The sequence below is a fragment of the Nesoenas mayeri genome (genome assembly GCF_963082525.1).
Source record: "Nesoenas mayeri genome assembly, chromosome: 3".
NCBI lineage: Eukaryota > Metazoa > Chordata > Aves > Columbiformes > Columbidae > Nesoenas > Nesoenas mayeri.
In genome coordinates, this window is record NC_137544.1 from 47,355,949 (window position 1) to 47,477,844 (window position 121,896).

General features: G+C 40.5%; 3 protein-coding genes across 5 annotated transcripts; 2 read left to right on the plus strand and 1 right to left on the minus strand.

The window, feature by feature from the left end:
- Nucleotides 1–4,057: 4,057 nt before the first annotated feature.
- On the plus strand, nucleotides 4,058–20,774 carry NR2E1 (nuclear receptor subfamily 2 group E member 1; the record flags this gene model as incomplete). The annotated part of the gene is made up of 9 exons (XM_080340909.1): nucleotides 4,058–4,549; nucleotides 9,735–9,880; nucleotides 10,631–10,718; nucleotides 11,008–11,243; nucleotides 12,497–12,643; nucleotides 17,010–17,106; nucleotides 17,492–17,641; nucleotides 17,912–18,017; nucleotides 20,612–20,774. Exons 1-9 carry the CDS (start codon nucleotides 4,525–4,527, stop codon nucleotides 20,772–20,774), a joined length of 1,158 nt encoding a protein of 385 aa, XP_080197035.1. The 5' UTR covers nucleotides 4,058–4,524.
- A 4,070-nt stretch (nucleotides 20,775–24,844) lies between these two features.
- On the minus strand, nucleotides 24,845–42,335 carry SNX3 (sorting nexin 3). The gene is made up of 4 exons (XM_080341154.1): nucleotides 42,021–42,335; nucleotides 29,429–29,524; nucleotides 29,032–29,156; nucleotides 24,845–25,561 (listed from the first exon to the last, which is right to left on the minus strand). The coding sequence occupies exons 1-4, from the start codon at nucleotides 42,180–42,182 to the stop codon at nucleotides 25,456–25,458; spliced, it is 489 nt and encodes a 162-aa protein (XP_080197280.1). The 5' UTR covers nucleotides 42,183–42,335; the 3' UTR covers nucleotides 24,845–25,455.
- Nucleotides 42,336–48,869: 6,534 nt separating this feature from the next.
- AFG1L (AFG1 like ATPase) lies at nucleotides 48,870–114,157 on the plus strand. Of its 3 annotated transcripts, XM_080342170.1 has the most exons (13): nucleotides 48,870–48,981; nucleotides 55,351–55,574; nucleotides 64,795–64,846; nucleotides 65,474–65,575; nucleotides 66,958–67,088; nucleotides 72,462–72,561; nucleotides 75,477–75,535; nucleotides 90,865–90,947; nucleotides 94,381–94,451; nucleotides 94,708–94,808; nucleotides 110,846–110,986; nucleotides 112,619–112,732; nucleotides 113,465–114,157. In XM_080342170.1, exons 1-13 carry the CDS (start codon nucleotides 48,876–48,878, stop codon nucleotides 113,591–113,593), a joined length of 1,413 nt encoding a protein of 470 aa, XP_080198296.1. In that variant the 5' UTR covers nucleotides 48,870–48,875; the 3' UTR covers nucleotides 113,594–114,157. The 3 variants fall into 3 exon arrangements, with proteins under 3 accessions (XP_080198296.1, XP_080198297.1, XP_080198298.1); XM_080342171.1 differs by lacking the exon at nucleotides 65,474–65,575; XM_080342172.1 differs by lacking the exons at nucleotides 90,865–90,947; nucleotides 94,381–94,451; nucleotides 94,708–94,808.
- Nucleotides 114,158–121,896: the final 7,739 nt, after the last annotated feature.

Below are 121,896 nucleotides of genomic sequence, written 5' to 3' on the forward strand. Positions count from 1 at the left end.
GAGCTATTCAAGCCCAGAAGTCACCAGAGGTAACTGGTACGTTCACCGGCATCCATGAGGTGGCACCAAGATGGCCGCCAGGGCAGTTGCAAGGCAGCGCCCTCCACCTCCAGGGTCAGCTATGTTGGGTGCAATGGGCCAGGAGGATCATGGTGAAGGCCAATGCTGCCATTGCTGACTGTACGATGTGGGGCCCTCCAGGGAAGACGTTTGTGAAGCAGGGGCTTCGCAAGAAAGACTCAGTACCTCAAAAGAGCTCGTTAGGTGCATTTCCACCACCCTCATGGGGTGCAGCCCGAGCTGGGCGTCAAGCACAGCCATGTCACAGGCCAGGAGCATGGTGGGGCAGCGGGGCAGCAGTGCTGTCCTTTTCAGTGCCTTTTGTGGTGCCATTGCCCATCCATCTGCCTGTAGGTAGATGCAGAAAGGGAGTTGCGGGGATGCTGCAAAAACACAGACTGTGACCTACAAAGAAGGGAGGGTACCTCAGACTTCAGGGGGAATTTAGCAACCCAGAAGAAATAACCCAGTGGGTATTTATGCTATAAGAGTGCTGCTGTGCTCACCTCTCTGCACAGGGCTGCCTGGGGTGCTGAGGGACGCCCCCAGCTCTTCCCTGGCACTTGCACCAAAAGAGGAGAGTGGAGATAGCTCCTTGAGTGCCCCAAAGCAACAGCAGCTCCTCTTCCCAGGAGAAAATAGCTCTATTCTTTCCTTCCTTTTCTCCTTTCCAAGAAAACAGATATGTCAGATTTGCCTGATCTCACCCACCTGCTTCCCATTGAGAGAAATGGATGAAAACAGCACATCTGTATACCCTTCTGCTACCTCCATAGATCTCTGGCAGCCTTAATTTTTCCCTGAACTGACCCCCTTATTTTTTTCTTTTTCCTTTTTTGTTTTTTGTTGTTGTTGTTTGGGGGTTTTGTGCGTTGTTTTTTTTTTTTTTATGGCTTTTGTTTGTTTGTTTGTTTGTTTGTTTTCTGAAGATCTTTTGGCTCCCCATCCAAAAAGCAGAGAAGATAAGCAAGGTAAAGGCAGAAAGAGTGGTGTGCTTGAAGACAGGCTGCACATTGGACTTTTCCTGCTTCTAAGACTCTAACAGAAGAAAAGATATCTGACAAGAGACCGTGGCACAATGCTAAGAAATGTCACCATGTAACTGTAGTGATAGTCCAGAGTCCCAAAGGAGATATAGTGAAAAGGGAACACACACCAGCTTCTGCAGCTGGATTGATAATTATTTGTACTTTCAAGGTATTATGAGGAGACAGTAAATTTCATTACTGTATTAGCATCTCCCGTATATGCAGGCCTGCCTAATAAGCAAAATGCTAAATATAATGGTAAACGCTAAATGGTAATAATGACAAATGTTAGAAACTAACTATAATTTCCTGCCTTGTTGGAGCTGGACTACTTTTCCACCAAATGACCATGGAAACAGCTTTGACAAAAGTGCAGTGAAAAGCTGGAGTGGGGAGAGAGATCTTCCTTGTACTCTTGGAGTATGAATCCTGCCTTCACTTTCAAGGCTGAGATATCTCTGTCCACAATGAACGCCACAGGAAAGGTTCTGAAGAGACAGAGGACAAACCTCAGCTGGTGCAGGACTGCAAAGCAACACCAGACACAGCCCAGGGGACAGGGAAGGACTGATGTTTTGCTCCCCACTCAGCAACCTGTAGCCCCAGCCCATGTGCAGAGACAGCTTTGGGTGTCTGCGTTATGTTAGTGGAGTTTTCAGTGGAGAGATGGGTAGTTTGAGCTCTTCTATTTCTCTCTCGACGGACACTGATGCTGTATGTGGGAGGGAAAGCCCTGCTCACATTCAGAACAGCCTGTCTCATGTGTGGCTGGAACCTGTGGAAGTAGTTTGACCAGCCTTTGCAGTGTTTCTCAGGTGGCTTTGAGTTTACAGGGCAAAGAATTGTGGCTGCTGTAGGGTCAGAGATCTGTCTCACCAGTGCAGGGAGTGCCCAGGGCCAAGTTTGGGCCATGCTGCCATTTAATCGCCTCTCTTTGTTTTGGCCACCAAGCCCTGCTAATACAGCATGGTCATCTCCTTCCCTGTTGCTTTGAATGTTGCTTAAGGAGTTGAACTTTTTCCCGCATCCCTAGAAGCAGATTTGAAGTGAAAATACATTTGTGTTCCCTGATCCACCAATTTCTTTGCTTTCTGGGATCTCCCTGAGCAACTCCCCAGCCCTCTGGACAGTGTCCCTCAGTGTTAGGCAGGACCAGGCTTGTCCTGATTCGAGGCTTCCTTCTGTGCCTTGGATGCACTGGTCCCATGGAGACCAAAGAGCAGAAAGTCACTGGGAACCCAGTGCTGTCCAGAGTCATGCAGCCCTGTAACACAGGTTTGGTATATGTACAAGAGGAATCACCCGTGACTTGGGACAGAAAGATGGAAGGACAGGGACAGCATGTTTGGGACAGGGCTGAGCACCACATTGCCCTAGGATCACAACCAGCAAGGTAGAAGTCAGTCGAGGTGCATTAACATCTAGCATCAGTGCCGGGAACGATAAAAGAGTGACCAAGGGACATCCAAGGGCTTCACAAGCTCCTCAGCATCTGATGGCTCTGCTTCCTGATGCCATTACCCACCTCAGCTTCCATCTGCAGGAGAAATTTTCTTTCCTCCCTTCCCAGACGCACACCTCTCTCCACCCTTGGGCTGCTCTATCCATTCCCATGTCACAAACGCATTTCCAACAGGACTGGGAGAGCTTGGCAGCCTCTCGGTGAAACCAGAGCTGCTGAGTTGGGAAGGGGTCCTAACTCTGGCCCTTCGCCTCCCCCCGGCACCCCGGCCCCGGCAGCGCTGCGGGGACACTCGGGGGGGCGGGCTGCTGAGACGCGGCGAGGTCGGCGGTGCCCGGGGGTTAGAGCACCCCTGCGAGGCAAGCGGGGCCCTCTTCAGTCCCCCGGGGGCAGGGGCGTGGGTGCCCGCCCGCCGGGCCCAGTATGGGGAGCAGGAGGAATGACCCCCGGCTGCGGACGGGCACGCTGCACGGTCGCCGTGCAACAAGTTCAGGCGCCGGGGAGAGGGAAACCGGGAGCCGCCGGCCAGGGGGCTGAGCTCGGCGGTGCCGGCGGTGCCCGGTACCGGGCAGGGCTGGGTCGGCTGAGCAGGTGGCAGGCGGAGGCGACTCCGGCGCCGGGCACTGGAAGACGTGGAGGTTTTCCAGGCTAAGACAGGGCAGAACATTACTCGCTCCTCGTGAGGGTGAAAACAACCCTGCCGCCCTGCTCCCCTACTCAGCCCGCCGTGCGCCTTCAGGAGCCAGCCCGCCCCGGTTTCCCCCGTGCCAGCCACCGGCTCCCGCGGCAAGAGAGAGGTCCGGCCGGCGGCAGGAAGGCTGGCAGCCCAAGGCGGCTCGGGTCGTCCCGCAGCCCCGGCCAGCTCCCCCGCTGCCCTCGCCGGCCGCCAGCACAGTCGCTGCCCGGGCCGGGGCAAGGGCAAGGGCAGGGGCGAACCGCCGGCGGGCCCCACCTCTCCACGAATAAGATGCAAAAGAAGCGGGATCTTGATCCGTTCTTTCTGATTTTCTTTTTTCTTTTTTTTTTTCTTTTTTTTTTCCTTTGGCGGGGGCGGGGGTATTGGCGAGGGTGCCTTTTTCTGATAGCGAGGGCACAAGGCGAGTGAGGAGGCGGAATCGTCTCGGCAGCCGCTGCATTTTGTGTGGAAGCTGCTCGGGGGTTCATTAATATCATTAGCATTTAACCCCCTCCCTGCCCCCTCCCCTTCCAGCGCAGGGTGACGTCACGCGGCGGCAGGATTTGGGGGTAAAGCAAGGGAAGCTCAGTGGGCAAGGGGCGTCCCTCTCCCCTCCCCGCCGCTGCCTGTCACAGCCTCTCTGCCGATATTATAGGGGCCGAAGCCTGGAGCTCAAAGCGCAAAGTCAGCCAGTGTAATGAACTTCTGGAAACCTTTCCCTTTTTATACCATTCAGTTTCTGAGGGGGAGAGACAGCCTCCTCTGACGCCTTTTCCCCCCTTCCATTATTCTTCCAGGCTCTGATCTCCCTGCTCGCTGCACCGAAGCGCTCGGCGCAGAGCCCCGCTCCCCATCCTACCTTCTCCTTCGTCTCATTGTTGTCCTGGCTGCTGTGGCTCTCGCTCGTCTTCCAGGAGCGCGGTGGCGAGCACACTCGCACCCCCCTGCACCCTCCCGGGGTCCCAAAAGCATCTGTTCGCAGGGGTGCAGCGAGCGGCCGCCGACTTTGTGCGATTTCGTTTCTTTTTTTTCTTTTTTTTTTTTAATTTTTGATCCTTTTTTTTTTTTCCCTCGCCTCGCCGCGTCCCCGCCGTGTGTACCTGTCCCTCGGGAGGACATCGCTGGGGAGCAGGGCAGCGGCGAGGATGTGCCGGCCCCCGCGGCGGAGCCATCAGTGAGCGCCCGAGGGAGGCACCTGCCCCGTGGAGCCGCCGCGCCGGCGGGGTGGGGGGGCCGCACCGCCTCGCCCCGGCGCCGACACTTCGCCCCGAGTTTAACGACTCCCGGGGGCTTCGAGCATGAGCAAGCCGGCGGGATCAACAAGTGGGTAATAACGCGGTGGAGACTTCGAGCAGCCTTTCTGAGACCGGCTGCAGCCTGGCCTGGGGGGCGGGAGGTGGAGGGGAGGGAGAGGAAGAGGAGAGGGGGTTGTGGTTTGGGTTTGCATCCCCCCCCTCCCCATTAAAAAAGAAGTGTGTGTTTCCATCCGGAGTGGCAATGAAAACGTAGGCTCGGAGTTGCCCCGGCGGAGTTTGGGCCCGGGACTCATAATAAGCCGCTTTCCAGCTGCCTGCACCGGCTTTCCGCACAGGGAACCGGGGAAGGAGCCCGGGGCAGCGATCTCCGGGAAAGGCAGCTCCTCCGGCCACGGGGAGGGGGCTTGTCCAGCCTGGGCGCGGGTAGTTGTCTGCAGGTCTCCAGTACTGAGGCAGAGGGGTGAACGTTTGGGTTTAAAGGGCATTAGGGAGGTGAGACGTGCTCCTTTTCTCACGGACTTCATCCAATCTACTGCGACAGAATAATTTATTTTCAAGAGTTTGAAACTCTGGTCACTCAGTTACACGGAATCGCGTAAGCAACTCTATTGAAGGAGGATTTAAATGCAATACTTTGCACACCATTTCCAGTTACAACAAATAATCCTGCAACGAGGAAAGCAGAAACAACTTAAAAGTCACATTTTCCTTAATCCAAAATCCATGCACCTCATAACTGGGGAATTTAAAGCATGACTAACCGCTCTTACAGAATCGCTCAATCCGTATAATCCCAATAGGACTTTCGGAGTTTCTAATATGGATGGAGTCAGTAACAAAGCGGGGGGAAAATACCCAATCCAATTTAATGTCTGACAAGTGATGGATCGGACAGTTATTTCCTCTGCGCTCAGGCGAGCTCCCAGGGTTGCGGAGCGGCGGAAAAAGGGAGGGAGAGCCGGGAGGGACCGGCTGCGGTACCTGCCACCGGCCGCCCCGGCTGCCCCGCGGCCTTCTCCTTGCCGCTGAGTTCCGTTATTTTGACCTGGGTCCGCCTTTTGTCCTCGGGGGCCAGGAAACCGGGGGTCAGCGGCGGCGGGGCCGGGGACCAGGGGGGACCACAGCGTGGAGGTCGCGCGTGGAGGAGGCGGGCGGCGAGGAGCCCGGCGGAGGCCCAGCGCTACGGCCGAGCTGCCGCTGCTTCGCCGTGGGTTTGGCTTGCTTTCTTCCCCCGTGGGACTGAGGGAGGCACTTTTTCTGCGCCAGACCCCCAGGGGAAAAAAATTAAAAAATAGTAGCAGGGCAGCGGTGGATGTGATAACCGGCGGAGGGGAAGTGGGCAGCGTCGGAAAAAGCGGCGGTGGGAGGGGCTGGTTGCCGCCGGCTGACCTCCCCAGACTGCCCGGTAAGTGTGAGAGGAGACGAAGTGGGATTGGGCCCATGGGCAGCCGCGCCGGGACGTTGTCGGAGCGCCAGGCAGATTTCTGAGTGTCGGTGAAGGGGCAGGAAGGGCCGGAGAGCCTAGTCTCCAAAGGACGGCAGAGCTTCTGCCGGAGACATTTTGCGAGGAGAAAATCCGCTAGGCTGGACCGCGGCCTCCGGACGAACGGCGCCGGGCGATCCCCGACCACCGCCGCTGCTTTGACTGTTGATTCCGTCCCCCGCCCAGGCCCCCGGGGACCGCCCGAAAAGGATTCCCAGGCCCAGCCCGGCCAGGCCCCGCGGGGATGGGGACATGCGAGAACTGTCCTCGGCCGGGGCCGAGCCCAGTCGGCCTCGGCTGCGCATGCAGAAGCCCGACCCGCTGAATCGGGGCCTGGGAGCCCGTTCTAGGGGTCCCGGGGACTCCTGAGCCAGGGGGATCCAGCCTGGCTTTTCTGCCCGCCGGTGGGCGTCTAGCGATGTCAACTGCGATGTCTGCCTGGGTGGTAACAAGACCCCATCCCGTCGTCCCCCGAGCCCAGACTAACTTCTTTCAACAGCCTCTGATGGTAATTACAGTAATCGGGGCTGCCATATATCCTTTAAGCAATTATGACACACAAAAAAAGCCCCCAAGGACCCCCTGTCGTGGGATGTTCAAAACGGTTTCCCAGCTGAACAGAAATCCCATTTTCTTAGCGCTAAACTTCTGAGACGAAGCGGTACCTCGGGGAACCGGAGCGCTTTTAAACAGAGTTAATCAGTTATCTCATGACCCCGTGTCAAGCTTACATTTTTCTCTTCCCACCCCCCGCCCTGCCTCTTCCCTGTCCGTGTATTTCATATTTCGCCCTGCACGAAAGTTTTCTCATAACAGCCTCCGCGGGCTGGAGATGGGGGTGGCGGAGGGGTGCAGAGCGCGGCCGGGATTGCGGGCGGGCGGCAGGACGGGGCGGCCCCCCAGCAGACCGGGGAGGGGGGCTCCTGCCGCTCCCTGCGTCGTGTCCCCTCTCCCTGTTCGTCTCCTCGTCGGGAGCCGCGGAGCTGATCGGACAGGCTGCGCCGCTTCGCCGTCTGGAAACGCGGTTATTTGGGTTTGGTGAGATGCTCCAGACGCTCGGGTTTTAAACATGGAATACGTGGCTGTGTAAATAATATATGGAACATATGTTTAGATGCATGGTGTGGATACGTATATATATATATAATGCACATGATGTTTTAAAAGCGGCTCCCGAACTTCAAATCCGGCCCGATAAAACTGTCATGTAAAATCAACCCAAGTTTCTTTCCTCTCCGCCTTCTAGCGCCGACGAAGCCGAGCCGGCGACCCCCTCGCCGCCGGCCAGCCGGGGAAGTGGGGACCCCCGCGGCTGCCCGGTGCCCCGGGCGGCGGCCCTCCGGCGGGCCCGGGTGCTGGGGTCGGCTGCTGAGGGAAGGGAGAGCGGGGGGGGTCCCGGCGGCGGGCCAGGGTGCGCGGGGGCAGCGCGGCCGTGCCGGGCTCTGCACCGGGATGCACCGCCGCTGCACGTACCGCTTCAGTGTCTCTCCCCCCACCCCCAGCCTGCCCCTCCTCCTCCTCCTTTGTGTGCGTGCGTGTGGACCCTCTCTCTCCCCGTGGATGCTAAGGGCTGGAGAGGGAAGTCGAGCGCTTTCCCCCGTTGGCATTGTGCGATATCCGAATTCCCATGCTACACTTTTTGACGGGTCACTGGTGCCCCAATAGGCAGGTGGCAAGGAGGGCTTGTAATTACACACTCCCAGAAACCGTGACTTGGCCTCAGCCCTCCTCACGGGCGCCTACCTGCAGCTCCAAAGCCGCGGCTTGCTCGCAGGCAGTGGGGCGGGGGGGCTTTCTTTAGCTGCGCTCCTTATTAATTGCGTAAAAGTTTTCTATTCTTTAACCTCTCTCCCTCCCACCCTCCCTCCGCCACCCCTCCCTCTCTCAGTCCCTAACCTAATCCCCGTCCCTCTCGCCGTGTTGTGTATAGCAGCTGTCGGGTTTCATTTAGGGGAGAAGCTGGCAGCTTGTGCTCATTGGAGGCAGTCAAACGAGTTTCAATGGGCAAAATCATTAAGTTAACACTTTATCTAATGTCCCTATTGTCTGCCAGCAGGCATTGTCTTAGAGCCTTAGCGTAGACATGTCTGAAAATATCTCTGGTTCCTAAATTCTCTAGGGAGCGAGAGGAGCCCCTGCGGCCTGTTCCCTCCCCCACCGCCCCCTCAACAGCGCTCCGCACCGCATCACACGCTGCCGCCTTCCCCCTTCCCTTCTTCTTACCCACCCACAGCCGGGGCTCTCCCTAAATTACTTCTTAACAAAGATAGCGGCTCCGAGCGCTTTCCGTCGGAGTTTGAAGACTAAGGTTTGGTGAGAGGCACTGAATCTCCAGCGTAAGTTGTGGTAGGAGGAAAGAAGGATGTTTGAGGTAGAGGAAAAGAAAAAGAAAGAAATGAGAATCGAAGATAATCGAAGGCAAAAAAAAAAATATAAGAGGAGAGAGAGAAGGAGAAGGAGAAGGAGAAGGAGAAGGAGGAGAAGGAGAAGGAGAAGGAGAAGGGAAGGGAAGGGAAGGGAAGGGAAGGGAAGGGAAGGGAAGGGAAGAGAAGAGAAGAGAAGAGAAGAGAAGAGAAGAGAAGAGAAGAGAAGAGAAGACAGAAAGGAAAGGAAAGGAAAGGAAAGGAAAGGAAAGGAAAGGAAAGGAAAGGAAAGGAAAGGAAAGGAAAGGAAAGGAAAGGAAAGGAAAGGAAAGGAAGAGAAGAGAAAAGAAAAGAAAAGAAAAGAAAATAAGAGAAGAGAAAAGAAAAGAAAATAAGAGAAGAGAAAAGAAAAAAGAAGAGAAGAGAAGAGAAAAAAAGAAAGAAAAGAAAAGAAAGAAAAGAAAAGAAAAGAAAAGAAAAGAAAAGACAAGAAAAGAAAAGAAAAGAAAAGAAAAGAAAAGAAAAGAAAAGAAAAGAAAAGAAAAGAAAAGAAAAGAAAAGAAAAGAAAAGAAAAGAAAAGAAAAGAAAAGAAAAGGAAAGAAAAGAAACATAAAGATGAAGAAAAAAAAAAAAGAAAAATAAAGATGAAGAAAAAAAAAAAAGGATGAGAAGAGTAAAACCCGAGAAAAAGGCAAAAGCCGAGAGGGGTTTTGGCGCGTTTCTTGAACTGGGCTGCGATAAACTCTGTTCAGGTTTTTACATCATCCTCAGAGCATTTGCAATTCTAGTCATAGTCGGTGCGCAGGCAGCCCCGCGCCCCATCCCGCCCGCAGTCCGCACCCGCCTCCGCGCACGAAGGCGAGGCGGAAAGTTTTGCTGCAGGTTTTGGGGTGAAGAAAATGGCATGGCTCGTCTGTGGCAGGAACCAGGCCCCTTTCCCTGGGGTTGCTGCGCGGGAGAGTAGGTTACTTGTCTTCCTGGTCATGTTATTTTGTTTTTGTTTATTCTGTGCCTCGGTCTCCTGACCGCTGTCCCGCCCAGGGAAAGTGCAGTCCTCTGTTTGCCGAGCGCCAGAAAGCGAGGGAAACGCCGCGCCTCCCTCCGCACTCCCCCCCCCCCCCCCCCCAAGTTGTTTCACCCCACCCGCATCCCCACTTCTAGCGGGCAAGTCTGCTGCTCCCGCTGCTGTAATCTTCCCTTCCAAAATGGGTCTTGGCGATTATAGAAGATCCAAATAAACGTAGTGGGGCATGAATAATGCTCATTGTAGAAAACTGACACTTGCTCAAGGAAAAGAAAGTTGGCTATAAAATCACTTCATTATTTGCTTGTACTGCGGCTCTGGGGCTAATCCCTCCGGAGGTCAGATTGCTGAGCGCTCCCTCTCTCCCTTCTCTGCTTTCAGGTCGCATTTTAGACATCCCTTGCAAAGTGTGTGGGGATCGCAGCTCCGGGAAACACTATGGGGTTTACGCCTGCGATGGGTGCTCGGGATTTTTCAAGCGGAGCATCAGGAGGAATAGGACCTATGTTTGCAAATCGGGAAATCAGGTACCAGCCGCAGCGCAGCCCCCTCAGCGTCTGCACCTCTTACCCTTCTTTTCCCCCCAGGGCCCAGTATTGCCCTCCCCGTCAACAGAAACACCCGTAGCAATAAGATCAAGCTGCCACGCAGCCACCAGCTTCCTTCTCTACCTGGCCGAGGCCGGGTGCTGGGTGTCCCAGCCCGCCTCCCTCCAGCACGTTCCCCCACCTCGGGCCCTGCGGCCGCAGCCCACAAGGGAGGATGGGGGATAATGCGCAAGGAGGGAGCGGGGGTGACGGCGTGGGGAGGCGTGCAGCCAGTTCATCGGCTGATTACACCAGGCAAGAGAGAGGGGCAGCACCCCGGTAAGCCACAAGCCATAGCCGGTCGACTGGCAACCAACACGATTTCCACCCCCGGCGGGTCGCACCTGCGCCCAGGCGGAGGCAGCTCTGCTTTTTACCCCTCCCCCTCCGGCTGTGCTCATTCCCAGTCCCGGACTGTCCCCGCGGGGATGCGGGGCTGGGGACGCGGCGGGGGGCACAGGGGACCGGGGTGGCCCGAGGGGGCGGTGCCAACGTCGCTGTCTCGGGTGCTGAATGCGGCCCGGCCCGCCCCGCCGCGGGGCCAAGACCCCCGGCCCGGCCCGGCTTCCCACACCCCGGCCCAGTTCTCCCCGGAGCACCCAGAGGCGGTCGCCTCCGTGCATCCCTCCGCCGCGGTCCGGTGGGGTGAGTGCGCTGCTCCCCCCGGCCCGACGGCTGCCTGTGTTGCAGGGAGGCTGCCCGGTGGACAAGACGCACCGGAATCAGTGCCGGGCCTGCCGGCTGAAGAAGTGCTTGGAGGTCAACATGAACAAAGACGGTACCTGCTCCACCTCTCCCGGGGCTGGGGTGATGGGGTGGCAGGAGGGAGCCGGGCCTTATTCTGAACTGGGGAACGGTGTGTCGCTGCAGGCTCTCCCACTCAGGGACCCTAATGACCCCCCATCCTGTGGCAGCCTTGCCCATTTGGTCCGAGATACCCCCTGGGTGGGGGATGTGAGGCCAGCCCTGAAAAATTGCAAGGAGGGAGGGAAGCCCAGCCAAGCAATATGGGGTACCCAGTGTGCGACCCCACGGTGACTCCCTTGCCTCTGCTTTGTGCCCTGCAGCAGTGCAACACGAGCGGGGCCCTCGGACCTCGACAATACGGAAGCAGGTGGCCCTCTACTTCCGCGGGCACAAGGAAGAGAGCGGTGGTGCCCCACACTTCCCTGCTGCTGCCCTGCCGGCGCCCGCCTTCTTCACCGCCGTGTCCCAGCTGGAGCCCCATGGCCTGGAGCTAGCTGCCGTTGCTGGCACCCCTGAGAGGCAGACTCTGGTGGGCCTGGCACAGCCCACCCCAAAGGTCAGCCACTGCCCTGGCGCACCTGCAGACCCTTGCTGCTCTAGGGTAGATGTGGCAAAGAGCGAGGCTTGAGGCCTTGCAGGTTGTGGTGGGGACTCTTCTGTTATGTACCTAAAAGCTCTGAAGATATGAGGTGCAAGGGGTAAGAGGGCCTCTGCAGAAGAGGTACACAGAAGGACCGACTGATAACCTGCTCCATACAAACCCTGTCTCTCCCACATCTTTAACCCCACATGGCTGCAGAAGTGCTCCTCCTGCCTGGAGGCCATCCACAAATCAATTTTAAACCTTGTTTCACGAGGATGAGCTGCAGTCACTGAGTTTTCTTCAGAAAAATGCCCATGTCCACAGCAGTGTAGTCCAGAAAGTACTATATGTACTGACCAAAGCCTGCAGCTTGTCCACAGATATAAACATGTTTAAGCTTGCTCTGTGCTTCTTGGCTGTGACATTTCCTCAGCAGCCCAATGGAAGCCCTGCTCTGACCTCAACTGCACAGGAGTTAGCCATTAGGTGGTGTTTTTCATCAACCCATTTGCAATGGCATTTTGCCTGTTTAGAGCACTTAGAAAATCAAAGAAGAAACAACTTAAATAGTTCTCCAGAGTTGGTAGCTTGGCAGAATCCATCATGAACATATTCACAACATATAGTTTTATGTTATAATTTTGGAAAATACTGATTCAGAAATTATTTAACAAGAAAACAGCACATGCTTGAAAATGTAACTCCATTCCAACATTACACATCCTTCATGTAGTTAGGCTTAGCTCTGCACATCTGCTTACAGCCTGCTGTGGTCAGGGAGTTAGACAAAGGGTAAGGTGAAATCAGTGCTTATTGATTTGCTGAGCAAGCCTGGAGTGCTAAATTAGCCTCTGAAGCATAGGTTACAAATCACAAAGTCTTAATCCAATTTGTACTCTTCTAACTCCGCTACCAGAGGCGTGTTATTGTGTAACAGGGCAAAGGATGACATTGCATTTTGGTAATTTTTTTCCCCTCATGTAAGAATCTCATTCTCCCTTCAGCCTCCCCCAGATAACTGTTGCTGTTCATCCACATGGATGAGCGGCAGAGAGCAGTTTAGAGTGGGTCCACTGACAGCAATGCCCTCTGCTTGCCGAATAAGAGAGTGCACACTCCGTATTGGGCAAGAGCACGATGCACTGAATGGCTGCTGTAGGGGAGAGGAAGACCAGGCTGCCCTGGTGACATTGTATGAAGTTGCTTTATTTTCTTTTTGACATTAGTACCCACATGAAGTCAACGGTACCCCTATGTATCTCTATGAAGTGGCCACCGAATCCGTCTGCGAGTCAGCAGCCAGACTTCTGTTCATGAGCATCAAGTGGGCCAAGAGTGTCCCAGCCTTCTCCACCTTGTCCTTACAAGATCAGGTAAGGCATCTGCAGTGGGAGTGGCATTGGCCTGGCCTGCCTGTTAAAGAAGGCTCAGAGCTCAGATTGGGTCCTGAACCTTAAGCTCTAGATCTTTAAATCTGTAATGGACTTCAGCAGTTCTGAAGTTCAGGGCAGAGTTTTGGTCTGTCCCAAAAATACAGATTTAGAAACTGCTTTCCTCCAACTGTTATTTCATGAAGGAAATTAAAATCAACCCAGAAAAAATCTAATGTAAAGCAAATATTATGGGAGGACAAGTCCTAGAGGAAAAGTCACCAGGCTGCAGACCAAGCTTAGCATGTCAAAACTGCTTCGCCACTGGTGGGACAACTTTCCTCTCCATAAAAAGGGGAACAGCAAACTACTTTGCTATTTTGGGACAGGAAGTGTTTAGTTAAGCACACAGCCGCAGGATAAGACCAAGGTGTTTTCCAAAGACCATTCCTCTTCCTCTTCTTCTTCCTCTTCTTCTTCCTCTCCCTCTCCCTCTCCCTCTCCCTGTTCCTCTCCCTCTCCCTCTCCCTCTCTTTCTCCTCTCCTCTTTTCATTTACACAGCAAACATTTTTTCTTATTCATGTTGGCTTCAGTGAACTTACATTACATCACAATTTGGCTGGCCCCCAACATTTTTCACCATTAATTAAAACCTTCCTTAATTTGTCTTGTTTTCCTCTATGACAATTTGCCTTTGCCTCAGGTAAATCATATGTGAACCATATGAGCTAAAGGAATTTCTTAATTACTTGATTCTTGATGAGGACTCAGTGTGCTTTGTATAATGCACTAATTTAAAAAAAAAGTAATCACATAATTATAAAATGAAAGGGGAGAAATCTACACAAAGCTCCAATCATAAAAGGTGTCTAATACTTTGATATGATTGAGCTAATTTCCCGAAATGGTAACTAGAAATGTTGTGCCTTAGATGTTGCATCACAGTCAGCAGAGGAACTAGTTCCTTTCCATGGATGCATGTTACAAGTGTTGCAGTTGATATGCAAATATGTATTTTGAATTGAAAGAGAAGGGCTTCTTAGGAAACCAACAGTGTTTTCTACCTAAAGGTTAATCATGACGCTGACAAGGTGATATAAAGTTAAGACACACTGAAATGTTCTAGCACCAGACCCATGTTTTTGAAATCCCTGTTGTGAAAATAGAAAAAGGGGGATGCTGCTCAGCTCTGGCTGCAGTGCTGCTGTGGAGTGACCATTAGGGGAGCAATGAGACAGGGCCCAGGAGGTTACACACACTGCTAGGAAAACAGTGGTCCCAGTGCAGCATGTTCTTCTCACATGCTGTCTTCTGCTGCTGCTACTCCTGCACATGAAGCAACCAAAGAAATGGGCCCAAATATCGGGGCTGACAGCAAGTGTGTCACTTCAGCAGGAGCCTCAACACGTGGGAAGAGGCTGAGTCCTTCTCTAGACCAGTGAGGTCCATAGGAGAGCCCTTAGGAGAAGGCTTCATTTGATGTAAACTGGGTATGTTTCCCACAAGGTCGTCTCTGTTATTGTGCAGAGGAGGGGGCAGCAGGATTTGGGAGCAAGGGCAGCCTCCATTGCTCATGACCAAGCATGCCTGAGACAGCACAGATACCAGAATGTTCCTGTTTAAATAACACACTGCCTCTTTCACTTTCACATCAGGGACTCGTGTTAGCAAATTACGTATTAAAATCCCAGCCTTTCCTTAACAGCACCTTGACTTGCTGTATCTCAATGCAAGCCAGCTTCCTCACAACTCAGAGCTGTTCAGCTCTACAACTTTGACCTGGGCCTCTTTCTGCATGATTCTCTTGTCATATTTAGGAGAGCTGGAGAAGAAATAACTCTGATTTTAATCACCTTATTTCATGAATAATCAGACAGTTGATTTTTATAATAGCACCATTGCATTATTTAATTTGACAATGGCCCAGCTGTAAATGTCTGCATTTCTCTTTTTGTATCCCTGACGTCTGCCAGAGGAGAGACTAAAACCTTCTCCTGGATTTTGCTTTTGTTGTGTTTTCCCAAAAAAAGGCAAATGCATTGTGATTCCTGGACTCTGTGACAGTTTCATCTCAAAGGCAAGGAAATAAGTTGAAAACAATTTGCTGACAAAATGCAAGTCTGAGGATTGATGTGTTACTGCCTTCGGTAAAACAGAGGCTGTATTCCTTCCCCAGCTCTGTAGAGCTAATCCCATCGTGGATTTGAAACCACACAACAAAAACTCCATGCTTTAAGTTCTGCTGGCCTGCACACCTGCCCAGCTTGTCTGTAAGACAGGTTGGCCCAGTGTAGGTCACCAACAAAAGGTTGTACTAACAGGATGAGGCTGATTAAGAAGCAAAAAACAGTCCTTCAGAAAGCCTAGTATTTCTTGTTTCTTTGAAGAAAGAGGGCTGTGTATGACTTCAGCATGAATTATTTTAATTGGTGGTTTTACAGACTTATGCATAGGCATGAAGAAAGCTTCGGCTATTGGAATAGTCTCTCATTTCTAAAGTCTTCTGACTTTAAAGACTTAGTGGGAAAGAATATATGAAATTGATCTCTTCAAGGAACCACCACCCATTACCATTGTATCTGCATGAATGAATGACAAAAAAAGTTTTACAAAAGCAAATGAAAGGCTGGCAAATCATTTCCTATGTCATGTAGAAACCTGCACATCCATCAGGCAGGATTATCCAGAGGAGGGGCTGAGCTTGCAGGCAGCAGCAGTTGGGAGAATAATGAGCAGGTTCAGCAGCTATTAGAACAGAGCTGAGATGGGCACTGCACCCCAGGCCCCCTTGCCCCTCCATATTTTGTGCAATGATCTGGGCAGCCTCCAGTACTGTAAAATCCAAGGTAACTATTTCAAACAGTATCTATACACAGAGATGGAAATATTTTCCCGTCACAATTTCCTTAGTCAAGTTATATAGAAGTTCTGCAAAGCACATAGCACAAAAAGGCACAAAATGAGCATAAGCCTGCAGTGACAAGCTGAGAGCAGAGACTCTGAGACTCTTCTTCCCATTCCAATTGGAATAGGTTGGTTTAAAATGCATAATACTGTTAACAGTCAGCACACAGCTAAAGGATCCACTCTTATTGTATGCTTTCTGTATCATCTATTATTTTCACATATCTGGTTCCAAGGAAATCACAGTTTATCTGTTGAGATGTATTTTTTTTTTTACTTCGTTCTTCCTTTTGCAAAGCCTTTATAGTCTTAAAATACCTTCCTTCCTATTTTCCTAAGAAGCTAAGTTGCTGATACTTTCAGGAACCACAGCAATGTTAATACTTGTTTTTTACTGTTTTTCTGCATGAGTTTTGAGCAACCTGTTTCCACTGCATAGAGCCACCAGATGATCCCTCCTGAGTCCATTACAATTCTCACCCTTCCAAATCTCTCTCACTCTGTTGAGAGACATGACGTCCCAGCAATGCGTACACACCACAGCATGTCATCTAGGCCATCAACTTCAGCTGAACTGCAGGCCCTCCAAACCCCTCTTAAGAGCTGGTCTGGGCCAACAATACAAAGGTGCCCTGAAGACTAAACATGTCTGTTCTGGCTTTCCTGGTCTGAATTACCAGGAGTCACGTCTCCTCATAGATGCACCACTGCCTCTCCACGGAAATCAAAGGCATTGCCTCCTAACAGAGAAAAACACATCCTCCATGCAACCAGGCAATGTACATAAACTGCAGAGAAGTAGTAATCCTGTCAGCATTGGTGCTTTGATACTCAGTTCTCTGAAAGGAAACGGCAAAAGCAAAAAGCAAGGAAACAAGCCACACTGAGAAACCGTATGCGTGTCCAGATGCTGTGCTTACAAGAGCTAAAGACTTAGTAAGGAAGTGGTTAAAGATATGTATGTGCTCTAAAGCAGTGCTCCCTACCGAGTGATGTAATTTCAGGACATTTTCCAGGCTTTTCTTCACAAATCCTGCCTTCTTGAGGGAAAAGAGGGTAATCCCTAGAGACAGGAGAGCACTCATCCAGCTTGTCCCAGGACAGGTGTATGTGCCGAGGGAGAGGAGGAGAGAGCCCATGCTGTGCTGAGAAACACAGGCGAGTCTTCATGTTGTGAGGAAGCTCTCTGGGATTGGACTTCTCACTCTCCTTTTCTCTTCCTCCTCCCTTTTGGTCCACAACATGGTGCACAGTGAGCCAGCCCTCAGTGTTTTTCTGCAATGCACAGGCTTATTTCTAGACACCTTCTCAAAAAGCTAAGAGAAGAGCTAACGAATGCTGTGGGGAAAATACCATGACAGGCATTTAAAGCAGTTTTTAAAATAACAGAAATTTACATATTTAAATTGTTTATAAATCTATAAATTATACACTATGTTATATTGTACATCTATTGTATGACAGCTGATGCTTTTGGAAGATGCTTGGAGAGAACTGTTTGTTCTAGGAATAGCACAATGGGCCATTCCAGTTGATGCTAACACTCTACTGGCTGTATCGGGTAAGAATTGCACAATTTAATGACTTTGTTACAAAAATTACCATAAAAATACATTACTGAAATAAGAACAACATGTAAAGAATAACAAATTCCTAGTGAACAATAGAGCATACCTGTCATTTATAAATCTATATTTAAATGCAAATAATGTTGTTTTGTTGTATTCATGACTGCTTGCATTGTCATTTAAATGCAAATTACTGTGTTTGTTATCATCCAAGAGAAGATTTTATATTAACTTTCATACAATATAGTCAGTTTACATGGAACCAGACAGACAAGTGTGACAATAGAGTGGATATTGATACAGAGGATTTTGTCAGAAATCAATATAAAATAAAGCAAATGCCTTTAATATTATTTATTTCATCTCTTTCTGTTTTAGGCATGAACGGTGACAATACAGATTCTCAGAAGCTGAATAAAATTATTTCAGAAATACAGGCTTTACAGGAGGTTGTGGCTAGATTTAGACAACTTCGGCTAGATGCTACTGAATTTGCCTGTCTCAAATGCATTGTCACTTTTAAAGCTGGTAAGCAGAAAGAATCTCTTGCTCATCTGGTCTGATAACTATGAGGTTGCTCCTTTAAAGCAAAAAACTGTGTTTTAAACCAGACATAGCTTGATATCATCCAACAGGTTTCCCAGTATTGAATTCCAGTAGTCAGTGTTGTATTTTGAAAGGCTGACAGTGGAGTGCAGGGGCACTAATGGGAATGTTTAATTTCCACTAATAGCAGTAGCTGAACTGTTTTGACCCACCCAAGAGTCAAGCTGAACTAGTAACTGATCTGCTTTCCAGTGCCTACACACAGTGGTTCCGAACTGAGGAGTTTCCGAAATGCTGCTGCCATAGCAGCCCTTCAAGATGAAGCCCAGCTCACTCTGAACAGCTACATTCATACCAGGTGAGCAGCGTCTCCTCTCAGTACTTCTTGCAGGTGTAGGGGTAAAATCCTGCTCTCACTCTAGTGGAGGTGACATTGCCACTGACTGAAATGGGGACCGGGCTGTTGCTACAAGTATACATTGGCTGTCAGCCTGCTGGGATTTGGCGGTTCCTGATGGAAGAAAATAATATAAAATGTTGGAAAAGACCCTTAAGATCATCAAGTCCACTGTCCACTTAAAGCTACCAAGTTCACCACTAAAACATGTCCCTACACGTCTTTTAAACACCTCCAGGGATGGTGACTCAACCGCTTCCCTGGGCAGCCTGTTCCAGTGCCTGACAACCCTTTTCCTGAATAATTTTTTTCCTGATATCCAGTTGAAGCCTCCTCTGACACAACTTGAGGCCATTTTGTCTTGTCCTATCACTTGTTACTTGGGAGAAGAGACCAACCCCATCCATGCTACAACCTCCTTTCAGGTAGTTGCAGACAGCAATAAGGTCTCCCCTCAGCCTCCTTTTCTCCAGGCTGAACAGCCCCAGTTCCCTCAGCTGTTCCTCATCAGACTTGTGCTCCAGACCCTTCACCAGCTTCATTGCCCTTCTTTGGACACGCTTCAGTACCTCAATCTAGTCAGACAAATGGAAATGTGGTAAAAGGAGAGACCTTCCTGAGAAGTGATACCTGCTGTGAAACACTTTGTGGTTCAGAAAGCTACATTTTCCTCCACACTTTATTCAGTTAAATACTGCTAGCAGTGATGCTCAAAACAACGTCACATTTCACAGCAGTATAAGAGCTTTTGACTCATGATCTCCAATACACTTCCTCATTTGATTTATCCCATTTTGCAGACACATAAGTTGGGACACAAGGAAGTTAAATGGCTCTTCCAAGACTCCGCCCTGAGTATGTTCTCAGGCTGAAATGAAAAACTTGTGAATCCCATTTTGGTGCCATGGCAGAGTGATGAGAATAATTGTTTGGGAATCATATATTTCCCTCTGTCTCTTTCAGGATAAGTTCCATGGGATACAAAAATCTTAAAACCTGTACTAAAAGCTGTAGCTGTCATCCCACAAAGCATACTGGGGTAATCCCAGGAACTCTTGAAATGTACTATGCAAAACACAGTCCCACACTCTAGAACAGCTGGCTATGAGCAGACCAGTAGACTCCTCCTATGGACCAGAGGAAAAGCCAGAAGAATGCACCTAACATCTGCTGCAATAGCTGCTCTGACTGGTTCAGGACTCCCAGGGAGAGCTGTGATAGGTCTTGTAAAGACCATGTCTCAGTCCTTCATCTGCACTTGAGGTCCATAAGACTAGCACAGTGAGAGATGGAGTGGTCAAAGAACTTTTGGGCCATTTTTTCCTTCTGAAACTTGGATCCGCTCTCATAATAGCTCTGTCTAGCAGAAGTCAACTTGGTGTCAGAGATCAGATGGCAGCAGTGTCTGGAGTACTTCTGTTTAGACTAAAGGGAATGGTCTGCCCTGGGCATGGGAGCAAAATTGCAAATAGCGTCCAGTTATGGCTAGTTCAGAGCAAAAAGACTAACCACCACATAGCAACCTCCTCTTGTTCTTACAGAAGGTCTTGCCATGAAAATTGCTCCCTGGAGACTGTGAGTGAGCCAGGGCCTGTTGGAGGATGAAACCAGGGAGCAACAGTTTTACATGGTCATGGTTTCCATTCCAGGCTTGGCAACTTTTCCATTGCATTTCTGCATTGCTGGAAATATTTAGCTACTGGGCTAAACAGTATCTGATGTAAAAGACAACGTTTCACGGGGAAAAAAGTGCAGTTCTCTGACAGGGCTGCCACATTTGACTCCAATGGGACAGGGATTCAGCTTGTGTTTCATCCTCAGGCTTGAATTTTCCTTCCTGCCACCTTTGATTTCAGAGGAGTCATTCTCAGCAGGACACATGGGAGGGCAGACTGGAGAAGCAGAGTGGTTCTCTGACAGACCCACTCCTTCTTTCAGGGACACCACTGTAAGCAGAGGCTTGAGAATAACTGGTGTAAAGTTAGTGTAAGCACAGTTAGAATACATATTCTATATCGTGTTGGCTTCAAAAGCTGGGAGGAAGGATAGAAACTATCCTATTACATAAATACGTTACCTGGGGATAAACCACAGCTGCTTTAACAACAACAAAGAAAATATTTCCAAATGTCAATTGGTATTCAATGTGTAAGGGGAACAAAAAGGGGCAAAATGATTACCATGACAATCCAGCCAGGTTTAAACTGCACTTAAAATGACAGGGTAGTTATTATAGGTAAAGCCCTTCCCTGAACTGCATCGAGAATGTAGCTGTTGTCTGAGGGACAAGTCAGAGTGGATCCTGTCTCTGTATTGCTACTACTCTGAGGGAATAAACAAAGGAGCTAATCAAAACTCAGAGACATTGGTCTATATTCTGATAACCCTCATTAAAAGAGTTTTCCTTGGAGTCAATCTCCTTGCTCACATGAGTAGAAAACACAGGTAGCACCCACCTGTTCAATTTGCTGAATATTGTTCTTTTCTGTAAAGTATTTTATTTGGAAAAATATCTAAAAAGTTCCACAACATGTTTCTCCCTCTCTTTCTCCCAGGTATCCCACACAACCCTGTCGTTTTGGAAAACTTTTATTGCTTTTACCAGCTTTACGTTCAATTAGTCCATCTACAATAGAAGAAGTGTTTTTCAAAAAGACCATCGGGAATGTACCCATTACAAGACTGCTTTCAGATATGTACAAATCCAGTGATATATAAATGACCTTAAAGAAACAATCAGGATGGACAGTTTGAGAAGAACTTTTATCTATGGAGAATAAGCCTCAACTAACAAAATCTACAGGAAGCATAAGCCTGGGAATGTTTAGCCTTTAAACCCATTGACAAAAATTACCCCAGTAGATATGATTCCGCTGCTCTGAACAAAGTGATTTAGATCACGGAGAGAATGCTTTGTTCTACAGAAAAAGTGAAAGTGGTTGGAATTTGGCTGCTATTCCTGTTACTACAGGATGGAGGCAATTCAGATGCCAGTCATAGTTAACAAAGACTCAGCTTTTCTCTCATTTAACTGGCAGATCTGAGACAAAATGTGAAAGAAGGTACTATGGTTTGTTCAGTATTTGGAACTGGGTGACCAAACTTGGCTTCTGTTGTAACACAGGATGCGATGGCCTTCAGAACTGTTTTTAAAGTAGCTTACGTTGGGAAAATGTTTTTAAATGATAGGCAACATTTCAGACCAGGTTACCAAAACATTGCTTCTGCTATAATACATCATGAAGTGGCCTTCAGAACTGATTAAAAAGTAGCTTATGACGGCAGCTCCATTCTTCCTGCAAAACAAACTGGTGACCTTTGATGCAGACATCACCACAATTTGTTTGGTTAACATCTCAAAGACAGAAGAGCTTTATACACTTCCCCCCAACCTTCCCTCCTCCTTCTTCCAGACACACAGACACATGTTCACACACACCCCTGAAAAGATACAAGTCAAGAGAGGAAGACTAAAACAGCAAAACCAAATACGGTGGAGATGACTGCTTCAGTGACCTGCTGGCTGTCCTGTTGGCACAGTGCTGTGAAACCAAAGGCAACGGTGGCCAAACTCTGTCAGTGAGATGTGCAGAGAACTGAAATGACTATTAAAAAAAAAAAAAATCAATGGAAGGAATTTTATTTCAAAGAAATAAAGGTTGTTGACTGATAAAATGCTAACAATTTCCAAAAGTCTCCAACGCCTTTTTAGAAAACTCCAGGTTCTAATTTTGAAGCCTTGTTCACCTACACCCTCTCACACACAAAAGTGTTATAAGCTGCTTATTTGATGTATAAAAAAAAAATGTAGAAAAAACAACATTTAAAGATAGCTGCTGTACTTTTCAAATTTGATTTGTTATTAGAAACTAGCACTGAGAAAAATCAGCACTTGGACTATCATAGAATGAGTAAAACTTTTCCTGTACAAAGTGGATTAACTGATTTGTGAAGTTAAAAAGTTGTACTCATTGTATTTACAAAGAATAAAAATATATTGAATTTAAATTACTTTCCACTGTTCTTTTAATGCCTATCCTGTTTCTGTATTAGTTTCTTCCACTGTACCCTACTTACTAGAAATATTCTACAGAAATATTCTCTACTAAAATGGATTAACTTGGATCCTGTGTAGTCTCCATCATCAGAGCTTTTAAAAAACAGGTTAGACAACCATTAAAGGAATAGCTTCAGTGATCCTGCCTTGGGGCAAAGTGACTTTGAGGTCCCGCATAGAACTGTCTTCTATAATTCAAATATACACCTGCTGCAAGGTTTCTTTCTCAAGGAGCTGACACAGAGCTTTTTCTAAGACACAATACTGAACAGATCAGAGGTCCAACCTAGTATAAATCTTCAGTTTCACATTACTACAGTTTTTAATATCAGTAAATTGTGCATCTAACAAAGGGTGATGAGTAGAAAAACACTGCTTCAATTAAAAAGATTGAGGTTTTATTAAGGTGTCCAATTGTGTCATCACAGTAAAGAAAGAGATAAGCAGCTCCCAATGCACAAGAACAAGTTGGCAATAGGAGAACGGAAATATATGGTTCATATGGCAATGAGTGACTGAAGAACCATGCACACTAGAATGAGTGGTGGAAATGCACAGTGAAGATCAACGGCTCACTGTTTTTTAGCATCAAGAACATAGATCACAAGTGAAACCCTAGCTCCATTAACTCCAAACACCAAAACCTCAAATGTTTCAAAGTTTTCACCCCATCTCTCTTCCATGTGTGCATTCTGCCCTTTCCAAGACAGCCAGACCAAAAGTACACAAGATCAGTAATCAGATGAGTTGGGTGACACAAAGCATGGACAAGACTTTGGACATCTATACAAACTAGCACGGAGCACTTGAGAATGCATTTACCACAGGGCATAACACATTCTTAGAAAGACACCAACAAATGCTTGATGAAGTGTTCTTACTGCACCTGCAATAACCTCCAACCATTTTCTGCTGTTGAACCCAGCACTGTGCAGAACCCACGACAGAACACTAATTTCAGTAAGATTCAAGATGCTATCTTGAAGCAGCACTAAACACAAACTGCATCCAGGCTGCAAGATACCTGCACTTTGCAGCATGTTGTGGTCCCAGTCCCCACACCACCCAGCCTAGAGGACACAACACAATACACTGGCTTCTTCCCAGTTGCAAAGCAGACAAGGCAATGGGTGCACACCTGTATCTCATCCTCTTACCTCCAGGACCTAGCCCAGTTGCAAAGCAAACTCAAGAGCAGAGAACACCACCCATATCCCTGTGGTTTTAGCACAGCTAATATCAGACCATGTCTTCCAGTGCTGCAGATGGCATAGACGCAGAACCAGTTATACTACACTAGAATGAGTCTCCAGTTAACCTTGAAGGACTGAAGCCCAGGTAAAATCCCAGAGTCCAGTGCAGATGTCCCATTGACCTCAGAGGTCAACACTCCAAAGCACTCACTTTGGAAAGCGGAATACTTTGACATCAAGCCCACAGCTTTTTCCTCTTCAGCTTTTTTTTTCCCCACTGCAGATGATAGATTGTATCATCATCTTCTAAGCATAAGACTGAGCATTTACTTTGACTTCTCACAGAAACTTCTCTCAGAAAAGAACATCTTACTATGTATCTAAACCTTTCATATACATTTAGCCTTTCTTTCGCTATTTGTAAGAGTAACTCAGCTTTTAAGTGTGATTCAACAAGCACACCAAATTTTAGAATTTATTTTAGGTTATTAAAAACTTATTGAAAAGATAGCTCTAGACTGCAAGTCAGCTGTGTCAGTTTTGGTTCCTGGTATCATTAATACAACTGCTGGGCAGATTCAATGCAGTCTGTGTTAAGTATGAGGGGGAAAGAGCAGTTATTTGAGCATCTAACTACCATTCACTAGTAATACATACAATCCAGTCACCCTTTCACTATTTTGTCAGTTCAATATTTTCCATCCAGACTTCCACAAATTAGGTTAATGGTCTTATTTAAAGCAAACTAACTCTGCCAGTAGGTTTGTAGGATGTTCTCAACAGTGATAAGAAATATAAGAAGGAAAAAGCAGTAAAGTCTAGGCTACGATGTCTTGTTACCAAACAGCACAAAACACTGAATCAGATTGCTACTAGAGTGTTCTTGAATCTGTTTTCAAGAACACCTGAATGGGTAGCTCCCATGACATATTTGGAAGCACTAAGGAAGCTTCTCCATCTATAGAAGCACCTATTAAGAAAGAAGAATTCAGTAATGTTGCTTGTGAACTGCAGTTCTGGCATCAACCACCTTAATTCCATCAGTGGTCACAGAAGAACAATGCTACAGGCTTCCCCTTTCTTCAGTGTTCAGGGAAGTGGCTGTGACCACATCTTACAGCAGGCTTGTACACCTTCATGTTCCCAGTTGTATTTGCAGAGCTACTCCAGTCTAGGACTAAAGTTACATTATAGGTTACATCAACATTCCTTTCTCAGTAGGATGCTATAATTTTCACTTGCTATTTGAAGCTAGGTTGGTGCTTCTCATGCCAAGTTGAAAGGTACTCTTTTCCCAAACTTACCGAAGCGACAGATCTGTTGGCTGCCTCCCATGAACAGGGTTCCAGCTTTGGCTCAGGAACAGCCTTTAATACCTCTATGTGTTCTTTAACACTCCAGCAGTGAGTGCCAGCATCAGAGGATATTTAGTGCTGGTTGTTAGTAACACCAGATTACATTGCAGAAAAGCATCACAGCAAGGCTGAAACACCAGCTCACTTTGTATAGTCAAGTCCCTGCTGCTGAGAAAGCATGAGGCACTCCACACTCAAGGTCAAGAGTGACAAAACATTTGAAGTGCATTTTCACTTTTATTTCAAAACTTTAGACAAGTTACTTTAGTATATAAATTTGGTTTTTTCCCTCTTACAGAATATAAAGATAATTCCCTCATTACTTCAGTATAAAGTGTTTTACACGCTTGAAGACAATTGCATAAGTGTTTCTCACAGAGGTTATCAGAAATAAAGCAGTCTTTCTACAGAAGTTCAGATAGATGACTACCTCAGAAACAGCATAGCAGTTTAGTCAAATACAAGTGAACACGTGACACTACAACTGTGCAAGTTCAAGTAAGGCCAAGTCAGTAAACATTGTTAAGTCATTGCAAATAAGAGTGGAAAGATTTGTGAGACATTGCAAGGGGTGGATGGTCTCATAGTATAATACTCTTAAATCAAGGGTTCAGAGGGATTTAGCTAGAAGACAAGTGAGTTCTTTAGTGCTATAAAGCATATGCAAAGACGAAGCAGTGTACTGATGTTAGTGGAGACTTCATGCCTGTTTATCCTCAGCATGCTAAGACAAACTACAACCTCTTAAAACCAAGCATAAGAACCACTAATGTTTGAGAAGATAGTTTCAGGACTCAAGTATGTCTTATTTTGGATGGTGTGTAGTTTTTGTCTATTACTTCATCTTGTAGGAACATGTGAAGACAGCGCTCGTTCTGTGCCAGTGGGTGGCCTGCAACCCTAGAGAGAAAAAGAAACAAGCATTAGTGCTAACAAATTGAGGCTACTTGTAGCTAGCCAGCAGAGCAAGGCTTCTTATCAGTAACCTATGGTTCTGCACTCAGGCATAGATCCTGCTTCCAGTTCACTGTTGGTGACTAGAATTTCCAGCAGCAAGATTTGTCATTCTCCCACAGATGAAGCAAGTCCATAAGAATCCTGAGCAACTGCTGATCATTTGGAACCATGTTATGTCATCATCTGTCACCTACAATTGAGGGGGACTATCAAAGAGCCCATCCTAGCATTAGGAAACCTAGAGTTAGGCAAGCTAAGTGGATTTTTACACGTTTTGATGCCTTTGACACAGAACACCCTTCTAAATGCAGTTTAACTCTTCAGTTCTTGGTCTAATTTAACAGCAGTGGTCCAGGCAGAGTTAAAGACTTACTCCACCAGAGGGTGTGAAGGTCTTCTCAAGCTTCTGATGCTGTTTAGATCAGTGACTTACCGTGGTCACTATTCCTAGCATGTACAAGCAGCACTGATGCACAGTCAGAGGGTATGGGCCATTCTGTCAACTGCAGATGTCTTTAGATATGAAACATAGGAGACACAGAACTTGTCTGCTCTAAAAGAGACCAGCACCTCTACAGCAGATTTAGTTTTGGTCCACATATAGACTGATCCACCATCCTTTTAAGAGCAAAGGAGTGAAATTGAATTAGAAAACACTCCCAGGCTTGGAAGAAAACCACAAGGTATTGCATTTAAACCCTTGAAACACCATGCAGCCTTCTATACAGGTAAAAATACAAGGGAATCAGAATCCATGGAAGTTTATCACTTATGGATATGAAAACCTAAAGCAGTATGGTTTGAACAGTTACATCTAGTCAATTAAGACAATCTCCTCCCTTCAAGAGAGAAAGCCTCTCATCTTCTCTAGGACAGCTTGTGTCACCTTTATGGTCTCCATCTCTGCCAGAACATAGCTACTCTAAATAGAAGTTATCTAGTTGAACATATGTTAAACACAGTCAACTCCAGTGGCTCAACATCAGTACTTCAAGCACTTCTGTGCATCTCCTCCAAACGTATGTTAGTGCTTATTTCACCACAGGACAGGTTCAGTTGTCATTACTCACTTATCACTGAGGGTGTCCTTTAATGAGGAAGCTGAGCTCTCCTACTCAGCATTGATAGATTATTTCAAGTGCAGTCATAAAACATAACAATCTTGCCAGGTTCTAGTAAATGGGCAGCAGTCTCAAGCATTAGTTCACAAGGAAGACAATCTGGAGTAACTAGTTCAAGTTTCTCAGTCCCATCAGACTGAAGTTGCTGGCAATGAACTTCAAGAGAAAGATATACAGGAGAAGATGATGAGGCAGCAACATATTTCTTCTCTCTTTCAGGAAGCCTTGCAAACTGGTGGCTCAATTGCAAGACCAGATCTAATCTCTCAGATTCAGCTCTTGGTTTCAAATGAATACCTCACTCTCCATTGGCTTTTACTCAGCTTTCTTCTCTAAGGTGACCCTTACACAGAGCAGCTGCTACTTCAAAAATTTTCATGTAACCGAAAGTCATGTTCAGGCAGGCAAGTGTGTTGCAACATAGCTACCCCTATGAATGTCATTGTAGGCAGTGGTGATGGTGGTGTCAGCAAGCGGGCTCAAGACAGCTGACTCAAGGAAGCTGCACTGCTGTGATTTAGTCCCCCCCCATGACAAAGCTTCTTAACATTTTGGATATCAAGAACTGGCAGTGGTGTATCAAGTTCTTTTTTTGATACAGTGATATCAGTTATCTGAGAGACTCTCCTCTAGTTCTAGGAGCAAAGACCAGCTTTGAGAATGAAGTAATGTCAATGTATTATGCAGATTAACTTCAGGACAAATTTAACCAGTACCCAGAGTACTTGGTAGAAGTCTCAAAGCTTCTACATGGTTCAAAACTTCAGTAATAGTTGTTTGATGAGTTGGTCATGCCATTAGAATAAATTGACAAAGTTGAATAGCCAGGAGTTCTGCCTGAAGAATCTTGTTCCAGTTGTACTCAAGTCTGCCATTACATCCATATCTACATTAATAGCCTGCTTTTATGTTTCAGAGGAGGAAAAATTGACCAAGAAGCTTTATACTTCCACAAGATCAATGTATTACCCTGCTGTAGGACTGAACAAGTGATACTAGTAAACTGGCCACTTCACTTCTCCCAGCTATCTTGAGTTTTTCTGCAGACTTCAGTTGACTATTTCACTATTTGCTGCTTCAGAACATAATCAGCCCTCTGTACTTGGCATACAAAATTTTCAGTAAGTGCACTTCTTCCACACTTTCGAGTCCCAAGCTACATGGATAGCTGTACTTCAGTCATGACTGCCTTGATTGTACAGCCTTAAAAATACCCAACACATTTCATCTTACAAGCACATTCACCTTCATGTCTAGAACTGCAAAACTAGATACCTTGGAAATTGTCTTTGAACAGAGGAAAGGCCATTCTGAAGCATTTTACCTGCTCAGAACCATTAGCAGTACCTATAAATTGAGCAAGCAACTATGTGAATGAAAACTTAAGTGTGACTGTATGAAATATCTTAAGTTACTTTAACAAGACAGAGTTATAGCGAACCAGTCACTTGCAACTCCAAGCCACATGCCTGACCTGACTAACAATAACTGAGGAGCAGATGAAATTCTGGCTTAACTCACAACCTTTGTTTCTGTTAAACAGCATTGCTATTGAACAAGATTAAAACACTAGTAGAACTGACAAGCTTGAACTTTTAAAGGAAAGAGTCCCAAATTCAGCTGGTCTGAACAGTGTTGGCTCTAGAGACCAGAAGAGGTGGTTAACTGACAGTATTCCTTCTTACTCACTGTTTGTATCCACATTGTTAAAGAAATGAAAGTAGCTCAGGTCATTCTACAGAGAGCAGTCAGCAGCGTTAAATGGTAGAATAGGAATAATGGACTTGGTTACCATAATTTCTGCCCACCTTTTGAAAGGCAGTGACAAAAACCAAAGTATCTATTTCAAACTATATATGTGCATACCTCAGGTAGTTTTTACATTTCAGAAAGATTCTCCTGATGATTAGAGAAAATGTGCATTATTACACAAACTGATAATGCTTCACATCTGCAATCAATCTAAACTGCTGTAAGCCCATTGTAAGCTCCATTTTTTACCCAATGGAGGATACCTTTTCAGAAATGAAAAAATAGAACTATTTTGGATGCTATAATTTTAGTAGTAATTTGCATAAATTAACAACATTAACATTCATTTCAGCTGTTCAGGTAAGCATTAAGATAGCCAAACTAAACACTGCATGAGCAATGTTAGTATGTCCTACTGAAAGATTATATGAAAGTTATCATTCTGAACATAGTGCAGCTACCAAAATTAGAGGATGAGCAGTTTTAATTCATTTTTCCAGAACCAAGTTCCAGGTTTGTCTCCAGATAACTAACACTTACTTGTTTATGAATTGTTCGAGAGCCTGCTTCCTTTCCTCTATAAAGGAATCATCGAATATGCCATCATCTCCTCGGAAGGGGAGCTGACGGAGAAGAGCTTTTCCTGGTAGAGGTGGCACCACAACCTGAAAGATTTAGAAAATCATCCTTAGGTGCAGCCTGTAAGCAAGATTATACATCTCCTCTGCCACCTCTTCCTCTTAGAGGACCCAACTCAATAATCACATCCCTAGTGAAGTGATAAAACACAACCAGAGAAGAACAGTATCTGCCATAGAGATAAGTTGAATTCAAGTAGTTTAACTTTGAATTAACTCAAAACCATTAAACAGCCTATATCATTGTACAGCTGAGGTTTGCTGAAAGACAGTGTTTTAGTTCTGGACATTTGACCCACCTTGCTTTCTCTTTCTAGTTCATTCCTTAGCCATTCAAAGTCACTGTATCTTCTTCTGACCGTAGATTCTTTCAATTTGAAGATAGGTAGATTTGTCTGAAAACAATAATATAATCTATGGATTAGACAAACTAGAAGTTTTGATATGCAGAAGCAAGAAACAAACTGTTAAGTTACAAATTAGTTCCACTTCAGCAACAACAACAGTATTGAGAAACACTGAAGACACAGAAATAAAGATAAAGCTCTGTGAGCTACATAAGCTGTGCCTCAAACTGCTTAACTGTGGGTCTCATTTACACAGCATCCTAATCACTAGTATTTTGCCACTGTATCACTTAGGAGAATAGGAGATTTGCTAGTCACTTGAGGAGGTGTTCCTAAGGTTGCAGAAGCATCTGCTATTCTCACTGTCTCGGGATCTGGACTTCCAATACCAATATTCATACAAGATCGGGGTGGGGAGAAGAAAGAGTCTGAATCAACGCAGGCTGCTCTTGTTGCATTCAAGGGAGTGTTTCAGGTACCAGCACAGGACATTGACCAAGCTTCCTGTACTGTTCTGCCACCTGATACAACATCTTTAAAAGCAAAACCAATAAGTCTTACAGTGAATCCATTCAGAACAGATGAAGCTGAAGATTTACTAGTACAAGCTGCCAAGTTTACACAGCTCCAAAGAAGCCCACAAGGCTGAGATGCAACACAATATCCAGTGCTGATAAGATCAGACTGTTTTGCTACGAAGTTAAATCAAGTGGAGCTTGATGAGGCAGAATTTTCCTAACCAAGGCTAAGAGTCAGCACCCAACTATAACACCCACCAAATGGGAGCCAAGCTATGATGCTGCACAAGAGCATACCTGAGCATTTTGATAGGTGTCCTTACGTTAACTTGTGTAAGAGCCTGTATTACATGTATTCATTCTTGGGATGCCAGGTTATCCCATTGTTCTAATCCAACTTGCATGTTACTTTAAGAGTAGGCACGAAGAAAGCACTCATAATGACATCACCACAATCTGAAGCTTAAATGTAATTGAGATGGCAAACTGGCTAGAGTGTAAAAAAAATTAAAAAACAGGTAGGAGTTACAGCCTACTAAGGAAAGACCAAGAGTCTGTAATTGCCATCCATAATCAGCACTAACAGAATAAAGCTTCTTGTTCTCAGGTGGAATATTCACTGCCTTATACACCTTGAAAGAAGACTTTAGGAGTACTCTAGGATGCTGATGTTCACATGGGACTAAAGTTATTCCCAGTTTTCCTGTTGGCAAAAGCATAGTAGTCATTCTCAGCTAGTGCCTTCTGGTTATTGTTGGTTTACTTTTAAGTTGTAAGCCACATCACTCAGCTTCTAGTCCCAGTTTGAGTGGATATCCCTGTACAGTGCCATTTATAGGCTACTATGCTTGAGCTATCATCGAGTGACACTTTTGGCTGCTCAAAACAGATTTAATTGCAAAGATACTGTCCTGCACTAGGTAGGCCTATGACTACAGGCCATTGTATTACTGCCAGCCATAAGGAGCTTTTGGCTGTCACAGTTCAAAAGTACTTGACAAGTTAGTTGGGTACTTCCACATTACACTATTTAGTCCAGAATCTACAGAGAAAGTACAGAACAGTGTTTTGTTATGAAATCTCTTATTGCTAAGTGTTTAAAAGTATTCAAGCTCTCCTTCCCAGGTAAAATGTTGTTGATTGTACTAGTGACTAATAATAAAATCACACTTAAGACTTATGTCAGAAGTCAGGCTTCATAAATAAACACTCATCTTGAGGATAAGAATACTCAAGAGTAAATAAAGCTAGGTCCCCCAGAGTGCATGAAGGAGATTCCCAGAAGTGAAGTACTGGATTATTTTTCTCCAGTTTCAGCTATTGGCTTTTTAGCCAAATTCAGCCTTCCACATTACAACATCAACTCTTTGTCAGTGTCTTGGATAGAAAGTCTTTTCCAATATTTAACATATAGGCTCTCACCTGCAGAAAGTATTCCATTCTCGTCTCAAGTTACTTACAAGAGGGATTAGAACTGAATAAAAGCAGCTAAAAACAATCAGTTGCCAGGTCTCCAGGAACTCTTTTCATGCTTCTGGGCATGAAGTCCACAAAGTTAATCTCCAAACAACATATTGGGCTTACAGGTACAATGTCGGGGTACAAGTGCCAGCTGAGCTTATTTTACCTTCTGCATCCCCTTTTGAACTTTTGACATGCTAGCCCAGCTAGCAAGTTGGAGAAAAGGACAGCTAGAGTACTTGTTTTCCCATTGAGTTGAAAAATCTCCAATTTTGATCATAAGCACTGGAAATCTTCCAACTTAAATGTATGCTAGAAGGCTGCCATTAAATTAAGTGTCTTTCAAGTCACATTTTGACAACTACATGCTAAAGCAAAGTGTGTGTTCCCTGTCCTTTGGTCTGGATATGAATTAGAGCTCCCTATCAGAGATCAACTTCTAAATCTCATGTTTCTCAAAATCCAGAAACTACAGCAATTCTCATTTCTCCCGAAACTAGTACTGATAGAGCACCATTATTCATGTGTGATGCTGTTAGAAGGGATCTATATTTCTTTAGAGAAAGAAATTTGAGAGTCCTGTTTTGTACTATTAAACCCTTTTACATCCTAGGTCCCTATTTTTAACTCGGGATATATTCACACCTGAAGTTACTGTATGTGCCTTTCTAATTCATAACCCTGCTTCTCATTAATAACCCTGTTTTAGCAGACCCCCTTCTTCCTTCAGTGAAAGGGTTTCTACATGTCTTACAGCCTCCACCTACCATGGACAGATGGTTTTCATTAAGCAAGCCAGACAGCTGCTGAAGCATGGACTATCACTGAGTAAGAATTCAGTAGAAAGAGACAACTCTAAGGTGTCAGCAGAAACTTTGGATTTCAATTGAAGTGTCACTTCAAGACCATACAGCATTTCAAATTTATTCTCAGTTTCACAGTATGTTGGGAATTCTTTGTTTAGTCACTGAGGTGCCAGTAACTATTCTGAATACCATTAGTGCTTTGTTTGCCTGCTGAAACAGAGATGAGACTAAGGCACAAAACCTAAAGTCAGGCTAGTTTTATTTTTACAAACATTTCTCCCCATGTGCATCCAGCACTAGTGTCAGTTTTCTAGCCTGCTGATCTGCCAAGTCTACTATCATGAAACTCATGACCCAGTTTGGCACAGGCCCTGGAGCACAGCTCATTCCTCTGATAAATTCTACATAATTACTGCAGTAATTGTTTCTTCTACAGTGTAATAATTAGGCTCATTTTTATCAAAAGCGTTTTCAACAACTTCCTAGTCTGAAATCCTGCCTCCTAGCAGTTTGACTGCAAGTGCTGAACCTGAAAAGGTTATGCATTACCTAACATATTAGACAACCAAATCACTTGTCAGAATTGTAGATAAAGCATTATTCCAGAAGGACCAATAAACAAGCTCTCCAGAAATCCCACATAGCCCAAAAATCTTAAGCACAGAAAGATCACAGAGTCATAGAACAGTTTGGGTTGGAAGGGACCTTCCAAGGTCACCCAGTCCAACCCCCTGCAATGAACACAGACATCTTCAACTAGATCAGGTTGCTCAGAGCTCCATCCAGCCTGGCCTGGAATGTCTCCAGGGACAGGGCATCTACCACCTCTCTGGGTAACCTGTGCCAGTGTTTCACCACCCTCATTGTAAAAAATTACATCCTCATGTCTAGCCTGATTCTCCCCTCCTTTAGTTTAAAGCCTTTACCCCTTGTCCTGTCATAACATGCCCTGCTAAAAAGTATGTTCCCAGCTTTCTTATAGGCCCCTTTTAAGAACTGAATGGCCACAATGTCTCCTTGGAGCCTTCTCCAGGCTGAACAACCCCAACTCTCTCAGCCTGTCCTCATAGCAGAGGTGTTCCAGCCCTCTGATAATTTTTGTGGCCTCCTCTGGCCCCCCTCCAACAAGTCCATGTCTTCTGTGTACTGCAGGCTCAAGAGCTGGACATAGGACTCCAGGTGGGATCTCAGAGCAGAATAGAGGGGCAGAATCACTTCCCTCAACCTGCTGGCCACACTTTTGATGCAGCCCAGGATATGACTGGCCTTCTGAGCTGCTAAGACAACACAGATTCTCTCTAGCATCATTTCTTTATCAGACTATAAGCATACACCCATTAGGCTTCCTCTGACTGTTAAACTAACAGTGTGCATTCTGCTGAGTGAGTTAATGGCCAAGCCAGCATGCTGGAATAAACACTATCAGAACTGGTCCCAACGTACATAACTAAACAGCAGATGAGAAACCCAGGCCCTTAAGTCACTCGTGCAATCTTCTACTCAGATGCCAGATGAGTTTCTACAGTAATTTGGCTAGTGTTCAAACTGGTAATGGAAAGCAGTGGTTGCCTGCTAATCGACTTCAGAGCAAAACCTGTATTCACAGAAGACATATTTCTTTAGCTATATTTGTGTTATTATTAATACAACATATTCAAGCTGCAAGTCCATCTCCAAGCTCAAGAGGTTCCCAGTTCACCTCAGAAGCAAATTACAGTCCTAAGACAGTAGCTTAGGTAACCAGATAGTCTTCTAGCTGTTACTACAGTCAATCCCCGAGCTATGTCCAGTTAAAAGTCTGAAAATTGTTTATGTATACAGGTGAGAAGACTTTCACAGGCAGAATGCAAGTAGTTTGAGTACTAGTCAATGCTCCCCATTCAGCTTCAGATACACAGCTCTCCAGTGCAGGCATTCCAGTACACAAGTTACCTTTGATGCAGGAGGAACACTAGAGTATTTCAAATACATTAGTTTAGAATTTTAAGTAATTTTAAGTGTTATCTAAACTAGATTAATTTACCCAGTGAGTGGAAAAAGCCTTGAAAATAGCCAGACTTGCTCCTATGAATTTGTTTCCAGGCACAAATTCGATGCAAACAGCATTTGGGTTCCTTCAAAGAGCATGCTGACACTCCATTAGATTGATTCTGAAGGTCAGTGCAGCCCAGTCCACCCTTGCAACTGCAGAAACTCCACAGCTGTAGTTGTCCAGGATAGTCTGAGGTAAATTTGATTCATTTCCTCATCTGCCAGTGTAACACTCATCAGCAGCATTTCGTTGCCCATGTCTCCCACTCCTAACAGACTGAGAATCAAGCTGTGCTGTTGCCATAGCACCTACTTTGATGTTGGCTTTTCAAGTAGGTTATGGTAGCCTTGATACAACTCTATTCCCATTAAAATACAGTGAAAGAAAGCACTCAGCTCACTTTTGATAGAAGTTTGTGGCCTTGACTCTCAGAAGCTAAATTCAAGCTTCTTACTATCTCTTCATACAAGCAGTAATCTTTGTCAAGAGACTACTTTTACACAACTGCATGGTATAACTGCCACATGTTCTGGTTTGCCATACCGTAATGTTACCATTCTTTCCTCATTGAGAATGACCGAAGAGGCACCACATTAGCATCATTAGCTGACATCTACCAGTTATGGTCAAATGGGGCTGACAAGACTGCAGTGAATTGCTGCAATTGATAGCTTTTATCAGGAACAAAAGTTTAATGTGCTTTGCAAGCTAGAGATAGCCCAGTATCCCTACACTTCACAAACATGCAAGCAGCAACATACAAGTAACTTGTATAGAAGTATACTAAGTATCAAGAAATTCTCTTCATATTTCCAGTTTTATTGGAACAGTAACATTCACATTATTAAGTGGTCACCTAACAGCTCCAGAAAGGCTGACAGTTCCTCTTCATTTCTTTGTAGCATATCTTAGTGCTCAGGGGTGCTGCAGTTTAGGCTCACAGAAACAGTCTCTGAAGCTTTATTTCCAGGCATAGAGGCACCTTTAAAACACTTAGGATATAGCTTCATTTTCTTCTGGATTTTAGAGTAAAGCTGCTATACACTAGCTAATAGTTATACTTTCAAGATCAGCTTTGTGGCCAACACAAACTATATTTTTTATATATATATAAATTAATATACTGTCATGTGCCCCAGAAGATACTCCCATGACAGAAATTTTGAGATGGATTCTTAAGAAATAGCCACAGAAGGAATATGTTCATGAACATGAACATATTTTCAGTTGGTAAATACTTGGTTTTATACCTTGAGCAGAAGGTTATGGTTTCTCCAACCTTCTCACATCAAAAAAGTTACAGCGGCAACAGCAACTTCAGGCCCTTCATAGGGCACTCAGATTATGTTCTTGCTAAACCAGCCTCCAGCGATGCAACTGGCACTGCATTACCAAGTGAAAAAAACTTTAAAAATACTTCCCCTACAGTTAGAAGCTCACAAAAATCTACACTGCATTATTTATTTCCCCAGATGAAAAACAGTAGAGACCTGACTGCTCTGAAGCTTAAGTTGACACTTTTTTGGCAGGCCATCTAAAAATAAAGATGTATCAAAATACTCTGGCATCACATGCCTACCTGGATCACGGCCATCTGCCCTACAAAGATTAGTCATTGTTCCATTTGATTTGGTCTGTTCAGCACTGTACTGGAGTGCACTCCAGGCCCACATTGTATGCACAGGAATAAAAAGACTCCAAGTCACCAGTTAAACTAATATACTAACAAGAAGCACTATTCAGAGACTTGGTTATTTTATTAACAAAGTAACAGACATCAACACTGAACTAGATCAGCACCTTTGGACTAGGCTTTTGAACCTAGTTTAATCAAAAACCTCTACAAAAGAATCAGCTGCTGAGCAAATACATGCAATAGACTTGTAAATCCACTCTCCTTGCTTTGGAAGTTTCTTTTCAGCCAAGCTATTCCACTTCTGTCTCCCAAGTCAGTGTCCTAGGAAGTTCTTAGCCTTCCAGCTATCCTTTTCTGAATTATTACTCAATGGAACAGTTAATATTTGTCAAGGTGTAGTACCTGTGCTGTAGAACATAAAAACAGTCACCAGAATCAGTGCATTTTTACTCTTTGAAGAGGAGTCTAAAAGTATCTAACTGGTAGCAGTGTCTAGAATAGGGTATTAAAAGAGTAATTAGAGTTAGAGCAGATTTGCAGCATGACGCAAGATTTGCAGTAGTAGAAAAAATAGAGAATTAGTGCTGATTATGCATACCTAAGCACATCCACACTGAGTCAGTGTTTAGTCATAACTCAACACTGTGAAACTGAACAATGCCCAAGTCAACTAGGTGTACCAGCAGATTTGATTCTTCTCATGGCGGGAGAAGAATCTGCAACTTCAAACCCTGCCAAACACATGAAGGACAGGAAATTGGGTACCTTTCAAGGACAGAACCTTTCAAAGACACATTCACCAGATCAAGAGTGCCACCTTGCAAAACCATGGCGTAAGACAAGTGCTTTCTGAGCAAGTCATACTTTCGGTTCATTTACCATCTTACTCTGACTTGATTTGATTCCAGAAGTCAGACTCAAATCAGTCAGTTACTCAAGTCAGACTACTACAAATATGCTGAAATGCAAATATTGTATCCAAGCTAGGTCTTAAAAAAAAAAGCTTAAGATGAGAACAAACTTCCAGAAGCAGCTCAAGTTTAGCAGTACTTCGCTATACTTCTCCAATCCTTTGAGACCAATACTATTTTTAATACTGCAGGCACTTCACAGCCTATGTGTTCACTTCCTTCCTCACACAGGGCCAATGTAGTCAAGTACCTCTGTAGGTCTACAGGAGTCTGCCTACAGAAGATACTGGAAAGGTGACTGCTGCCTTCAAGAGCATCCATGTCACTCAAGTGATGCATTTCACAACACCTGTAAGCACAGCAGCAAGGTGTTACCTTTCTACATCTCAAGACAAGTCACTGAGCTGTGGAAACTTGAGAAGCTAAGGTGTGCCTTAGTGCTGAGTTTAATCATATTGATTAGAGCCAACAGGCCATTCAACATTAAAGAACATAATTAAGACAAAGACCTTCTGTTTAACTTTGGTTTGACTAAAAAAAAACCAACTTAATTACTTGGACTAGTAGCTCATGTAATGGGTATTTTATTCTAGTTCTGCTCATTTGAATATTAATGACTTCTCTGCAAGTTCTTACTAACCACAAACAGATAATTTAACCTTTTAGTGTAGGTGACAAACCAAACTAAAATGAGCAGCACAGAAGTCACTTCTACAGAAACAATAACAGATTAAACAACATTAACAAAGCGACATTTTCCCAAATGTAGCAAGTTCCTGGATATCCGTATGCTTTGTTGACAGTATCCTAACCCATGCACTCATCTATGGCACTGCTTCTACAGTGGGTGTACAGCTTTGAAGTATGTCACCAGTCACTGGGATCAGAGTTAGCTTGTAAAACTTAAGTCTTGTCTCCTTAAAGGATTTAGCAACTGAAGGTGTTGCACAGAACCTGATTGAGCAAAAATGCTCCTGTTGACCCACTTACCAGGAAAACGGTTTGTCTCAACTACAACAGAAGTCAAATGAAACCCGGAACTGGATTGAGGACTGCAGACATGCTGTATGATGATAATATGACAACTGTCATTTTGTTTTACACTTGCTCCCTGGAATTCAAAGAAAGGAGTGGCTTACAGTTCATAAATAGCGACAGGTATTCACACACCTTGGTTGAAGAGTGTTGACATGCACAAGCCCACCCTGAAAAGGTGTAACAAGTAGAAGGGAATCACCAAAACACTGGTGGTGGTTCCTGAGTAGAACAGCTAGCAAAGGCTCATGAGAAACAGCATATGGCGTGCAAGGGTATTTACAAGGAGAACTTAACTGTTGGTTCACACTCTTCCTCAAGAAGTGAGGGCAGTGAAATACTGAGTTGATTTACTTTAGGAGGCAGTCTAGCTGACTATGTCAGTTTCAACCACTGTGCAGCTACCATATTGTAATCACCTAGACAACTTTAGATGAGATGACTACTTCATAGAGTTTTATTTCACTAGAAAAAGCACTTGGAGCTTTATACCCTACTGCATTGTTCTCTTTTTTAGCTCACCCTAAGCCTTCATACAAAAGATACCTTAAAATGGTACAAACTCACTACCTAATACTGCTGATGGAAAGCAAATTCTCAAGTACCCTGTCAAGAACACAATCCACTCAAATTTGCTATTTTAGTACTGCAGGATGGCTTTTTCTGTCATTTACCATTACTCAAGAAGATGTTTGCCTTTCATTGCCAAGCTGCAACGCAGTGGCATACCACCACAGTGTGTGCCTTATACTGGTTGCTATAGTGGAAAGCTTTGTCATCACCTTGTCCATTTTGCAGAGAATAGAATGTTATTTAATGCATTGGTTCAAGAAGTCAATACTTTGGCCAGCTGACCACCTGTGAAGTAAGCTGCCCACTGGACATGCTGTATAGGTTCTACCTGCAACACTTACAGAGCTTAACTGCTTGTGAAAGCACCATGGATTTACTGCAACGCACAGCCATCCTATGAAAAGCTTTCTCAAGTACTAAAATACAACTGACTTGCTTATCCAGTAGTATACTGCTGACCGGCCTACGCAAAGCTCTTGAGTTTTCCCTCAGGCTTCCCAACTTCCACTAGAATACAATGAAAATAGCAATACAAGAACTAAAGCATGAAGTTGTTTCACTTGTTGCTTTCCAAGCAACAGATACGCTTCAGCTGCAATACCAATAGGAAGCTTGCCAGTAAAAGCTTTTGGGGAACTTTTCAGTATTTCACATAAGTACTTTTTGCTGGTATATTAAATATCAGATATCAGTTCAGCAGTCTCCTAGCAAGCTCAGTCTTCCCCAGAAAAATTAAGCTTTGAGATTCAGACAAAGCAATAAAGATAGAATTACCCTTCGACCAAGTTTGTAAACACCAGGACAATGGTAAAATTGCTTCAATGCAAGCCTGGATCTCAGTGTCCTCTCTGACAATGTTGCTGGCTTTGCATTATCTCCAGCCATAACATGAGGTTTCCAATAGCTTTTACCAGAATTTGGCAGCAGTTACACCAGGCATTTCTGTACCACTTCTCATTTTAATGTTGGTGTTAGTTGAAGTCATAGCTTTCCAGATATGATACAGCTAACTCCATCTTCTCAGGTTTGTTCTGTTACCACTGCTAGTACTGCTGGGGGAAACGGCAGACGTCTGCTGCTACTGTGACTGCAATCCGTTGTCAAATCACAGAGGCTAGCTGGTGGCTATGGTATGCCACACTCCAAAATGCAGCTTATAGCACAAGACCTACCTTTTAGAAATAAAACACTACAGCAATTCAAGTTCAAACTCTTCTCCCATGCTGAAGCTCACATATTTGCAATATGGTCTGTGTTCTGCTGAGAAGCAGTTAATTGATACAAGTTTAGACAGTGAACATAACTCTGCATGACTTGTATTACCTGCTCTGTAGCCTTCCAGAATAGAGAGGCATAAAACTCAGTTTTACAGTTCATGACAGCATACAGAATGTATATAGCGTGGAAGCACTGTGTACAGCAGTGCACAATTGAAAAGGGAATGATGCCTTATAAGAGATAGTCCTGTACACAGGCACACAGAGATGCCAAGTAAGGATGGTGGAGGAAGCAATGTTTACACAGTAGTCAGACTGGGAGGAAGAACAGAGGAAGGTCACAGTGCTATCACAGTGTATATTTGTTCAAGTCACTTCTAGGTTTTCATTACACCAGGGATCCAGAATTTTCTATCCCAAAACAGCACATAGGCCAAGAGTAACCTGTCTCAAAACCTGGTTTTCTGCTTTTCTTTCTGCTGAAGAACTTCAGTTAAGGATTTTTTAAAAATAATTATTTTTTTAATTCCAGCAAATCTAGTGTAATCCCCAAGCCATAAGATAGCTAAGTTCCTTTTGTATCATCTTCCCTGGATGCAGCAGTTCCAAATGCTTGGTCTCATGGAAAGAAAAGTCATCAAGAACTTAAGGCACAAATACCTCCTAGCAAGGTAGAGTTACATATTTCTGCTAAGTGGACAGCTAGGGCCCTGATAAGGGCAGTGTAATGCAAGACAAGTTGGCAAGTTCTAGTTTGTCCTCACACAGAAGGCCAAACACAGGCTACAGTTGTTTAGGTTTATTCTTCCTGCCCTGTGGACACATCCTGAAACATGAAAAGAGCTACTGGACATAACTTAGGAGCATCAGAGGTAAAGAAGTATCCTCCCTAGTAGCTTTAGATCTCAGTTGCCTTTGCTTTTTAAAGTTACACTAAACTGAGAACTTAGATCTTTAATACAAGACAATCCACACAGGCTTTTAGTCTTGTCTGAAGAACTCTAGCACCCAAGGCAGCAGCCCACAGGTGAAGCCTTTCCTGCCATGAAGGCATGTAGACTCCATGGTGCCCAGGGAAAGAAGAACTCTTATTACAGAGAATGTGTGCATCAGTGAGGCTCCTTCCTCCTCTATTACTGCCTGTAATAACTGACCAGGTTCAATCAGCTGTAGCAAAGTAAAACCATACAAGGTAGTGGACTCAACCACAACCTACAAAAAAAAGACAAAACTGTAAGAGGTCACATTTTGCAACCCAACTAATCCTTGGCAGTATATACTAAAAGGGTGCCCTGTCTCAAATCCCTACCAGCCACAAGCAAGGGCCATGCCATGGATATTGCATTTTTCTGTCCACTCCTCCAGGCCCTGTTTATGTAACTAGAAAGACCAGGGAACATAGTTATGACTTTACATGGCTTTTCTCAGACCCAAGACTACAAGCCTTTCAGGCAAGTCAGTGAACACAGCCCTTCCAGCTAGGAAGGAATCTTGTGGTACTGAGAAAAAGTATTTGATAGCACTTAGTGGGAAACAGCCTATTTATTAGGCACTCAATTTATGTTTCAGGTACAAATGAAATAGGATCCCTCCCCCACATACACTCAACTTACCACTTCAGCTAGCTTTGATCTAGCACTTGTGCCCACTAGACTTATTTACGCATTCTCTACAGGTTTTTGAGGCTGCTGGAATCCCAAACTTGACCTCCTTCTCAGGGCAGATCCACCCATCTTACTACACTTCAGAGAGCTGAGAGCTCACCCTCTTCTCCTCACTTAGAGGCAAATAAGCAGTTGCTCACAGTGCAGCAATATTTCAGGCTAATGGCAGTTGTACATAGCAGTGCCAAATGGGCATTTGTCATTTGGTTATCTCAACCGAGATACATTGTCTTAGCTACCAAGAGACCATCTGAGTTCTCAGCTCCAGTCACTTGCAGAAGCTGGGCCTGCTCTCAGTCCACTGCTGCTCCGCCATCGTCCCCCACAGCGGTACACACTGCACTCGGTGTCAAACAGGCTCTAAAGGACACGACGGCCCGTCCCCGCCACCCCGGCGGCAGGGACACCCCTCCGGTTACATAATTGGCAGCCAGGGCCCGCGGCAGAGCCCAACACCGACACACGGGCTCCGCATTCGCCTTCTCTCGCCTTACACTTGCTCCCGAGGCTCAGGGCCCCGCCGCGGGAGGGGCGGGCACGTACCCCGCGGAGCCGCCCGCCAGGCTCCCCCGGCCACCAGCCTGGGCCAGGGCGGCGGCGATGGGACCAGCCCCTCGGCGAACAGGAGCGGGGCCGGCTCCAACGTCCCCGCCGCCGGACCGAGCCGGGCTAGGCCAGGCCGGGCCCTCACCTTGACGCGGATCTCGTAGGTGGTGAAGCGGCCGCGGCCCACCCCCACCGTCTGCGGGTTGCCCACGTCGATCTCCAGGAAGTTGCTGGGCGGCCCGTAGGCGTCGTTCAGATTCTGTGGCTTGCTGATCAACCGCCGGGTGTCCGCGATCGTCTCGGCCATGGCGGAGCGGACGCCTTCTCCCCCGGAACGCGGCAGAACGCGAGTGAGCGAGCACCGAGCGCCGCCGCCCCGCGCCGCCCGCCCTCTTATCGCCCCGCGGCCAGCTGACCGCCCGGCAACGCGCACCCACGCCGCCGCCGCCAGCGGATGCGCGCCCCCCGCCCGCGCGCACGGAACCCTGGGAACTGTAGTTCTCACATGCCGCCCGCTCGCTACGGCCGGCGTGGCTGCCCACCTTCTGAACTACAGATCCCGGCGTGCGCGGGAGGCTTGTGGTGTCGGCTGTGGGAGCATGAGCGTTGGGCCCGCCCGCCAGGCGGGCAGCGCCAGGGGTCGGGTGCAGGTTGTGGGGCTCGGCCCGGTTCCAGCCGGACGAATGGGCGCTCTGCTGGAGGGAGTGGTCCGGGTTGTCCTGCAGATGCTTCCCAACTAGCGGCCCTTCTCTCGTCCAGGGAAGGAGCTCCTCTGCGCGGCGGGGGGCACGGCCTGAGGCGGTGCGGACGGCTCCGGCGGGGCGCCTTGCCTGCGCCCGGCCCTCGGCCTCTGTTGATGCGGTAGCACGGATCGGGAGCGTAGACGGACAACGGCGAGGGGATTCAGTCAGCGCAGCAGCGATCTAAGCCATTATTTTTTAAAACCAAAGAAGATTTTAACAACACAATGATAATGGCAGTGCATTAGTCCTGGCTGCAACTATTCACCTGTGGTCCTTAAAAGCTGTAGAAAGGAAGGGTCGCTGTTCATTACAGGTGGGGTACCGCAGGAAGGTTAGGTTGGTATATTAGTCAGAAATTTAATCTATGTCTTGGTGTAAGTGAATAAGAAATTATTTTTGCAATGGCATTGTCGATGGACATGAACAAAACTGTATGTACCATGATCAGGGAAAAGGGCAATGCCGTATTCAAGATACAAAAGAGAAAGTGAGAGCCAGGGTGAAAGGACTGGATAGGAAATGCTGTATATGCAGAGTGTTCAGCAAAAGGAATCAGCCAGGTACAAATGCAGGCTGGAGGAGGTGCTTGCCAAAAGCTCTGTGTTGAAAACAAAGTCTAGATTATTGAGCCAAGCTGCAAGCAAGGTGGCAATGTTGTTGTCTGTAGTAGCATTAAAGCTTACCAAAAGTCCTGAATTTTCATAAATGATATGCATTTGATGGCAGTTTAACCGTCTCAGATTTTATATTCTCATATCTTACAAAGATTAAGAGTTTGTTCACATTCATAAAGGCCAGGAAAGGAAAATTGTGTTCACAGGTGTGGGGTTTTTTGTTTTGTTTTGTTTTGTTTTTGTTGTTTTTTTTGGTTTTTTTTAAGTATTATAGTAACTTGAAGAGAGAAAGAAAAAAGAGTGAGAGAAAGGGAGAAGGGAAGCTGATGGAATTGTTCCCTTCCAAGATTTAAGGTCTTTGATTCCTCAGTACCTGATTGAAGTAGATGGTGTGTTAAAATAAAAGAAACACTGCCAAAAGAAGTGGAATGTTTACCTTCCTGATGCACCTAGGACATCAGTGAATAGAAATTATATTAATCCACTGCTACTATTTCTATATGACTCTACCATCAAAAGTCTTCCAGATTTTTTAAATATCTGTTAACAGTACCCTTCCAGTGGTTAAATGCATATATAATTTTCCTTCCTTCTTTAAGAAAGAGTTCTGGTGATGCTCCATTACCATCCAGGTAGAATGAGAAAACTGGTTAAATTTTTTTCTAAAAATTTGTGGAGGCAGTAGAGAAAATGGCAGGCTGCTTCTCACACCTGAGAGAATCAAAGTTAACATCTGTCAAGTTTTCTTAGCAGTTGTCTATGTTAATAAAAAGAAAATGAGAAAGCAGAGATAAACCCAAGGTACAAAAATAGCCCATCCACGTAACTAATACAGTGTAGGCGGTTTGTTTGGTAACTTTTCTGTGAATTTTCTGCTCATCATTCCTCCAGTATTATTTTTCCCCCTTACTAGTGTACCTTCCTTACTTCCCTTCTTTCTGCTAATAGTTGCCAACTGCTCACTTTATAAACAGAAATTAAGCTGGCAGAGTTTTTAAACTGGTCTTGCAGCAAGGCAAGAAAAAACTCGTTAATTCAACTGAGATTGCACACATCTGGATAAGCTTTTGTTTCTTACACAACCTATGCTACCGTATCTGACTGCAAATGTGAAGACATGGCAGAGCACTGATATTGTTTTAAGTATAATATATTGTCTGCCTCCTGGCCAAGCCTGGTTTCATTATCTATTCCAAAGGAACAAAAAAAGTGATACTCTGCATTTGGGAAGTTGCTGAGCCTATGATGAATCAGGAATATAATTTGTTCTCACGCTGGGTAAATACTAGGAATGAGGCTTAGACTGGATGCTTTTCTCATGGCATACTATCTTAGCAGCACTGTTTTGTCTGCTTTTCCTGACAGAGATAACTGGTGGCAGAGAGCTGTGTGCATGCAAGCTACAGGGAGGGGATGTTTCAGTGCCCATGTGTCAATAGCGCTGTAAGTAAGAAGGTTACAGTGCTCAGACACAAAGGGGAGGATGTCCTGCTTCATGATGGGCCCCCGCTTACATCGTGTGAAAGTACGCAAGCCACGCTATCTAATGAGGCAAAGAGAAGGAAGAAGGAATGAAGGTGGGGGAAAATTAGAGTCCTGTGAGCTTCCTTGTTTCCTTCCAGCCCTCAGAAAGTGCATTTGTTTATTTTGAATTGTGCTTTAGATGTTTTTTTGTGATCCATGAGACTGGAGTTATGCTGTCCGTAATCGCTTTTGCTTGCTAGAAAGGTCATTCTGTCAGGATTCAGGTGAGCATAAATTCGGAAGTTTCGATTCTGTTTCTGACATGAACTTTGGGCCAAATATCAAATCTGAAGGGAGAGAAGTCAACTGTGTTTGTAGGTACAAAGATCAGATGTAAAACGTCAAGTGTTCAGAGTAACAACTAAGATATTAGGTACTCAGGGATTTGTTACTACACATTATTTATTCAACTATAGCACAAAGATGTTCTGGCATAACTTCAAATGGCAATATGAATACTGGAGTCTCATGGCCTGAACCCACAAAAGCAGGTATTAATGGATGATTAATTTTTAAATTTGGTATAGTAATAACTCTCAAGTAGATTTTTGCTTGTTTCTTTGTTTTTAAAAGAAAAGGTCACATTTAACTGGAAAGGAAAATAAATCTCTCCATTATCCAGTTAGGACTCTCTAGCCTTCTGAGAAGTGCTCACGTTAACACATTTTAGTCAACATGGGCATATTTTATCAGAACTTGTGGAGAATGCTGACTCAGGATAAGGCAAAACCCACAAGGCATTGAACTAATTGTGCAATACTTTATGTGGAAAAATTACTTACTGATTCCTGTGTTGGCTGCCAGTGTTTTGAAACATGGTGTTTGAGTATCTGCATTGTATACTTATCCTCAAGATAAAATTGTTAATCTTATATTTATAATTTGTAATGTCCACATTTTAGATATTTATGTTCAGATTTATTATATTCAATTCCTCTTCTCCCTTTTTATGCAATATTATCTCTTTCAACAAGAGATGATTCTCATACATACTTCTAGATTCCTTCATGTTTAAAATGTGATCCACCACCTCACGGCATTAATTTCTGCTGTGAACTTTTTCTGAGATGCTGAGTAGTGCTTGTGTAGCTGGAAAATTCTGCAATGAGTTTCTAACACATCGAGCTGTTTGAGCTGACTGAAATGCAAGCTGTGAACAGTGAAAATGGCTCTAAGTCCATAAATATGGGAACATTTATGCAGCTTTATTAATATAAGTGTTTCCAAGCAATGTAGACTACAGCATATGTGATTATCTCAAAATAGAGGAGGTTAACATCAAGTTTACCCCAGAGTGTTTTGACATAATCCCAGGGCAATGGCTTTTGGTGGAAACTCTGTTGATGAAAACTAGCCACAAAAAATCCATTTTTGTAGGCTGAATGGTCAGGTTTTTTTATCACGAGTACATTTATGTTTGGGAGCCAAAGATGTTTCACATGGTGGGAATATCTTGGAGCCTTGCACACAGGTAAAGTCTGCCCTCCTTCTGCAGAATCTCGGAGAGAGTATGGCAGAGACCCAAAGACCCTTGGACACATACTTCCTCATAGGGTTCAGCACTCCAGCATTTCTGGGAGTGCAGTTTAGAGCACCATAAGCTAGAGGGGCCTCTGGAGGACTTTTATTGTGCCCCAGTTTTTAATTTTTGTTAAAGACCACCTATACATTTTTCTAGCTGCCAGACTAATAATGCAGCTGGGTTGAAAAAGTTTCCATTTAATTTCTACATAGTTGCGATGTCACATTTATTTGGAGGTGAGCAAATGGACAGGTACAGAGATTTAAGTTTACAAACATACCCCAGAATGGATCTTTGTCTGTTACAGGACATTAACCATACTAATCCACAGAAGTATACTTGAAAGTCCTATTTGTTTAAGTTAACACCAAAATATGGTTTTGCCAAGTGTTTACAGCTAATGGAGATTCAGTTCCTGGGATGTTCAGTGCTGTGTACAGAGGCAGTTCAGAGTTTGCCAGTGTACAGGAGGCTCACAGCATTGCAGAGGGTTTATTCACTTAGGTAGAAGATGTCAGAACAGACTCAAATTGGAAGTTTTTCTATGCTGCCTTGCATAACATGGTTAAGATAAAAACAGTGATAATTTAAATAAATCAGATGTTTTTGCTGAAGATTATGCTGTCATTTTCTCCAATTATTCTTGACATTTCACCCATTCGTATTGTGATCTGAGTTAATAACGGAAGAAAAAACGGCTCTTGTTGCCTTGTTTATTCTTTGTTCTCAAGGAGATAAGTTGTTTATAAAGATAAGTTATTTGTTATTTAAATCACTTTTACTGAAGTTATTTGTTTCCTTGTTTGAGTTTCTAAAAATATTGCAACAATTGTGATGCATCTTTGAGACATCTATTCAATTCACTACGATTTGTACTGGAATTCATTCCTAAGTGGGCACAGGTGTTGATAGCTATAACGCACTAGAATGAGTCAAAACCAATAAATGCTCAATAAAGGAAAGATGAAAGAAAATGCACTGAAAACAGCTCTTTTAAGATGTGATAAATTGGCACTTTGGTTCACTACTTAATGAGGTATATAGCACTGAAGATGTATCTGGAGCAGCCACTTATTTTAAACCAGCTGAACATGTTAGAATCATGTTAGAATCACTGTTAATATTTTCAGGATCATAAACATTATTTTTAAAATGAGCAATACTATTCAGGATATAATAAACTTTTGTTTGCAAACTGTTCTATAGTGCCCTGATACAACATTTTACTATTCTCTTATTAAAAAAAAGTTGATTAATAGTCTGTGAAAATTACTTGCTTGCTTTCTCATGTTGCATGGAAATTTAATGCTAGTGTAAGTCATGAGAATTCTGATGTTGCAAAACCAACAAGTCAGTTAAAGCATTTCCTTTGTGTTCTTACCATGAGCAGACATTTTGTTATCTATTTCTTGCACAATGCACTTGGCAGACAGCATCTGAAGCCTCCTCCTGACCTTTCATTGCATTTCTGATGGGAACAGACGCCCAACCAGTGAACAGGTGAGTGTTCCAGTTGGCGATTCCCCAGTGCCAATGCCTTTCCCTTGGAGTGGAGGCTTTTTGCATTGTGACTTTCTGCAAAAAGAGCATCACATTCACCATGGAGGTGTTTGGATAAGACAGTTGGGTACCTACCGAATGAGGCAGGGGGTCGGCATTCTCCCGAGTAGCTCTCCGGAGCCCCACGTCAACCAATACTTGCCAAGGACAAGGGTTACGGTGTGCTAGGCACACACTGGCTGTACAGGACCGAATCAGCCTTTACACTTTGTGTTGTCTTCAGGGACATCTCAAGTTGTGCTGGGGGAGGTTTAGATTAGGTATTAGGAAAAATTTCTTCATGGAAAGGGTTGTCAGGCACTGGAACAGGCTGCCCAGGGAAGTGGTGGAGTCACCATCCCTGGAGGTGTTTAAAAGATGCATAGATGATGTTCTTAGGGACATGGTTTAGTGGTAAACTTGGCAGTGTTAGTTTAATGTTTGGACTTGATGACCTTAAAGGTCTTTTCCAACCAAAATGATTCTATGATTCTCTGATCTGCTTTTATGTTAATGTATCTTACTGTTATGGTTTATGTTCATAAGTATTTGTCCTTATTTTATGGTCTATACTTTTAAAGACAACAACACAAGCTATAAATCATCAAGAAGTGCAAATTCAGTTGCCAAAACTCAGTGACCACCAAGCTGGTCTGAGAGCTGCTGCATCAGCTCCAGCTACGGTGAAGCATGATACAAACCGGAGACAAAAAGTGAGTTGTTAGGAAAATTCGAGTGGGTGGCTGGGGCAGTAAGGTACCGCAAATGGCACCAGCCTGGCACTTGGTGGGTCTGTAAAGTTCGATTTGTGCAGAGCGGCCGTGTGGAGAGGGCGGCTCTGCCTCCTCTGCTCGCTGCCCGCCTGCTGACCTACGGCCTGCGGCATGGCCTGAGGGGCAAACGGAGAGAGAGGAGCCATGGCCCCCGGCTGGAGCGACTCGCCCAGTACAGGCCGAGCCCCGGCTCCTCCGAGGGGGCGCGGCAGCCGCCCCGCGGGGCGGCCGGACTCCATTTCCCAGCGCGCCCCGCGCCCCCGCCGCAGAGGCCGGGCCGGGAAGATGGCGGCGCCCGTGTCGCCCTTGGTTACTGCGCGCTCTCTGCTGCGGGCTTCGGTGCGGCGGGGCGCCCGCCTGCTACCGGTGCGGGCCGCCGCCCTGCGGAGAGGTCAGTGCCGCCGCGGGAGGGGGCTCGCCGGCCCCGCAGCCTGCCCTGCCCTGCCCGCCGCCGGGCGAAGGGAAGGAGAGCGGCAGGTTGCTGGGGCACGGCGCAGTGAGGGAGGCAGGCAGGGCACTGTGGAGCGGCCGGGGGGTCGGCGAGCCGCCTCCCCCGGCGGGTCTCCCCTCAGGCGGAGGTGGGGCCGGGCCGAGGGAGGGGGCTTGCCGGGGCTTGCCAGGGCCGGGCGAGTGGAGCAGGCGGCAGCCGCCGGAACGCGCAGCGGCCCCGCCGTCCTGGCGTGCCCTGCCCGTGTCCTCATGTTCCCCCGCTCGAGCAGGCCGGGGGCGGCCTGTCCGCCCGGACCGGCCCCGCGGCCCCGGGCGCCGCGACCGGGGGCTGGGAGTCGGCTCCCGGCTCCGCCGGAGCGGCATGGGGGTCCGTGAACGGCGCCGGGGCTACCCGAGGTAACGATGCCGCTTTCCTCCGGTTAACAGGGGTTCCGTGAGCCGTGTCGGGAGCTCGCTGGGCGGTGAGCGCGCTGCATCCTGCCAGAGCTTTCACTGTGCTCGGGGAGTTTCTGCTGTAAGCCTTCTCCGTTGTACAGAGCTGAGCCCTGTCTGGCAGCCTTACTTAAAAAGTCACTGTAATACACATATTTATGGGGCGCTAGGTTTTAGTAACTTGAGGCTTAGGTTAGAAGCAGAACTCTTTTTTTTTTTGTTAGTGAGTGTTACTCATCTGCTGCCAGTCTGAGGTAGGTGTGAGGCTTCACTTGATGTCAGGTGAGTCCCAAAGGTCTGAAAGTTAGTCATCGGATCGGTAAATGTTCACATACACACACTGTATTTTGATTCTGCAATGTTTAGACTTCCTAAAGAAAAACAGACAATCACTACCCTCAATATTACTGTTGTGTGTTTTTATTAGATGTTTGTTGCTTTTTATAACCACCAGATTACCGTTTAAAAAATGTTGTTGGAATAGATCCTGTGGCTTTAGGCATAGTTCTTCAGCTTCTTTGTCAAAGGGAAGGTGGTCCTTACATATGTTATTTGAAAACATCTGCAGGGATGGGCAACCATCACTGAATTAACTTACACTTTTGTTTTTATGACCACTGGTGTATAGGGTTTTTTTGTTTTGTTTTGTGATTTGCTTCCCACACTTTTGTACCTTTTTCTTAATGAAAAAATTGAACAAGTAGTATTTGTGTAAAGTTGTAATTTCACTGATAAACTTTTCCATCTTTTAGTACTTTAATCTGTAGGTCAGATTGTTAAATGGGGTATGCATGGAAATAGTATAAGTAATCTTATTTCAGAATAATGTCACAGGTTTGTATGCAAAAAAACCCCAGAATTCTAGTTCTACCTCGTATGCTTCTCTAGAAGCTTAAATACTGCTTCGTATACTGCCCAAATGAATGGACTGCAAGAAGGCTAAACAGGGGTTCAGTGATTCATCCAAGGTCATATAATGAGACAAAGATGGGAGGATAGTCCAAGTCCTTGTATCTTTGCTGTAAGTTGCCTCTTCTGATTTGAACTGCTCATTTCAGTAGGTGTGGGTGTTTGTTTGCTTGTTTGTTTTTGTTTCATATGATATTGGCCTAACATGTTCAATTTGTGCAGATAACTTAGCCTCTTCTCCCCTTCCTCCCCAGACTTTGCTTTTCTAAGCATTCTATTAATCATTGGAAAGTAAATAATTTTTTCAGTTGGTCTCCTCTCCCATTAATCTCATTAAGCATTGTAAAGTATTTTGAAAGGAGCAATTGTGTGGTGTTACAGGACTATAAATGTATTTTCTGCTTTATAAATGACATATGATCTCTTTCCTGAGAAGCTTACATGCCAAGTCTTCATTCTTTTGCAGGTTTACTTGTGCTTAACTATAATGCATGTGCTAAACTCCTCCAAATTCTTGTATACTACGGGGCTGTTTACCTGTTTTAGACTGATTCTGCAAAACTTGCACATATATTTAATAAAATATGAGATGATGATGATTATTATTATTATTATTTACAAGTACTAAGATGCAAAAAAAAAAAAAAAAAAAGGTATTTTCTGATCTTTTGCAACCTTCACTCCCATTTTCCTGCAGGAAAATAACCTTTGAGGCTATAAGACTCCACCATTGACCTTCCCCATCACTGTGATGTCATCTAAGAAGGAAAGATTTTGCAGCAGTTATGCTATCAGCTTAATGAATGAGTTTAGTGACGTCTCTGGTACCACCATCTGCCTGTTGATAGAAATGCCCCCTAATTTCAAAGTTGTTTCAACTTTGTTTCCAGAATTAATAATACACATTTTCATGTGTACTGTCTGTGAGTGACCCTCTAGTGAGGTGAATATTGTAATCTGAAGCATGACTTACCTTTTGCAATAAAAGGAGTTCATTTCCATTTGTGTGATCTTTGCGTCTTTAGCTGGATATTATCTCTCTGTCATGGTTTTTCTTTTTTTCTTTTTCATCCTATTAAAAGTCTACAATTCTAATCATATGCTTAAAAGATGTTTAGATTGAGGGCTGTAAGAGATCTTGAAGACCAAATTTGAATTCATCTGTGGATGTACAACATTTTTTCTCTCCCAGAGGTGAATAATTCATATGAAGTCTTTTTGCATTCCTTGAAAACTCACAGATTAATAAATTAAAATATGTCAGTTTCTGCAGTCATGGAAAGATAGCAAAGACAAAATTCATGTAAGGGAAGCCCAGGTTCTTTTCCTAAGCCCTGAAATACGGGGAAGACAAGGACCTGGCAGGCTTTTTGTAATCAGAATTATCTTCTGATAGATTTTGGATATCACAGTTCAAAACCTTACACAATGAAATCCAACTACCAGGTAAAAGCAAGGATTACTAGGGTGAGTTGTGTTTATCTTGGTTAGCCTTCTGTGCTCTCAACCTCCTGGCTGCTGTTGAGATCAGTTTTTGATATGCCTCAACTTAGCTTCCATTTCAGATTGCCTTCTCACAGAAATAACTCTGGTGCCTGCCTCAGCTGTGACTGTTGCTTTCATAAGCGGTGTCATTGAAACTCACATGCCTTTCTCCTGTGTCATCTCAGACATCAGTTCTAAGTGGTAGTGGGAAAACTCAACAACACACTGATTAATTTTTCTATTTGCTGCTCTTTTCCAGAGCAGAAGGTCTCTGAAGAACAGATTCTCTTTTTGTATTTTTATGTAGGCACTTGTATTTGCAGTGGAAAGTTAATGCAAGTTTACTGAAGATGTCTTAAGTTCCCCGCTTCAAAGGAAATCTTTTAGAATTTCAGATTGGCATTTTCATTAGGCATTTCTACATTAATAAGTGTGGTGGGTTTTTGTTTGTTTGTGTTTTGTTGGTTTATTTTGGTTTTTGTCCTTTGTTGCTTTAGTGATTTTGTCCCCTCATGTTTCTCCAAGGCAGGACTTTTTTCCATGTATCACAGTGCAGCTTGGTCTGTGATCCTTGGATAGGTGAGCAGAAAGGCAAACACAAGCAACTAATTTTATGGCTTGAGATAAAGTGAGATATATGTATGTTTTAGGAACAGGAATTTACTAAAAAGTTGCAGCCTGGTGGCGACTCTTAAAGAAGCAGTGGATGTCAGGCTAAATGTGGTAATATCCAAAACTGTCCTGTACCATGGAGGTGGGAAATATAGGTTATGGATAAACGCATGTCTGCAGTTTTGCACTGTTATGTTTGAAACTAGGAGAGTAACTAATGGATGCTGTGCTTTTCTATACTTGTGTGTAGAACACTGCAGACAGATAGAAGGGAGCTAATAAAAATCGAGTAACAGTTTATGTAATACAAAGATTAGATAATGGGACAGGAAGAGAGAAATGAAAACCCATCTTTTGCAATATGGAGGAAAAGGCTGTAGGACTACAATTAAGGTGCTGAATCATAGGAGATTCCTATGCTAACAGTAGTTTCTTGATGTAAAATTATGGAAAGCAATTGCCTGGTATTCCTCTGCTATGCATTAACATTTCTAAAGTGTGGGTGTTGTTTTTTTTTTTTTTAATCAGTTTGAGAACAGATTACTATAAAAGCATAGTTGTTCAAATGATTTTGTAACCTCTGCCATAAAGTATGGATTAGAATGGAAAACACACTTTTTTTTTTTTTTTTTCCCATTTCTTAGAATAGTTTATCACTTGAAAAGCTGTCTTCTGGTGACATACCTCTAAAACCTCTACACACTTTTTAAAGAGCATATACCTTTATTTTGCAGCTACAAGTTTGAGTTTATCACGAGTTACTGTCTCCTGGTAGGGTATGATAGTGTACCCCCGGCACATTTAAATCCTGGTGTTCAATATTATTTTAGGAGAACAGTGAGTAATTTGTCCCGTGGCACCCTCTGTCATCACTCTCCATCTTCGTTATCTGTTAATGATGAAGTATTTTCTTCCACTCCCGGGATGGTTAGCTCTAAGTACACGTAACCTGAGAAAAAAAACACCAGTAGCAGTCCTACTGGTGTGCTTTGTCCATGGCCAGGAAGGTCATGAGTCACAAACCCTTTCTTATCCCTATATCAGCTTATTTTTTTTTCTCCCCTCCCTCTGATCTTGTAGTAAACAGTAGGAACTGGTGGCTTTTTAGGTATAATGAGGCACTGGCTGTCCTTCTCATTGGAGCTCTCAGAGCCATCCAGATCTATGCATTGCAAAGGCACAGATAGTTCAGAAGTAGAGATCATAGGACTGAGATTGACTTTTTGTGGGAGTGGAATGGTTCAAAACAAGATGAAGCTTTGAGAGATCATATATGCCTTTTTCCCATCCTTTTGGAGTCAGGTCAGGTATTACTGGCCTGTTCCTGACAGATTTTTGTCAAACTTATTTTTAAAATTCACTTCCCATCAATGAAAGTTTTGCAGCTTCTAGACCAGGAGTGTCAAACTCATTTTCCCCAGTGGCCACATCAGTCTCATGGTTGCCTTCAAAGGGCCAAATGTAATTTTAGGACTGTATAAATGTAGCTAGTAGATTTCACTGCCTTGATTGCAGTTATTAAGGTTTATTTCCTGTTCTCAGTACCTTGTGTGTATCTGGAGATAGCTATGTGCTTTTCTTTAGTCTTCTGTAAATGTTTTAGTCAAATATTTGCAATAACAGACTTTAAACTCAACTTTCTTTATGTGATCTCTTTAGCTAGGGATGAGCTATTATAATCACTTTTAATTCATAGCAGTAAGTCAGTTCCTTCAGGGCAGGAGAATTTGATGCGATTATTGGGAACAGATGTAAATGGTGACTCTTGTTCTGGAGAAACAAATATGTTAGTTGCAATAAATAAACAATTTGATTTAATTATTCAGTTTTATCCTTCTCTTTTATAGCTATACTAATTTTATGTTTCTTATAACAATTTTAAACTCTTTTTGTGCCTGTTAGAACTTCTCTGTGGGTTGTGGCTCATTGTTTAACAAATAGTCTTTGTATCATCTACTCTTCTACTTAGCTCATACCTTCTATGAAATATGATATGAAAATTGAAAAGTGTGTTCCAGGTTGAACTATATCGGTATTGAGTAAAACAGGGTTTATTAATGTATGCTTCTATTGCATTTTTCCTACTCAAATCTATTTATTTCATCATTGCTATAAATTGTGTTACTCTCGATTATACTTTACCTTTTAAATGATGGTGCAATCAAAGAAGACATTAAACACCTTTTCAGTGTGTTCCATAGTTACGTTTGTGATATTACTGATTTAGCCAGCTGCCTTTGTAATCCTGAATGTTCTTTCCTAATTATATCTTATTTTGTGTCTAGCAATTCTGACTTTTTTCTTTTTTTTTTTTTTTATAAATAGAATTCCTGCTTGGGCATAGTCCTGTCTCTTCTAGGCAGAAGACAATGCCAGCAGAGCAGGCTGTGGCATTGCAGGGCTTCACAGCTTTTGCCTTGCTTAGTCTGGTCTTTGACTCTTTCAGCTTGCTCATTGAACTCCTGTTTTGGTCTCTTGTTTGTCTCATTTAAATTCTTTCTGCCTAGTTTAGCTACCACTCTCTAAAGGACTAATCTATTCAGTGAAATGCACTTTGGAATTTTTAAATGATTTTGCTCCAGTTTGCAGGGAAAAAGTCAAAACTTCCCTTGCAACAACTCATCCAAATTTCACCAACTCTCAGCTTTTTAGTGTGTGCTTGTTAATAAAAAATGGTAAAACATACTACTAGAGGTGTTTACTGCTAAAGTTAGAAGTTGATTTAATGAAAAATGGGGTAACATACTCTAGTGTTTGTATAGGTAAGTAATGTATATATGTTTTTCTGTAAACTGTTAAAAATGTGTGTTTATGAATATAAGAGGATGCTTTTCAAAACTCCTCTATTAATAATATACTTTTCATTTTACAGCGTACACAGCTCAGGCAGGTGAGAAGACAGTCACTGGTACTCCTACGGATGCTAACGCCAGAGCCTTATTGGTTTGCAATGGACCTTTAGAACATTATGACTTTCTGATTAAGCAGGAAGAGCTGAGGAATGATGAGCAACAAAGAAGAGTTGTGCAGCACCTGCAGAAGTTGCACGAGAGCCTTAAAGGCTACAGTATTGGTTCAAAAAACCTTCTCTCAAAGGTGAGATTTAGAAATTTTTTTTTTGCATTTCTATTTGCTCGGAAGAATGTGCTTAAAGTACATAAGTTTCTGTCATTAACATAAATCTCATTTTTGCAGCTGAGTCTTTACAGATAGGTTATTGTTCATGTTTGGATCATGTTCCTTTCTTTTTGGTTTGTAAAATTACAGTGGCACTCTGTAAACAACCAAACTAAATATTATTGAAATAATTCTGTAAGAAAATCTGATATGATTTTGGATGTGTCCATTGTGTGCCTTTCCCATAATGTCATTTGGCTGTAGTAGAGAGGGGCCTAGACTAGGTTTTAACTCGCTAGTGCTGGTATAACACGTGTGTTTGGGTTACACATACTGAGCACTGAGATTTTGTGTTCTAGCAGTACTTCCATGAATATAAGTGAAATTAGCCATCAGAGTCTAAGTAATCCAAGTTAAACAATTTAGCTTTGCTAATATATTATTATTATTTATATTATTTATTAATTATTAATTAATATTTGATTATTATTTATTATTTATTAATTATTATTTATTAATTATTATTTATTTATATTAATTATTAATTATAATTATATTAGCATTATAGGTCAGGTATGACTTTTTTTTTTTAAAAGAAAATCCATTCTTTCCAGTGTTTTTAGTCTCCAGCTGAGGTAAGGAAAGAAGGCAGAGGTGTGGTCTGCATCCCAGTTGTGTTTTGGAGGGCATTACAGCTCCTTTTCGAAGTATTAACAAAAATTCAGACATATTGCTGTTGCTCAGTGCCTTGGGGAACCATAGTGCCTTAGCGTTAATAATGCTAATAGCCTGCTCTATTGTAGCTCTGTAACTTGTCCCTGAAGTTGTTGACATAGTGTTTTCTAGAGCTTCCGTGGCAGTATTTTTTATGTCTTGTTCTCATGCTGTTATTCTCAGATTGTTGCTCTTGTGGCCTTGCACCTGCAAATATTGATAGTGTTTTTATGGCAACTTCTTGTGGGAAGCAAACTGGTGTGAGAATTCCCCCTCAGCTTTCCTTGCCTCTTGTTTTGTAGATTTGTGTTTATATCCCAGAAAACCAAACATAGTGCCCAGCAAAGTCCATCATAGTCATTTAAATGCTTGGTAAATGTTAGGCAATCATAGATGTGTACAGAAGCTGAATAACCAGTGAATATGCTTTATTTGAACCTGATTAACATACTCCAGTCAGCAGAAAGTCTAAAATGTGGTGGTGGGGAAACAACAACAATAGGATGTTTGTCTGAGTTTGATGATAATAGAAGTATAATGCTGGGAAAAAAGCGTGGCAAAATATTTATCGCTGTCATCATCTTCATTTTTCCTGCCTGTACTGGAGACACATCTCCCTACACCTAAGCGGGGATGTCTGGAAGCTGTCACTGCTCCTCCCAGCCAGCCACTGAGTGTTCTGATTTTTCTTTCTCTCACACCACTTTTGGTTTTATTTTTTGTCAGAAGTTAACTTTCACGTTTACAGTGAATATATGCTGTCAACTGCAGATCCTGCTAGTGAATCTCCACATCAGCTTTTTCCAACATCTGTTCTGCAACACACCTCATCTCATAGGTGTAAATCTAAATATCTAAGTGTGTTTGACTTGTTACCAAACCAGATAGTTCCCATTACAACCCCAAGTTACCACATTTGCATGCCAAGCCTCAATGATGTAGCATGAGATCAGGGGAGCCCAAAGCTACAGGGCTCAGGTGTCTCTACATAACATGCTGTCCTTTGCTCTTTAGTCACCAAATGACAAGTTACTACTCCAAGGCTCTTATGATGTATTTTAGCTTTAAGGCATTAGAAGAATAGGGAACAAGTATTATACCTGTAAATGGCCTGTGTTATACTAGTAAGTGTGCCTGTTTCAAATAGGCAAGTGTAACACGGTACAGAGCACTGGGACATTTGCCTGCTTATCAAACTGCCTCATGTATCCCTTAAATGCTTTAAACTTATATTTGTAGCTGGATATCATGTATTTGCTAATCATATGCTTGACTGGCAATATTGTAAATGTCTTCTTGCCTCATGATGGAAAAAAGGAGACTAGATATCTAGGAAGGAGTGCTTTTAGCCTTTTTTTCTTCTTTTTTCTTTTTTTTTTTTTTTCTTTGAATACAATTAGAAGAAACCTGAATGGGAAATAATTCCATGGAGTAGAAGAAGTCAGTCACTCGGCAAGGAAAAACATGAGAGTGAGGAAGTACAGGGAAGCAGTGCTAAGGCAAGACCAATCCTAGAGGGCAGTGACTGTGTCTTTGGAAGTTCTGTTCTGAAAGCCATTAACCTAAGCACGGGATTTGACTCTGTGATCCTCTGAGGTCCCTGTCAACCTAAATCATTGAATGATTCTAACTCTAATGTGGGAATTGGAGCCAAACAATGGTTTGGGGTATATTTTTGCCTGTTCTGTCTCGTGAGTCAGCTCATCACATATATTTTACTTTGGGGATTTCATTAATTAAAATCTATTGAAAACACAGAAACAGTGTAAACATGACAGATACACTCTGAAAAGTATATTTATGTTATTTTAAAACATTTATTTATATTGTATGTGAGTGTGTGCCTGGGGATCCATGTTGTCTTGATCCTTTTGTAGGCCAACTCTTGAGTCTAAACCAGCCTCCTGATTCAGGTTGGGAAGTACCAAATAAAAAGCAGAAATTTACTCTTTCAAAAATGGTTACTGCTTTTCTTTGGTATCCGAAGCAATATGGCAGCGTGCCTAAACGAGAACTGTTTTTGCATGAGTGCAGGAAGGTCAAGCTGGATTCAGCTTGCCAAACTGCTTCGGTAAGTGTAGTCTAGCAGGCCAAAGTTCTGTATCTTGAGGATGCTCCGTGTGAAATGGTTTTTTTTTGTCTGTCTGGGCTTCTTTTTTAAGTGTTGGCATTGGGCTTGTAATCTTTTACGTTGACTATTTCAAAATTGTCTTTAAACCCTGTACCTGGACTGTAAAAGAGGAAGTCACTTAAAAGGAAATCAGTTTTCTGGCTTGCTCCTACATTATCTTTTGGACACACTGACAGACTTCTATTCATTTTTATTTAGAAAAAATGTTATTATGAAGGTGTTGGTTTTCCTGTCAAACCTGAGGATCAGTGGGATAGAGCATTTTGATCTTTTCTGGTAAAGTGTTTTTGGCATTTGGATATTCTGTTCTTAAAGCACTGCCTTTGAGAATAGTTTTGAGAGCTGACTTGTGTTAACTGGGGTGCCCTGAATCATTAGAGTTGTTAGAGCAGGTGTCTTGTAATGGCTTTGTAGATCAAGCATTATGTGGTTTTGTTATTTAGTGTTTTTTTGGTTGGGAAGCACGAATAGGGAAGAAAGTTTTTATTGCAGAGAACAAATACTAATCTTACTCTGTTTAGGAAATTGTGATGCTACTTTGTCCCTGTATAACAAAGCTAATGGCAGTAAAGCCAGACTGACTGACACTTTCTTAAAAGGAAAAAGTCAAATGCCGTTTTCAAGGCTGAGAATGTGGTTTTCACTAGTTCCTTTAAAGTGCTTCTCTCTTTCATTTAGCATTGCTTCAATTCCATTTCATTTTAAACCAGCTTTTAAAAATTGTTGAATAGCTCTCTGATACATGGGAACTAAGGCCACCATCAGTGCAGAGCAGCTGTAGAACTACTAGTTATTGGCATAAGTGTTGTTGCAGTTTGAGCTTTTTCTTCTAGAGCTTGCTATCTCTGTGGAAATCTTAAGAACAACTGATAATCCAAGTTGAGCACTATGCTGCCATGTCATACATCAGAACCCCAGAAAAGGAGGAGAACAGTGAGTTTGGTTTAAATCTATTAAAGCTTGATAGCTTGTGTAGTTAAATCAGATCATGATTCAAGATGGAGAAGAAGTCATAATGTATTTGTTTCTCTTCTGCTATCTTTGAGGAAGTTATGTCCTACTTCAGACATAGCTCCATTTCCAAATAAAAGATGGTTTAAATTCTAATACAGGTCAGGTCAGCAAAGTGGTAATCAATATCCTTAATGAAGATTTTCCATATAATAGGAGTCACAGCTGTGAACAGGTAGTTGGTAGAATCATAGCCGTCAGGCACAGTACCAGCTGTAGACAGTGCCATCATATGCTTTTCATATGTCTGCATCTGTCAAGGAATTTTGTAAGTAAGCAAAATATATGTTTTTCTATCATGGACTTGCAGAGTAGGAATGCTGTGGCAGACCTGGTTCAGTTTTGAAGAGTAGAACTAAGGCTTTTCATGCCAAGAAGAGCTGGTAAGTACTGCACTCTAGAGTTGGCTTGGCTTTAGTAGGATTTGTGTAGGCTTATGAGTGGAAGTAGTTCATGTAACTGGTAGATGTCTCCAGGAGGTACAAGTGATACAGGGCACAGGTAAATCCCATGTTCATGAACAGCGCATTGGCAGTCCTCTCCCATGAAGAACTCCTACTTTGTAACTTTGAATGTGCTGTGAAGTAAAAGATAAACCTTACACTGTAGGTGTTAACAGTTGTTTTTATGAGAAAATGATTTGCATTGGTTTTGCTTAATGTTTTGTACTTACTGGGTTTTAATAGATGAAAATGAAATAAATTTATATATTCTAAATGATCTAAGGGCTTTACTTAGGGACCTTTTGGAAATAAGTCAAACACTTTAATTAGTTACATATAGTAGTTTATAGACTGACCTTTTGCTTTCTCAGGATGCTTTCTCAGCAACTTGCCTAACCTACTTTTAGTATGAAATCTCCTGCATTGAAAAGAATCTACTGTCAGCTTTTTAGAAATAAAAAGTAATGGTGCTTGGCATTTCAAGCATATTCATTTTTCCTGGCTCTGTCATTGAAGAGAATGTGGTTGAGAGGTTACAGCGAAGAAAAGGGGGGAGAAGAGAGAGAGGCACCTCTCTCTGTGTCAGCCTCTTCTGTAGTCTGATATTCCTTATTTTATTGCCTGATTTATTCTGTGATAGAATTGCAGAAGCCTATTCTAAAATAACAGTTATTTCAGAAATAGAAACTTATACTTCTGAACCTTTACAAGAATGGTCTCCTTTGGTTTTAGTTCTTCATTTGTCACTTTCTATCTAAATAGTTTTCTTCGCTGAAAATATGTTAAAAGTAGGATTGGGGAACAAATATTTATATCAGGTACAATAGAAGCATTTCAGTGTTTATCTGAGAGCCTTGCATTACCTCACAGGCCAAAGCTTTCTGAAATCAATAGTTTGGGGGGGCAGGGAACCATGACACCAGGCATTTCCTTTGTGATATTAAAGCTATATATTTTTTTATGATGTAGGGTTTTGGGGGCATTGGCTTAGAATGAATTTGAGGAGAGAAAACAATTAGTCCTGCTGCAAGCCAAGCAGGCTTCTGTTTTTGAAAATTATTACTCAAATTTAAACAATGACTTTGATCTTCAACTTGGTGAAAGCATGGCCTTGTATGGTGAGATATTTTGAGATCCTCTGAATTGAAGTTCAAGGCTGTAAGAGTTTGCATAGACGTTTCAGATCTCCAGCTTTTCAAAATAATACCAATTGGGACATCTTAAGAGTTCTTGAGTTGCTGTACTAATGACTTGAAATAAGCTCAATTATAAGTGAGGTCATGTTTTGAAAAGAGGTATGAACGATAGTAAACACCATTCAAGACCTTGAAAATGTCTTCAGCTACAACAGCAACCAAAAAGGAAGTCTGAAAGAGTGGGAGAGAGAGGCAGTTTTGTTAGTGTTTGAAAGAAAATCTGCTGTTTGGAGACATGTCTCTTGAATTTTGCATATTTTAATTAACCACCTTAGTTGTTGACATGTGTTTTCACCTAGAAGTTTCTTCAGTGAGTGTTTAAATATTCCCAGGAAATGAGTTGCTTGCTTCTGGTGTCTGAGGCAGGGAGTATGGGAGAAGGTGTGAAGATGTTGTACGTAACTCAAGATATTTAAGAAAGAGTACGCAATTGTCAGAATGAAGGAGATGTTTTGGCCAATATATAGTAATTCCTTAGATGAGGTAGGATGTTGGTTGATTGAAGTTTAAACGAAAAAGAAAACATTGACATGATAGAATCAACATGCAGTTTTGAAACAGAAATGTGTAAAACATATTTATAATAGAGAATTCTGTGCATCTGGGGATGCTGATGTGTGTGTCTTCTTGTGGAACTGTAATATTATAGCATATGAATGATTTTCAAAGAAGAGTCTGTAAGTCAACAGATCTATAAAAGGAGAAAAGTTTCCTTCTGTAGCATGTCCTAATGATAATGAAACTCAGTGAGGCACTTAAATTATGCCTAAGTTATTGTAAATAATGTTATGAGAATTAAGAAACTTGGAGGACTGAAGGGATTTGACAGGTGTGGTGTCAAAATGTATACATATACATTTAAAGATTTCTAAATTCTCCCCTTCAAATTTTGTGTTTCCCTTACTATTTTTTGATTTGTACATTTTAAGTATTATCTTTAACATCCTTAGATCTTTTCATGGTTGCAAAAGCAAATTTGTTGTCAATGAAATGAACATAATTTTACTGAGACCACAAATATACCTCAGGGTAATATAGAAGTGAGGGGCAGGGAGAAGCTCATGCATTTAGTTTGTCTTCCTATGTCTCCCACTTTTCTTCCTTCCCTCCCAGAACTAAACAAGACTACTCTTATTTTAGGGTAATGGGATGGTAATCTGTGTTAGATCTTCCCCCCATCTTGTTCTTTTGTAGTGTGTTTCAATAGAACCAAGATCAGTCTTGAGCTTTCTTTGTCTCCACATAGTGCTCTTGCCTGGCTGCTTGTTGTGTGCTAAGGTGAACCAACAGAACTGATTGGATTTTATCACAAATACTAGTAGAAGTTGCTCTTTTTCGTATACAACTTCCAGTCTTCAGAAGATGAGTGAGAATAATTAAAAAAAAAAAAATCTGTTTTATGTTTACGCAGAATAGCTTGTGATTTGCAATATTTAAAGTCTACTGGTTGAGTTTACTTTTTAAAAATAAATGTTAAAACCAAATAAACAACAACAAAACAACCCAAGAATATATAAAAATAATTATTAGTTTTATACAAAACCTGACTGGGGAAGTGAGTATCCTAAAAGTATCAATAGTGTAACTTCTGGCAGAAGTTCATGTAAAATTCTTCAATTGCCCAAATAGGAGTAGAGTTTTTCTGGCATTTGATTTGCTTTTAGAGATGATCAGCTTCAACAGATGTGTTTGGATCTGCCACAGTATCTATACCTTGGTGTTTTTTTTGGCAATTAGATATCACTCAAAAATTGTTGTCTTCACCAAATAAAAACACCTCAACCAGAAGTTGCAAAAAAAACCCCACACCATGCCCCCCCCAACCCAACCTTTCTCTGTAACAAGTCTTCTAGAAATGGTAATAACTGGAGTAAGAATGAAGTATGCCTAAAAAGATGAACTTCATAGTGGTTAAATATAATTAATGAACACTTTAAAATGAAAAAAATGGTATTAAAATGTAGGCATTGCTACTTGTTTGTATAACCTTACAAAGACAAGTAAGGAAGTACTCTAAACATTGATTTGTTTTCCTAGCTTTGTGTCATTCCTTGTGAAACTGCAAATCGCATTAATATAGCCTTTTTATGTAATAAATTTAACATGATAGTGTTTTATCTTGTTGAAATTGTGTGTTAATCTCAAGTTAAAAACAAAGCAATTCTTATGAATGTCTCTCTAATTTGGATTTTTTCCGTTTCTCCTTTCTTTGCTGTGTAACTTTGAATGTCAGTAGTTTTAATGAGCACAAGGTCTTAAAGTACACACTGAAAAATGTTTATCAATTAAATTGTCTTGCGATGCTTTCAAAGGACTAGCAAATAGTTGCAGCCTTGTCTGTTAATGGAACGGCCTCAGAACGTCTGAAACCCTCTTCAGCCACAGGTTGATGATATACATTTTTTATCATCTTATTAATATAGCTCTAAATTAAATCTATAAGCGAGTCTTATATAAGAGCTATGCTTGCATATTTTCTGAATAAACTGGTACTATAGACTCGATACATTATCTGTCTACATTTTGGTCATATATTTTCTTTCATGTTTAATTAGTGTTTTGCTGCTGACTCCTCCACTTCTTTAACATGGCACTGTATTTTGAAAAGTGCTTTAGATTCAAGTTGTTCAGCAATTACCAAGCTCCAAATGAGTCCGCAGGGTTGCAATTTTAATTTTCTGCTGTTTTGGCTCAGCTCATAGAACTGTGAAAGCACAGCACTTTAAAACAACCAAATACTCTTCTGCAGTGTTTTTGTGGATATCAATTCAAGTTCATGGATTTGATGAGGATTGTATTAAGGTTTCCAGTTTTTTAGAAACAGTTTCTTTTTAAAATTAAATTTGGAAGTGTCTATGCAAAATATTGGGGAGGGGGGAGAACTGTTTCAAATTTAAAGTCTTGGTGTTATTGCAAGTTTTCCCATTAAAATATCCATTTGGGTGAAATAGAATAAACCATCAGGTGTCATAATGTACGTCCTGATTAATGTTAAGAGGTTAAAAATTCTTAAGCAGTATTCATTCAAGATAAACATAACTCGGTTGAAAAAATGATTTATAAAAGGCATAGTTTGAAAATAACCTTTTAACATGTATATATATGTATATAAACACACAGTCGCATGTATATAGGTACATATTTTTACTGTGACTGTATTGATTTTAATAATGTTTAGAACAGAGATAATTCTGCATTGAGGATTCGAAGTGGGGAGGAAGGGGATCTCCTATGCTCACTGGCTTTGCAACACTGATTTTCTATATGCTAAAGGTTTATTTATATCTTGAGTGGAGCTGCTTTAATAGGTATACAGAGAGTATATATCTATGAATACTATGATACTATTTAATTAATTTTTCCTAGAACTATTTGTTTAAATGGCTTAATGAAGGAAAGGGTTTGTTTTTATTATGATGGATTGGGAAACATTTAATATTTTTTTTAATGTCTTCTGGTAAAAAAGCATGTGTGCTAGATCTGGGGTTGGGGGATATTTTCACGATGATCTAAAAAAGCCCCTAAACCCTGCATGTATGTAAGATTACTTACTGGTTTGAGCTAATGATTTATTCATGTTTACACTTTGCTAGCAAGGGCTACTTTGATGGTTAAATGGAGCTACTTTCTTACTTTACCACAGCAATATGCTTGCTGTTGTTTTACCCTAAATTTGTATTTATTCCTCTTCTCTTGATTTGCAGCTTTTTGCAAAAAACAAACCTCCAAAAGGTCTTTATGTCTATGGAGATGTTGGTAAGTTTCAGCTGCATCAATTCCAATGGAATTTTCTCCAAATGCATATTTATTCAAATTCTGAAGTGTCTTAAAGCTTCGTGTTTATGTAGCATTATTGCTTTGAGTTTTCCAGAATTATTTTTCTTCCACATTATGATGGTATTTAATACAATTACACTCTGAATTCTAGAAGCTGTTGGATTGAACTACATTACAATTTATAGTTTTTTCCAACATTACCCACTCACTAGTATTTAAGAATGTACTTTAAGCATTTGGGAAGTAATTGAGGGGGTCATAGAGAGAATGTATGTATTCTAATTGTAGCAATGCAGCATGAAAATACACTTTTCAAGAGGGAATACTAAGGATGTTTTCCAGATGCATATGGAGCCATTTGTGCAACCTTTGTGCTATCTCTATATGGATCAAAATTTTAAAACAGAAAAATAAAAATGCAGTTGTTCCAGGTTTTTGAACAGAAAATATAACTGTTCTTTGCAAACAGCCTGATCTTGTACTTATTCTGTGAAAGAGTATAGTTTCATTAGTTCAGAGCTAATGAACAATCACTATTGTAATCAGTACATACTGTTCTTAAACTAACTACCTGTTGGGTGGGGTTTTCTTGTCTTTTATTTGAAGGCACAGGAAAGACAATGGTGATGGACATGTTCTATTCTCACTTAGAAGTAGAAAGGAAAAAGAGAGTCCATTTTCATGGCTTCATGCTAGATGTACACCAGAGTAAGTGCAGACACAGATATTCACATGAATTTTATAAAATACGGTATCTGTGAAAAAATCTGTCTCATTCATGAGTATCAAGGTAACTTTAAGTATTTAAGCCAAAAAAAAAGTAAAAAATAGGAGAGAAGTTATAGGATTTTTAGCATTGTCTGTCATACCAGAGTACCTATTAATTGTGTGTTATTTCTTAAGTATCTCTTCTTAAAGATATACCTGATTGTGTAGAAAACTTGGGTGTGTATTTAGGATTAAATCCTTAACTAAATGTTCTCTGGTTACCAGTTAGTTTACACACAGTCTGAAGAAGGCAACTGCTAAAACTGAAACAGTAAAGGTTAAATTCAATCTGCATTGTGAATAAGCAAAAACTAAATCAGGTATAAATATGAAGGAGAATGAGAACTATTACTTAGTAATAACTGTCAGTAATTTAGAGGAAAAAATAATAGAAGGAAGTTCATCCTAAGTTACAGAAAATTTTCTAACAGGATGAATAAGTCATTTCATTTTGATGGCAGTACTGTTTTAGGTATGTTAAAATTTGCTTCTGTTTCTAAATTGTATGACCTTAAAATACTGTGAAATTGTTAAATAATAGTGTAATTTACAAGTATTGTGACAGCTACATTTTTCTTGGGAAGCTTTTATCTGTGCAAACAAATTCTGCCACTTTTAGTGCCCTCTTTTCTGTCATCGTTGAGTCACTGTTGAGATTTTCTGCTTGTATTTCTTGTTATTTGCACTTAGCGAAGATAGCTTCTTACTGTAGGATCTTTGTTTTTGGGATGTTTATAGGCGGATGGAATACAATCCATGAGACAGTGAAATTTGTGTGCAATAATCTTACTTTGTGCCAGTATAATAATCTTTACATTTTAAAATATAATTGTGTTGCTGTGTCTGAGTTCTTTTAACTAAAAGCATTCTACATATGAGACCATGCAATACACAGAACTGTGCCATTGATTTGTAAACACCATAAGGGTTTTTCATACTCAGAGAGAAGATTAGGACAGAAAATGACAAATTACAAAGTGAAACTGAAACTAAGGTCATGAATTGGAGCAAGATAAAACTTATTTGTATCATTTTTTTTTTAATAAAGCATAGGTGTTTGATAGTAGCATTCAAGGGTTCTTTGATATTAGTTTATGCATATTTTTAAACAAAAAAATACGAATAACAGAATTGATGAGCTTTTAATAGTTGCCTGGATGCAGCTGAAAACTCTTTTGCCCCCTTGAAACTGGTCTAAGTTTGAATCTTTCTTATTTTGACTGCACTGGGTTACTTTTTATTTCGTAGCTAAATAATTTTGTTCTCCTCATCTTAGAAAAAGAAAAAATTGTTATTTCGTTTCCTTTTTTTTTCCAACTCAGGAATACATCGCCTTAAGCAGAACTTGCCAAAAAGAAAAGCAGGATTTATGGCCAAATCATATGACCCAATTGCACCAGTAGCGGAGGAAATAAGTGAAGAGGCTGCTCTCCTATGTTTTGATGAATTTCAGGTAAGAAGTCAGTGATTACTCATTTGCTTCAAGGGAAAATTCAAAAAATTACTTCTAATCTCAAAATGTGACTCTTCCTACTGTTAATATAGTTGTTGAACCACTGGTCAGTTGTGAACTGTATTAGAATAGTAGCAGTTATTTCACAGTCTTGAAGATGGTGTGTTTTTTTGATTCCAGGAGATAAGATGCAAGTTGGTGGTGTAAGTCCATTTATAGTGTTTTCATTTACCAGTCTTGTTACTGTCCATACAAAGGGGTATTAGAGTTTGGTGAGAGGCTCATGAGTCCTGCAGGGCAGGAACCATCATCCTGTTCTGGGTCTGTACAGTGCCCAGGAGGGTGGTCACCTGATGCTTGCTTTTCATGCCAGGTTTTTGCTGTAGTTCATATAATGCAACAGAATTGTCTCATGGAAAGGACAATGGATATAACATATAAAATTCAACCGAAATCTTTTTCTAGAGTTATTGGAGTCTTTAGGATGTCAGTGCCAGATTATATTAACGTGGCTAAGAGTTTAAGAAACTTTCATTGAATTGAATATAAAAATTAAAAAAAAACACATAAAATGATCGTTGCCCAAGATAACTTGGTTGTTTAATTTGTTTTACACAGATTGTGAATTTTATTTTATGTGCATTTCACAAATTTACGTGTGGAATTGCTTTATAAACATTTCTGGGAGAGAGGCTAGAGGTATTTGGCAACTCTAATCAGCTGAGATTTTTTTGACTCAGAAAATCCAGAGCAAGAAAAGAACAAATCTGTGTTAGTCCTCAAATCACCAATAGTAAAAGAATAATCCATGAAGTGTAAATTGTCTGTGTTATGTTCTTAAATTAATACATTACTGAAATAGAGCAATTTATATCACCTAGCTATTATTTTACGAGCCTATGCACCTGAGAAAATATCCAGTTTATGATCAGCTTGCCTGGAGGGGATTTTTGTGGCTGTACATTAGTAGGTGTTTTTGTTTTAAGTTACTTTTGCATTTTTCAACAAGGTGTAGTCATTTGATCTGTGGTTTCAGAATGTGTGGTGTCATTGCACTTGCTGCTGTTTGATCATTAAATTGGGCTTTCTGTAGTGAACGTGAATGCTGAGCTTCCAAAACTTGCAGTATAAAATCTAAACACAGAGACAGTTGTGTTTATGCTATGAAGAGATGAGAAGATTTGGAGAGGGCAAGGAAGAACATTAACTGTCGTGTTATCAAATGCTCAAATGATAGAAGGAGGCATATTTGCTGTACCATGCATTAGCGTAAATACCTGCTTTTCTGTATAAAAAAATCCCCACTGCTTTCATATCCTAGTGCTGCTGTGTTTCCAGACTGTTATGTTTCCACATGCTAAAGGGAGAAGCTGGTATTTTTTGTTTCCAAATTGATTGCCTGCTCCCCCTGCTGACTTGCTTGAGGTACATCAATCACTTCTAGTTGTAAAAATCACCTGGTTTGTTGGTGGGTCATGGTTGGGAAAGTAATACAAGAAGTATACCAGGTGTTTCAAAAAGATGGACCCAATTTCAAATATATAGTGACTTCAAATTGGGTCTGTCGTTTTGAAACACCCAGTACTTTAAAACGCGTATCTAGGACTTCGCATTCTTATGTGGATTTTTCAAATCTACTTGTTCTGGGTATACTAATGTCCTAAATTCACAGATTTCTCAATAACTGGATCTCTTGACTGATTTTCTGTAGGATGGAGTGCTACGCAGGCTTTGCCTACTGTAGAGGAGTCCCAGCTTTCTGAAATTTTTCAGGAAGCACTGAATTTGGGATAAGAAACTTGCTTAAATAGTTATAAAATAGTACAGTGACTGGAAGAGCAGTTCATGTGCTGACATAATTAACATTGATAATAAAGAGCCATATCTAATTCAGGATGTTTGTAACTCATTTCCTTAGTGGAGATAAGATCTACATTTCACTGCAACCTGACTCACTCATATTTAAAGTATTGCCAGGTTAAAATGAAACTCAAAAGAGCTGGAGACTCAGAACATACACTGCTCTGACTTGCAGGCAAAGCTACTGTCTGTTTGGACAGATGGAAAGTCAAACTGGCTCTGTACTACTTTGGCAAAACAGTTGTGTGTGCAGCAAATATCAGAAAACTCATGAGATTTTCTTGAAACGCTTCAGGTTGCTTTCAAATACCCATTGGTAAAAAAAAAAAGAGACTAAAATGAAAATATTTATTTATCTGAAGATCAGACACATGGGGAGTGAGACCGTAACAGGGGCAGCAAACAGTAATGTTAATGCTCGTATTTCAGAGGAGACCAAGTGCAGAACTTCAAAAGACAAGAGCATTGCCAGGGGTGACAGTGGGCTAAAGCAAAACAGAAGTATTCTGAAGTGAATCTTCCTGGGAAGCCTAGAGAACTGTTGAATCAGTGGACCAGTGACTGGATTGATGTGGAAAGATATTCTAGTATTTCTAAACGTATTTTTGTGTGTTCCAAACTATTGTATTAAAAAATAATTACTATGTCTTAAATGCTTCTTTTTGTAAATACTGTGTGATAGCCAGGACCTTAGTGATGGCACTAAGCTTCCGACTTTGCTCATTCTGAAGCAGATTTTTTCACCGGCATTTTCCTGAGCCACAGGCTCTTGGCTATTAAAGCATAGCTACTTCTTATTGATCTTTGTCATACAGTTTACTGTAAATATTAAAGCCTTTTTTAAAATAATGAAAGTTTTAAGCCATTCTAAAAATGTGTCCTCATTTTGAAGAAAAACCCTAGAATTATTAATAATCCATTTGTAATTATAATTTTAATGTTTCAGAACACGTAGGTTGGACAATAAAGAGAGAGACTAGTTATTGTTTAGTGATCAAATAACTATCCACAGGTAATTAGTCTAATTTTGGCGTGTGACTGTAACCTATGTTAGTATTGATAATGAAAACAGAATCTGTACTTCTTGGTAAACTGGATGATCATACAGCGTTAGTCTTTACATATACCACTGGTACCACTTGGACTTAAAGCAAACTACAATTTAAGTAGTTTTTACTAACCTGCATGCTATTAAAAGCCTCTAACAAAAATTAGGTTCTTATTTTTGTGCTTATACTAATTACTGATAATACATGCTTATGTTTGTCATTCATTACGTGGAACTGTACCAATCAGTGGATGACTGAGTATCAGGCACTTACACATGTAAATTAACTATTAGTCTAGTGTTTTTTTCTAGTGTTTTTTTTTTTCTGTTTTTGAGTGAGTGAGTCATAATGGAAAGCAGCACTAGGTCATAAAATAAATCTTTTCTCCTAAATGCTAATGAAATTTCTCAATTCTCTCCATTAGCAGGCTCTCCATATTGGTAATTTGTCGCCTTTGCTTTTGTTTCCTGTTGCAATGTATTCTGGATATAGTAAAAACATGAAAAATGACAATGCTTTAGTTACTGTCTTCTACCTGCTTTACCTTTTAACAATTTTCTGTCTTTCCTAAGCTGTATTAGATAAAATAACTCGTATTTGCATCCCAGTTCTCAAAATGGCTCTTGCTTTTTGACAGACATTTCAAGAGTTAGGTTTTTTTTTGTAATGGAGTTGAAAACATCAGAATTCAACATCAAATAACAGTTCTCATTAATAAGAGAATGACATTGATTGTTTAATTCCTATTTTCTAAAGGTATCATGTCTTACAGTATTTTTAAACAAAGAAGTCTGTAACAAAATGATTTATGTAATACATTATTAAAACTTGCCTATGAGGTTTGGTTTATGATACAGGAAATTCATTTACTCCTAAAAGGCATGTGTATACTGATTCCTTATGTGTCTTGTTTTTTTAGGAACAGGGAAAGTTCCTAAATTTTAGTATTCAGAAGAAATAAATTATTGGTAGGTAGGCACATAAGCAGATACATTAGACATAGAGTACAATTGTGAATTACTACATGCTTGTTGGAGTATCAGATCTTAGTGATCAGATTTGTGCAAATCTGAGGGGTGTGTTAATGGTTATGTAAAAGTTTGGTTTTGAAAAAGGAAAAAAAAATCCATATTAATGCGTTCTATAGAACTACTTAGAATAAATCTTTGCAACAAGGAAACTGGTGTTTACATATGGTTCCTTAAGGAACAATATTGCTTCCAAACTAGCTGGCAGAAATGTAACTTAAATCTTTTACTGTCTCTAGTGTAGAATTACATTTTTTTGCTGCCCAGAAAGGACATTTAGAAATGGGGAGTGCGATGGTGGTGGAGTAAAATTATACTGGTTGAAGTTTTTCTCTAGATGTATTACCATCGCAACATACACAGTTAAACTGGTGTGTAATGAGTGTGCATACACCATTTTATATCCTCAGAATTGGGGGCTGTTTTGGTAAGTCAAAATGCAACAAGTGTCTAATAGTCAAAGTGAATGCAGGAGAAACAAATGTAACAAATAAAGATGTTTACGTATTAGGATTGCTGATCTCAGCTGGCAAACTGCTGTAAAAGTATAAATTGCTGTTGTAACAATGGGCTTTATTCAGAAAAAAATTATTACATTTTTTCATTTGCTCTCTCTTTCCTTTTATTTCTTGGTACTGTAAAGCAAGTTTGTTAAGCTAAACTTCAATATTTAAAGAAATTTTACTTTATAGCTTATTTTTTAGCCTTTTAAAAATTTTATTTTCCCAGTATTACTTGTCCCGTCCATTTTTATTTTTCATTTGTGTTTTGTGCCTGAAGGTTAGAAGAGGCTGACTGTGCTGGAAGTGACTGCCGTGGCTTTTGATTATTCATGGACAGTAATAGAAGGCACTTAAAAAGAACAATGAAATTGCTTATTTTTGTGATGGGCCATCTGTTGAATTGTTTTTTGCAACAATCACACAATAGTATCTATGTCATATCATTCTATTTTCAACAGCAGCTGATTATGTATAGTTGGCTACTTGTCTTTATTTCTGAAGTCCCATAACCATTTAAATTCACCTCTGCAAACCTTTGCTTCAAAGGTAATAGAAATGTAAAACAGCCGATGTGTATTTTCTTTCTGTCTTGTGTTTTTTACCATGTGTTTCTAATTAATTAGGTCTCTTAAATGTTTAGATCTGTTTTCTGTGTCTCCCACCTGTAGTTCTATTATAGAAGTTAACATGGAATCATTTAGCAATCAGTAAAGAAATGGTGGAGTTCGGCAATAAAGAGCAGGCAAGTTTTGAAAGACTGTGGCACATTCACTGCTTATTAATTATCCCCTTTATTTTTTCTCACCAAGCAATAATTAGAATCTTTCTCCATGGCTTTCACTAACAAGCATTTTTCCTAGCTACAAAGCCACTCGCGGATCTATTGCAGCAGAAGCTGAAAGCAAGATTAAACAAATGTGTTGTCTTCTGCAGGTCACTGACATTGCTGATGCCATGATTCTGAAGCAGCTTTTTGAAAATCTGTTCCAAAATGGGGTTGTCGTTGTGGCAACATCTAACAGGCCGCCAGAAGGTAAAAACAAACATGCGACTAGTATTATCCAAATACAATTGTTTTGTAAGATACTGAGATTCATTATATTAAAATCATATGGTATTTAATACTAATAAACTCTCGAGTCTTCAAGAACCTGAGATATTCCAATTTGTCCTATTTTTTTGTGTTTTTAAGAAAGAAAGGGTTTTTGCTAAGTCTTACCCCTCTCTTCTCCCAAACTCAAGGTGTTCCTCTTCCCATCTCCTCCCAGATCCTTGTGTGTTTGCTGATATTCTCTACTCTATCCGAACCAGTGGGAAGGTATTTGAGGACAGGGGAGTTGAGGAGGGGTGCAATACTGCCTCTGGTTTAAATGTGTTCTAGGACAGGAAACAATCACATTCTGCAGAAGAAAGGGGGAATGGAAGTACATTGCTTCCTGGTTTCTAACTTGAGGACTTCCAGACTCGATCCACCAGCTCAAAAGAGAACCCCTTATCGAGATGCCATTGTCACAGCTTGGTTTGAGGTCACGCATTGGATATTGTTTAGGTGGAGAGTTGTTTCCATTTCTAACAATATTTTTAGATAGAGAGTGACTAGCTAGGTACATCCTTCTACAAAGTCCCCAAATCTGTATGGGTTTTAACCAAGCAGCAATTGTCATTTTTTTATAGAGGAGAAAAATGTGTGCAGCATTATCTGTTAGCATACTGCATAATTTCTGTGCAATTTTTATGACACTTTAGATTGATTAATTTCAGATGTTTGCAAAAATTCCTTAAGAGTCACAATATTAACTGTAAATACAGGTTAATTTTTCTGCCCAAATTAATTGAGTAGAAGAGGATGACTAAATATTTACAATGCATTTTATCTGAGGGGAAAAAATACTCAAATATTCTTCCTAGAGGTGGAAACAAATTCCTGATGGTTTCTTTTCATTGCTTGAGCAAGCAAGATGAAATCATAACTCCTGTAGCTGGGTTCACTACAGATAAGCTGGATGCTGGTACCTTACTCAGTTGGGGAGCATCCTTGTGTTTTTTTGAAGCACCACTTTTTGAAGTTCAGGAGAGTTTTTTATTACAAACTGGGGATCGTATCCCACATCTTAAACTGAGATGTCAATCTGTGACCATTATCGTCATATGGGTTTATTTAATACATATTAAGTCACTGTGTCAATCTGAAAGACTTCCACTTGTACTAGCTGCCCCACGGAGAATGTCAAGAACGGTATCTCCAGAGCTGAGCTGTGGTGCAGCCAGATGCTGGTCACTGCCTGTCTCTTCTTCCCTTCCCACTGCACGTGCCTGATCACAGCATGTCTGAAACCCTCCTGCGCGAAAGAGAGTTGGATCAGTGCAGTGTGCTGCATCCAGCTTTAAGACTGAATCGAGAGGTTCATTTCTTGTGGATACAAACTGGAAAAGTGGCTTTTTCATTAGAGAGCAGCTGTACCTACTTGATGACCATTAGTGATACTCTTAACCATGTTAAACTTCTGCTTCAGCAGAATATGAGGGGAAATATCGAGGTGGAGTGTTCAAGGAATCCTGGTTTTGTTTCTTGGCCAAAATTAAAGTGGTTTTTTTTCCTCATTCTCACAAAACAGAGACATTATTCAAAACTCACAGCCTTATTAACTAGAAGAACTAACAGAAGTAGCTGTTTTATAGTACTGTTATACATTCACTAATTTTTGCAAGTAAATATGAATTGGTTGCTGTTTTACCATACATGTAGCTATCATGATTTGCAGAGTAATGAATGAAAGTGATACCTGGCTTCATACAATTCTGTTAGTAATTAGCATGCAGAATCACCTTCACTGATAATTTTCCTAAATGTTTCTGTGTACATATCCCATTTTGTGAAAACCCTTGTGTAGGCGTCCTGTTGGCTCCTCATGCATACTGGATCTTCTGTCCACCATGAGGTGTTGGGTAGAGCATGAAAGCTTTAACCTAGTTGTAGCCTTCAGGCATTATGGGGAATATAGGTGATATTAATAACCTGGCATGGTCTTCTCAGGAAATTTTGGTGACATCTTCGCCAGTTATCTGTATTCTTTTATTTATTCCTCCTGTTAGTCATAGGTGCTGTACTGACTTCTTATAAGGCTTCCCAATAGTAATGAAAAAGTGCAGCCCATCATGCAGTATAAGTAATGACCTGTTGGGCAATTGAATAGGTTCCAGAGAAGATGACTTCATGCTGTATAAACTATAGGGATAAATAAGATATAAAATGCTGGTTTGCATTTTGTTTTATAGCATCTTTTATTTCAGGGCAGATTTGCATTTTGTTATGTAACATTCTGATTTTTTTTAAACTCAGTTGTATTTTTAGCAAGTTTGCATAGGTTGACATACTAATTGATTTTTTTTATTTTTTATTTTTTTTAATTTTTTTTTTGCCTTTATTTTCCCTAAGGGTTGACACTTTTTCTGACTTTTGAAAGGGAGTGTGCACAGTAGAATTGCTAGAAGATAAAGCATACCACAGTACACTGAACAAGAATGATACTAACCTTTTAAACTCGAATAGTGTATTTTTTATTCTATGTTGGATTTTCCCCTCTGCCATATACTTGGGACTTAGCAGGTGCATAGTTTTGGCCTTATACCAATGTATACCCAGCATTACTTTTTTATATCCTTACTTTAAAACAGGTGCTGGTTTCATTTCTTCTGCTAAAATCAGTTATATGTTGTTAGAGATTTAAGTCATAGCTCCCTGACTTTTTCACTTTCTCAGGATTTTCCTTTCTTCCCTAAGAATGTATTGAATTTTCATACAGCAGAAGAGAAATCAATTTCAGCTCTCCTTTTCCGCCTTTTTTTCCTCTCTCTAGCAACACCGGGTTTTATTTGCCAGACTAAGAGACAAGCTGACATTGTTATTAAGACTAAGTAGCAAAATGGTACTGATTTCCTTTCTTTCAGATCTCTATAAAAATGGTCTTCAGAGAGCTAATTTTGTACCATTCATTGCTGTGCTGAAGGTAAGGAGAGTCACTCGTTAAATGCTTTTCAATTTCGCTCGCTGTATTAATGAATTAGAGATTTGTACAGGATTGCTTTGATTCTAGTTTCCAAATAAGATGTGTATTCTTTAACTGTTTGAGGCAAATGTAATTGAAGGTAAGGCAAAAAGGAACACTTCCTCTCTAGAATTAACATCTTGAAAGCTGGACGTTTTTAGTATGACAAAAAGTTCCCTTTTTGACTAAGGTAGCAGAATTTGTTTGCTTGGATAGGACTTTTTACTGATGTATATATGCTGTGTAACACAGTATTCCCTTGACAGTTACACTGTGGTGTATTTATGGACATCGTACATTTATTATGCCACAAAAACTTGAGGTACCTTTGGTGCAAGGAAAGTGGTGTTTGGTACATACCCTCAATTACCTTATTTCTGGGTCATTCTTATGTGTAAGCGGTTTTCTGAACAGGTATTTGTGAGGCTTCATGTAACGCTGAACAAGCAGCAGTTCTGGAGCTTCCTGGAGTCTGCATGTTGTGGTATGGCAGGACATCAGTTAGAATGGCTTCATTTAGGTGAAAAAATGAAGCATCCTTTCTTGATATGAATAATACAGTCAGTGCTGATTTTGCTATTAAGAAAAGCCCATATGCTGAACTACACTTTCAAGTTCCGGGCAACTCACGGAGATTTTTGATTCATAAGCTATGATTGTGCTGTTATGTTATTGAGAACTAGCATACAGCTCCTGTGTCCTGCTCTGCCTGGGTTGAAATGACATGTAAAATGGAAATAACAGCACTTCCCTACCTCACAAAAGTATTGGCAGAATAACTACGTAACTAATGTTAACTACATCAGTATCTAAGATAAAAGAAGGTAAAGTATTGTTTAGGGTAGGTTTGGCTCAGTGAGAATTGCGGAATAGATACGTTGGTTGGCTGTTTCTGTTAAAGTGGTCACCAGTAAAGCAGTTGACGGTGCCTCGGGTTTTCAATGAGACATTTTAGGATCGTAAAATTGCTTAATTGCCTAAGCACCTTTGAAAATCCCATCTAATGTTGACAGTTGAGCAATTACATGGTTTCAAAGTTAATATGCCAATGTCATGAATGTGACAGTCTGATGTATCTCAGAACGGTTGTGTATAAAGTCAGGGAGGTTACCAGTGAAAGTGATTCTTGCCTGGATGGCTTTAGAAAAGTCAGAAACATAAAAATAAATGAGCAACTACTTCAATTTCACATTCTTGAAAAGGGTTTATTCTGTAGCTGACTGCATTGGATGCAGAAAGATCCTGATCATAGAGCATTTTCAAGAACAGTTTGTTTTTTGACATGCAGCATCTGTAGTAAATCTTTCTTTTCTATATATCTTATCTTGTTGCCTCTTAGTTTTCTTCATTGATAAATGTAAGGCTCTTTCATTTCATTGATGATGAGACTTAAAGAATATCTGTCATGCATGCTTATTTGTAGTTTCCTTTTTTGTCTTTTTGGCCAGCTGAAGAAAAAAGGTGAAATGTAGTTTATGCATGCAGAACACCTCATCAGGAATGGGAAAATAATCTAAATTTTTAGAAGGGATCAGGTGGATAGAACCCTGAGAGAAGCCCTAAAGGTGGATTGCTTTAGAGCTGCAACGGGATGGAGTAGTGCAAAAAGAAACAAGTGGCACAACCAGACTAGAGGTAGATCAACATTACCATAATAATAAATGCAGAAAAAAGGTTTCACTCAACACTATTCACAAGGGCCTTTCTAAAGTTATTGATTACTTGTGGATGTTTTTTCCCCTTTATCTTTGTGTTTTAACACTGCTCTAAATGTATCTTAATATAATATTGCTTTAATAAATATTACCAATATAACATGATCTTTTCCCAAAAACATATTGTGCCAGAGGAAGCTTATCAAGAATTCATTCTCTGACCTTAGTTGGAAAATGGAAGAGTAATGGCAAGGTATTAAAATAATAATTAAAAAAATGTCCAGGTCTACATTTTTAATTCAATGCTTCAGAAGTATATATATAAAAAAAAAGCACACTGGATTGTATTTTGAAGTAAGATTTTAACAAGTGACCTTTATATTGCGAAGGCATGGATAGAACTAAATTGAGACTCTGGATGTGGTGGTTTGAGAAATGCAGATTTAGACCTCCCCAATGTGTGTGTAATCTGTATCACTGAATTCATGTTAATGGATGGAGTAGCTTCTGCCTCATTTTTTTAATAATTGCATATATGACTTCAGGAAGTGTAAAGACAATATCCTTTAGGGTTTTGCATGGAAATACAAAGGAAGAATATTACACTAGATGCTTGCAAATGTTTGATTTCTGGTCTTCTCTACCTTGACCTTGCTCTGTCCCCACCATGTGTGTCTCTGGTAGCATCAGTCTCATGTAACCTGTTGCCCAGCTGTGGCTTTGACAACTCACTCGAACTCCTGTCTTGGTTTTTGCTGCACTCAGAACCTCCTGTGGGGCTTTTGTGTGGGGTATATTGGGGGTAAATGGGTGGGTTGGTTTTGTTTGTTTCAGAAATTAACTTTTATGATAATAAATTTAAAAAAAAAAAAAAGGCTTTAGCACTGAAAGTAGTTCAAGTTCAACAGAGGAGCTTTGAATTCCTTTAAACGTTCTTGGAAAGCTGGGATGAATGGAAAGTATTGACAGTACATTTCTGTGAAGAGATGCTTCACTTGAAATAGATTTCAGGCTCTTTCTGTTCCTCATAAATGGAACACATGGTTCCTAGATGCCCTGATAACTGTTATACAAAAATCTTTCTCTGTCTTCAAATGATCAAAAGAAATGGTTTCTTTCTAGTATGTGCATTTGGGTTCCTATTTCTTACAAAGATAATCACAAACCAATTTGCGTGGAATAAGCAAAAAGGTGAAAAAGCACCCTAGGAAAGATACAGTTATCTTGCCGAGTTTGTCTTTTTTATCTTTCTAGGTGGTAGATTACCAGGGGCAAGTGATTGCTGAATGTCTGCAGGGGGAGGTGCAATTGATAAGTTCCACTTTTTAGGGCCACTGAAAAGCTCTAGGTCTGCATAGGGCTCCTGGCAGCTCTTCCTGCCCTGCACATATCCCCTGCCTCATTTGGAACATATCCCAGTATTCTGATCTTTTGAAACTTTAAATAGTTTGAGATCTGATTTTTCAGTGATTTTTTTTAAATCCTGTAATTTAGAGTGGTAGTTTTCATAAACAGGGAAAAACTCTCAATTGTTCTGTTCATTGTTGTGGCTAAAATTCTTTGGGACTGAATATTCTTTATGAAAGGGGCTTAGTTTCTGCAATAGATAAGAGTGCTTCTTCAGGGCATGAAATTTTACAGAGATAGAGCTGTTCAGAGATAAGTATTAGGAAGGAAAATCTTTTGATTCTATAATTGCAATTAGATTCAGTCCCTTCTGATTGAGCTTTTAATCTTGCAGTGTCTCTTACCGACCATTTTAAAGCGCATGGAACTCCTAAGTGATTTTTTTTTTTTAATAAAGGCAGTTCTTAAAAAGGAAAAACATTCCTTGCTCACAGTTACTCTGTTCAACTGCGTAGAGCAGAAATACCTAAAATTGTTAATCTAAACTAATATGAAATGTGAAAACTTTCTGAACATTTTAAAGCTGGTTTATAAACAAAGTTATGCATCTCTAGCAAGTTGATGTAAGATCTGAAGTGAGGCTCTTCAAAAAAATAAAAAAGCATGCTTTAATATGCGAGTTTGGCTGTAATTTTGGCTACATTTAATTTTTTGCAGACATTTAGTGAAGATACTTACACCAGCCCTTAACTGTTCTGGAATCCTAATTCTAATTCAGTGACTGGTTCAATACTTAATTCTTCAGACAAGCAGGAAGGAAAGCTCCTCAAATAGGTTGTTATGTAAAGTCTGTAGCTGATATAAGCAGTTCTTGAGCTTCCAAAGTTTTCCTGGAACTGTAGTGTGAAGTTTTAAAATGTCAAGCTGAGTCAAAGTACCAAATACGTAACTTGTGCATTTTTTCAGGTTTTCTTCATGCAGTAGACCTGCACTGCACTGAATTCTAACTGAAAGTCAGCCAGTTTTAGGACCTTTCATAGCCTGAATATACCTTTAAAAGCTACAGTTAAAAAAAAAATCTAAAAGTTTGGCTTTGGCTGCCTGCATTTTGTTTTAACTAAAGAGAGAGAATCAACCAGAAACCTGTTGTCAGTAAGACATGAAATTACTGTAAGCTTCCTATAGAGAACTTTTTTTTCTCCTTCTGCTGTTAGGGACCAGATAATTATTTATTTTAAAACTCTTTGGTTAAAATGACTCTTAACGGTAAGCATTGTACGTTCCTCTCAAATAGAAAGCTATGTATGTTTACACTACATTAGTTAATGATTATTTGTTGACATTGTTCTCTACTCTGGTTGGTTTCAATTAAAATATACCTGTTCTTTCAAAGCAAGAAATGGAGGAATTTAAAAGTATTTTGACTTTTCAATAACTTAGTTTGAATATGCAAAAAATATTTGTTTAAAACATTTAGAGCTGTCCCGAAACAAATTGTGGGAGTTTGCTTTGTACAAAGGCATTTGGTAGATATAAAATGTCTTTGATGGTGCTCTGAGCTTTTGTCCAACCACCTGGGTGAGAAATGCAGGGATTTGTGGATTGGCAGATCTGCCTCTTTCCCCCCCCTTGCAAAAGAAGTCATCTCCTTGATGAAATTGATTTGTCAGTTTGTCCCAGTCTAATGGTGTGATAGCCCAGCAGCTTTCAGCATGTTGAATAGTTTAAACCTGCTTTTGAGGTCAGTGTCAGCCACTCTGACCCCTGTGAACTGTCACCTGAGTCAGAATTGCAGGGATTAGGCCTTTGATATTGTGATGGTTTCGCCTATCAATTGACTTTTTCATTACTGAAGATGTTGGGCCTTTTGTTTCCCTTCTTAGTATGTAACCAAGCAAACCACTAAGTAGAAGGAGCATTTGTTCTTGTTCTCTCTCTCTGCAAGTAATAGAAGTACTTATCTTTTGTGAAGTGTACCTAATTAAACATAGGACAAAATAAAAATAGAAAACGTAGCATGATTGCAAGTATTTTTGTGCTGAACATCAGTATAATTTCTGGGTAATTTTAGTTAGACAAATTCGTGAGACTGTCAACTAACAAAATGCTGTATATAGAGAGCAAGGTGTCAGATAAGAAGTCACCAGCCCTTTCAGCATTCAGCTTTCTGGGCCTGTGTGTGCGTGTTTAAATTTAAACACAAGCATTATTTGAATTCTGTAGTTTAGAGCACTTAAGTGTCACAATATTTTATAAGGTACCTATTGCTTTAGTGTGTTCTCTAGATACTAAGCTGTTCACTTTGTTTAAGTTCTGTGTCTGTTACACACACACACTTGCTCCTAGCCAGTTTATTTAGCTGCAGATCAAAACTTTATCTAAGGATAAAATAGTCTCTCCTGTAGCTCAGTGCTGGCCTCCCTGCCTTCTCGCTTCCTTTAGTTGTTAGAATTTCCCGAATTCTTGCTTGGTTTGTTTACTCCTTGATTAAAATGAGTAAATCAAAGCATATCATAGATATGGAATAGTTGATTCCTGCTGGATCAGAGTAAATTAGTCTAATTACACGTGGCAGTTTTATTTGCTTGTGATGTAATGTGAAATGAGGTCCTGCCGCCCCCCAAAAAGCCCAAGCCAATTAATAAAGCTTTTAAGCTCTTTATCACAGGCCACCGTGGAGGTCTGCAGAGAAGAACTTTAATCCAATAAACATTTCATTTAGATCATGAAAAGAAAGCATGAGGAGAAGCTCCTACAAGAGAGGGTGTTTCCAGCAATTCTAGCCGTGAAGAGATGTGAGGAATTTGCCAAATTAACCAAGAGGCCTTCATATTTAACACATAAATGTGTCAAAACTAATAATAGAATAATTTAATTTGAGTTGAACCTTATATTGTTAAAATTCTAAGAAGCCACGACTGTTTTCTTCAAAGACTTTACTGTTGAGTTGGATGGACAGGGCAAGGGGAGGTTGTGAGAAACCCAGATAGCAAATAGCACTGGCCGAAGCTGGTGGAAAGGAAAAAAAAAAAAAGAAAAAGGAATAGATAATTAGGTGTAATTAGTGTGTATGAATTGTTGTCTCCCTGCCCTTGGCTTGAATAAATTTCAGAGAAAAAAACCCCTAGTGGTGAAAACGCTTTGATGTAAGAAGAGTCATTGTGGTTTGGCAGCATAAAGGCAGTGTTTTATACTTCTTACATAATGGTCGTGATACAGAAAGAGTGAATGGACCCAGCACCCCCCAGCCTGCTTTACAGCAAGGACTTCTGGATTCCCTTGAAACAAAATGCATCAGAAGTTTTCAGTTGTTGGTAATGAGGTAGTGGACCTCATCAGCACTAAACGTAAGCCATCTTTAGCCTTTGTTTAGGTCTTAGTAGTTTGGTTTTTTTGTTTTGTTTTGGTTTTTTTTTTTAATTCTGAGAAATCCAGTTTCGTAAATCAATACTACTTTTTTTCTGGGTTTTTTTTTCTGTTTTTTCTTTTTTTTCCGTGCCTGCCAACAGTTCTGGCAGGAGCAAAGGCTAATACTGGCCAAAGAAATACAAATCAAATGTTAAAGAGGAAAAACAACAGCAAAAACGGAATCTAGACAAATAACTTCATCCAGGGTATAATTCCAATTAAGTACATGTATTAGGCGTAAAATTGACCCTTGGCTTACAAAACATCATGTTATCAATTCAGAGTGAACTGTTGGCATTTCTTTTTCACAGAACACCACAACTTGTTTATTAGGAGACTGAAAGTTACAGTCATTATTGGTTCTTTAGCGAAACGGAATGTTGTACAGTGGTTTGTGGGTTGATTTTGGGTTGCGGTTTGGTGCTTTGTTGTTGTTGTATTTATACTTAGACTGCAGGGAAGATTTTTCTCTTAAGTGAAGTGAAATGGGGAGAGTTGTTCAGTGTAATTCTTATTGCATGAAGTTTACTCTGCCATTCTTCGGCTCCCTGACTGGAAAAAGGAGAGGCTACTTGTCTCCTACCCAGCACAGCCACATCTGTACCTCCTGAATTCTTTCACTTTTGTCTGAATATCTGAAATGCTATTCACAGAACAGTACATTTTAAGAGTCTCTGTCTTTATTCATGCACCATTATTTTACAAGTTAATTGTCTATTTTTCCTCTTCTTAGGGGGTAGCTGATTTGTAGCTAGACATTAAAATAAGTTATTGAAAAGTTGTACAATAGATCGTATGTTCCTTGTGGTCGCAAGAATAGTGGGGTTTCTTAGTTGTTAACGTTTTGAAGGCTGTAATGTAAACTTGTGCAACTTCCATTGAACCAGTTTTCCCTCTAAATTTGTCTCTGCTAAGCTCTTCAGTTTAAAGTTTAAATGTTCTTGTCACAAGTGTAAGAAACAGATTTGTTAAAAAAATTGTATGTGGCAGTATTTCACTTCCCAGATCTTTGTGCTCTAGGTCCATTTAAAAATAATTCGCAAATAAAATGTTTTTGTCATCCGAAAGTAATCTGAACATGATAAGTTTCATTTATGTTGTATACTGGGATGGTGTTTTGAAAGTTTTCCTCAAAATTTGTTAGTGTGGATTTTAGGGGTTTGATTTTATTTTGTTTGCCTTTTTTTTTTCCCTTTTCTTTTGTTACAGTGTTTAAAATTGGAACAAGCATGAAGTCTCTAAGGCTATTGTAGCAATTCCCTGTATTTTGTTATTGCAGGTAATGAAGAGCATGGGGGAAAAGACTCTAAAAAAATTTAGTTAACCCCTTAAAGCATTGCACTATTTTGTAGAACAAATAGCCTTTTGTACTTGAAGTTGATTTGATCTGTGAAAGGCAACACCTGAATATCATGCAAGACTAAGTAATTATGCCTGATTGTAAGGGTTTTTTTCAGGTATAGGTCACAGGAAATTCAGTTAGGGTAGAGTATGTACAAAACTAAGAAATATGCAGATTTTCTGTTTTAAGATTGTGTAAAAATTATTTACAGTTAATACTTGCACAAAGGTTAGAAAGGTTGATGAAGTGATATTTAGTTTTGCTTTACTATTCACTGCGTGTCAGAATGTAATTATGACTGATTCATGAAACTGTCTTAGCAATAAACCATCTTTATTAAAATGCTGATCAAGACAAGAGCTGACAGTAATAAAGAATAGAACATTTTAGTCTTGTTGCTTTTGAATGATTGCTAATTACCCCAGAGGTCATGTATAGTGCTTATGAGGATTCATTGACATTTTCTTTAAAGTCTACTGTTTCAACAACATCTGAACAGAGACAAAAACTATATGCACACCTAACAGCATTTGGAGCAAGTTTTTATCCACCACCAAATACTGGATGATTCCCTTTCTCTTTCTCCCCAGTACCTCTTGTTTCCGTGGGCTGGTGTAGCAGAAAGTTAGGAGTGCTACAAACTTGATTTACTTTCTCTTTTTTTTTTATTTTTAAATTTTTTTAACAAGGCCAATTCTGAGTGTGGATGAAAGGAGCAGCCCTTTGAAGGTCTTGCACTTGTACCATGCCTGCTCATGACAGTCTGGCTGATCTCCTTTTAGAGCAGCAGCCTGTGGACAGACCTGCCCAGCTTGTGAGTCCCAGTTGGACCTGTTTCACGTTCTGAAACATGCTGGTGATCGTCACTTGCTAATGACTTTGAGAGTACTCCAAAATTAAAACCTGTGGCTGCGCTTTGTAGGTCACAAGTCATTTTTTCATGACACACTCTATTTTTGCTTGAGAGGACTCTTTTTCTACTGCAGTTATGAATCGTTTGGGAAAATGCCAATTGTAATGGTGTCATTTGGATGAAAAAACTTTGTCTTGAAATCACTTAAGAAAGAATTTTAAGAAAGAAGAAACAGTTTTCTTGTTGGTAATCTAACACTACATGGGATCAAATAAGGAAAAATAAAAATGGTTAAGCCTAGTAAGCTCTGTTTACCCAAGGAACTCTTCCTGTGTTGCTGGCTGAGGGTTCTCATCATGTCTCTACATGTTGTGTGATGATAATTTGTCTCTCCTAGGCTGAATATAAATGTATGAGGAAAACAATTGTCAATGAACAGTCTCGTTATTTTCTGATTTGCTGGAGGAAAGGACCATTAGTGATCCTGTGTATTGTTAATGGAGACCAGATCAGCAGGATGGGTGTGGGGTATTTTCAAGTATAGTAGGGGTTTTTTTAGGATATAAGCTAATACAAAGAATTAGATGCTGAGGATGCATGTGAAAAGGCAAGATGATACCTACATGGAAATTATGATTAATTTTGCTCAAAGTGGTTGGAAGTTGCACTTCTCAGTTAGGCATGGCTTGGTTATTAATAGTAGGTGTTCTAATGTGCTTATTAAGAACTACACCAGAGGCCAAGAGTATTAATTGTGCAGCTTTGCATACCTGTGGACAGGACTGTACTCTTCTTTGCTCATATGGAAAGTGTATGTGATACTGCATCTGCAGTGTTACCACTGCTTTTGCAGGTGTCTGGTTTAACCCGAGTGTGAAAGGCTGTGGAAGCTCAGCAGGTGTGGGTATCAGGTAATAATCAAGCCAAAGTGAAGCACCCTCATGTCTCTGTTCCCCTATACCTTCTCCAGTGGTCCTCAGATAGGGTGGTCTGATCCTGTGTGCTGACAGGATGATTTATAAGATCTTGTATGTTGGCTCTTTTTTATTCTAATGCCATTAAAATTTGGAGCAGAGAATGACAATTGGGTTGACTTAGGGTGGTCTTCAATAAGGTTAAGAGAGATCTATTCACCTGCCTTATCAAGGGTCATAAGCTGATCACAATATTTGAGCTCACAGGGACATGTTGTGTTTAGTACAATGGACCACAAGACCATCTATTAATATTAGCATTTCAGGGGTTTTTTTGGTGACACATGGGAAACTTAAGTCTTGAGAACTTCCTGCGGGTATCCAGTTAATTTTAACTGCCTTTTGAAATATTCTGAAACCTTCGTTCTCTACTTAATCTATCATGTCGTATACTTTAAATTCTTGAGCAGTTAAACATTTTAATATCTACCATTCTTGATTGCAGCAACAAAGGAATGTTAGAGGTGCCTACAGGAAGAAAAATGTATTTATATTAGTCTATATTTAATAACTTGCTACAATAGATATACTGAAAGTCTCATTTTATCTATACTATCAGACGATTGTCATTTTAGGTGTTGAGCCCTGAGACTTTGCCTTTTTTCCTTCTGGAATAAAAAGGTTTTCCGTCACAGTGGAAATGAGTGCATGATCGTGCTGTATTTTTAACTAATTGCGTTTTCAATTCTGTAATTGTATTTCTTCTTTGTATACATAAATACATAAATGACTTCAAAATAAATTGTATGACTAATTAATTTTATGCATTTGAATTGAATAGGATAAGTCAGACTTGAAATATCCGAATAGAATAGAAAATCTGTTGGAAACCATAAATGGTTCCACAAGAACAGACTAAACTAACTGTATCTTCAGTTTATTTCAACAGGAAAGTACACGTTTAACCCAAGTAAATGAAATTTGAATGTTTAAATCTCCATCTTAAAAAAATGGAAACCAATAGTTACAGTCATGGCTTTGACAATTAAGGACTAACAATCTGAGCACCCCGGTTAGTTCTTTGGCTGTTGATTAGGATTCTGTGGTGGTGATTAGTGCGTGTGAGGATGCAATCACATCTGGAGAGTTTAATCAGTCCAGGGTTGGAGAAGTTAGTCCAAAGATGGAGGAAGAAACTAGAACTTCTATATGTAATCCTGGTAGGGTTTTTCCCCATGCTGCAAAAAGATTAAAGGGAAAAAAAAACCAGAAAAGTTTACAATTTATTTTATTTGCTCCCCTCCATGGAGCTTGCAGGGTTTGTAAGTTATAGTATTGACTTTCTAGTTCTGCGATGCATGATTATAATGTCATCGACACCTGTGAGGGGGAGAGAAGATGTGTCGGGGTGCTCATATGCCCCCTCTCTGAGGTTCAGTATTTCTTTCATACAGTTGTGAGCAGGATTTGTGTTTCTGTACTGTGCAACCAAGTATCTTGTTTTCATTTTTGTAAATCTAGTATGTTAAGTGCTTAGCTTGAACATACACAATATTTTGGTGTGCTTTATTTTCTTCTATTTTATATTGTGGTTATATGCTGTCTTTTTTGAAAAAATATTTACAAATATCAACCTTTTTGTCCTCTGCACTCCTGTGAAGCAGATAAGTCGATGTTTACGTGCATAGAAACAAAGAACCACAGTGGGTACCCTTGTCTACAAAGGAAACCTCAAAAGGAAAAACATTTGGATCTCTTCTCAGTGCGTAGCTTCCCTGTGACCTTTCTGACTCTGAGTAAAGGTGACCATGTGCTGAATCCCTTTTCAGAGCTGTCTCCACTGGTACATGCTTAATTTGGAGGAGAGATGCTGTTGTTACTCCCTGGTGGTGCAGGCAGTCCTCCTTTGGCCACCCTTCAGTTCACCGGTTCTGCTCTCACACCCTTTCTCTTCTCTGCAGTGTAGAGCGCAGTTTGTGTCAGTAGCGTTGCCTGCACCAGTGCATGTTTCTATGCTGGTTTGTTGACATTAATTTCCTCCACATTGCTATTTAATGATTGGTTTCTTTATTCATACTCGTGTTTGATTTTTTTTGTTACATTATTTTCCAGTAGCACCTATAGATCTGTATTCTACTGACATAAATTTGTGTAATGAGAAGGTTGTTCCTACCCTACAAAACTTATAATCTAACAACAGCAATCATGTTTTAAAGGGATGTTTTCTGGGAGCATGTTGCTACACAGATTATAATGTTTTATTTTAATGGCAGGGGCCACCCATTTTATGTATACTGATACAGTACCTAACAGAATAGGTGCAAGTGAGCTTTAAAGTGTCTCAGTAAAAGTAATTCATGATAAACAACAGTAGATACATGAACCTGTAGAAGGGTTAGGAAATTCTTGTGGCTGTTTTAATTTTATTTTGAACATGGGCTCTAAATGGCTGGAGTTCTTTCCTGAACAGATCATCAGTCTTGGAGGCGAAAAAGAAAACAACACACCACACACAAAAAAAACCCCCTGTCTTCGAGGTCCAAGTCAGTGGTTCTTGAGACAGTAATAAATGAAAAATATGCTAGAGATTCAAAGTAAAATATAAACCAGAATTTGACTGAGAATACTGGTTTAAAAATATGAGATAGAATTAGATAAGACAGATTTAAGCCAAAATAAAACACCAAACCAAACCTAGAAATTAATTAGGAACATCCAAGGACCTGGATAGTAAAATGACAAGTGTCTTCCAAAGGACTAAGTGTCTCTCTGTTCCTGTTAACTGGCCCATGCATTTATGCTTATATAATGTGTTACAGAAAACTGTTGTGTATCAACTCTGTTTTTCTATTTTGTCGATGTTTGGTTCAGTTGACTTCTGTCTCCTAAGGAAGCAAAAAATCAGTAGGACTATAATGGCTGTATTTATATATCTCTGAACGGGATGCTGCTGTTGCCTCTCTGGCTGAAAGGTCCTATAGCCCAGAATATCTAACAGATATTTAAAAAATTAACTATGTAATGTTACATCACATTAGAGTGAATAGTAGTACATTACTGTAGACATGCCAAGACAAGGTTCATAGGGAAAAGAAGTATCTGTTTAGGCAACTATTTGTAGCTTTAAAAGGGCTTAAAAACATAAAGAAGCTTTTGAGCAAGCAAGATCTTCTTAACTAGTGTCACTGATGAAGGTGATTTTTCCTGAATAATGATCATATTAATACTAATTACTTTGAAGACAGAGAAAAGGGAAAGCAGAAGAAATGCATCATCTGCTTCACAGCTCTGTTGATAGTATTCACATGTACAGGTCCTACCTCCAGAATTCATTCACTGTAGTGTTAAATCGTGAAGTCATAAAAGCCTCTCAGTGCATTTAAGGAGTGCTAATTTTGTAAGCAGAACACAAGTGAACTAAACCGCTTAGCACCAAGTGCTGCTATGTATTTCAGCAAGCTGCAGGGACCTGTGTGCTCCAGCCCAGCCTCAGGCTGTATGTGAGGGCACAGAATGTCTGCCCTACCTGCCCGGTATCAGCAGCTGAGCCACAAGCACTGTTGTAAGTATCAGCACAATGAATTTACACCAGCTACGGTGTTCAGGTGCACTTTTCTTCTTTCAGCCATACCATAACCATGCCACACACTTCAGTATATCTATTTCTGTGTTTGCTCTTCGCTCTATATGCAACACAAAACCTTGAGAGAGCGGTAACATTTGTAAACCAATCTTGAAGGCCAAAGAGATGGGACTGGATCCACGCAAAATTTCCCGTTGTTTCCAGGAAAATAAAACTAAAACTATAAATAGCATTAGTAAATATCTGAGTATCTAAGGTTTATCTAAATAATTTCATAGTCTGCATAGCTGTAGAATTGTGGTTTGTTTTGTTTTGTTTTTTTCTGTGCAGAAAATAATACTTGAGCTAAGCTACTACTTGAGAAAAATAAAACTTTGTGTGGAAAGAAGCTGAGCATCAGTGCCTGGCAAAGAAAAGCAAAGTACATCAGCGCTGCTGTGAAATTTCAGGAATATTTCTTCTAGCCTTGACTGCCAGACTGATGCTGAAGAAAAGCTTAAACATCCTCCCTCCCTCATGCATATTATTAGATGCCTCTGGAACTTTTTTCTTCTGCTCTGTTATTCTCTTTCTTTGTAAGCTTTCATGAAAAGAAAGGGAATAGATTATAATAATATTGTAGCACCAATGCTATTGTGTTTGCAGTAGCCTTAGCCCAAGATAATGATTTGATTAGCATGGCTTTTTCACTTACTGGAATTAAAGATACATGGATTTTCCTGGGATTCTGTGCCTTCAGGATGACTTTTTTTCACCTTCTTTCTTCAGCTGTGTATCTTTGCAGAGAAGTTGGAGGTTTAAAATAGGTGTAGAGCCTTCAGTAGTAGCCAAGGGCAAAAAATTAGTGCAATGAGTCATCACAGTCAGTCCTGCAGATATTTGTAATCTGTAAGTCCTATTCAATGCATTTGTTCAAAAGGGCCATTGTTCCTTAAATCACTGATAATAGTTCTTCTAAAATGTAAGTTTTTTCTTCCTGCAATGTAGTTGCTATAAATGAGATTTGACATTTCCAATTTTGATACTTGAATGGCCTTAAGGAGGCTTTGAAAAATGTGACACACAGAATATGAAATGCTTAATGAGAATGTTAAAGATAAACTAATAGTTCATAGTGCAGTGAAGAAGCTGAGTAGTTTAGTGGATTTTAGCAATCCAAAGAATTTTGATAGAGTTGTATTACCTAAAAAAAAATGTTTCATTGCTTTAATTAAATTGGTGATAGTGGTATATTTCCTAAAATATTAAAACTTTTCTTCCCTTTCTTTTATATCTTCTTTTGCCTCTGGCTATCTAACATCCAGAAGTTGTGTATGTTGGCAGTAGTAGTAACAGATAAGCAGAGCTATTCCTTTTGCCAGGGGTTGTAAATTCTTGATCCCACTGAGGTTAGTGATAATTTTGCTCTCAGCCTCAGGCCTTGAATCATAAAAAGAGCACCTTTTAGTGCAGCTGCTTTTGAGTTTTCTAAGAGGAGCAATTATTGTGACTACTCAGGAACACATCTATCACACTTGGAATCTTACAGGTTGTTTAATGTGGGGGGTGAGAAAAGGAGGTCCTCCTGTGAGTAAATTCAGACATTACAAAAATGAAACAAAATCTTGTTGTAGAGCTTTGTTTATTCCCCTTTATGCTTCAGTCCATTTTGCAGTAAGACTTGGCATGGTTTGTATATTTGGTGTTTGACTCATAACATTTTTAATATTCTTAGTAGAAGGAAAAGAAAAGTATTTTTAGTCTATAAAGTAGAAGTAGTTTCAATTGTCTCTGCTAGAATTTGATTGTGATCTGTTAAACTTCTGTTGCTCCTAACTTTTTATTTCTAAATATGTATTATTTAGCATGAAAATAATTATTTTCACACGCACACCCAACAAAGCACTACCCAGAGAGAAGGGGTAATATCCACTCTCGATTTATTCCCTGTGCTTCCAATCAATATTAATTTTCTAGGTGATGGACTTTTGAAAATGGTTACTTTTTTGTTTGGAATATGTGAATGATTTCCAGCTTGTTTCTTTGCTTTGATAATTGTGAAGGAGTCTTCAATTTTGTGATCTTGATTTCAGTTTTGCAGATGATTTTCGTGCTGATGGTTTATCACAGCAGTGTGTCTTTCCTCTAACACGGACAATAATGAATACAGCTTTGGCTTCAGAAAAGCTATTCCTTTTTGTCTCTGTAGAAATACTGCAACACAGTCCAGCTTGATTCTGGCATAGACTATAGGAAACGAGTGCTTCCCGCTGCTGGAAAACTCTACTACCTGTAAGTTTATCTGTGATATGGTATTTGCCCTCTTTTTCTTTCTTATCAGCCAAGAATTTCCTAGTCAATAGGAAGTGAAAAATGTAGAGTAGAATTAGCAGAATGTGACTTTTCCTTTCTTTGCCTTCTGGTCCATTTTGTTCAGCAAACCGCCTTCCATTATGCCTTGATATTAACTTCATTAAACTACATTTTCAGTATCCACAGTAGCATCATTTATAATGTGTGACTGAATAAAAACTAATTAGATTTTTTTGGGGAGGTGTGGTGTTTGGAGAACTGAAGTGACAGATGGTTAGAAAGTAATGAATATCCTCTTGTAAGAGATTGCACAATTCTCTTATAATAGAAGAACATCCTTATTGTATTTAAGTAATTAAGTATTTCTAGAAATCCAATGACAAGGATTCATTTAATGTTGGGTGTTTCCAGTGCTGTGGATTAAAAAAACCTCAACACCCTCCTGTTTTGACAGACTGTTTCTGTTTATCATGACAAAATGTCTTTAGCACTTTATTCTATATTTGCAAATAAATATATTTAAAATATGTTCACAGTTATGCTTATGGTTGCAGCATGTATCTGCCTAATAGAAACATCCTCTTTTTAAAACAAAGCAAACAAACTTTGAAACCTTTGCATTGCTGACATTTTTCTATCTTGTATTTGCTCTTATAATATTATTTAATCGATGACAACCTGAGCAAGGTAGACAACAATAACTTAAAATAAGTTTTATAACAGTTGTATCTTTCAACCTAACATATGGTTTTGATTAAAAGTCATGTTTCCATTAAGAAAGGTGAAGTATTTTCATTGATGTGATAGGTATTTGAGATGAAGTATGTCTGAATCATTCTATAATAAAGTTAGAAATTGTATGTCCAGAAGGAGGAGTACTGCCTAAGAGAATTACAACAGATAACTTTGCTTCTGGAAGGAAATGACAGAATTTTATATATGGAAAACAGGTCAGATGGAGGTCCTGTATCTTCAAAGTGTGACTGTATCAACTCAGGAAAAGTTCTACGTTCTGTATGTTCTGTATTCTTGGCTGGCTCCACTTTTCTTTAAGTTTTGCAGTGGCTGCTCGGAAGTGCTGTTTGAAATGGCCACTGTTCTCTTAGTGTTCCCTCCCTGTTACCATTGCTCATCGTAGCCGTTGTTCCAATGTCTGCGTTGCTGGCCCTGCTTACGGCTCTGCTTTTTGTGCCCACTGCACTCTGCCGACTGTGAAGGGCACCTACCATAGTATTTTCTCACTGCCCGTGCTCTGAAGAAAGGAAAAGCACATCTGCGATTTCCAGCAGGTAATAGGCTACCCATGGTGCCTATGGCATCAACTCTTGGAAGAGAAGAAACATGAGCAAGCCCCAGGAGCAATACCCAGCCAAAGTATTTCATGGTGTTCTGCTGTAAAACTTGTGATCAAATGAATGGCAGAGACTGGTGATGTTTGTCTCATATTCTCTCATTGGAAGGATGTCGATTACCTCTAGAATTTGTTGTGTAAATCATTAGGAAGCAGTGATTGAAAAAAAAAAAAAATCCTGTAGCTAGTGATGGAAATAAGATACTCATTTGATCCTCCTTGCTTTTTCTGAGGAAATTATTCATATTTCTGTTCAAACTCATTCATTGGGGCAACCCTGCAGAACTAGTGTAGTAGGTGGAGAATTCTTTTTTCTTTTGTTTTAAAATTAGTAACTATACAGTATTTTGCTACAGATTTTTGACATTCATTTAGCAAAGAAAATGTTCTTATCCAACATGTTTACATTCACCTATTAATGTAGTATCACCATGACAATTTTTTAAAAATCCTCTTGATGCTTCATAATTTGTGTAATCTTTTCTTAATTTAAAATATGCAACTAAGGGTTGCTTAAAGCTGTTTGACACTCATCTGAAAGCAGTCAGTTTAACACAATTACAAGATTCTTGATCAAAGCAACTTCCTTGATCTCAATCTCAGGTATCTATTTCCAAAACAGACTTTCTTGGCAGTGACGTGCAAGTATCCATCTAGGTATCACACTCAGCTGTTTCTTCTTGTAGCCTTTACATCAAACTTTTTGATAGTTCAATGCATACATGTGTGCATACTCTCAAATATATATGCATTCTTTCCCCCTTTTTATGACTTCTTTTTAGGTTTTGTCTGTTTCTTTTAATTTGTTGTTTTGTCAGAGGAAAGCGGCACACAAATATCAATGTTGAGAGGATCTAATATTTTTTAAGTTACAATTTTAATGTACTCTGATCAGAAAAGGGTTTTAAAAAAGGGTTTGGAATGACACCTGCAGAGGTTTGGGTTTTGCTGCTGTGGGTTTTTTTTGTATGTGTTTGTGTTTGGTTTTCTCTTTTCCCAAGGTTTATATCTACAAGGTTTGCTATCATTAAGCTGGAGCTAAAAAGTAGTTATTTCAGTTCTGCTGTTAACATTTTTAAGGTGCTTAAGGCCTAATGAACAGGAAAATAATTGTGTAACATGCTGATCATCATTTACTGTTTAGAAGAGGTGTAGAACTGCATGAAGCAATGCAACTTGAGTGCCTCCATGATCTATGAAAGTAGTGTTTTCACACCAAATGAGAATATACAAACTTCAGCGAAGCATTAGAAATCCTAGTTCCACTTCATTGTCTAGCATAGCATTAATTTACTATACTCAGCTTTCAAACTCAGCTAGAATTATTATGTATCATCTTTCAGATGCCCTCTAACCCATCCAGTGACAAAAAATATTCTCTGATCAGACAGGTCTGTAATTCTTGGAGCAACTAGCAGATGAATATAAACTTTGCTTCAGGTCTCAGCACAGATATTTTGCATTTTAACTCTCTGTAGTTATCTTTTCCCAGATAGTATTGGCAACAGAGAGAGAGGAAAACTGATAAAATTACTAAAGCAGAGATCATGCTGTTATTTTGAATTTCGTAGTTTAATTTTGCAAATTGTTTGATCAATACAATCAGTTGACTTGATGTTCTTCCCCCTCCCCCAACCCCGAAAGCTGCTCCAATATTTAATTTTACAAAGTCCCCTCTCAGAAATTTCAAAGGATACTTCTTTAGGTGCTTGACTGTCTTGCCTTGTCTATTTGCTCTTATTTTGCATGCGAGATAGAGCCAGAAGCCTTTTTTCTCATTGTGTACACATAGTGTTAATGGATCTGCTGTGCCTGTATTGCCTCATTACTGGAAACAGCTCAAAACACAGAAGTCTTTCAGTGTATGCAAATAAGGCAGAATCATCTACCTGAGAGTTAATATTCTCTACTTTTAAGTGTATTCTAAATCTAATGTTTGTATTTAGAGCATAACATCCTGTTCTCTTTTTTATGGGCAAAAAGCTAAGCAGGCTCAGGCAGCTGTTTGATGTTGGCTTCAAGTGTTATTAATTTCATATTCTATTATTCTTTTCACTGTAGCACAAGTGAAGCTGATGTGGAGGCTGTCATGGATAAGTTGTTTGATGAGCTGGCTCAGAAACAAAATGATTGTACGTAAGTTAATTTCTCTTGAAAGAGAATACATTTAGAACACAATGCCCAATCTCCACTGACCAATTAATAAGTTCCATTGCTGTATATGGGTTGATGCCACACTCAAGTGGCAGTCATTGTATCAGCATTTTGTCTAATTTATGTGTTGAATCATGTGCTATTATTCATCAAGCTATGCATTTCCTATCTGTAAGAGATGAATTTTATAGTAATTATCCAGAGAAGATTGAGTCTTTGTTCATGTTCCCATAGTAACTAGACCAAGGATTCTAAAAGTGCAAGGCAGAGAGCTGAGGCTGAATAAAGCGTGTGGAACCATTGCAGACTTCACGTTTGAAGAGCTGTGCGACAGAGTGAGTACCCAGTCAAATCTGGATCAGTTAATGCTCAGACTTCTCACCGTTTTTTAAAAAAAATGCAAACACAAAAAACCTGCAAAAAACAAACCCCAAACATAAAAACTTGCTATTTTCACAAGTCATACTAAATTAAAAGCTCTTTTTGTTGTTGTTGTTTTTTGTTTTGGTTTGGTTTTTTTAACTTGGCAGAAAGATTTTTAATTTAACAGGAGGAAAAAAAACCCACAAAACGCAGCTTCCCAAAAGAACAACAATAATTTGTGTTTTAATGATACAGCAAATTCACTCTTAAGTATATTACAGATTGTGTTCAAAAATCTCGTATGTGCCTGGGTTAGCATAATTGCTGGAATATTAGTAGTCACAATGTATCAATATGTAAAGAGCATTCAAACACAGTTTTTAAAATCTGGGGTTTAAGTTGATACTCAAGGAAAAGAGTAGTAATACTGGCAGCACTAGAGTGAAGCTGTTGTTGTGTGCCTTAATTGTAACTAGCTATACAAGGGCTGTTCAGTACCAGGCCTTCTTCTCAGAATTTGCCAAATTTTGCTAAATACTGCCAAAATCTCTGCCAAATATTTAGGATGTGATTCCTGAAAAGCTCTATTTGTATGTGACCGCCAATGGGTTTGAATACAGTGCCCCAGAAATTGCATCCTACTTCAGTGACCATTCTGCTGACACCTGAAGTTGTTGTTAAATGGCCACAACTCTGAACTGGGCTGAGAGCACCTTTGATTCAGGATGCTGACCAGTCCTTTGGTTATAACATTGTTTTCACTTCCTTGTAGCTACCAAGTTGATGAGTATTTGGACAGAAATTTCGCTGGTTACGTTTCAGACTGTAGGTTTTAGGCTCTGTTGTTTTTTAGTTTCAGACAAAGCCGGTTAGCTGTGAGAATGAAGGTATGTCATGGGTAGAACACCTTGCTTTTCACTAAAAGTTTTGAGACTTGTTCTTCATTGTGCTTCTTAATATATCAGCAAACTGTGCTGTCAGCAAACACTTGTAAAATTCTTTAGTCCAATAAATGCCTTATGTACTTAACTGAGATGATAAATTGCTTCTAAGGAGAAGTGCTCTGGTAGCTCAGGTGGCAGCGGCCACTACTTGGGGTCTGAAGGTTCTGATCCTGTTAAATGATGTGGGGTTCAGACCATCTTGGTGTAACAGTGCTGAGGTGCTTGGTTTGCAGAACAAGTAAAGAGAATCCTTATGAAATGTTAAACATCATTTAACAGGATTGTTCTGATGGTGATCACCCAGGACTTGGGAAGTCTGCTGTCTCAGTTCAGATGCCTTCTGCAGATGTACTATGATAGTCTCTAATGCAGTAATCACATGGCAGACAATAAATGTTTTCCTTAAGCAGCTTCCTTCATCATAATTTATATGGCTCAATTTGTTTTTACCTTTAATTGTTGTATTCAATTATTTATTTTGCCATGATTTTTCTCTTCAGGTGACTGATGTACCTTCATATATGTTATGTTAGTGTGTTGGTAAGGTGGTATCACTGTGCTCACTTCATAGGTAGAGAAGTATAGTCATGAACTTCAGAATTGTGCATTAAATTTGGATGAATGGCTTGAGTTGCCTCTAATACAATATTTTTCACAAATGTAAACTTTTATAGCGCTTCATAGCAATAGTAAAAAATTCCTATTGGTATAAGCTGCATTTAAGACCTCGCCTGGCCAGCTGCTGCATTTGCCTGCCCTGTTGCCTTTGAAATCTACTAAAAGCCGAAAGAAAAAATAAGTTGTCAAACCATGAAACCAGGTTTCTTTTTTTTTTTTTAATGAAAACTTTTTAATTCTTTGGTGGAAAAATTTATACGTGCAGTATCTTCTCTTTAACAGTCAGAATGGGAAGTCATTCCTACTGATGCCACAGAAGAAAAGGAAGAATAGGTAGGATCTGGAGGAGTGAACTGGTGGTTTGTTGTCAAAATAACCCTCAAAGTCAGGAGACATTCAACATGAGAGGAAGTCTAAAGTAATTCATATCTTTTCAAATAAGCTCGCTAATAGTGGGAACTATTTGTAGATGGATAAAGCAGAAATCTGTAGGAGACATAGCTAAAAGCTGTTTGGTACTGCTTGTGGTGCCAAATGGTTGATAAGTTGACAGGCATCATGAGTGCAACTGTTAAGAAAAAGGAAACTAAGAGGCTAAGAAAGATGTAATGAAAAAGATCCACAAGAGAAAATGCTGCAGGGGAATTTGTTGGCTTTGGCTTGGGTGAATCTGCAAGTTTCTTTGTGCAGAATATGGGGACAAAGTCCCATGGGACAGCAGATTGTCTGAAGGGACACAGGGTGGGAAATCTTCCAAACTGGAGCCTGCAGCAACCAGGAGGGGGCTTTACTGCCAGCCCAAGTGAAGCATCCTAGCTAGATAAGTACAATCTGAAGCTGGTGTCATAGGAGCCAAGTAAACTTATAGCAGAATCAAAAACAAGATTTGCAGTTGGATTTATATCAGTGATAAGACCTGGTGACAAGCACGATAAATAGGAAATTCTCATTAGTGGTGAAAAATGAGATATAATTGATATTATTGAAACCTCATGGGACAATTCATAATTCAGCCTACTTAAGGACAGAATGGCTAAAAGAGGTGAAGGACAGTATGCAACATTAAAGACACTGGTACCTGCCTTAAAGTTAATTAATACAAGGATCTTGAATACATATCAATCAGTCTACTAATTAACAAACCCAAGAGTGTAGTACTCATAGGAGTCTGTTGCAAATGGAGAATGAGGTATATTGCTTTTTGAGCACTTGGCTATAAAAAGCATATAAAGAAAAAAAATGCCATTGTATGGGAAGCTTATGCTGTAGATGAAATGCAGAAAATGGTGGAATCTAATTAGCCTGAAAATTGCAAATGAGATTTTTCTAGCATAAAATGTACTGCATCCAGTACAGGGTCATTTGATTTGAGCAGCTTTATGGGAGCTTACAGTGATGAATTCATCTGGGAATTTATCTTGCATAAGGACAATCTTCTCTATGATTTTCTACCATTCAGTGTAACCAAAAGATACTTCCAAACAGGGGAATTACATATTTGAGTGTTCAGGAAGGGTAATTTTCAAAAGCAAAAGGGAAATATGACCGAAACTAATTTGAAAGGGAAGTGTAAACAAAAACAATGGAGAGAACAAGAAGGACTTTTTGAGGAAGAAGAGAGTAAAATGTGTGTCCTGTGTCACTGTTGAGACAATCAAATAATATAGAATGAACCGCAGCTAGTTATGAAGTGTGGGAAAAATAAAGAGAAACTAAATGTCATGGACAAATATTATGTCTGCTCAGCTATGAGACTTTTTGTTGTTAAGTAAAATGGGAGGTTTGCTACAGTTTTTATTATCTCAGTGTTATTGGCTTATTCTTAGGTAGAGATGGCTGAACTTCTAATAATGATGTGGAAAAGGGAAAAGGTTTTGCAAAAAATACTTGTTCTAGGGGAAGCTGAGTGAAATATTTGTTTGACTAAAGGATGATAAAATAACTTTCAGTCTGTTAATAGCATATTAAAAATAGCCTGCAAATTCATTTTGAATCATTGGAGTCCTAGAAAACTAGACTGAGATCACTGACTAGCTTTCTATTTTTGATAAATATTGGAGTGCAAGAGAAATTCCATGGCCCTGGAAGAAAGCTCCTATGTGCCAATATTAAAAAAATAAGCAAGCAAAATTCACACAAGTATGATGACTGGTATAACTGCAGGCTGGCGGCCAGATTTTAGTCCAGAAAGGGTAATGGAGAAGCTGGTTCGGCATTCACACTGTGGATAACTACAGAATGGAAATGAAATTAATTTCCTGATTTTTGTGGAAAAGGTTGAGTTGTGTAGATGCTGTTCTTCTTACCAAGATAGTGGCTTTATGCAGTGTCAGGAAAGTATTTGTTAAATGGATTGTGAAGTTAGTTAACTAACATATAGAAATAATTACTACCGAAGGGTTATTGTTGGGTGTTTCGTTTCTAATGAGCACATTTTTATACTAGGCCCAGTACAATATTTTTTTTTTCCCCAGCAGTTTTGAATTTAACATAAATGCTGATACAATTTGCTCTAAGTACAAAGAAAGGTGTGTGCATGGGGGGGAGTGATGAAAACTAGGATGCTGCATGCAGTTTATTTCTCAGCAGAACTGAGATTTTGGGGGAGGATGGAGAGGGTATGTTTTGGTTTGGCTTTTTTAAATATAAGCAAACACAAAATTTTACATCTAGAAATTGGGAACACAAGTCATACCTACAGGAGGAAGAGACTGTGTCCTGGGTATAGTGGCTTGGAAATAGCTTTAAGTATTGTAAGGACAAACAGCTCAAAAGGAGCTTCTGGTCCAATGTTAGGGCAATTAGACCTAATTTCATCTGGGATGGTTAGGGTGAAAATAAACAGGAGGGTACAAAGATTATTTTAATTTTAAAAACCTCTCAGATCGATGGCAGAATGTTAGATGTGATTTTGACATCAGAATTTTAGAAAAGACATTGAAAAAGCTGAAGAGGCTGTTGAAAAAAGCCACAGACCATTTAAGCTGGAGAATTTGTGCCCTCAGATGACAGACTTAGAGTTCAATTTGTTTGTCTTATTAAAAAGAAGACAGGAAGATGATTTTATAAGGTACAGCCATTTTCACAGGAAAAAAAAATACAGATATTAACGGGCTCCCAAAGCTAGCAGAAGAAGACATAATTAAAACCAGAGCCTACAGAGATTAGATTACATTTAAAAAAAAAAAAAGAAAAAAAGGGACAAAAAAAGCAGTCATTCACATATTTGAAACAGTGAAGGAAGTGGCAGAGCCTCCTTATACTGTGCTTTGGGTCAAAACTGGATGTCATTTTAGGAAGAGGTGCTTGTGTTTGAGCCCAAGTACTAGTTCTTAGGCTTAGCTGTCTCTAAAATTCAGGAAATTGAAGGATCACGTGATCTGTTCTGGTCTTAAATTGTGTAGAACTAGAGATGTGAGAGAGACAGGGTCCACACTGCCTGTTGGCAAGTGTCGCGAGTTCAGCAACTGGCGGGGGAACATGCCCAGTCTGTCTCAAGGGGATAACCTGCACTCAGCCTCCTCAGGCTTTTGGGATTTTTGGGACAGTTCTTAGTCTACTATCAGTCTGTGCAGTGAGCTCAGTCTGCATTTTTCTGAGATTTGTAAATTTATTGGATTTGGGTGGGGTTTCACAAGACACGTGTAAGACATTTCCCTGATACCAAGCAATCTTTCTTTCAAATTTGACGTTCCTGTACCACAGCATGGAAGCACAACAACTTCTCACTGAGCCACTTCTAAAGAAAAGTCTTAACTTGAGGAGCAAGATATGTAATAGCCTTAGTCTCAGAAATACAGTAATTCACCAAAAAATGAATACTCATTCACACGCACAGATGCATGTCCATGTGAAGTCGGTTTGAGGCATCCATTCAGAATGGGGAAGTTTCAAGATGAAAGCTGGTTTCACAGTGGAAGGTGGATATTGACTCTGGTTAGGCTTTTGTTTGCATTTTTCACATCTAATAAATACAAGAGAGCAAGAACAACTCAAAATATAATATCATTTTATTTAGTTAATGCAAATAGTTGTGGTTACATTTATTTCCTCTGTTGTATTTGGTTCATAATTACAAAACCAGTATGTAATTTAAGGTAGAGGCATCAGTGAATGTAATGAAAGGAATCAGTTGTTTTAAGAAGTTATTTCTTTTAATATTGGATTGTTGCAAAAATGTCTTAGAAGATATTTTTCTGGAATTTTTTTGAAACTGGCATATACCGGTGCTCATATGGTTCTCAATAGCCTTTGCGGCGTGAACGAACAACATCGTAGTCAGAACTTGGTGAATTGATTCCTTCGGCCATCCATAACCTTTAATGGTTCCAGAAAGAAGAATTTAAGTTTTGCAAGAGTCAATATGTGAAAGGCTAAATGCTTTTGTTATGTTGGAGAGATAGTTTATTAGCCAAGTAACTCTGCTTTCACATTGTTGTGATGATATCTCTTATGGTCTGGTCTTGGGTAACTGTTACTGTGCAGTCCACAGGGGTGAACATTCAGACTTAAAAACTCTGTTTATGTTTATTGGTGTAGGATTAAGGGGATGCCTCTGAAATGGGTCGAATTATTACCTATTTAGACAGTAACTTTTGTAATGCGTCATTTCATCTGAACAGTCTGTAAAACCTTTTTTCAAATTCGGTGATGTTTCCTTTGAAATAAAATCAAAATTCTGTTTTAAAGGGAAATATTAGAACATTTTCCACTTTGGTGTCACATGATTTCATGAAATGTCAGCCAATAAGGAATAGATGAAAATAGCAAATCAGCACTTGTTACAGTATTGTTTACAGCGATTTTTAAATCGTAGTTTCCCCGTTGAGGAGAAAGCCATGTTTCAGCTAATTTAGTTCAGTGTGGACACATGGAAAACTAAAAAAAAATGCTGCATAAGGGGATATTGATTTACTTTAGTGGCTTTAGAGCAAAATGAGAAGCAGTTTTCCAGATCTGACACAGGAGGTCACAGTGTGGCACACGGTAGCGCTTGTTGTGGCTTGAAAGTAGTTACCTGCTCACTGGAATGCAGCCCAGTAAATGTGCTTCTCCAGGCTCATCGTCCAGGAGAACTATGCTCAGTTTTCATCAAAATGTTTGTTATCCTAGCATTTGCTAAGACTCCATAAAATGAACAAAATGTAGCCAGAGAAGACTGGGAGAAACACTGAACAGGACTTGACCTATAGTTCCTGGATTTTAGTGCTAACATTATCCTCCTCTGTTCTTTGTAGCCTTTAATTAATTTCTTCCTGACAGTTTCTCTGTCTCTACAATGAAGGACACATTTACCAATGGAGTTAGACTGTTGCAAAAAACCATGATTAGTTAATTTTTTCATTGAGTTAGTGTGTGAATGAAAAATCACCACCATAGTGAATCCTAAGGACGTGGTTCTTGACAAGCAAATACAGTTTATAATTGTCCTTGACAAATTCTAGTAGGCTTTTCAGATGGTCAGGCCTGATAACTTGAATTCAGCAACATGTTTATTAAAACCTTTTTTTTTCCCTTATCCCTTTTCTCAGCAGTTGGATGTATATCCAAAGTTCAGATGAAAATACTTTTAAAAATAAAAGGTATGCATTAACTTGATTTTAAAATCTCAGTATCCTAAACTAGCAATCATGCAAATCTACGTCTTACTACTGCATCACAGTGGTTTCATTTCTCTGTGTTTACACATAAAGCTCTGTTTTCATTATGCCTTAGAAAAATCACACTCTGCCAGTCTTCTTTCTTTACTTCCCATTTAAAATTTTGTTTAAAAACTGATAATTGTGACACTTTGTCTTAAATCTTGATCTGGTATAAATAATTTAGACAACAGTGTACCTTATAGGTAACCTTCCAAAGTCCTTAAGGAGTAAAGAGATTGTGTCTTCCTCACAATATTATCTTTTACAGTCTTCCTCTCACTTGTGTGTAGCAACTACTGCCCTCTGCTGGGAATTCGGACTTTGTAGTGTACTCAAACACATTTTAACCTTTTCTTTACAAAGATTGAATAACTTTGTTTCATGGACGCTCTAGTCTTTTCATTAGGTAATTAAATATATCCTTTTATCCAACGACCAAGTATCAATTAACATGATGTCTTAACACCATGGGAGGCTATGTCTATAAAACTGATTTTGTGGATGGGTAAACTAAAGAACAAAGAGTCGTGTTAAATGCAGAAGGTTTAATACAGAAATGCAGGGAAGTTCATGAACAAGAAGTTGCTGGTACCTGGGAGAGTATATCAGCAAATTATTGTGATATGCATATCCTATTCCTATATTCACCCTAGACAACTGCCTCTGGCTGCTACTAGAGGATATGGGGCTACATGAGTCTATGAGGTTTATTATTTTTAAAGAAATTTAAATAAGGACATGTTTCCACTTTGAGCTGGAAAACAGGGCAAGGGAATTTGGATTACTAAGTGTTGGCAAACTACAGCATAACAAAGCTAAGAAAATTAATTTAATATCTATGTTGTAAAAGGTTATCTTACTGTGTTTTGGTTTTGGTTTGGTTTGGTTTGGTTTTTTTCAGAAGTTGTTTAGCTTTTCCGCGATTGGCAAAACACAGTATTTGTATAGATTATCACAACAAAGAAGCGGCAGTTTCTGATAGGTTGTGGTTCCATTGCAATAGGCACATTCTACAGATGAGGAGCAAGATGTGGTTCCTAACTTGAATAGCTTGCGCTTCAAAATGAAAGATGTAAGCAAGCTTTTAAAAAAAAACAAAGTCACCATTTTCAAAGGCAACAAGTGATTTAGGAGTGCAAGCGTCTGCTTTTAAGTCAATCGAATGTCTCTCCTACATGATGACACAACCCAGCTGTATTTGCAGTTCAATGGTTCTGAGTTATTTTGAGGGAACTGACTTCATTAAAAAGTAAGCTAAATGTATCTGCTGTATATATAATTTGGTGTCGCTTTAGGATTGTAAGATTATTGGCTGTAGTTGTAAATAAACATCCCATGGAGTTGTTTGGAAGTGAAGACTATTTTCAGTAACTGTTTAAAATAATTGTTTCCATTAGTTTGATTTTGATCTTAGTTTTATTCACAGCAGGAGATTAATTTTTGCAGCTCAAGCTCTGGGCTGAGAGTGTGTCTCTCATTAGCTACATTTGCTTTAAGAATGTAGTCAGTTTCTATACCCCCTCCACCAAAAAAAAAGCCTTGTCTAACTTGCCAAGTGTGTTTTGTAAAATGCACTTAAGAAACTTATTTCAGATAGTAATTTAATAATATTGTTAGTCAGACCTCCTTTCTGCTTTATACCTTATTTTGTGTGCATCAGGGCTTAATTTTAGAAAGCATTCACTTTAGTGAAAGCTGCATAAACCTTGAGGTTTTAGATCCTGTACTTTGTAGATCAAGGAATACACAAAGAGGTTTTGAAATCTTATCAGTAAGTGCCAATATTTAAATAGACCTATAAACAGAATGATCTATAAACCTAATTCCCATAGTTTCTAGGTTCTTTTGAAAACTTAAAAGATCATTTGAATTGTGATCTAGTAGCTTATTTAAGATGAACTTAAATGTAATTTTGATGTATATATATTTCCTTATGGCTTTTTGTGTTTTATCTGCTTATCCCTGTTGAAATTGTTGGCTTGTTTGCTTACTGTACAAAGCAAAAGAAACTTTTTTTTTTTTTAATTTAAGCCTTAACTATATTTGGAGACCTTTTCATTGACAAATGCTTTGGAGTTGGAACTGGAAATTGCACAGTGAGGGCTCTGGGAGTAGAAATGCGCCTCTTATTGTTCTGCTGGTCTGTAGCCAGCCTTGAGCAGCTGGTAGGTCTTTGAGACATCTCACTTCTTGTAGCTTCAGAGTGGATGTCAGTCCCTGTTGAGTAGATAAGCTCTTCTAAGGCAGGAGTGGTTGTGCTGAATGATGAAGGAACATGGGAATGTGCTCTGGTGAGGCTGACTTTTCAACTCCATTGGGATAAAGTGGGGAAATGGGCAAATATTGATTACTAAAGCAGTATTCATCTGTGTGCAGGAAAATGAACTCAGGTAGAGCAGTTGCAGAAGAGGTGCACTTGGGAGAGTCTAGGCTAGAATGACATGTATTTTCCCACAGGAGAAGAAAAACAAGTAGAATTGAGAACCTCACTCACATCAGTCACCCCAAAGAAAGACCAGGAACAGAACAGCACTATTTTAGTTAGATAGCATTGTGATACATGCGTGTAAAATTGTTTATGAATATGGGAAAAAGCTGGAGGTCACAAGCATCTTCTTAATCAGCAGAAAAGCAAAGGTCTGAAACAACTTTGTGCTATGGGAAACATGACTAAAAATCTTTTGCTGTAAAATCAAGCAAAATTGGTTCTTACCAAGATTCTGTGATGAGGTGACGGGAGATAGAGGGGGGCTGTGCTTGATCCAGAAAAATCATCTACCCCAGGGTTTATAGATCTCAGATTCTTGCTCTACTGATCATCCACGTGAGTGTCAAAGCTAGAAAACAACTTCCATAAGGGATGTGCAGTAGGTATTGGATAAGGTGCTATGAACACTAAAATGCAGTTGGGAAATTCCAGACTGTTGCTTGTGTTATCTGAGTTTGTTCCTCTTTCTACATAGCAATGACCATTACTGTAGTGCCTATGTGATACTGTAATTACACGATCACATACAGCTGAATGCTGCCTGCCACAGTCTGTGCCAGGTGCACATGCACACTCAAAAGCAGAAAAACCCAGCCAAAACCCCACCTTTTCACTGTTGGCAATTGTAATATTAATTTTCTGGGCAATTTTCTTGAGGCACTGAGTCCTAGGCTGCCATAGTCATGACTTTCACTGAAGTGAGCGTTGTATTTTGAGTTGGTGGTGTTCCATGAAACCTGAAAAAACAGCTTTCAGAGGTCCTTAACATGGCATCAAGAGCTCACATATGCTTTTAACTTTAATTTCTGAGTCCTCTGTTTGTAAAATGGAGATAGTATCACTTTCTTGATTCACTTTCTTGTAGAGATAAATTTGTTACTGCAGGTGAAGTACGTAGCTGTTGTGGTAATAAAAGCCGAAGAAGAAATGCGTAATTCTTCTTCCACACAAGTATTTGAAAAGTCCATGAAAAGTTACATCTTGTGACACACCAGGAATGAGGACAAAACACTTATTTCCAAGTGTGTTTTATATGAGAATCACTATTGTGAATACTGGTGGGTCAAAGGTCCAGGGAGAAGGGGAAGCATCAGGTAATGTAAGTCAAGACTGTTGCATATATGCAAGAGAGAAAGATTAAGGGTGCACAGGCAACTGCTGCCTGACATCTGTGTCTGACTTTTTAGCTTTAATAATGTTTTTAAAATGTAGTTTTCATTTGTGTGGTTACTGCTGGCAACATCATTGATCTATTTATTTTTTGTGTCTTTGCTCTTAGTAACTAAAATGTACATTAAAGAATATTTTAAAAGAAATAATAATAAATCAATTTGTGAATAATTTAACAAACAAGTTGTATAACCTCACATCAAGTAGTGTTCAAACAACTTAAAATAAAGATTTGAAAGTTGCAGGGTAATTCACAGTGCTTAGTTAGGAAGCTCCAAAGCAAAACTGCATGTTATTTTAATCCTTCCTCAGTATGCCCTCTGATGTGTTTTATAATTACACAACGACATACCTTTTAATTTTGCCACGAGAAACCTTCAGTAAAACTTGATAAGAAATTGCCTTCTTAATTAAATTCAGTTTATTAATAATGCTTCAAATTAACTTGTTATCTTTGCCTGTAACTTACAGAGCTTCCCAATAGCTTTGTACTGCCATCAGTAAATTTTTTTCATTGTTAGCCGTGCCTTAACTATCTTAGTCTTTTTTCTATTTTTTTAAAACTTCAGCATGCAACTGCCTTGTAGATCATGCCCAGGTTTTTCTGTTCCTTTCTTGAATTATGATCTTGAAATATTACCGCAGTGATAGGGCATGGCTCCTGTGGAAACTACAGAAAGGGCTCTATAATTTCTTAATATCTAAGTTGTGAATAATATCTAATCTTGAACTGCATTTTAGTGTTAGGAAGTTTTGGAGTGTTGGGGTGTCTGCACTAAATTGTAGCTATTGTCAATCACAGCTCTTCAGGATGTTATTGGAACTGGCCCTGGAATATCTTCCAACATCATCTTTTTCTAACATATATAAAGCATTATGTATTCTTCAGACAACCTCTAAACGATGAGCTACTTTGTCATTGATGAGTCAACAAAGAAGAAGGATGCTTTATACTTTAATTAAATGGCATATATAATAGAAATGGGAGACGACTAACTCTTAAAACAGTCCACAGAGAGCTCCAAATAATAAACATCCTACTTGAACTGAGATGATGATAGCTGAAAATGCATTAAGTAGACAGCGAGACAAAAACAAATGAAGGTGAGAACTCAGTCAAGCAGGCTGAAGTGGAGTAAATAGTGTCAGCAAGGCAGCCCATGCTAGTGCTAATGCGTTTTGCATTAGTATGATGCCTGTAAAATACTGACTCCTGGCATCAGAGTCAGTGACAAAAACCTACATCGCTTTTACCTTATATACACATGCAGGAACAATAATGCCATGAGAAAGATTCTTATCTGTTAATGCTTTTGTAAAAAAAAAAAATGCAGCCTGCAAAGGAGCTCATAACAAATGCTAAGTGACAGTTGTTAGATAAATGCGTTATGGTTCTGAAGTTGAGTTTTGATTGATAATTAATGAAATACAAAAAGATCAGACAGTACGTGAAACACACACCAAATCAAGTTGTTATTTTTAGAATGTTTTTCCGAGGACCAGATTAATCAGGCTAAACTTTTAATAAGAGGATTATATATATGTGTGTCAATATTAGAAGGATTTGTAGCTTCATTAGCACCTTCAGAGGAGGTAATACCTTCGTGTATGCTACTGACTAAAACAGAATACTCTGTGTGACTGCTTGAGGTTCATAAAATGAATTTCAGCCCTGGAGGGTCACACAGGGGACACTGGTGTCTAAGACTCTATGCTGTTCATCTTGTCATCTTGTCCCCAGCCTGTGTTGTTGGCAGTCAGGACTCAACCAGTACTTGCTGCGTGGTGAGGAAGAAGGGCCTGGAGGCCGTGCTGTGAAGTTGAGGGAAGAGGTTTTGGCTGCTGGAACAGCAGAAATCTGCTGTATATGGACTGTACAGCCAGAACCTCTAGCAGTGGTGTAACCTGCGCTTGAGCCCGTTTTCCCTGTCTCTCTTTTATCTGTGGCACAGAGCTGGTACGTGGATGCCCATGCCAGTTTTGCAAGGGCAACAGGCATGTGAGAATGTGGCTTGAGAAGCTGTCAGGGTGCCCCTGGGTCATGGGCTCCTGCATTGGGGCATTTTGAGTGTAGCTGGTGCGTGAGAAAAGCTTTGAAGCAATTGCAGGCAGCATGGAAACTGGGCCAATAGCAAGGTTAGAGGAATACAAAAAGGGTTTTAAACTGTCCCCAGAGCACGTGCAAATTTGTTGGTTGTTCCTTCTTTTTACAGTAAGTAGAGTAAGGCAGAAGGAAATTACAGGACTTGTCCAATATGACAGTAAGTCATGTTGAGAACAAGATTAAAAGCTTTGTTTTCATCTTCAGGGTTATGTCTTTCTGAACTCTAAAAAAGAGAGGGTTTGAGAACTTTGCTGTATAAAGAACTACAGCTGATGCCAGCTGAGCCACAAATAACAGTCGGGCTGACCTGGAGTTTCAGTTGTGTTTCACCAGACTTGAGTCTTTGCAGGGAGCTACATACTATATTAAAATACTCATGGCTGCTAGGCTCACATCTTTCTGATCATAAGATTTTTGGAGTCTCCAGAGGCACATTTCTGCCAACATTTACGGAATATTATCACTTAGCACTGGTGTAGGTGTTTCAGAAATTCTTGTTAAACAGCTCTAAATGATCTGCCTTTTATGTCCTTAATTAGAGGAGTTTCTGAATTGCCTGCATTTTGCACTGCTGAAGTAGATCAAATTCTTGTTTGGCTGTGATAAAGATGCATATTGTAATCCTCTATGAATGTTTATGTCTGTATAAAAAGCAAAAGAAGTATTTCATCTTCCTTTCTTCCCGCTTGAAATGCCTTGGTTTTGTCCCCCACCTGTTTCCTCTACCCGACTGCCTGGGTTCTTCATTTTCACATCTGGATATCCACCAAGGTGCCCACCACATTCTTGGATGTATAGCACAGTGGTTGGGCACTTCAGTTTGCAGATTTTGCAAAAGCTTAAAGCCTTTAATCATTATTTATTTGTCTTAGGAAACAGCTTTTAATATTTGATACTTTGTATTTGAAATGAGAAGGGTGTACTCATGGTTTGGGTGAAAATGTATACCACTTTGGGGCAAGACAGAAATTCCTCGGGGTTTTGGACTTTGGCAGAAGGGTGCTTTGGCTTTTCATCTGATAAAAGAATGAACCTGAATAGCAGTGATGTCTGTATTTACTTATCTAAAGAGAGCCAGGAGAAACTATTTTTTTTTCCCACGTACAATTAGATCAGTGTTGGTGTCCCTTTCAGGTACTCAGCACACAGACGTGCTTCATCTTCTCTGTACTTAACAGTACTTCAGTCCTAAGTATGGAATAAAAATTACTGTTGCTTGAACCATTTGCTTCCCACCAATCTTAAAATCTCCAGCAGCATCCCAGTATGTGTTGCTTTTAGTGCTCCTGTTGTTTTGTTTTGCATTGGATGTGACGCTTGTCCAAGTGGCTGTTACTTGTGTCTGAAGGTGAGGTGTGCTCTGGCTCAGCTCTGTCATGTTGCCATCCAGCAGTTCCTTTCACGTTCTTTAACCTTTTCATGCTTTATTTCATCAAAACATTTCAAGTTCAGCTGCTCTTTGTCCAGGTGAGATTTTTTCAGAGTTGATGGATGAAGATGTTGCTGGTGGCCCTCACGATGGTTAGTTTCTTGTTAAGAAGTCTGTAATAGTGGCTGGGGGATTGAAATGGAGAGAGAAAATAAACAATATATATATAACTTTGAGGAGGTGATCTAGTATGTAATGCTCTTAAACACTGCTAAAACACTCCAAGTTTTCAGTAATAATTCTTTTCCATAGATGCCGTGGGGAAGTTGCATGGTCATGAATGGGAAAGCAGGGTAATTCCTGAGACTGTGAATGAGAGAACTGGCTTAGAGGCAGATGCTTTAATACCTGCCAGGGGTAGCTAGTGAGCAGCTCTGGCTTGTTCCCATTAATTTTCAGAAGAATTTCTGGAATGCCATCAGGGCTGCATTCTCCTGTGCTTGCGTATAGACCACTTCTACGGGTTTTTCATTCTTGCATCTAAATAATCCCCAAAGTCCTGGTCGTGGACAGCAATTAATAATCACTCAAAATAACTTCTTGCAGAAGCCTTCTAGTTAAGCAGTTATTCTTGGCCTACAGCAAATTTGTCTAGCTGTTTCAGTTAGAGAAAATATCCTGTTTTTAAGATATGAGTGGTATTGCAGTGCTTCATAACCATATTATCCTGTTGGTACAGCGCATTTCATTAGCTGAGGAAGGAGTGGTAACGTTATCTTGCAAAATGCTGCTGATCTTGCTCTATGAAGTAGTCACATCCAGGGTACTGAAGTACTTGCACAATTAAAATAATTGGAATGCATTTCAGGCATATGAAGTTTTTCTGCTAAATACAATGACCTAATAACTCAAGATAAAATACTGCCTACAGTACTCATAGGCTAGATCTTGCTGAAAAATGTTACCTTCCATGTAATGGAAAAAAGTCGTTTTAAATGAATGTATTTGAATGGGTACTTTAATGAGGTACTGCTATTTTTGCATATCTTCTATTGGTGGTTTAGATATACAAATAGACGCTAACAAGCTCTTATTAAGGGTTTTTATTTCATCATTACAGGTGAAACCATGAACAAAGGAACTGCTACAAAATTGTATTTTTGCCTGTTTCCTGCTGCTTTCAGTACTTAGAACATTAGATTTTTATTCAGTCTGGTTTAGTCTTAGGTGAACCAAATACAGCTCTGCTTACAATTTACTAACTGGCCCCTGCATTTGCATTTTAAAATCTTGCTGCTGAAAAGCATCTGTTCAGATAGCTGTTCAAACTATGATTAAGGTTGACTGAGTAGCTTAACTATGTTTTTCCTTTTCCTCTATGGATTATAGTTCATAGTGATTATTTTGTTTGAGGTTGTCAAAGAGATCTTAACATTGTCAGGATGCAAAAGAGCCATGCTTTTAACTATCAGAGACTGTTCAGGTAAAGTTGACAGTATGAATGAGCACCCATATATACCTATGTCAGTAAGGACAAACAAGCATTCAAGAAGAGAGATGTGAAGGAACAAAAATAAGAATATGATCTATTCTGTAATTCTAGTATTTCAAGGTACAGCGTTTATGTGTCATTCTATCACGGGTTTTCATTTCTTACGGCTTCTTTTGTTTCAGCCTCTTGGGGCCAGTGACTATTTGGAGATATCAAAGCATTTTGACACGGTCTTTGTTCGCGACATCCCACTTCTTACAATGGCAAAAAGGACCCAAGCTCGTCGTTTCATTACTCTCATTGATACCTTTTATGAGCATAAGGTGAGAATAAGCCTTTCCTGTATGTGCGGGAATAATACTGGGAGCCCTAAAACCTGACTGTTGTATTTTATTTGAAGTAAGGTTTTCTGTAGTAATTATTTGGAAAACATAAGTGGGATAAACAAGCACTGCAAAGAAACATCATTCCTGGTTCACAAGAAAGGCCTCATTCCAGTAAAGGCAATAAGCTGGTGGTGGGGTTTTTTTTATTATTTCTGAGAGTATTAAGCATGACCGTAAGTACAAGCCTGAGCTTATTTGCCTGTCATGAATAGGGATGATATTTCTTTTCTAACTCAGGAAAACCACTATTTTAATAATGAAAGATTGTGCTGCCAACTGTACTGGAGCAAATTTTAACATGTGGGCAGTTGGTCAGGTATCGGTGCCTTCCTGAACAGGGTACTGAGGAGTTAAAAGCATAGTTACATTATTAATTTTGAAGGAAACACAGTCATTGTAGACTTTGTATTAGGTTGCAGAATTGCTAATGGAATCGTAAAGATAAATGCAGCGCTTCATGTGGATTTACAGAGGTTTCAATCATGGAAGCAAAATCAACACTGCTAAAACAAAGAGAAGTTAATGTTTAAGATTATTTTTTAAAAAGTAGTAAAAGATACGAAACCCTATCTTATGTGTGATTATATATGCACACACTTAAATATTTATGCAATCAGGAAATATCAATTGAGATGTCTTTCAAGGATGTCCTGGCAAGGTGATCAGAAAGGTCCTGATTCAGCAAGGTATTGAACTAACTAAGCATACAAGTAGTTTCCTTCAAGTCAGTCAGATTCTTTGTGCTTTGTGATTTGTAAATGGATAGTTTCTCAGAGGACATGCTAATATTTATAAACTAATAATAGTGTGTTAGAAATAGTGGGGGGGGGGCGAATGTTGTGATCTGCTCTATCTACATGCTATCATTAAGAACTGCAAGCGATCAGCCACTTTCTGTTACTTCCTCCACAGGAAAACCACAAGTGTTAAACTCCCATCACAAGTAGTTTGGAAAAACTACCCAAGAGAGCATATTTGAGTGTTCTGTAATAATATTTCAGCCTGTCTTCATTGCAGCCCCCCAGGAGATACTCTAGATCACTGCATGTTGTATCTTCCCCTAGCAGACCTGAAAACAGCATCATTATTGTTATTAGCAAATAATGTACACTTGAGTAGTGTAGGTGAAAGCAAGCGTGGTTCCACTCAGCCTTCTGGTAAATTTGGAATGTAAACATTCTTTAGATGGAAATATGTATGCAGTGCACTTACCTACTGAGAGGAATCTAACTATGAGGGGAAAGAAAACACTGGTTCCTAATACTTTATAGCTGTTGTTCTAAAAAGTAAACTTGATTGTGAACTCATTGCTTGTATGAGTATTTAATAGCACAGTTGTGCTGTTCTCCAAATAAAATTACATGATTTGTTACTGAGAAAAAAATCCTGTAAGGTTAATACTGCAAATGACTGAGTCAGTTAAATCTGTAACAGCAGTGCTAATAACAGAAAAAGGAAATACCTGAGGGGGAGGGGGAAAAGTCGTAATTTGAAGTTTGCTTTTCATAAAACAAGTATTTTATCCCCTTTCTGTAAAGCCCAAGTGATGATATGTTTTCCTTCTCTCAGGTGCGTATTGTTTGTTCTGCAGTGACTCCTCTCCAAAGCTTGTTCCTGGTAGAACATGACAGTGGAGAGCAAGAGGACAACAGAGTGTTGATGGATGATTTGGACTTGAGCCCGGTACATGCTATTAACATCCTCTCCCTTTTGTAACAAAATTGGGTTTGGTCTCATAATTACAACAGCATTTTAGGAAGAGGACTCAAGTCAACATTTAGCTAGTGATTTGCTGCTTTTTCTGCAGTGTATCTATTGCTCTCATAATCACATGTTACGTTATTTATTCGTAGCCAAAATGTCACAATATATAAAACCATTTTGCTTAAGTTTTAGGGTCATTTTTTAATCATTATATCTGTTCAATCATGTATGAAAATACTGATTTAAGTTTACCTCCTACATTTAAAATACAGAAGTAAAAGATGGTCTGTTCTACCTCTTCTTAAACTGTATAGCACTACCTCACAAATTCTCACAAACAGTACTATTTTGCATGTTGCTTATTCTGTTTTTCCTTTTCCTTATAATCTAGTTACTGCTAATGAATTTTTAAATGATATGTCTAAATCAGTATACAAATAGTCATCAGAAAAGTGAAAGCAGGTGGTTAACATGTCATCATGTTGTTTTAAACCCAAGTAATTGTTTTGTCGTGTTCCTTCAGAAGATCATCTGGCTGAAATAGGTGCTTTTCTTTAATTTTGGGATGTTAATTTTATTTTTTGGTGCCACACTGCTGTCTTGCATTGTCAAAGCCTGTGAAGCGCTCAGCCTGAGGAATTAGATAGGATGCACTTCAGTACAGCTACATCTCTCACAGTTCTGTGGTGCTGTTTTTGTGTATTAACGCAGGATTCCGCCAAAGGACTCTCCATGTTCACAGGAGAAGAAGAAATCTTTGCCTTTCAGCGCACTGTCTCACGGCTCACAGAAATGCAAACTGAACAGTACTGGAAAGATGGGGACAGAAGCAAAAAATAGTTATAATTAAAAGTTTAATAAAGTCACCAAGAACTAAAATTACAGAATTGGAAAGCTTTTTAGCACAACTGAAATGATAATTGCACTTTATCTGGACCATGTTCTCTTTCATCAGTTGTTTTTTGCATTTAAAACATGAGGACTCAGTTATTTTTCTGTACCACCAGTGTGTGGACATGTGAAATTTTGCCTTCATTTTCTTTTCTGTAAAATATAACTTTGACATTCAGGAAATTTAATGGGATTAAAGTTTTTCTGGAGAATTGGTCTAGAGACAAAGTTAATGGGCCGTGCAGGGTTCCCAGTAGATTTATGATGTAATGGGAAGAGGGCACTTTGTGGTTCCTGTCGTGCTGTCATGGCACTTTGCACAAAAGAGAAATCAAGTGCTTTCTTTATGAAACTCCTGGTATTGTATAGGTCCTTGCTAGAACCCTGGAATTTCTCTGTAGTGTATTCTGGGGTTTTTTTTCCTATTTTCTGTGTGTAGCCATCTGCTGACTTTCAGAGTCCAAGAGTTTCTTGTAATCAGGCAGCTGCTCAGTCTGGTTCATTGAAAACTAAAACCACAAGAGAACCCTGGAGAACAGCTTGAGGGTACATGAAACCGCACAGGATTACGATCTAAGTAATCATGGATGGGAAAAGAAACTATGATAAGACAGGGTATACTGTAACATTTAAGTACAAGTTAATACTCTTCCTAAATTCTGCAGTTTTTGCAAGCCTGGATATGGTGCCTCTACACCAGTCATGTATCTGTAACCTGAATTTTCTCAGGTTTCATCTATACCAAACCTTCAGTTGCTGCTGGGACACCTCCACTCATCTGGGGAGTGCAGTACATGGTTCTGCTGAGGCAATTCATCGTGTTGCCGTAGGAATATGTTTTATGGAGAAGACAGACGGGGTATTAACTGATACCTCAAAACACGTCGCCTGTCTCATGTTTGTAGCTGGAAACTTTCTTTTAGTTAAAAATGCAGTTGTGTCATTCTTGGTTTTAATCTAACTGAAACAAAATACGGTATTGCATGTATTGGCTTATAGTGTGTTTTTATAAAAAGTCATTTTAAGAGCATAGTTAGAAACCCTGAACAGGGAAAAGTATTATGCAGATGGACTGAAAAGATTGCCCTAAATCTTCGGGAGGAAAAGAAATTGAGGATTTTTCTTTGATTTTGCAACATGACTGTTCTCTTGTACTGTAGCAGTTATCAAAATATTTTTCTCTGCCCTTATTAAGCCTGATTAAGTTGTTTCAATTGTAGCCCCCATCCTAATTACAGAAAGCTTTTAAAAGGCGCTTCTGAGGGGCAGGGAGGACTGGAGAGGTCCTGTGCGCTTCCATGTGTTGTGGCAACACGGATGGTTTGGAACCACGTGCTCAAGACTGGTTTTCTGTTCTGATCATTTCTGTTTATCCTGGAGGTTACTTATACTGGCTATACCTGTTCTTCAAAGAATTTGTAGAACCTGTATGTATAGTTGACAACATATGCAACTATGTTGTTATTCCCACAAGGGTGACGACCATGGAAAATTTTAATGCATATTTATGAAAACCCCAATCAGAATACATCGCTTATACTTAAGAATACTTAAGAATATCCAAACAATTGATGTATGTTTTAAGAGATTTGTATTAGGTTTCTCAACAGGGGGACTATTGAGATTCATGCATGTGTGTCTGTATATGCACACACATATGTATACTTAATTTATATAAATATATAAAAAAATAATATATATATATAAAATAATATATATATAAAATTTATGTGTGTGGTTCTATATTTGTACATGGCAGCCTATACTCATCAGCCTGGGCTTGTGCTGATGACTCTCCTGAAGTTTCTGCCATTACTTTTTTTCTAGTAGCCTTCAAATGCCTTCTGCCTTGTCTGACCCAGAATGTGTTGTGGGAAAATGGGAGGTGGTGGTAGATATCCTAAAGCACCTTGTATCTGGATATTTATTTGCAGTTCTTTTAAAACCTGTTTATATGTTTAGCCTGTATGTCCTCTTCTGCCATGTGGTACAGGGGAAGTGCATAATCTTGCACAACACAAGTGAGACATTTGGGATGTGTGAGAGGAGGTCCTGGCAGGTTGTGCATCCCCACGAAGACTGTCTTGGGTCGAGGAAGTCAAATGTTTCTCCATGGTCTGTGTGGGTGGTGACCATCCTCCTTTAACCAGGGGATCCCTGGAGCCCCTCAGGCACATCTGTTTGTATTCAAACTGGTACAGCCTTGCCCATCAGTATGAGGCTTTCCTGCAATCTGAGCACTCATCTCAGACTCAGGTACCTCAGGTTTTTGGAAGCTCATAAATGCAGTGGGACTGATACATTGTTGATTGTAGAATTATGTTGGTTGGAAGAGACCCTTAAGATCATTTAGTCCAGCCATAACCTAACTCTAGCACTAAACCATGTCTCTAAGAGCCTCATCTGTAAGGCTTTTAAAGACTTTCATGGATGGTGACTCCACCTCTTCCCTGGGCAGCCTGTTCCAGTGCCTCACAACCCTTTCCCTGAATAAATGTTTCCTAATTTACAATCTAAACCTCCCCTGGAACAACTTGAGGCCATTTCCTCTCGCCCTATCACTTGCTACTTGAGAGAAGAGACCAACCCCTCCATGCTACAACCTCATTTCAGGTAGTTGTAGACAGCGATCAGCTCTCCCCTCAGCCTCCTTTTCTCCAGGCTGAACAGCCCCAGTGCCTTGATCTCTCTCAAGCCACAAGAGGGAAGTTCCCAAAAGCTTCCAGAGTCAGCACTGCTTCCAAGGCATGTTGCTGAATAAAATCATAGTGCAGCCATTCCACGGCCAGCCAGGAAGCCGTCTGCTGGTGGTCATTGGTGGTTGCCAGCAGTAATGAAGGAGAAGAAATGGAGAATATTCCAGAAGTGGTTTGGTGCTGAAAACAATAAAAGCTCCTTAAATCATTGTGCAGTATTTGTGGTTGCACTGCAGCGTGTGGATTGCCACATTTTAGGTCAGGACCACAAAGAGAGATTGATGGGACCAATTTGTCAGCCAGCCCAGATGCCGGGGCAGAGATCCCCACAGTAACCGCAGAAGCAGCACATTTATGTCGGTCTGGTTTCCTGAAGAAAGTGAGACCCTGTATGTGTATTTTACAATGCTGCTAGTGATGGTGTAGGACCCATGAAGTCTCCTTCCAGCATTGGATTTGGAGGAGTTTCTTCTCAGGCCAAACAGCTCCCAGGCTACTGGTGCTGGCCAGAATGTGTCACTGGGGCACGATGGACACCACTGGGCATGTCCTGCCCTGGGATGATGGGTCACCTGCACTCCCAGCAGTCCTGTCCCCTGACCCACTCCTTGCTGCTCTAAGACAGCAGCGTTCAATAGCTTCTTATTCCTACATTAACAAGTTGTATTTGCCCAAATGTAAACAGTGTGAATAAGTTACGCACATTCCTTAATGGCCTTAAAATTGCTGGGTTTGTGCTGGGTGCTTCTATCCCAAATTTAAGTATTGGCTTTTTAGGTGGTTCTTAACTTGGCAAATTAATATCCTCTCAGATCTGCAACATGTTTTTATTTCCCTTTTAGTCATTCAGCAAACATTATTGCCAAGTTATTTTTCAAGTAACCTCACTGGTGTGGTATGATATTTTGCTGTCACAAGACATAAAATCCTTGTGATTATGGACCATGTAAAATGTTTCATGTTGGTTTATAAAGGCCACATCCTGGCTAGGAATCTCTTAACTAACTTATTTTGAATACTTGATTGACAAAGGAATGTTCCCAATGCCTGAAAATTCAAATTACAGCTTCTGTGAACATAGTTACTCTATCCATGTAGGCATTTTATCTTTAAAGCTGTATTTTCATTTTGCATTCTTGTGAAGTAGCTCTTATCTTTTTTTTTTTTTAATAAATAACGCAATTCTGTCTTTCAAAGCTACAGGTTTTCTGAATTTACCCTTGCAGAGATCAAGGGAACAATTGCAGTATTTTAGGTATAATGAGACAGCCTTCCAAAGGTCTTTGGAGCAATTGAAGATGCACTTCTTGCTGTTGTTGCTTTTTGTTCTAAAAAGGAAAACCACTAATGATGTGGGGTTTTTCAGTAAAGGTGATAATAATGGTGATAGGTGATAATATAGCTGGATAGATGTCACCTATTTTGCAGCAATTTAAACATGAGAAAACTGACCAGATTTCAAACAGTGCTCGGCACAGTCACCAGGCATCTAACAAGGAGAAAGGCTACTCGCTCCATCAAGACCTGTTGAAGAGGATCAAGATCCAGGAGTTTTCTTTCTGCAGCTACCTGGAGCTGAATAATCCTGGTGCCTCAGTTTCCCTGTTGCTAAAATGGGAATTATGTTACTTTCTCATTTGCCAACACTGGAGTGCTGCCAGGCTTCACTCATTAATATTCTAAGATGCTTGCTGTGGCTCTGGAACAAAAATACTTCAGTAAAGTATGTAAATAGTGCAAAAAAAAAAAAACAAACAACGTACTCAAAGTGGATTAGTTTCCTTGTTTGGGTTACAGAATTAATGCTATCACAGAATCACAGAATGTTTGGGATTGGAAGGGACCTCAAAAGATCATCCAGTCCAATCCCCCTGCTGGAGCAGGAGCACCTAGATGAAGTTACAGAGGAAAGTGTCCAGGCGGGTTTTGAACCAACTAAACACCGTGTGCCTCTTTGTAGTGATGATTTTTTTAATGCATCTATTTTAAAGAAAATAAATTCTGAGATTTCTGATTAAAATAATAACCAATTAATGTAATTTTTCTTCTACCTGCAATGATGGATTCCGTATAAGATTCATTACAACCTTAGCTCCTGTACTTGGGAACTGCGGTGGCTTTGTAAATTCTGTTGGGATTTTCTTTGTGTTATATGCTGAGAATTTCTTTTTTTTTTTCTAAATACATACATTTGAATCTGATCTATATAAGAAACTGAACACTGTTAAATCCTTCTGTTATTTGAGAAGAATTTAGTTGTAATAAAGAAAAAATATTAAATCCAGATTTTATAAACATTACACTTATTATTTGTGCTATTTGTAGGAATGTTGTTCTGAATAGATAAGTCTTCTGTTAATCACTTAGTGAGTTGGGGGTGGTGGGGGGTGTGTTTGGTTGTTTTTTAATCTCTGTCTCCAGGGGGCAACCCCAGACTTGCAGCACTGGTGGTGTCTGGGCCCTTGGTTGCCTGGCTGAGCCGCAGCACCACAGGCCATTGTCCTGCATGTGGCTCAGCTTTTGGTAGGTGTTTCCAGGGCTTGTCAGAAGGTTCATCCTCCACAGACAGTTTAGACTCGTCCTCCTCAGTTACTGCTGCCAGCAACCCTAAATTTTGGTTTTGGAACTGTTTTCTGCCTTTCTGACTCTTTTCTCTGGCACCTTTAGGGTGGGGTCTCCAGCTGAGTGCAAACCATGATTCAAGTGCTCTTTTTTTTTTCCTGTTAATTCGGAATTCTTACTGTTCGGGATCTGCTTTCACCGTCTGCCAATTAGTTCTGTGGTCAGTTGTTACAGGCTTTACGCAGCTTGGAAAACTCCCCCTGGGAAGCAGCTACTTGACGTTTGGGCAGGCGGAGAAGTGCCGGCACTGCGGCTGTTCGGCCTGGAGAAAAGGAGGCTGAGGGGAGACCTTATCACTGTCTACAACTACCTGAAAGGAGGTTGTAGCATGGAGGGGGTTGGTCTCTTCTCCCAAGTTGCAAGGGATAGAACAAAAGGAAATGGCCTCAAGTTGTGCCAGGGGAGGTTTCTTCACAGATAGGGTTGTCAGGCACTGGAACAGGCTGCCCAGGGGAATGGTTGAGTCACCATCCCTGGAGGTGTTCAAGATACGTGTAGATGAGTTTCTTAGGGGCATGGTTTAGTGCCAGTCTTGGGTTTACTGTTGGACTAAATGATCTTGAGGGTCTCTTCCAAACAAAATGCTTCTTAGATGGGCTGGGAGGGTCTGTGGGTCCCTGCAGTACCCAGAGCAAGAGGCTTTGGGCAGCACCTATTAGTGGTGTGAATGGGAGGGCAAGACTGCAGTGTGACACTTCTCCACGGACACTAGTGGTAGATGGACAGTTCTTGCTGACAGATGGCCAACAGTGTTTCACAGTTTGTGCTTGAGGAACCAGTGGTGTAAAATTTGTTAGGAGGAGTTAAATTTTGGGTCTTCTTCTATATGTTCTGCTGGAAACATTTGATCTCCTCATTCCATCCAAAGAAGTGGATTGTCATATTGAAGATCAAGCTGTGACTGTCTTGCTCCAGTATCTTCCTTGCAGTGGTGCAGTATCTGATGTTTGAGGGGAGCATCCAGAACACTTCCTAATATCCCGTTAGGGATGCACACAGGTTTGTGAAGCAAGAGGCTGCATCCTGGCCAAAAATTGCATGCCTTGTTAATCATGCAAACATTGGATCCTTCTCCAGACTGGTTTAGGATTTGGGGTTTTTCTGGCCTCAAACATCTTGCAGCAGTCAGCCATCAGCATCTAATTAGAAATTTTGCTCAAAAGAAGTCCCTCTCTGTGCTTTGCTGACTCTCCCAAGATACTTCAGGGACATCTGCAGCCAGTCTGTCTTTGCAGTTCTTGTTTGTCCCATAAATGTTTCTCTTGTATCCCCAATGTGTCCATCTCTTGTCAGAGAAGAGCGCTGCTCATCTTGAGATGCTTCATCTCCCTTCTGTTCTGCAACCTCATTTCTGAGGTAGGAGCATAGATCTGTGGACAATCAGCTTCCCTGAGACCCCCAGGCTTGGAGTTTCCTGCTACTCTGGCACACATGAGATGCAGGGTGTGGGGTCTGGGTGTGCCCTTGCAGAATGGGAGATGTTTCTGACCCTGTAGGTTACAGCAGTGTCTGTGTTTGGCTTTCTATCTGCCGAGAAGGAGCCCTTGCAGTGGTGGTCCCTTGCACAAGAGTGGAGGAAGGATGGAGCAGATGGAGGATGCAAGCTACTTGCTCTCTCTCTAGCCTTCTGCATTCTCCACATGTTTGTAAAACAACTTTTGTTTTAAATTGAATTGAATTCTAAGAGCACCATTAAAATACAGAAATGCTTCTCACTGACCTATTACTCTGCATTCATGTTAGTAAAATTTTGGATGAGTTTCTATAGTCCTCCCGCCAGTTCTTTGTCAGGGTGAAGGGTTTAGTTGGCTCTGTTAATCCGCTCTCTAGCTGAAATTGTTCATTTAAATCATTATAAAAATCCACTCTTTTCCAATGTGAATCCTATATTCCCAGATTCAAGTACTGCTGCCAGTGCAAAGACTTCACATTCTTTGAGTGCAATCACACTGTGTCAGTCCAAAGCCAAATTGCAAACACTTATCCACAATTCCCCTTACTCAGCTTTAAGCTAATTTTTCCAGCAGGCAACAATAGCTATGAAAGTATAGGGAAAGATTATTAGAAGAGCTTGAGAAATGGTTGATCAATTCCCTCACAAGCTGGGCTATAATGCTACCACATCGCTTTCTTGCAAGAAGCAAAACCTTTCGTTCTGTTACTTAATATATTTTTAGCATGCAGTTCTTCAGTGTCACAGTAATTAAGAGCGATCACAGCTGCTGAAAGATGAAGCATGGAACAAAAGATCAAGTGATTGTTTAAGCTGAAGTTAACTGAACCAGGAAAAGTAAGCTCAATGACATGAAGAAAAAGCTTTCTTTGTATCTTCCGTTCTTTTACAATTAGTAAAGCCAAACACACTCGTGTAACTTATTCTGCCTACAGTGGTGGATAATGTCCAGGTCACAACATGACACGTTGGGCAGCGAGGTTTTTTTCCTGCAGGCTTGTTAAGAGCATCACTCACGTCAGGTTTTTCCTGTAGCTGAGGTACAAAGTGCCCAACAACTCTTCCCTGTTAGCTGAGGTTCAAACACACTGCAAACAGCTAAAGAAGTTAGTTGGGGTGGGGGGGACTAAGTTTGTTGAAAACACAGGCAAAGGACCAGTCTCCTCCAGTTGTGGTTGATGTCTCCCAAAAAGTAACATTTCAGAGGCCAACAGAGAGAGGAGCAATTACTGTCCAGCAAAATTACAATCTGAATGGGCTGCCATTTTCAGTGCTTCGCTAGGACAGCCGTGATTGCTATAGAAACTTCTGAGAGCGAGACAGAGAGGTTTTCCAGAGCTGGAAATTGCGAATGGAGAAGGTTAGACTGGGTGCAAAGCCCATTCAGTCAGGCAGCTGCCAGTTGAGCCTCTTTGCCAAGTAGATTGTAGGAAATGCTGATTAAAACGTCCACTGAACGCACCAGGCAAACTAAATTTCCG

Coding starts and splice junctions, on each gene's coding strand:
- SNX3 (XM_080341154.1), bottom strand. CDS start 42,182: ATGGCCGAGACGATCGCGGACACCCGGCGGTTGATCAGCAAGCCACAG. Junction 29,157..29,428: donor AACTAGAAAGAGAAAGCAAG/GTGGGTCAAATG, acceptor TAAATCTTTCAG/GTTGTGGTGCCACCTCTACC. Junction 25,562..29,031: donor CTCGAACAATTCATAAACAA/GTAAGTGTTAGT, acceptor TTTTCTCTCTAG/GGTTGCAGGCCACCCACTGG.
- AFG1L (XM_080342170.1), top strand. CDS start 48,876: ATGGCGGCGCCCGTGTCGCCCTTGGTTACTGCGCGCTCTCTGCTGCGG. Junction 94,452..94,707: donor GGCTCAGAAACAAAATGATT/GTACGTAAGTTA, acceptor ATGTTCCCATAG/TAACTAGACCAAGGATTCTA. Junction 112,733..113,464: donor ATGATTTGGACTTGAGCCCG/GTACATGCTATT, acceptor GTATTAACGCAG/GATTCCGCCAAAGGACTCTC.